The 110,355-nt window shown below is 38.0% G+C and overlaps 8 protein-coding genes across 17 annotated transcripts in view; 5 read left to right on the forward strand and 3 right to left on the reverse strand.

Moving 5' to 3' along the window:
* The window catches only part of acacb (acetyl-CoA carboxylase beta), a 29,738-nt gene extending 28,406 nt beyond the window's left edge, over positions 1-1,332 (forward strand). For all 4 annotated transcript variants that reach the window (XM_079606086.1, XM_079606087.1, XM_079606088.1 and 1 more), the window contains one exon: positions 160-1,332. In XM_079606086.1, coding sequence (XP_079462212.1) covers positions 160-286 — 127 coding nt within the window. In that variant the 3' untranslated portion in view covers positions 287-1,332. The remainder of the gene's footprint in view (positions 1-159) is intronic.
* Positions 1,333-1,617: 285 nt separating this feature from the next.
* On the reverse strand, positions 1,618-8,938 carry foxn4 (forkhead box N4). Its single transcript, XM_079606094.1, is given in 11 exon segments — positions 1,618-2,397; positions 2,498-2,884; positions 3,736-3,943; positions 4,057-4,153; positions 4,264-4,385; positions 4,473-4,565; positions 4,695-4,786; positions 5,270-5,433; positions 7,875-7,963; positions 8,657-8,668; positions 8,670-8,938. Coding segments are annotated over 11 exon segments (1,653 nt in total). The 5' UTR covers positions 8,808-8,938; the 3' UTR covers positions 1,618-2,146.
* An 11,073-nt stretch (positions 8,939-20,011) lies between these two features.
* myo1ha (myosin IHa) lies at positions 20,012-31,069 on the forward strand. Of its 3 annotated transcripts, XM_079606093.1 has the most exons (31): positions 20,012-20,161; positions 20,250-20,365; positions 20,452-20,650; positions 20,723-20,803; positions 20,881-21,060; positions 21,169-21,267; positions 21,400-21,513; positions 22,371-22,442; positions 22,537-22,656; positions 23,127-23,194; positions 23,277-23,382; positions 23,472-23,552; positions 23,669-23,760; positions 24,677-24,771; positions 24,885-24,931; positions 25,117-25,197; positions 26,240-26,345; positions 26,458-26,575; positions 26,677-26,790; positions 27,487-27,563; positions 27,647-27,715; positions 27,887-27,971; positions 28,076-28,238; positions 28,981-29,064; positions 29,177-29,270; positions 29,359-29,414; positions 29,515-29,650; positions 30,391-30,461; positions 30,579-30,676; positions 30,756-30,855; positions 30,935-31,069. In XM_079606093.1, the coding sequence occupies exons 2-31, from the start codon at positions 20,319-20,321 to the stop codon at positions 30,959-30,961; spliced, it is 2,880 nt and encodes a 959-aa protein (XP_079462219.1). In that variant the 5' UTR covers positions 20,012-20,161; positions 20,250-20,318; the 3' UTR covers positions 30,962-31,069. The 3 variants fall into 3 exon arrangements, 1 of the variants encoding a protein (XP_079462219.1); XR_013796785.1 differs by lacking the exons at positions 30,391-30,461; positions 30,935-31,069 and having other exon boundaries at positions 20,033-20,161; XR_013796786.1 differs by lacking the exons at positions 30,579-30,676; positions 30,756-30,855; positions 30,935-31,069 and having other exon boundaries at positions 20,033-20,161; positions 29,520-29,650; positions 30,391-30,403.
* A 187-nt stretch (positions 31,070-31,256) lies between these two features.
* Positions 31,257-36,959, reverse strand: kctd10 (potassium channel tetramerization domain containing 10). The gene is made up of 7 exons (XM_079606095.1): positions 36,736-36,959; positions 35,784-35,997; positions 35,491-35,660; positions 34,096-34,182; positions 33,948-34,000; positions 33,674-33,869; positions 31,257-32,992 (listed from the first exon to the last, which is right to left on the reverse strand). Exons 1-7 carry the CDS (start codon positions 36,736-36,738, stop codon positions 32,774-32,776), a joined length of 942 nt encoding a protein of 313 aa, XP_079462221.1. The 5' UTR covers positions 36,739-36,959; the 3' UTR covers positions 31,257-32,773.
* An 845-nt stretch (positions 36,960-37,804) lies between these two features.
* On the forward strand, positions 37,805-53,576 carry ube3b (ubiquitin protein ligase E3B). Of its 2 annotated transcripts, XR_013796787.1 has the most exons (28): positions 37,805-37,943; positions 38,502-38,598; positions 38,821-38,995; positions 39,436-39,553; positions 39,688-39,747; positions 39,848-39,952; positions 40,110-40,206; positions 40,292-40,377; positions 41,277-41,359; positions 41,481-41,586; positions 41,707-41,827; positions 42,001-42,178; positions 42,291-42,460; positions 43,539-43,706; positions 44,111-44,282; positions 44,524-44,642; positions 44,822-44,936; positions 45,118-45,217; positions 45,385-45,504; positions 45,763-45,939; positions 46,065-46,313; positions 47,040-47,105; positions 47,211-47,269; positions 49,412-49,594; positions 50,321-50,432; positions 50,511-50,603; positions 50,688-52,311; positions 53,334-53,576. XR_013796787.1 is itself a non-coding variant. In XM_079606096.1 (27 exons), exons 3-27 carry the CDS (start codon positions 38,835-38,837, stop codon positions 50,877-50,879), a joined length of 3,210 nt encoding a protein of 1,069 aa, XP_079462222.1. In that variant the 5' UTR covers positions 37,805-37,943; positions 38,502-38,598; positions 38,821-38,834; the 3' UTR covers positions 50,880-52,423. The 2 variants fall into 2 exon arrangements, 1 of the variants encoding a protein (XP_079462222.1); XM_079606096.1 differs by lacking the exon at positions 53,334-53,576 and having other exon boundaries at positions 50,688-52,423.
* A 686-nt stretch (positions 53,577-54,262) lies between these two features.
* On the forward strand, positions 54,263-61,996 carry aldh3b4 (aldehyde dehydrogenase 3 family, member B4). The gene is made up of 10 exons (XM_079607343.1): positions 54,263-54,410; positions 54,550-54,745; positions 55,354-55,464; positions 56,370-56,490; positions 58,757-58,842; positions 58,937-59,018; positions 59,390-59,779; positions 60,459-60,625; positions 60,720-60,819; positions 60,945-61,996. The coding sequence occupies exons 1-10, from the start codon at positions 54,358-54,360 to the stop codon at positions 61,142-61,144; spliced, it is 1,506 nt and encodes a 501-aa protein (XP_079463469.1). The 5' UTR covers positions 54,263-54,357; the 3' UTR covers positions 61,145-61,996.
* mmab (metabolism of cobalamin associated B) lies at positions 61,784-64,542 on the reverse strand. Its single transcript, XM_079607344.1, has 9 exons — positions 64,324-64,542; positions 64,130-64,194; positions 63,850-63,943; positions 63,716-63,773; positions 63,339-63,411; positions 63,144-63,241; positions 62,594-62,658; positions 62,450-62,509; positions 61,784-62,359 (listed from the first exon to the last, which is right to left on the reverse strand). Exons 1-9 carry the CDS (start codon positions 64,425-64,427, stop codon positions 62,275-62,277), a joined length of 702 nt encoding a protein of 233 aa, XP_079463470.1. The 5' UTR covers positions 64,428-64,542; the 3' UTR covers positions 61,784-62,274.
* A 44-nt stretch (positions 64,543-64,586) lies between these two features.
* mvk (mevalonate kinase) lies at positions 64,587-75,345 on the forward strand. Of its 4 annotated transcripts, none has more exons than XM_079608601.1 (11): positions 64,605-64,699; positions 64,907-64,985; positions 65,872-66,019; positions 66,185-66,323; positions 67,727-67,882; positions 68,587-68,690; positions 68,779-68,824; positions 69,585-69,675; positions 70,733-70,852; positions 72,027-72,180; positions 74,804-75,345. In XM_079608601.1, exons 2-11 carry the CDS (start codon positions 64,908-64,910, stop codon positions 74,953-74,955), a joined length of 1,188 nt encoding a protein of 395 aa, XP_079464727.1. In that variant the 5' UTR covers positions 64,605-64,699; position 64,907; the 3' UTR covers positions 74,956-75,345. The 4 variants fall into 4 exon arrangements, with proteins under 4 accessions (XP_079464726.1, XP_079464727.1, XP_079464725.1 ...); XM_079608599.1 differs by having other exon boundaries at positions 66,182-66,323; positions 74,804-75,342; XM_079608600.1 differs by having other exon boundaries at positions 64,587-64,985.
* Positions 75,346-110,355: the final 35,010 nt, after the last annotated feature.

The following is a 110,355-nucleotide window of genomic DNA, read 5'->3' on the forward strand; positions in this document are numbered from 1 at the left end:
CTTTCTCCCACTTCGATAGCCATTAAAGTGCATTTTTTTTCATCTCATAGATTTATTAGCGTACATTACCGTTCAAAAGTTTAAGTCGGGAGCATAATAGACTTTGAAAGAAGATGTACATTTTTCTCATTGATTTTTCCTGCACTATAATATGTTTAGCTTAGTTCAAGCCAACCCAGAGGTGACTATGGACTGCATCATCCACATGGCGCAGAACATCACTCCCTCACAGCGAGCCAAAGTCTGCCACCTGCTGGCCACCGTGGACAACGCCACCACCAGCTGATCACATACATGCCATTTCACTTAATCTGCACATAGAGAGGAGTCTGTAGTATAATTCAATAATAATGCTTAAGAACAGTAGCCTTAAACGCACAATTTCAAATGTCCAGTAATCGCACAGTCCACTTACTCAGTTACTGTTTGTGTGTGACTCACAGTGATCACTTTAGGAGAAACTTTTCTCACATAGACACCAGAGAATTACCTTAAACTCACTCTCAAGAGAGGGAACCCAGAATATAGTATTTACATATTCACCTTTGTGCCTTTGTGTCAATTTTTTGGGGATATAATCGACATATGAATGTACAATAAGCGTAAAAGACTGAATATTAGATTATTTTAGAGAACCGCCAATGCTTTGAGCGCACATTCACGCTGTATGGCACTTCCTCAGGAATATATTCAACAATTATTAAGCAGGAAAAACGTATTAAATCTCTATTTTTAGAGTAAAGTAACAGTATTATACGTAAATACAATCACTATGTAAATACCAGGGTAATTATTTATAATAACTTTTATTTCTGATAATATACAGGTGTTATGAACAAACGTGGCAATACAATATTGTAATGTTTAGTAAATTGTTAATGTACATTCAAATTGTTATAAATGTCACTAAACTTCGATTAATATTGAATGTACATTAATCTGCTAAGTGTTATGTGATAACATTTATGAAAGTTATTATAAACTATTATCAATATCAGTGCCACTTTATGTTTTAATGGCTTGAATTTTGGTTGTTTATAGTTAAGTTTATTTCACTTGACTGCAGGTAATTCTTCTTTTCATATGTGCTGGTTATATAAATTAATATAGATAAATATGTGTAACTACTTGTGCTGCACTGTGCTCAACTGATAAATCTGATTAAAGAAGTCGTCTTGATCAGATTTGTTGCCTTTAATCGTTTTTGTGTACAAGTCAGATCAAGACTAGAGCCTAAACTCTAATCTAAGTGCCTGACTGTCTCTGTTGACTGTAAATCAGGATGTTTTTAAATGAAAATCATAATTATGCATTAAATAATATATGTTTTCATCTTTGAGTTGTGGACATTTTTTCAACTAATTTTTAACTTTATCTTATAAATATACATGGGTTGAGTCTTTTTGTTCCATTGTGTACATATATTATTCGCTTTGTTTTTGCCGAATTATTCTAGCCAACCACACTGTATTGGCAGGGTGGCATTCAATTTATGTAATATAATAAAAGCCACCTTGCAGTACAGTTGATGCATACTGTATTTGCTTGTCACGTATGTGCAGCTGAAATCTGTCAGATGTTAAGAACATTTTATCCAAGTTAAATGAACACATCTTTCAATCTGAATGTGAAATTTTATTGCTTGCATTTGAAATATTTAGATATGTACAATAAAAAATGATTCATGTCACCATTTCAGCTCTTTTCATAAATATAAATAAACAAACATTAAAAGAGCAGATACAGTGTCTATCACAGTACAACAAAAGACACACAACTACAGTTACAAGGCTAACAATGAAATGGACAAAATGAGAAGAAAACAAGTTTCTTTTATGGTACAGAAAAAAGCTTGGCAACAAACCCAAAATCATAATTCCCATTATTTTTTCCTGTGTTCCTTTTGTGTTGTGATAACTCGCAATTTGCATTAGGTTTATAATGAGAGCAGCACTGTAGTTAACTCTCTAAAAACATAATTGCTGATTTGGTCCTTTAAAATCCAATGCATTCAATGCAATCAATATAGTCAATGCAAATGTCACCAGCGAACACGGTTACATCACCAAAAATGCTATAGGATTAAAAAAAGATTTATAGATCCTGCGGAGTAAAGCTCAGCTTGCTTAATTTCTTGTGGGTGCGATTAAAGCAAAACAATAGGCTTTGTTCCTCCTTGTGTGTTCATGTACTGGTTAGAAAGGGCATCTATGGCTGAGTATGAAGAGTAGAGGCCTGTCACCTGCAGGTCTGGGTAAGGCAGTCCTCCTGCATTGGACACAGGCGTGACATTGCCAGTGTCCAGGTCACAGTCAGACAGCCGAAGTGGGGAGTTACTGAGAGTACCTAATGCCTCCAGGTTAAAGCTGTCATCCTTCATCTCCTCCCACAGGTTTCCTGTAATTAGAAAGAAAGTCTGTTAGATATCAGATTAGAGTGGGAAACATCCTACGACTTTCAATACACTATTGTTGATCATTTTCGAGTTAGCGTTTACCTTGCCACGTGAAGTCCATAATACTTGGGTCCAGTGCGTCCACCTCTGAATTCATGTCAGTGTGAATTGTGTAGAAGTCGCTGTGTTGCTTGGCATGATGCTGGTGGTGGGAGCTGTTGGTCAGGTCAGGGACGGTGTGGAGTGGGGGTGTCTGAGCAGGAGCAGGGGAGGCCGGAGCCAGGCGAGACTGATTCTGGAGGTGCAGTTGAAGGTGCTGGTGCATGGGGAGACACTGTAGAGACAGAGTGACCACTGGCTGGGGCTGCATCTGAGCTGCTATCGGAAGGGTCTGTCCTGGTGGGCAGCTGGGCAAGCGAGTCATGCCAGTATCAACAGACTTCTGTCTGCAACTCTCCGGTCTGTCTGTAATGAGTTTATCTAATTCATCTGGTAAAAGAAAAAGTAACAAAACAGGACAATGTTAATGGGCGACTGTAGTTTAACATTTACCTGTATGCTCTAGTTTCTGTACTACTCTAACTTAACCATGTATCTCTGCATAGTGGTACAAAAAATATTGTCGCTTCAAAATAAAGATGGCAGACCTGAATTTATAAAGTTTTGCTCCAATTTACAGTCTAGAGGAGTCAACGCAAGTCGGCAGATTTTGGACAGTCAGAGTTGACAAATTCACTGAAAGTCGTGTAGCGTATGATGGGCTCAGACTTTTTTTAGCTTCAGACTATAATTCCATCCAGTCTGAGAATATCAAATATGTTTGATATTTTGAGTAGATTTTAGAACACATTGTTTTCACTTGTTATGCATCTCCTAGTAACGAGGTGCATGCTTCTTTGTGAGTTTGTTGTGTTTGGAGCGACTTTAATGTTTGGTAGTATGAGATACTCAGTCCTTTAGTGTATGATGCCCAGTTTTTCTCTGTAATATATACAAAGTCAGCAAGCGGATGATATCTTGTATTCTCAAATAGAAAAAATTCACTGCCATGATTCTAGAGTGTTTTGGGTGGTTGTCAGAGCATTGCAAGTAGTTTCTAGTAGTTCTTAGTGGATTTCTATGTGTTTGTGTGTTTCTACTATTGTGTACTGTCCAAAACAAAAGAGCCCCCACTGAAGTATGATATTCTGGTCCTCAGATATGGCTTGATAACCAGAATACCAGTATAAACAACAAAAGTGTCTAATAGTAGAAAATATTATTAAGATGACCATTATATTAACAGCAGTCAGTACAAGATGAAACTGCTTCGCACTGATAATAGTCGAGAGATACCAGACCTGGGTTGGCCATGCTGCGACGGATGGCTGGGAGATCTTTACGTTTCCATTTCTGCATCTCTTCCTCCATCTTGTCGATCTTTGCAGGATTGAGTGCCCAGAGACAGCCTTTTCTGGAGGAACCACTCATTTTGTTCTCCACCTTCTCAAAGCACTTGTTCAAGGACAGGTTGTGGCGTACAGAGTTCTTCCATCCATCAGGTGCTGTCTGTGAAACATAGTTATCAACAATGTACTGTAAGTAACATTTATTTGATTCCATGGCGTGTTGACTCAGTCCATCTATTTTTCCAGTGTGTTTTTTTTACATAAATTCCTCACCTTGAAATAGGGAAAGTGCTCTTTCATAAAGCTGTAGATCTCACTAACAGGAAGGCTTCCTGTTTTGCTGTTCTTCAAAGCCATGGCAATCAGACAGCTGAAAATAGATCATATCAAATGTAGTCACCTTGAAATAAATTAAATCTTGTTCCCTTCCTAGAGAATTATAATGTTTTTCAGAGGTTTTCACAGTGAACTTTAAGTCACCTGTAAGAATAGATGGGTTTAGGGAAAGTCTTGGGCTGCAGGTCCTGGTTGTGAGCAGTGATACGGGACTGAGGAAACATACTCTGGCTGTTGTAGTTGCCATAAAGTCCACCGGGAGAACACTAAGTAATATAACAGAAATGTATATATTATATTATATATTTCTGTTTTGAGCAGTCTTTACAAATCATACAAAATACAGAACCAACCTGTTGGTTTGCCTGAGTGAAAGTGAGCACTTGCTGAGGGGCGGTCTGGTACACTGATGTGGCACAAGGAAACCCTGGGGAAAACTGGGGCATCTACAAAAACAACAGAATAAACATAGGGTTATTTTAGCTCAATTGCAAATGGATGTTCAGTTCTGAATGATCTTGGTTGTACATGTCGTCTGAATTAGTTTGAAATGCTGAATCTGAATCCTCACTCACGCTGCTAATGGCCAGAGGGCTGTGCTGCATTTCACTCTGTAGATGAATCGCAGATCCTGCTCCTCCTGCTACCGTCATGCTATTCAGCTGAGCTGTAAGTTTCAGCAAAGTGTGAGTATTCAAATGTCTTTTTTTGTTTTGAATCTGGTTTATAAATGGGGATTCAATCCACAACTGTTAGGGCACAGCTTTCTAAAAATCCTTTATATATATATATTTTATATATATATATATATATATATATATATATATATATATATATATATATATATATATATATATATATAATATATATATATATATATTGTATAGAAAAAACTAGGTCAAAGAAACTGAGTCTAAATGTTTGGTAGACAACTGAGAAAGGATAAAGAAATAAAATCGACAACAAACAAATAAATGAATATGTGAATAAATAACAGCATTTAATTAAATCATTGGTAAAGGTCCTACGCTAAGATAACCAATCTGATGTTACAGATGTGGTAAGTGAATTCAGGTTCTTTGTTGTTTTTTTACTGACATTTTTACTACCATTCACGCTCATTGTATACACAGTGTATAAATCTCCTGACCTGTCTGCCGCTCCAGCAGGCTGTTCTGAGCAGAGCTGGCGAAGTCGGGCCGTCCACCCCCTATCTGCTGAAGCCGGGGAACATCCACAGAGGTGAGCCAGGACAGGGACTGAAGATCACCAGGCAGCTCGTCCTTCAGCTGCGAAGGGTCAGTAGTCAGGAGTCTGCAAAAACATAGTATGCACTCAGTACTGAAACATAAATATGAACAAGACAAGACAATAACTGTTGCACAAAAATGCACTTAAACTATTGAATTTAATTAAAATTTCTTAAATGCTTACAATGGTCATTGCTCATATTAAATTGTATTATTTTTGGCCTACATAAACTAACTCTATTCTTTTCTTGTTTTTCAGTTTTACTTGTAAATAGATACAAGATGAGCAAGTCTTCTTGTAAATCTGTTGTTTGGGAATAGAAATAAAAATACTTTCATCCACTGATCTAATCCAGTGCAGGGAGGGTTATTTATTCAGCCATTTCTTCATTTGCTCTAAGCATCAAGAGAGCAGAGAAAGCCTCTTGAATTCTCTCCAGACTTCCCTACAAACTCGCTATTCAGACCAATAATTGGGGTCGCTATGACAACCCTCACTTTTCAGTTATTTTGTGTGTCTGGCCACTTCAGTGCCCCCCTCTCCATTAAACCAACCTCTAACAGTAGTCAGGTGACCAGTGCCTTCTTCACTGTCATTGGCTGAATCATATGTAAACAACGCATGAGATCATTTGAAACATGGGTATGTGGCACACGTTGCCTGCAACAGTTGGTCTAGCCCCATTGAAAAATGATCACCTATTGTGTCCCAAACGACAAATCTGCACAGTGGCACGTGGCTCCATTGTTCCCCCCCTCCCAGACCCTTCCTTGATTGTCTTTACCGTTTTTTTTAACCAACCCCTTGCATTAATCTACTGGAATGACAGGCCTCACACAACAGAGAAAAATAGGATGCCATCTGTTTCCCTGTCCCTTTCCACCCAACCCCTGTCCCCTTCTGCCCCATCCCCCCCCGCCTGGAGGCATCAGACAGTACCTAAGGGGGGTAGCTGGGAGGGGGTAGTTGAAGGAGTTGGAGGTCAAGCCACACTGCACACACAGTCTGCCACCTGAATAAATTACAGCATTGAAGGAAGAAGTTGGGGACGTGGCCTTGAGCACCCTGGTTGCTCCAGTTTAGAGCTTCTGAATAATTATCCTTTATACACACACACACAGAGACACACTCGCAAATATGAAACCTTAGACACGAAAATGTCAACACTACACTGTCATGCGCTTTGAAATGTCTTCCTGACGCCTGTCCCCATACAAAGACATGAAAAAGATACCTTGCAAAGGGAATGGGACGGTTTAACACCTGGCTTTATGAGACCTGCATCTTTCTGATGAGTGTTAACCTGTCTTTTTCTGTTGAGTGTTATCATTTAATGGCCGTCCGTTTAATAGCTTAATTTGTTTCAATTTTTGATTTCCTCAGTATTAGTTTTATAAGTCAATAATAACCTACAACATTTCAAATGTGTTATTTGGCATTGAAACTGTGAAATGTTACCCTAAATATAGCCCTGTAAGGATAAAAGTTTGTTTAAATGTAATTAATTGGCACAATAATTGTTAAACTCCCTCATGTTGTGTATTGTTGATATTATATCTATATTTCAAAACTGTTGACATTATATTATATACATATTGTAATATTTCATTTTAAGTGTGTAAAATCCTTCACACAAAGCATGATCTAACAGATCTAAAACTCATTTTGAGCTGACTATAGCCGACAATTTAATGTTGCCAAGAGCATCCACTTGTTGTATTGCCAGACAATGGTTGCGCTGTAACTTCAGAAACATTTAATTTGAGGAAACGTGATCTTACTACTAGGTCTGAGATTGACTAATATTCTATTGATGCACATATATAATAAAAGAAAAAATATATAATAATGGTATTCATTATAGTACTGATTTAAAAACTGTACTTCAGTAATTGGGCTTTATTTTGGAAAGAATTCATAACATGCCACATAAACTCAAATTTCGGATCGTCAAAAAAATAGGGCCTTGTACTTATTAGCATTTCTGAAGTGCAATTTGTAAACCCAGCTGTGTATTGTACAGTTTACGGTCATTAGGGTGCATTTATACAAGTGGAAGAAAAAATGATTTTATTTGCTCATTGATGCAAACCATTACGTGTCCCAGAGAAAGGGGGAGGCGGGCGCACACAGTCACGGTTTATCACAGCTCAAGTCGCCCTCGTTTACATTCTAATTGGGAGCCACTTCTCCTTGGTGACCCGTGGGGGCCCCCTTCAAGAGCCCCAATCCCTCCGTGTGCCGACAGCGGGCGTGTAAACAGAGCTGATGCTTTCTGACAGATCCATTCAGAGCAAAGATGATGTATTCTCTCGCTCCTTTCTTTTTTCACAAACCCCAATTCCCTGCCTCTCAAATCACACCTTTATTTTACAGAATAGGGAAGGTGGAGATTGTATTAAATTAGCAGCGCTCTTCTTCTTCCTGAAATTATCTTTTTATTCTCTAATCTGTTCAAGGTTCAAAAGCAATGAGTTCAGCCATCAAAGGAAATCACCCCCTACCTGTAGTCTTGTGCGGAGGCGAGGTGACTTTGCCCAGGGCTTTCATGAATTCCCGACATCCTGCTTGTAATTCCACTTTCAATCATCTTCTGGCAGATAAAATGCAAGTAATGTTAAATGAATGAACCATGCAAAGCAGAGAATAAAAGTTATTTTACAATGTGCATTTGGTACAAAGAAAACACAAATACACATACAAATATGTGACATTTCAACATCTGAGGTAAGTTAAATGTAAAAAATAAAATAAAATAAAAATCTGACTCGAGTTTATAACATGGCCACATAAGAACACATTGATATGCGAGTAAAGAATATTAATAAAACATGCGATGCCCAACAAAAACGACACTGTTTTATCGACACTGTCACAGAAAATATTAAATTAATAAAAAAGAAAATATACTATTTTACTTCAAGTTAATTTAAATGGTATATTTTACAATTTAGTGTTGATGTGATGTTTGTTTTGTTGACTATACAGGGGTCATCAGATTCAGACGTCATCAGTCACCGTTAGGCTGTTACCTGTCAATCTGCTCGCGCGTCTCAATAGACTAATTTATTTAATCTCATCAGTGTTGTATTCAACAGAAAACGTTAAACGTTTCTTAAAAATAGACGAGAAACGTTTTGCAGTTGTTCTTCAAAACACCAGGTAATAATTTAAGTTAATTAACATGAATGTTCAGGCTGTATAATATGTCAGTCCGTAACAGGTGCGCAGCCTCTTGACTTATTTAAAATTAACTAATAAAAACACGAAATAAACAGCATCTTACCTGTTTCTGCTGAAGTTTGTTCTGTGATATAGAAAATCTTGGGAAACGAGACGGAGAAAAGCTCTACTGTTGGTCGGGGCACTTGTTGTCCCGCAAGAAAAAAACGTTTTTTAAATTTCCCTCGTCCGTGCGGTTCGTTCTTGACGGTCATGCGCACTGTGTGCACACGCAGCGCGAGCCGTGACGAAGGGAGGGGGGTCTCGTGCTCTGACTGACAGCTGTTGCCTTGCCTCCACAATCACGCAGATTATCTGTCAGAGCATCTCACCTACTGGTTTCCAGTGTTTTTAATTGAATCAATACTTTTCTTCTTCAGAGACTCGTGTTTTTCCTCCGTGGTTTCTTTGTGCAGTAGTCCACAGGTGCGTCTTTTCAAGTCCAGTACAACTTCTCTTACACAAAAGAAACATAAAGTTGAGAGTTTAGACAAATTAATCCTCTGTTTCTATTGGAGTCATCGTTTTATAGATGAGGCTGAGTCCTTTAAACTCAGAGAAAACGAATATAAACTCCTATAATCCAGAGACCTCTAACAAATTCAGCACAGTGATTTCCATGTTCCCCTGTAGCCATAGGCAACGTAAAATAACACACATAACAGTTCCTGATATTATTGTTCACCTATCTAGCCTTTATGTAGGACCCTTTTTTCTTTTCTTTTAAAGACCTAAATAAAGACACATCCTCCCCGTGCGGTTCTGTGAGATATTCTGTCCTAATAAGAGCTGTAGTTGAGTCTACTGCTCGTGATTTAACCGCCTTTAAAGCCGCGTCGTTTGGTTACACTGCGGCGGGAAAAACTCACAGAGTGGCGCGCGCTGGACATGACAGATATCACACAGATATGACAGGCTCGCCTCCTGGTAGAAAATTGAACAGCATGCAGTGAGTTAATAGCTCTCATGTTAAATAAATATAAAAGGCAGCAAATAATGATATTGACGGAACATAAAGTGTTTTAAAACCGTTTACAGTATTTTATTTGTAACCTAGAAAGGCTGAGTAAAACGAATGCACATAGGCCTATCTAATTATCAAGGCGCTGTTTATAATTACAGGTATTTAATAAGATTACCGTTTAATATGCTATTTGTATAAGTGGATAGTGGAGAAAGGAATCCAGAATAAACTCAAGGCACAAGCTCTTCCTATTTGTTTTTAAACAAAACTTCAGGAAACTTTTTGAATTTTGAAATATATGTTTCAATTCCTGTGGGAAGTGATCCGGCCGGTGTCGTTAATTGACTTGAACCACATGGGACAGTACAGATGGTAAATCGCGAAGTCACAATGGTTACAATCAATGCGCCCTTGCAACGGACAAAAAGACGCTCCCAGAGAAGAGCGCGGGGTGTGTGTGTGTGTGTGTGTGTGTGTGTGTGTGTCAGGCTCAGCAACACTGCATGCACTATTTACAAAGAGTGTAATGTTAAAGAAATGCTAGCCTATAAAAACCTGTCCATTTTAAATGATTTTAGATTAAACAAGACGTCCAGAAGCATCACATTTCACATTAAAATCATTATTTTTGTTAGTTATGTTCATTATAGAGTTTTATTTTACATCTAGTGTTAAATAATATTTATTAGACTACATTATTTTATTGTCATGTGATGTCATGTCATGTCAAAAGCCTATAGGCTTTTATATAAACATTCATCAACACACATTATTGTAAACAGAAGCTCAAGCATTTTCACTTGATGTGCGAGAACCAATGAGGTTCATTCTCGTGTGTTACGCAGCACATTTGAGCTTCTGCAAGAACCAATGAGGTAGGCTTGTTTGTCAAGCAGGTTCGGTTGAGCTTCTGTTTATGTTTGCTGATCAATGTTTATATGTGAATAAAAGCCTAAATTAAATATTTTCAACGTATAAAGTGATCGTGTCTCTTCAGAAAATTTGGACTAAACTGCTCAATTCATATGAATTAGTTTTATGATCTTTTTATGAACTTTTTGAAGCGTCAAAGTGTAGTTGTGTAAATGTCAACGGAGGGACAGGAAGTTTATGTCCCAAAATGAAAGTCTATAATAATAATAATAATAATAATAATATAAATAATAATGACATGAGGGTGAGTAATTAATGGCAGAATTTTCTTTTTTGGATGAACTTCAACTAACCCTTTAAGTAAAAGTACAGACCTTACCGTGTGAATGACTCCATTACAAGTTGCAAGTTACCAATTTCAATACTTGAGTAAAAGTCTTAGGGCAGAGTACTGATTTTAACAGTACCTAAGTATTTTACTCATCCTGAATGTTGTGCTCAAACATGCATTAGTCTTCAAACACATAAGAGACGTGCCAGTAAAAAAAACAGGAGAGCAAGCACGTCTATTTTCTAAAGTCAAAATTAATCTGAACATCTCAATATTGCAATCTACAGCCTCTTAAACCTCTAAGACAATCAAGTCTCAGTTAAGCTCAAGTGCTCAAAAAAGGGAATAAATAAACAATTATCCTTCAAAAAGATTTCTTCAATTTAATGGATAAATAAGACAGTGTTATCCATCATTAAAAATGTCAAAGCCTATTGCAGTGGACGTGCTGATTTCAGCCTCATGGCTACAGCCATATCTGAAACACACGATTCAGCAACGACCTGCTAATGCATTCATACTGTGGGTGAGTAAGGGCAAAACACACAAGATATAGGACCTTCAATGCTGTAGATGGCGATAGTGTTTCTTTTGTAGCAGAAATAAACAGCTGCAGAAAAAGTTATGTGTAATTGCATTACTCATTAAATGTATTGGAGTAAAGAGAACATCTAGGCTACTTATTCAATAAGTAAAGAGTAAAAGTTGCCAATATCTTTGATACTTAAAGTACAAAGCAGCAAAAAAGATAGGCCTACTTAAGTACAGTAACTAAATTTACTCAAATACTGTACACTATACTGTATATTAGTATTACTTCAGATTGTGGAAATGTAACTTGTGGTGAATTTTGATTCGTCTATAATGGCTTCTCTGTACCAGCACTGGTTGTCAGTATGTTAAAGGTAAAGCAGATTTTAGATGTTCCCTTTTCATATTGTTAACTAAAAAATGTCATCCTGCTTTTAACTGAAGCTTACCAGCAGTTTTAGGAGTGTATTTTGACAAACAGGTTCATACAATTGCCATAAAAAAGTCACAACAACGTTTCACACTTAACTTCAAGTTGTTTTGATTTGAACCCAATCACTTGTAGAGTGAGGTCATTCTTCTCCTGTTAACCTCTATTGGTTCTTTCTGTTTCCTAGACTAATGAGAGACCCTGAGTTATCCTTTGGACGGCTGTCTCCCAGACTGAACCCTGGATGACACTGGAGCACAGCAGAGGAAGAGCCTAAAGCATTGTCTAAAGAAGATCTGTCTCTGAAGGGTCAGAGGGTTCATTAGGAAACCTTAAAGAAGCTTTAGTGACCACATGGTGGACAGTAAGTGTGCATTGAGAAATGATTAACAACAACACTGTTTGCTCTGCTGAGATGTAAGCATCTGAAACATGTTAGCAACAGGATTTACACACAAAGTCTCACATTTTCTCACTCTCGTGTCATTTCAAATGTGTGAGAACACACAAAACTGTGAAACACAAAAATGGGGTCAAAACAATATTGATATTCTGATATGTATATGGCCAAGAAGTAAGGTGAAATTCTGATTGCATTGTAAATCAATAGACTATAGCAGACTACTTAAAATGCCCATAATATATCAATTGCAGCTCATCTTCCAATAATGTCTTGGTAAGATTATATTTAAAAGAGTAGTTTTATGATCAAAACTATTTTTTAATTGTGGAGGGGCAAAACAAATTAAAATGCAATGTGATCAAAGGATGATTGAGAAACATTCCTCCAAAGCCTGATGTACTGTATCATATGTGATACTCACATTTTAATATGATTTTTCTGAAAAGGATGTATGGATTATCAAGTAAACCAAAGTTGCTTTGGTCCAGTAGGAGTTCATTTAAAAAAATAAATAATAATATTATCTAAACCTGTCATCTCTATATAAATCAGTCAAGACTTTATTTTGATGTATTTTGTGTATTTTGTGTATTTTTCTGCTTGACTTTACAGCAAAATACACATGATACCATGATCTGAGGATGGGTGGATATTTTTATAATTATACTAAAAGGCCTTTTAATTGCTAAAAAAGTATAAACTGTCGATCATAATTTAGAGGCCTTACAATTTTGGGAATCAAATATTATACAGTAGTCTTTATTAAACTACCAATAAGGGAAGACGGGGAAATAATTTACAACACTGGAGGTAGCCTAACTAAATTCTGTGTGATGATTTAACATGTAACAAGATTTAATATGTTTGTTAAACATGATCACACTTTACACCGTGATTACTAATATTAATACATCACTGACTAGCCGAAATGCAATAGTGTGCCTTGCCATGCATAGAAAACATCTGTAACTCTCAAATTAATTGAATGGGCCCCCTTGTGTTAGTGGTCACCTCCTATTCTTCTGTTTCTGTTCTGACCTTCAAAGTTCCAGTTCAAACATCACGTCTTGGGGGTCACCAATCAGGTCCCCTCTTGACACTTGACCTTTGGCCATATTAGCAGGTCATGGCTGATCTAAACTCTGACAGGGAGAGTAAATGAAAGCTTTCTCCTCTCTGCTATTCATTAAACACCTTTAAAAACGACTTGTCGTCCCACTTGGCCTCTGTCAAAACGGTTGTCTTTTGGTTGATTTGTTTGAAGATGCCTCAGGCAACCTCTGTAAAAGTGTATATCAGGAACACTCACAATGGCACGTGGAGAGTATCTATAAATTGAAAAGGAACTTCAGATACTTCTTGGGTAAGTCTGGAAGCTTTTATTGAATATTCATTCATTAAAATTAAACCAATAAGAATATGATGATTACTGTTAGAGCGCTAATCTTTTCTAGTTATTGTTATTTCTAGCTCAGTGCTCACCAAGAAGCGAACAGCAAAAAAAAAAAAAAAACTGATGAAACACAGCTAATACTGAGAAAAGAGAACATGAAAACGAGAGAGTGAGGTGGGACTTTCGGTGGGAACGCGGCAAAGCCGGTGTTATAATACACCCTTATTCTCCGCTTGGAATCTCTAATGGGAAAATCAAGTGCTGTGACTCCTGTATAATAGGATTTGCCGGGTCTCGTGCTGCATCAGGGCCCAGTGGGCAGCACAAAGCCTGTTAAGGCTGGACAAGCATTACTAGAAAGGGGGGTGTGGAGCAAAACGGGCCTGTGGTGTTAGGGTGCGAAGGTAGCCTTGACAACAGAGGTTGTGAATGGGACAACTGTGAATATGACTGTGGATAGAAGGGTGTGTGTAGTCCTACCTTTACAGTGCAACGGCCTTGCTGTTTGCAATACATGCAGAACTATAAGGCCATTGATGAAATCAAACAATTATTTTGAACAGAGTTTAAAAGAAGATTCCAGGTTCATAAGTTAAAGGTGTGTTCACCCTTGTGCGGAACACAAAAGAAGATATTTTGAAAAATGTTGGTCATCAAACAGTTTTGTTGACTACTTACTTTCATTGTATGAACAAAAAAACAATTCTCAATATATCTTCTTTTAATGTTCCACAGAAGAATCTTGGTAACAGTGAGGTGCTTACATTCATTAGTTACTTATTAAATTATAGCCACAGGCCATAAACAATATGGGCCCTATTTTAACGATCTAAGCAAAGTGCACTGCGCAAGGGCACTTAGGGCGTGTCCGAATCCACTTTTGCTAGTTTGACGATGGGAAAAATGGTCGGCGTGCCCAGCGCATGGTCTAAAAGGGTTTGTTCCTATTCTCTTCATGAGTAATGGGTGTGTTTTGGGCATAACATGCAACAAAAAAAAAAAAAATCAGAGTTTCATTTCCTATTCCCTTTAAAAGCGTGTGCTCACGCCAAGGCAGATTCGCTATTTACATTGCGGAAATTGCGAGTGGAAAAGCTAAACTCATCTCCAGAGAGGAAACGGATCTGCTCGTGCGCGAGGTTAAAGCTGTCAAGCAGACCATCTACGGGACAAGCCGGATTCCACCATATCTTTGTTGTTTACAATAATAATCTTTTACATTGTAATCCTTCTATTTTTAATATTTGGCATGTTTGTGTGCTGCTGCGCGTCACAGCAGAGTGTACGTGCCTTGTGGACCCGCCTATTGGTGCATTTACTAATGCGCCCTTTAAATAACAAAAAAAATACTGCGCCATTGACTTTAGACCAGGTTTTTGTTGGTCAATGGTGCAGTCTATTTCAGTTGCCTCAAAATAGCAATGCGCCAACAATGCTCCTGAACACACCTTGTTTTCAGACCGGCACACCAAAGGGCGCACAAATGGGCGCAAATGCATTAAACAACGTGGGGCAGGAGGTGAAAATGATAACTGCGTCGGGGTGAAACTAGCAAAAAACACATGCGTCGCGCTGCAATGCAATGCCATAAACCATAAAAGAAATGTAAAAACAATGATTTAAACGGCTTTAAAAATCAAATAATGCACAAGTTTTGACAGAAGAATTATTGTAATACACGGGCTGTGTTAAAAATTGCATACTCTCTTAGTAGGTACTTCTTTTGAAAAAGTAATTACTTCACAAGTGCTAAAAAAGTATGCTCTTTATAGTATGAATGTGTGTAGAATGTAATCTGGATGTACTACATTCGCCATTTTGCTATTATCATGTGACCTACCAGCGTCAGTTAAGTCGCTTCACTGCCATTCACAAATCGTCTCCTGTGGCCTCATGGGATAATAAAGTGTCCATTGTATGCACACTTTAGAGTCTCGCCAGAAGAAGTAGGTCATCCGTACTTTTTGCCTACTCTTTTATGAGGACTGTCAATTCGGACATACTTATTTTGTCACATAACCTACTGTTTTTCATCTACTATAGCATACATTAGGGAAATATTGCCCTGCCATGGTGTTCGGATGCAGCCACGGTGTTACAAGTTTTTATAAATAAAACACATTTCTGCAGTTAAATTCTCAAAAAATTAGCCCTATTCACTTCCGTTGTTAGTGCAACACTGTTACTTCGATTTATTTATTTATTTTACATGAGGGATGAGTTGTAATGACTGAGCTTAACTTGTATTGAACCCTGAATATTCGTTTAGTCAGGGTTAAGTTGATATAAATAAAGTTCAAGCGCACTTCAAAGGAAACGGTCTTCACTCGTCACCTTATTGAAAATTAGCAAGAGTGACACTGAATATCACATGCATGTCAAGCTTGATACAGTATATCTCTCACACTTGAGATTCAAGGCAAGTACTGTAGGAAATTCAATCTTTTCTACTGGATTATTTGGGTCATTAGTGGAGCGAAAAAAGACACCAGTCAGTCGTCTCAAGCATGAGTCAGATAACATGGCAAAGGGAAAATTAAGTTGGGCTTAGTAACAGTCACTGTCTAAAACCTCATAAAGTCTAGTCCATCCAAGAACCACATGAAGCAATTGTTTGTTGGCTCTGTTAAATTACAGGACAAGCTGTGATTGAATGACTAGCATATGCTGGTTGAGTCTTGAGCCAGCTGGCTTCAAGTGGCCAAGGGCATGGAGGAGTGCTGTCAGCCCAAATGACAACTTTATTGTGCGTCTCTTTCAAACTCAAAGATTGAATGTACAGTGGTTAATTAACCATTAATTTATTTCCCTAATCAAAGATCAGAAACAAGAGCCGCTCTGTTGTAATGTTTGGTTTTACCGTAGCATCGGTAGAGGACTGGGGGAAGGGTAGATATCCACGTTTAGCCGGATCGTGTTTCTGTATCTTTGTGTTACACCCAGTGCAGTGGTAGACACCTAGGTAAGCACTGAATAAGATCTCTGGTTCTCTGAACCCCCTCCTGACTGGTCCATGAATCATTAAATACCCAGGCCTTGCAACCAGAACATGGGTCATTACTGTGAAGAGCACTGCAATAGTAGATGGACATCCTCTCCGCGTTTGAGCCACCTAAGCTTGAACCGCAAGCAAGTTTCAGAGTTTTCAGAGAAGTTAACTGAAGATTCATTTCTAGATTCACAGTGGAATTTTGGGGTGTTCCATGGCACGAGTTGGGATGGGAGGATTTGCTTGGCTCTAGCTCGAGGTGAAAGGATTGTTTGGGACAAAGTTGGTCTGGATGCGACTAGTTCCCATATTTTGATCGGCAGCTGAACCAATCAGCTTACAAGATGCAGGTAGGATCTGTTTGCATACATCTAGAGATATTTGCTCAGCATGTTTTCACTGCTATTATCTGTACATCAGCCAGACAAGAAAGCATATGAATAAAAGCAATGATGAAAAGAAAAGATCAAAAGAAAGATCAAAAGAAAGCAATACATTTCAGCATTCAGAGTGTCCATTAACATGCTCTCATACTCTCTTCAGTTTCTACTTCCTGTTTGCTTTTATTTTGTACACAGTTGACGGCAAAAGCTTCAGTGTAGCACAATGTGCTAGTGTAGTTCAAATATGTCACCCATTGATTGATCACAAGCTGTCAAAACTTCAGGTTTTTTACTCTTAGAAAGAGAGATGTAACTAGACCTCACCGCTCACTTTAGGAGAGTGCTACGATTGCCCATTATGTCTAGTCTTTCCTTTTCTTGGCCAGGCCTGCTGAGGAGTAGGATGTCTTTAACATATCTTTCTCTCTCTTCCTCTCTCTTTCCCTCTCTCTTTGATTTGGTTGAGGTCATCTCAACTCAGCCGCGACTGACATTTTAGACCAGGCTGAAGGACCACCACTTAATTATAAGGCAATAGCTTTTATACCAAAGAGCACCTAATGTGACAAACTAAAGCTTCTAACTAAAGAAAATAACTTGATCTCTTGGCTTTGGCTCTTGGATTTTGTACAGGCTATACAATGAATAAAACATGGTTGATTTTTATAGTTTTGACTAAAGTGTGATTGTTTGGTGCTTACGTTATTTAATTGGTATGGAATTATCTATTGTAGAAACATGCCCATTATGATTATGTGATGTGAATATATGGACATACTTGACTGTGCGTTTCATATGATCTGAAAGCTTACTCTAAAATATTTGAATGTATTTTCATTATTCAGAAAAACAATTTATTTATATAATAATAAGGAAAGGATGGGTGTGTCCAAACTTTTGACTGTATACCATACATGTTCCTATGAGAGTACTGCTTTCAGTTGTGTCTCTCGTTTGAGAAGAGGAACAGTCTTTTCCTGTGCTGATGTCCATGAGTCTTATCACACTGAAAGTGTCACACTATAAACATTAGCATCCCCTCTGTCCATTGTTCCTCATGTGACATTGAGTTCAGCTTGTTCCCATGTGGGGACAGAAACTAGAGAGGGGGAGTCTCCACAATAATGCTGAGATTGAGATTGGTTCTGACATCTCAAATAGGGGATCTTCAATGATATTGTTCACCTGCCCCTTTGGCTTAAAGCAGGGGGAGAGGGGGAGGGGCATGTTTTGGGGTTGTCGGTGAGGACATGAAATGGTGGGGAGCGTGAAGTGATGTGAGGTGGTGGGTGGTGATTCACCACTTAGGGGTGCATGCGGTGGGATGAAAATTTTATTGGCGGACAGGTGGACGAAAATCTCCCATCTGAGAAATACGTCCCCCTCCCTAACACACACACACAGTACCCTTGATTACGGTGTTCGTATAACTGCGGCGTTCAGAACAAGCCTCCATTGTGTGCCCCGAGGGCATGCTAAATGAGTGTCTCAGAGAGCAGCGGGACACAGACCGTTACAGCACAATTTAGTCTGTCCTGTTGTCTCAAGAAGGCCTCATTTCAGAAGCTCTCAGATCAGACAAATATAAGCAACCCCCTCCCTCCCTTCCTCTGTCCCTCCTTCCCTCCATATCTCCCTCTTTCTCTCTCCCTCTTCTGCTCCTTTGCCCTCTCCCCCTCTACATCCAACAAGCCCGCACCAGCCCAAATAGGCCAAATCTCATCTATTGTCCTGGGACTGCCCAGTGTGAAATTCGGTGTGACATTAAATGTTTTCTAATGAATAAATTTTGAAAGGATATGCAGAGAGAATATGTGTAATGGAATGTAGACTGCATTTTAAAAGCTTCTTTATTGTCCATCGTCTTTGGAATTTACAGGACAAAAAAACTGGCCCCTTTCAGAGCTAATGAGGTTTATGGGGGTGACAAGGGGGCGGAGGAGATTTTGGGGGCTTCTAGTCGTTAGATTAGACTTTTTTTTCCTTTTCAGTTTCTTCTTTTAATTTGCTATATGAAAGTCAAATATCCAGGGTTCTAAAAAAAAATGGGAAGAGGACAAATTACAGCAAATTTCTGAAGAAAAGTAAGGACCACTGGAAATCCTAAAATATCTTGCTTCAAGAAATTTAAATTTTTAATGCATACCTCAAAAATGTCTTTCTAATATTGAGAAATACACCTCTCTATTTGACAGACACTGAATTAAGGAAGCAACTAGCAGTTTATGATCATTAGGGTTGAGGACTGTAGCAAATTATTCAATTTTTGACCAAACCTCTTCCTGAGTTCCTTAAAAGCAAGAGTCAAATATTTATGTATTAAGGTAGATGATTTTGGACAATGTAGTCAATTAATTTACATTTATGCTGTTCCTTTACACAGGTCACACTTTCAGATTTCCAATGGAGACTAGATATTGCCATTGATCAAACCTACTTTATTGTTGATATTGGCACTGGCTTTGATTATACCCATATCTCAGGGAATATTTCAGTGGAGTGAAAACATGCACTCTTGGCTTTCAAAAGTATCTCTCAGAGCCAAGTTGGAAGATATGGCTGCCTGAAGTACTGAATGCTGATGCAGCCTGTGGAAAAAGTCCAATCACAACATGCTATTTAAACAGGTTTCTTATAGCAAAAGCAAAGCTGTCATTCATAGGGACAGGAACATGGTCTACTCATTGCAGATGATATCTCATTACAAAAGCCTGTACAATAGAGAACAGCATTATAAAGTAGTTAAACATCAGCAGGGGATTATGCGGTTGGTTGATCGTGACTTAATCAGAGACCTTAGACCCCGATTCTCAAGTCTCAGTCTCAACATGACAGCAAGTCTATTAATGAAAGGGTGAAGAGTCGCTAGACTCTGTAGCTGAAGAAATGCATTATAATAGCCAATTTCGTTTTAGTCCTGCCATTTCTTTATCCATAACCAATATTTTACAGGAAATGAGTCACTTTGACTGAAATTGATCTTTAGGCCTGTTTTGCTGCTTTAAATACTAAGCTTCTGAACCTTACGGATCTAGACTGACACAATTCTATAGACTTGGTCAGTGTAAACAAATTGCATTGGGTCATGGTCAGTGTTGTGCTTGTCTGATTGGCAGAAAGGAAAGGTTAAACTGGGTCAATTGGACTTGGAGGGAGCCCTGATTGCCAGAGACCGAGTTGGCATCCAGGACTTTGTGCTTCTTGATGCCCACAACAGTGAAACAGCCTTCCTGGACAATCTGAAAAAACGTTTCAGAGAGGATTTAATATACGTGAGTGAAAAAAAGCATTGGTTAATTAGCATTTTTAGCAATTGTGATTGTATCTTTTATAAATCAAAATACATCTCCATTCTCACAGACTTACATAGGTACTCTGCTGATATCTGTAAACCCATACAAAGAGGTGGACATCTATACCAAGAAACAAATGGACCTCTATATGGGAGTGAACTTTTTTGAGCTTCCCCCTCATATGTAAGTGTTTAGCTTTATTGCCAAACCAGTCAATAAAACATTTGAAAATAAAATAGACAATTTTGTACATCTTTTGTCCTTTTCAGTTATGCATTAGCGGATAATGCCTACCACACCATGCTAGCAGAAGCCAACAACCACTTTATTTTGATATCTGGGGAGAGCGGAGCGGGCAAAACCGAGGCCTCCAAGAAGATCTTGCAGTACTATGCAGTCAGCTGCCCTAGTTCCACCTTACTCGACACTGTGAGAGACCGCATGCTTATGTCCAACCCTGTACTAGAGGTCAGTCCAACAAAAATATTCATAATCGGCCTGGCATTCACTATGCCATGCATTCATCAAATCTGTTTTTAGGCCTTCGGAAATGCAAAGACGATGAAAAATGACAACTCCAGCCGTTTTGGGAAGTATATGGACATCCAGTTTGATAGCCAGGTATAGATACCTTCTAACTTCATCCCATCAATAATATTGCATGTTAAAGACGGTTCACACTTGATTTTAATATGTAGGGGGATGCTGTTGGTGGCCACATACTCAGCTACCTGCTGGAAAAGTCTCGAGTGGTTCACCAAAACCATGGTGAGAGAAACTTTCATATCTTTTACCAGCTGGTGGAGGGAGGAGAGGAAGACCTACTGAGGCATCTGGGCTTAGAGAAGGACACTAAACGTTATAGTTATTTAGTGCAGGTATGGTTTCTCATTTTAAATCTGGTGTGCAACATAACTACAAAATGGTTGTGAAATCTAAGTTGAATCAGACTCCCTGTGTTTTTATAAATACATTTGTCTTAATAGGGAGAATGTTCCAATGTGAGCTCTATTAATGACAAGAACGACTGGAAAACTGTCAAAAATGCATTGTCGGTCATTGACTTTGATGCTAATGACATTGAGGTAAGGAGAGGTGCAATTTTTAAAATGCAATATTTTTTGTCGATTTAAATGATCTGATGTGCAACTATGATGGACGCTGCCTTTGATAATAAACAGATACCTTTTCTTTGTTGGCATTTGTTGGTTTACTAGCACCTCTTTGGGATCATAGCTAGTGTGCTCCATCTGGGGAATGCGCACTTTGATGGAGACACCAAAGGCTATGCTACTCTAAACTCTAATGCAGCTCTGCGCTGGGTATCCAAGGTCAGTTTTTGGTAACACTTTATTTTGATGGTCCACTTTAGACATTCTACAAACTATACCTTTGCAACTACATGTCAACTACCAGTCATTAGAGCATTAGTTGACTCTCTGCGTATACTTTATTTTGATGGTCCTTCAACATACATTCTACTGGCTATAAATAACTTTGCAAGAACCTATTCAACTTATTGTACTAAGCCTGACACTAACCTAACAGTACTAATACTCTAAAAAGAGTTAGTTGACATGTACTTGTATACACGGGTTTCTGTGCAACGTCATCACGTAGATGCGCGCGCATCTAAGAGGCAGAAAGCAACAGTCTTTACGGCTATATCTAGCAGAAGCAGAGATGACGCGGAGCTGTTGTGCTGTAAACTAACCTAAATGCATAGGGTATGTCATGTTTTTATGATTCGCAAACTTAGTTGGACAATTTCATACTAGTCAATTAACTAACTTTTTACATAATGTTATATTAATATGCAAATGAAACACAAGCAAACAGATTCAACTCTGAAATTGCAGTTTATTATTGAGTCAACAAGAATTTACAAACGATGCGAAATCTACGTTAATTACAATGTTCTTTTACAGAACTCGGCATAACATATAGCGGTCTTGCCTCTTGGATGCGCGCGCATCCGGTATTGTTTGTATACAAGAAACCTGTGTATATTATTGAGTTAGTTGACATGTAGTTAGACATGTAGCAAAGTTAGAATGTCTAAAGTGGACTATATCGAAATAAATTGTGACCCAGTTTTTATACTATATTGCCCTTAATTGTGTTAAACAATGACAAACTCTAAATTCACATCTGTGTAACATTCCTTTTTTTTTTTTTTTTTTTTCAGCTGTTAGGGGTCCATGTTCAGCTCCTTCATGAAGCTCTTACATTCAGAAAGATTGAAGCCAAATCAGACGAGGTAAAATAAGGACAATTGTGAAATGTAGGTCTACTAATGAAATGTACTGTCTTTAACCAAAATCCTTGTCGAATCTTGTCTTTCTGACCTCCAGGTTTTGAGTCCGTTCACTGTTGATCACGCTATCTATGCCAGAGATGCCCTGGCCAAAGCCATCTATGGCCGTGCCTTCACGTGGCTGGTCAACCGGATCAACGAGTCCCTGGAGAATAAAGTAAGAGGACAACAGTAAAAAGTCCATATAATTACCATTTGAAGCCAATTTAGTTGCACTGTAAATCTACTAGAATTTAACTGAAATCCACTGGATGTGGTTTGCTCAGTTTAAAAAAAAAAACTCAAATAAACCTAAACAACTTGCTTCATTCTTTTCAAAATGTGCTTTCATTAACTAAAAACTGTTTAAGTATTTGATTAGTAAACTATCAGTATACATATAAGTTCATATAGTTGCAGTACAAACGAAAAACTTAGTTGTAAACTCGCAGTGTACTGTTACACTTAAAATACTAAAATAATTGTGCCAATTTATTCCAAAAATAGCATTGAAGCAGTACACTTACAAGTATAATATATATATAGTTTAGTTACTAAACAACTTAAAATGTACCTGAAATTTACTTAAGTACTTAAAAAATGAACTTAAAGCATACCTGTTTTTCCGTATGGGTTGCCTTTTTTTAGGATTCTAACAGGAAGACAGTCATTGGATTGTTAGACATCTATGGATTTGAGGTATTCACTGTTAACAGGTATGTGTTTGGAATTAATTGAGAAAATGTTGTGTGCATGATGTTATAGATATTTGTTAATTGTATGTCTATGTGTGCTTAGCTTTGAGCAGTTTTGCATAAACTACTGCAATGAGAAGTTACAGCAGCTCTTCATTCAATTGACGCTGAAGTCTGAACAGGAGGAATATGAAGCAGAAGGAATTGGGGTGAGTTAGAGCACATCATTCATTCATCATTCAAACACCACTTGCAGAATAATATCCTAAGTTTGGCATTTTCTTTCACTGTGTTTTAGTGGGAGCCGGTGCAGTTCTTCAACAATAAAATCATCTGTGACCTGGTGGAGGAGAAGCACAGAGGAATCATCTCTGTGCTGGTATAAAATAATGAGAACACTGTCTTTACACACGGAGGAGGCATAAATAGATATAATTCACTTCTTGAAATTAAAGATTCTTGTTTGTTGCGAACTGAAGCATTTGCATTTTTCAGGATGATGAGTGTGTGAGGCCAGGTGATGCCTCGGATCTCACTTTTCTTGAGAAACTTGAAGAGAAAATGGGCAATCATCCCCACTTTGTTACGTGAGTTTGTTATATTTATCAGTATTGTATCTGACACTAAACAAGTGTTCCTCTGCTTATCTTTTTAATGAATTCAGTACTGCTAGAAACTATCAGCAGTGTGATTCTTCACTACAAGCCTCTGATGTTGAAGAATCAGCCAAGTCTTGTTATATTTGAAACTGAAGCATTCACCCCCTGGTTTGGCTACATTGTCTCTCTTAAGCCTTGCGTTGACTGACACACTGATAAACAGCAGTCTGGGAGATAGAGTGATTGTGATGTTGTGTTACTCGCTCTGTATCAAGGTCAAATACAAATTAAGTTCTAGAATTACTGACTGAGTGCCAAGAACCTCCAGAAAAAAAAGAAAGAAAGAAAAGAAAGTTATTGTACTTCACTAGACCATAGCACTGTCAAGGTTGTAGGATTCTCAGGAAAACACACATCCAAATATCCTGCAATAAAAGTTAAAAATAACTTAAATATAATCAAAAATGTATTTCTAGGCAGACCCAGAGCGAATTGATCTTTAAACGGGGGTTTGTGACCCTAAGGAGTCTGCATATTTTAATTGTATACAATTACAATGAAAATATTGAAAAATATAAAACATTAATGATATTTAATCAGAATTTACAAATAATGTAAAATTAAAAATATGTGGTAAATGGTTAACTTCCAACTAAGCAAATGTTCAGCTAAATGTCCCTCTAAATGTCAAATTAAATTTAAAAAGTACATATAGTGTACATTTATATTATCAGTAAAAATAATAAATCAATATACAAATACAAATTATTATTTTATTGCATGTGCAATTTAAGCATCATAAATAGCCTGAAAAAAGATGAAAAGACTTCTGCTCTTAATTTAAGTATTTTTAATGATTGTGGTTTTATGAGAGAAATTTCCTTTTCTATTCTGTGAACTGAAGGCATAAACTGGCTGATAAGAAGACCCGTAAGTCTCTGGAGAGAGGAGATTTTCGTCTTCTTCATTATGCAGGAGAGGTGACATACTGCGTTGTGGGTAAGAGAAGAAAAACACATTTCAGAGAAATAAACCTCTGCAAAATGTTTTTTTTTATAGCTTTCACAACCTGTTGTTTTTTATGATCCATTCTTTTTGTCTCATTTCAACAGGGTTCATCGACAAAAACAATGATCTTTTGTACAAGAACATCAAAGATGTAAGTGCACGGGGTGTACAATAAAGGATAACGCTGGTGAGGGTGGATGAAAGGAAAATGGCTCAAAAAAGCCGCTTAATTATTTGCCTTCTATTACTTTTGGTCCTACAAGAGTTAATGGCAGTAATTGTGTGTGCACATGTGTATTTCTTATGTGTCTGCATTTGTGTATGTGTAACCAACAGGTGATGCGCCTGTCAAAGAACCCAATAATACAGCAGTGCTTTCCAGCCACTGAGGGAGACAGCAGGAGAAGACCTGAGACAGTGAGTCCACTCACTGTGTTAAAAATATACAGATTTTTTTTAAGATGATAGGAAATTGTACAAATTTAATTTCGGCTACTCGTACCACAGTAAGCTTTGAAATACCCACATGCCTTGTTTGCCTAAATGTGCTATATAAATATATAAAGAGCTACAGCTCTTGACTTTCCATTGCTATATTATATGAAACCAAATGTAATTTCAAGATTTTTCATTATCATTTGATTGGACTTGAATTATTCGACACAAACTTGGAATAAAAGCACAACAGAAAAGTTTTTATTTATAGTTGTTTTTAAAATAGTTATTTCCAAAATAATGAGAATTACACATGCAACAAAGTAAGGTCATGTGACACAAATTTAGCATATTGTTTGAAACATAATGCAAACTGTTAAACATGATTACACAATCAATCAATCAATCAATCAATCAATCAATCAATCAATCAATCAAACCCAGATCACAGACACTTTATTGCATGTGATCCACAAATTGTTTCCGTACTGAAAATACACACAAGCCTTTAAGGCCCGTTCACACCAAGGACGATAACTATAACAAATAACAATATAGGTAAAGTTTTAAAAATCTTTCTAAATGTAAAAGAATTGCAGAGTTCACACCAGAACTATAACTATGGTGGCACAGAGAAACGATTTAGTAAAAAAAAAAATCCACCTGATGAACATTAAAAACATTGTCAGCCAATCAAAATCCATCCTGGTTTAAGACCTCGAGCATTTAAAGCGGCAGACGACAGAACTGCAGGGCACACTCATTAGAATAAACAGAACGATATTGTCTGCTGGTGTAGATGATAATATAGATATTCTTATAGTTAACTTTATAATTATCGTTCTTGTTGTGAACTGGCCTTTAGCATTTCTATACATTGCTGCATGAGTAGTGTTGCCTATGAAAACTGAAAAAAATTAAGAATTTAAAAAATAAATGCTGCTGTGACAGCTCATATCTAACTAAATGTGACATCTCATTTATGTGAAATCACACACTCAGTTTTGTGATATGAAATCTGTAGGTGGCCACTCAGTTTAAGAACAGTCTCCTACAGCTGACGGAGATTCTGACAGCCAAGGATGCGTGGTACGTGCGCTGCCTCAAGTCCAATGACAATAAACAGCCAGGTGAGAAACGTGTGCAAAAATGTTTAAGACAAAGTTACCAGTATTTTTATTATAAGAAACCACACACGTTTGTTTACTTTTGTGTGTCAAATGCATTTTTGTCATATCACAGGCAAGTTTGATGAAGTTCTGGTCAGACACCAGGTGAAATATCTGGGGTTAATGGAGCATCTGAGGGTCAGACGAGCTGGATTTGCATATCGCCGTAGATATGAGGTTTTTCTACAGAGGTATACTGGCAGCATTCAATGCGCTCACATACTCGGATATAAGCGGTTAGCTTTTCAACATTAGTGGAATTGAAATTCTTAACATATGCAATGTTCCTAAGGTATAAAGCACTTTGTCCTGCCACTTGGCCCCACTGGCGAGGTGTACCTGCAGATGGGGTCGAAATCCTGGTGCAACATCTAGGCTACCAGTCTGATGAGTATAAAATGGGCAGGTGAGCTGTTTCAGACTTCCAAGTTTACAATTTAATACTAAACATTTAGCATCTGTTTTCGCCCATGCAAACCTGAACTACACTTTGGGTGCGTCTCAGTCGGCTCTCTAGTTCAGTAGTCAGGGCACTGATCAGGGAGTCGGCCATTTTAAGGGCTGTCTCAATTGCAAAATCCTGCCAGTGCACGGAAACATCTAAAAAGTCCCACAATGCAATGTGAAAACCAGGTAGCATCGATGTCACTTTGTTCCCTTAACTGAAGTTCTGAAGCGCGAAACAAAAATCACGTAAGCCAACTCACTACGCTAAGTTTAAAAAATAATAATAATATTGAATTATATTTCAGCATCGCTAGACGGGTAATTAACATATTCTAGCTAACAACATTTATTTACAGCTGAAATGTTGCACGCATATGTAACAAGCGAAGTATTTATCATAATGTACTTTAAATAACATTAAAAAAATAACGTCAGAAAGATATCTGTTCTGCTGTTCATAAATACCAGTAGTGATGTTGTACATTGAGAACTTGTCATGTCTACGGAAATAGAGTCAACAGATTCCCAATGTGTAGTGAGCCAGGGTCCTTACCAGTGCCAAAATTTGTGTTCGCGATATTCTGATTCATGAGCTGGAAAGCTAAGGAGCTGATTGAGACGCACCCCACATTTTCAATATCCCATCCTTCTACAGAACAAAGATATTTATACGATATGCCAGGACACTTTTTGCCATAGAAGATGCCTTTGAAATCTGCAAAAATGAACTGGGTAAGCAACAGAGATCTCAAGAGAAACATTTTCATACATATATATATATATATATTATAGACATTTTAATGTTGTTTTTACAGCTACAAGAATACAGGCCAAATACAAAGGCTACAGAGCCAAAGGAGAGTTTCGAAAACAGAAAGAGGCTGGTTAGTATTATTTATTGATTTAATACAGCTTTTCTATAATTGCTATTATTTGAAGTATATTACAGAATATTATGATGGTCCATTGCAATTTGAAGTCTATTTATGCATGCAAACATGTGCTATTTGCATTTTTATTAAGTGGTTCATCTTCTTTTTTTTGCCCTCATTTAGCTACAAAAATTGAGTCATGTTGGAGAGGAGCGCAGGCACGCAAAGAGAAAGATCGCAGAGCCTGGGCTGTGAAAGTCATTAAAAAGTTAGTAATATTTATAATATCAATAAACCTTAATTACCAGGTGTATAACCTTTCACTTAAGGGATGAGATGGCATTCCCATTATGACATGATGTTTCCATGCAGGTTTATTAAGGGCTATATGACAAGACGTGATGCAAAAACAACTGACAACTCTGAATACCTGGCCTTCGTCCGACAGAGCTACCTGAATAGACTCAAAGCCAACTTACCAAAAACCGTCCTGGACAAGACCACATGGCTGACACCTCCCCCAGTCATGACAGAGGTACTCACAAATTCTCTGTTACTAAGATCTGTGGAACCCAACAGTGGCTCCAAAAAGTGTTTTAACACTTAAGACAAGGCAAGATTATGTACAGTATATAGCACTAAAAGCACATTTCATACACAATGGTAATTCAAAGTGAGTTAAAAATACTAAAAAAAATGAAATAAAAAGGGATAAATTAAAACAAAATAAGGTATACATTAAAAGGAAGATAAGAGGTACACTTAAAAGCGTATAAGAAGACTTAGATGAAAAGTGCAGTGCGATCAGTACAATATAGAAACTGCTCAATCAGGGAATGAACAGCTGAACAGATATTGTGAACCTGGAGCAATTATATAAATTTCATTGCATTAAAAGTGGCAATTATTAATAATTGCCACTTGATTTGATATGTTATTTAGTCTTCATTTGTAAGTGCTTAAGGCAAAAAACATGATGAATTTGATCCTGGATTTATCCAATGTTCTGTTCTTGAAGTGCATGCAAATCCATGCATATTTAATTACATAATACCTCATTTGCATATTTAAACACAATTTCTGAAAACTTTCAAAGCGAAATAATGTTTGAAATTCTTTATGTAATCAATCAACTGCCGGGGGTATGGTGATATCTATTAGTTGCATTATTGTACCCTGTCTTGCTGTCCAAATGCTTTTGGGGCCACTGTATGCATACTTTAATGAGCAGGATTTTTTTGTTTTAATTTGTAAAAGTCTGACACTATTGTTTGTAGACCTCAGAGATTCTGCGACAGCTGCACACACGTATGATGGTGAGGAAGTATGTGCGGGGAATTACGCCACAGAAAAAAGCACAGGTCACTATATCCCTGTTGTCACAGGCTTTTGTGTCTTTTAAAGTACACTTTCAGCCAGTTTATTAACTGGTTAATGACGACGATGAAGACTGAATGCTGTATCTTTTCACAGCTGCAACAAAAAATAGTAACCAGTGCCATCTTTAAGGGAAAGAAGGATAGCTATCCTCCAAGCATCGCTGTTCCTTTTCTGGACTCTAGAATCAGTCAGTACAGTTTATTCTACATAAAAACACACTAACAGTTTTGCACAGATCTTTTTGCATATCTTACACATTTTGTTCCATGTACCAGATGAACAGGAAATCAATATGAGGGTTCTTCAGACTATACGACATGAACGCATCAAGGTAAATCAGAATCTTTTATAAAGCCCAGTTGTCATTCATGCAGAAGAGAATAAGAACCTGTTCTCCATTCACCACCGAAACACAACATCTCTCTCTGCAGTACAGCGTTCCTGTGGTGAAGTATGACAGGAATGGATTTAAACCCAGACAAAGGCAACTTATTCTCACTCAGGTAGCTGTATACCTGGTAGAAGAGGCTAAGATCAAACAGAAAGTGGACTATGTTTCTCTAAAAGGTAGGTTCAGAAGGGAACATGCATAGTAGTATCTCTTGAAATAAAAGGACATTACAGAACTTTTAAAGTGGTCCCCTTTTAAATATTTCCGTGTAGCATTCCTCAAGCTTCTTACCCGGGCAGTATCTTCACAGGTACAACTTTGTACCTTATCTACCCCTAAATGGTGCATCATGTTAGTACCTACACTACTAAGGGACAATAATCTGCAGTACCTGTATGTAGCCTTTAGAGGTAGATAAGATATAAAGTGTACCCTTCATGGGCATATTGTACCCCTAATAGTATAATTTTTGCATAATTATTAATAATTATTTACTTTAGCCGAGACACTTCAGATGCACATGATGGTTTTGAATTACTTGAAATATGATTAAAATCACTTCAAAAAGGTGCAGCGCAAGTCTGTCATATAGGCTACATAAAATTAAAATGAGAACATTATAATTGTGTGCTTGGGTCATGGCTTTTAATGGTGAGACTTGTTTTTTTTTAAATTAGGTTCTCAAAAATGATTTTTAAAAATTGGACTTAGATTTATCGGCCAATATATCGGTTATCGGCTTTCAAATAAAAAGGGTTATTGGTATCGGCCAAAATGTTCATATAGGTGCATCCCTAATTATTACCATTTAAAATAACCGTTTTGTATTAATATATATATAAATTATACTTTGTATTATACATTTATTTGCAAAGTGGCGAGAATAGAGTCCAGAATGAATTTCTTGTGCACACAGGTGCTTCAGTCAGTAATCTGGGTGACTCCGTTATGATCCTTCATGTTGCTTTCAATGATCCAAAACAGAAGGTGAGCAAAACAAGCTTGACAGGATGTACGGTAGTAAACTCTAAATTGTTTCATTGTAAAATGTTACAGAAATTCATGCTTAATTTGCATGTTCTAATGTGGTTTCTTTTCTCCAAGGGGGACCTGGTACTTCAGTGTGATCACCTGTTTGAAGCTTTGACCAAACTGGCTATGATTGCAAACAAGCAGAATAACATCAAGGTTGTTCAGGGGAGGTAAAAACACAAACATCACCTTTTTCCAACCTGTAATCTTCATTTGGGAACAATGTGTTAACATCTGATCTTCTCACAGCATAAAGTTTGAGATCCAGGCAGGAAAGGAGAGCGGTGTGGACTTCAGCACTGGCCAAGATCCTATGATTTGTAAAGGCAAAAATGGTCATCTGATGGTGGTAAGTGCTTTTTTCCACCTGTATTTTTTTCTTAATTTAACATTATTGTTCAGGTGCTTAAACTCTTTTATTCTCAAAGGTGGCTCCACGGATCAAGTCTCGATGATCTGAAGGAGGTCACCAAGTCTGTATATTTCATGAGGGAAATCCTAATGGAAGAAGATATCTTTCTCCACCTCCCAAAATGTGATACACACACACACCACTAAGAGAGCAGTATATGGAGATTCAAAGCAGCATTGATCACTGGAAGTACAAATGGAAAAAGAAAGCTATTTGTGTCCAAGTTGTTTAGATTACGGTTCTCGCAATGACATTTCTTGTAAATTAAATATTTTATTTGGTCATTTTAATGCTTTGTTGTTGAGCCATGTTTATAATATTGTTTTATACCAATACATACAAACCACAGAAATAAAAGATGAACAGAAAAAAAAAGCAGTTTGGTCTACAAAATTTGTAGAAATCTTTATTTGTGATAACGTGTATAAATAATTTGTATGTAAAACTTTTTTTCTTTTCTTCATGTGCATGTCTGTACAAACTTTTCTACAGTATTACAGATTTCATAGTTTGCTTTTTTTTTTAAATACACATTTGATAAAACTAATGAGCACAAACAATCTGTGATGCTACACGCTGCAGCGAAAGAGAGCTCGTGCTCCTCTACTTCCTGAAGCTTCTTTGACGTGGCCGAGTCTCTGATTACACTCATACCTGGTGTCCATTACTCAATTACAGATATACATCCGAACGCTTCTGACTACATCTCAGTTTCTTGTATGTGATCACAAAACCCAGACGCGTAATTAACTTGATGGAATTTAATACAGCGCAGCAGAAAAGTATTTAAAAGCATAATCTGAGTTTACTCTAGTAGTTTACTGATTGTGGCTCAAAGGGCATAGAAAACTTGCTGATTTCTGGGTTTGATCATCTAAAAGTGCCTCATGTACATGAGTGAACGCACCATAACACTATACTGCCCTCTATTGGCCAAACTCATACAGACCTCTCTGAAGTCCAGCACAGATAATCCACTGAGATTAAGTGACAGTTTGCACAAATATTTTTGCACAAGCGTAATAAAATGAAATTTGACAGATTAAGAATTTTTTAAGACACTCTCCTCTGAGTGTAAACATAGAGGAGCTCTGGATTTAAAATCCATAATGACAACAAATAATATCCTCCTTCACTGATCACTGGACTGTCAAACCACATTTTCAAGGCCAGTGAAATTCGCTGGAACTCAAATCAAATCTCAGTAAGACACTATCAGCACTGTCTAATGCTTGCTCCAACACTTCAATTCAAAGCGCCAAAGCAAACAAAAACAATTAATTGGGGATAAACTAAACTCAAAAACCACAAAAATCCAACATCTAAGACAACACGCAAAACAAAAACGCTCAAAAGCAGAGTATTCATCTATAAGGCACCAGGAACCCTACAGTCTTCAATAAAAAAACAAAACAATAAATGACAAAATGGACAATACTATGGCTAACAACTCAATTCTGATAATATTCATTAGCTGCAAATCTACAAATTAAATGACAGTTTAGCTGATCAACTTGATATATTCATTGTAACTTGCTTTATGAATAGCAAATAGGGCAAAACGTTAAGGGAATGTCATGAATGCAGTAAAACTACCCTTCTGTTCACACTAACACCATCCCATAACTTTTTAGAAAGGTCCTCAAATGCACAACTGCCGTATGAGGAGAGGTCAATGCTGCACTGCCCTATATGCTATATTTATATAACATTATCAATACTAACTAGTATTCCTTTGTCTCTCTAAGAAAGCAGACTCAGTATAAACTTAACTGACGTGTCCGTGTGCAAATACAGGAGCGTATCTGAAGCGCTGGTAGTTGTTAAGGCACTGAAACGTGGTGAAACTGCAGGGTCACTGGTGGTGGTGAGTGCGGTCATCGGGACGCTTGATATGGATCCTCCGCACTCTTTCAATGCGCTCCCTCTCTTCGTCCTCGTCGATGTGGTGGGAACGACCTGCAGCGCCCCCTGTGGCCTCCAGCAGTGCATTGTCTGGTCCTCGGCCATCTTGAGACTCGTACAGCAAGATGTTGAGGGTCTCTTCATAGATGCGAGCCTCTGGGAACTCAACCTGTGATCGAGGGAAAAAATTGAAAAGGTGAGTGACATAAACCTACAATATTTTAGATGCCAGCTGTTTCTGATCTTAAATAAAATCAGGTTTCTGCAGGTAAAACCTAGTAAAGAAACCAAGTAAAGAAAATCTACAGAATAAATGTAAGGGAACAATGTCAATGTTATATAAAAGCACATAATGAGTAGTATTAGCAACACTTCAAAATTTGAAAATACAACTTCTAACAGATAATTTTTCAAAAAAAAAAAAAAAAAAAAAAAAACCTAAAGGCTTGAATACCTCTACTTCCAACCACTAAAATATAAAAATAACTTACTGTACTCCGATCACACTGCAAAACTTCTCACACTGTTCTTCCTCAGTATTTTTTACTTGTTTTCCAGAACAAATGTGTTAATGATTAAAACAAGCAAATAGCTGCCAATGGGTTCAGAAAAATCAAAGGTTTTCATATCCCACAGACAGATATCTGTATTGGAAAAGACAAAAATACTGAGGAATATATTCATGCAGTGCATGCAACATTTAATCCCATGGCTTTATTCATTTAAGAATTTCTGCTCCAATTTAAGCCCTTAATTTGTGGAACGGCAAATTGAGACTTTTTAAAACCCGCAGAAACCCTGATGATAGAAAATATTTGATTCTTTAAGTGGACGGACTATCACCCATTACCTTTGTCTGCTTCTTCTCAGTAGCGTAGACTATTGAGGTGCAGCACACCTCTGCAATCTTCCTGCCCTGGCCATAAAAAGACCAGCAACAAATCTCATCACCAATCACATCCTTGATGAAGAGCACTCGGCCGTTGAACCTCAGAGACAGCTTGTCAAACAGCTCGATGTTCTTCAACATGTTGTCATCAGAGTTGCTACAAAGAGAAAGGGCAAATCGATCAGGTGAAAGCTCAACAGTATGTGTCCCAGCAAAGAAATTCAGCTAATTTTACCTTGTATATGAATATTTATTGTTGCTCCTGTTGTACAGCAGTTTGACTGTAGGCTGCAAACACACAGAAAGACAAGTCAAGGTTCTGTTGTGGGCATAAGCAAATTAAATATTTATTTAAGATCAACATGGTTGTGAAGCATTTGTACCTTATTAGCAGTGGCAATGAGCCTCTGTTCTTCCTTAGATGATGTCACCAATGGAACTTTACAGAATGGTTCATACGCATCTTTGTTCTGAAAATATTTTAAAATCCAAAATGTTATTAAAACAAAAAAAAAATTACTGAATAGGGAATTATGGAATTTGTCAGTTCACCCCAAAAATTTAATTCTGTCATCATTTCAACCCATTAAACTTTCATTCATATCCAAAACAAAAATTAAGATATTTTTAATGAAACCTGAGATGCGTTTTGGTCAATTACACCAAAAATTTGACACTTCAAAAATAATTGAGTGGTTTAATCTGTCTTTTTAAGAGACATGATCGCTTTATATGATAAATAGATATAATTTAGACTTTTATTCACATATAAACATCGACACACAGAGCACATCAAATATAGTAAATGGACGCTAAAACGTGGTTGGTTGATATGCAAGAAACCAATGAAGTTCGTTCTTGCGTGTCACGGAAGCACAATTGAGCTTCCACAAGAACCAATGAGGATTGTTCCTTCGCATCAAGCATGTACGGTCAAACTTCTATTTACCTTATTTGATGAGCTCTTGGTGTGCTCATTAATGTTTATGCTACCGGTCAAATGTTTTGAATAAAAAAAATAATGATGCTCTTTATGTTCACCAAGGCTGCAATTATTTAATAAAAAAATAGAATACAAACAGAAATATTGTGAAGTATTCATTTAAAATGTAATATTATTAAGTTAAAATATTAATTTGAAATGTAATTCATTTAAAATAACTTTTCTATTTTAATATATATTTAAAAATTTAATTTATTTTTGTGATGGCAAAGCTGAATTTTCAGAAACCATTACTTCAGTGTCACATGATCCTTCAGAATGTTTTTAATAGGCTGATTTGGTGCTCAAGAAACATTTCTTATTATTATCATCTATGTAGAAAATGTAGATTTAGCTGTTTCATATTTTTGTGGAAAACGTGATAGACTACCACTCAAAAGTTTGAGGCAAGTATGATTTAGAAAAAAATAACAAATTAATCAAAAGATACAGTAAAAAGATTTGTGTCAAATAAATGCTGTTCTTTTGAACTTTCTATTCATCAAAGAAGCCTGCTTTTTTTTTTATTACGCAGCAAGAACTGTTTTCAGTATTAATGATATTATTATATGGGTAAAACACGTTTGTTTTTAATAATATTTCACAAAGTTATTAGACTGTATTTTACTGCTTTGCTGAGCATAAGATACGGTACTTTAAAAAAAAAATGAAAATTAAAAATCTTAACTATTCCAACATTTTTGAACATTAGTGCATATGTGAATAAATGGAGGAACACAAATCTCTCAGGTTTCTCTTGCCCTAAAGCAGTCTCTCTATAGCATGTATACACTACCTGTAATGCTGCCTGACACTCATCCACCAGGCCCTGCACCAGGTAATACTTTGCCTCGGCCAGTAACTCCTCCGTCTCCCTCCGGCTCTCAGGTAACGGGACAACTCCATCCCTGAGGTAGTTCAGGATGGTCCCAAAGTGCTTCCCACACCTGTCAATCAGAATCCAGCCTGGAGAAAGATCAGAGATAAAAAAAGTGAGACCTGGACGCTACTGAACCCCACACATTTGCATCCATATGCCTCATCATTCTACTTGAATACTTCTTCAGGCAGCTATAACAGTACAGCTACCTTCACTATCTGTGAGGACCTCCATACGGCCACTGAACATGGCCTTCAGCATGGTGTCCTGCTTGGTCAGGGTCTGCATGGTGGTGTAGTACAGCGCTCCCCCAACATTCAGCTTTACGTATTTGGAACTGGGACTGGACCCCTTGAAGGAGGTGGTCCGTGTTGTAGCTGCCGGCACAGCCGAGCTCACCACACTTTCTCCTGACATCTCTTCCTGATAATCAGACAGGGATGGGAATGAATGGTGATGAAGGACACACAAACTAATATTCAGTTTCTTTCAGGGGATTAATGAGATAGGAATCTATATTGCAAACACACACACACACACACACACACCTCTATCATTCTTTATGAAATGTGTATGAACATAGTGAGGGATAATGTGTATGAACATAGTGAGGGACAATGTGAAATTTCTTTAGAAGATTAATTAAAACGTGGCGTAAATGTCAAAGTTTTTAAAGTTTTAGGGGTGGGGCAGTGCACATCACCTCACATATTCCCTTAACCTTAAATGTAACGCATGAACAAACTGATTAACTGTAAAACTTTAAGCATGTTAACTTCTCTATCATTCAATGAGAAACGAGGTTCATCGCACAACAGGATTTAATGACGTCACACACAAACCTGCTGGGATTTTTTCACTTAAGCCAAGTAATGTTAGATTTGAGTCATGTAAATTCCTTTATCTATTTGTTTGTGTATAAACATGATTCGTAACGGAATGCGAAGAAAATAAATTGGTTTAATTTAAAGTTACTCATAGGAAACAGATAGCTACAGGAGCTAAACTAGCACACTAGCTTGTTATCTCCATTTCTTTAAAGAAAACACGAAATTACTGGTAAAAGACTAATAACTACACGCAAAAACAAATAGTTATTAAAATGTACTCTAACAGAACCAGATAAATTAGATGAAATATCAGACAAATATCATTACTTACCATAGAAATCCCCCCCGATTCTTTTGGGCCGCTTGGAACGGGTCTGGAATTAGATCACTTCCGGTTGCAGCCCAGACTCGTGCACGAAGCTGCAGGTCACGCGCTTTCAGGCACTCAGGACAAATAAACATAGACAGTATATAAACGCAAATAAACGATCGCCATTTTCATTACAGTGGATGGGAAGTAACTCCACCTGTCCAATGTCCTGTCATTTAATGTTCACACTTCCTGTGATTGTACACTTATTTGTGAGTGTTGGGGTTTGTATTATCCAACAAAACAGATTCTAAAGAACCAATTGTCTCTTATACAAAAAAATAAACAAAACAAAGAACATTTAAAGCAACAGATCTGATAAAGTTAATTTCACAGTAAAGAGCACATTTTAGATGTCATAGTACTACATTGTTTTTTGGACATGTAGCATGTGAGAAAATAATATATACCGTATATATAATATTTCTGAAGGATCATGTGACACTAAAGACTGGAGTAATGATGCTGAAAATTCAGCTTTGCATCACAGAAATAAATTATATTTTAAAGTATATTAAAATGGAAAACAGTTATTTTAAATTGTATTAATATATTTCACAAAATTACTGCTTTTTTTTATTACTGCAAAATACAAGTCAGCTGTACCAAATGTAGACTGTTTTCCAAATACTTTTTTTCCACCAATTGTTTTAATCTTTAATCTCGATAAAGAACAACCATAAAGTTGTTCATCTCTGTTATTGAAAGTGACGTATTCGATGTTTTTATATAAACAATATTTGATTTTCTTGTTTCGGTTTATATGGATTTATCTTTTATGACTGTCTGCCTCTCCTGTTATTTCAATATAAACACACAAACTAACTAACCAAACAAAACATCAACATTTGATTTTTCAGCACGCAGTTTCACAAAGGGTTCCGCCAAATGTTTCACAAAGCGTTAGAGCAAAAAAAAATAGCTCCCTGCTGTTCTAATCCTCGGATTACTCGTTAAAGCGTTTAAAATTGTAAAGAGTAATATCGATTTAATAACAATGCACTACGACAAATAACAAGTATGATCCATATTTCTTGCGAAAGTGGATTGTCATAACAAAAATGTTCATCCGGAAGTATTACGATGTTACACCGTTAATGGATTAGAGCTGCGGTGTCTGGGTCGCTCTTTTGTTTACATCACTTTTCCATTTATTCTCAAACGCTCAGGTAAATGAAACCTCTGTGCACAATGTAAAGACTTTCTTTACATTTCATTTGAAACACGGTTATCAAGTGACAACATTTCCCAAGTGTTGCCAGCTCGCTGAATGTTGCAACTGTGTTGCTAGCTGCATAGCTAGTGTGAATGTTATTGTCTCTGTGGGTTCGTTAAATTCACTTGAACTGCGTTGTGTTTTTTGTTAAAATCTTCTACTAATTTAAACCTTTAGTGCTAATATTATTTCCGTTGAGTGCTTAACCTGTCGTGTAAGCAAACTGTCACCACTGTTTCGAGTAAATGATAAGGACTCTCCTCAGTTTTGGTCTGATAATTCTGTCAGATACTCTTTGATTTCCTTTTTGCTTTGTGATCTGTTGATGTGTCTAGTAAAATCTCCCATATGTTTATAACATATCATCTCCTGAGTAATTTTATTAATCAAAATCATGTTATTTTAATACCCCAACTCATGACTTATCATGACATAGATCTTTTGTACTTTAAAGTACTATTCATTTTCTTAAGTAAAAGTTATCAAAGCGAATTACTCTTCTGTTCTGTAGAGTCCAATGGATATGCAGAACAACACGCGTGGATATGTGATAGTATTCATGTGACCCGTGGAAGCAGAAGCATTACTAGCCACTGCATAAGGGAAAGGTAATTGTTTTTGTGTTTATGTAAGATAGAGGTCTTACACTTTTTCAATTGTAAATGAGACATAGTTTTCTTTATTAATTGATCATGCTATGAGTATAATATAATGTATAATCTAATTATACACTTCTGTACTTGCATACATAGCCTCTGACTTTGTTTTTGCTCTCAGCTGTGATGTAGATTTTTGTTCCTGGCGATGACTTTTTAAAATTTAACCCACAGTTAAGAGTGAAAACATGTTCACCGCTACCCAAACGTCCAAAACCCAGTTCCTGGATAAAGCCAGGATAGCACGGGAGGAACGGAAAGGTTATAAGGAGAAAGAGAGAGCTGCCACACAAATCCAGGCTCTGGTCAGAAGATTCCTCTGCCGTTGCAGGTTGCAAAGGGAAATCAGGTTAGAGCTGACATGAACCGATCTTTAAAATAGTTGTCTCTAGACAGTCATACACGTCTTTGCTGACTTTGTTGGCCTAAGATAAAAAAGTAAAAATGAGGAGTAAAACCTCACAGAGGAAAATCAAAGGTGAAGAATTAAGTACTTTCTCTTATGCCTTTAAGTCGTTTGAATGTTATTGTCTTGAATAATGTAAATACTATTTCAAAATATAGCTTGGTTTGTTTGAGCCAGTGTTATTTGGGATATTATAGTTTTTATTAATTTATCAATTTAATTAATATTTGTATTTAATATGTATTTGTTGTTTAATTTTGTGGTTTTATCATATTTATTAGTTTTTCTTTTTTAATCTTTCTAAATATTTTTGATTTAGTTTTATTTGACAAAGTTGCTGTTTGAGAATTTATACATATTATTTACTTTACTTTCTGTTTCAGGAAAGAGGTTGATGATTTCATTGCAGTCAGCGATGCAGGTTCAACAAAAAGAAATGCATTATCCATCTTCAAAATTGCAAGAAAATTGTTATTTATATTGAGCAAGGATGACAAGTTGGTAAGCATCACATAATGTTACCCTTTTTAAATTAATTTAGATTAAGTTTAGTTATTTAGGTGAACAAAAAAATATTATTTTTTACACATTTTGTGAATATAATAATGATGGCATTGTGTTTTTCTCTTACCCAGAGATTTGAGAAGTTGTGTAGAATCATACTAAGTAGCATGGATGTTGAGAATGAACCTAAAGTAAGTCTTTAACCAAGCAATGCATAAAACATATATCTTTATCCTAAGTTACATTAGTTCCACATTTTTGCATTGTGGTGACAAGCTATTGTTTTTCTAGGTATGGTATGTATATCTGGCCCTTTCAAAAGATCTCACCATCCCCTGGCTGAAACAGATCAAAGATGTTCTTTGGGTATCCTGTGAATTTCTGAAAAAACTGAAGGTAATGTTAGTGCTTTATGATCAGTGCTTTATCTTTTTGAATTACTCATCATTAAGTCATTAAGTACTATCAACAGTCAATTCTGAGCCTGTCAGTTATCTGTCAGGAAGTGCTTCTTGATGAATACTTATTTCCTGTTTTCCGTTTCTCTCTGCAGCCTGACATACTGCAAGATAATAAATTGGTGACGCTGTACCTGACAATGCTGATAACATTCACTGACACATCAACGTGGAAAATCATCCGCGGAAAGGGTCAGTGTCACATAATCAGAGCTTGTGAGATGATTTGCAGGCTAAAATACGTAAAACCCTATTAGAATTTCCTGTCTTTTTTTAGGGGAGGCCCTCAAGCCTGCTTTAAACAGGATTTGTGAGAACATCATGGGACATCTCAATCAGAAGGGCTTCTACTCTGTTCTTCAGGTACTGCTCATCCAAACAGCCAATCAGAATCTTGTCACAGGCTGTCAGTAGTTTATTTAAATGCATCTGAAGGTGTGGTTTGCACCATTAACTAGCTGTCAATGTAACTTTGTTAATTTAGTGCATTTTATGTCTTTGGATTATCTTCATCTGGAAACGTTTCAATGTTGAAATCAGTTGAGCTGCTTAATATTTTTGTGGAATCGGTGTGTAACAAAGCTTAAGGCTGATTTATATTTCTGCGTCGGACCTACGCCGGAGCCACTACGCTGTAGGCAACGCGTTGTTTTTCATTTATACTTCTGCGTCGTTGTCCGCGTTGACGTGCAATTACACATGCAGAGGGAGCGTGTGAAACCCAAGGGAGGGGTTCTAGCAGACCAATCACAGCGCTTGCGTCCGCGTAGAATTGACGCGTTGTTACATTTTTGGAGAGGTGCACGTCAGGGTACGCGCGCTACACACAGCCTACGGCGTAGCTACGGTGTCAGTTCGACGCAGAAGTATAAATCAGCCTTTACGATAAGGAAGAAAGAGGCGGCAACCAGCGAACTTTCAAACACACTTTAATAAATAAATAAGCCATCGGCCTCATCCTGCTTGCCACACGGTTTTACATTTTTTCCAAGATTCCCCAAAAAATATTTTATTTTAAATATAAATATTTTATTAAAAAATATTTACTGTCATTTTTAATCAATATAATGCATTCTTGCTGAATGAAAGTATTAATTTCATTACTGGCCCCAAAATTTTAAGAGAAGTGTATATGAAATTAAACAATTATTCATCAAATCATGTTATCTGATTACATTTTGTAACTGATTGAAGCTTTAGGTTGAACTTAGAGTTTGAGCTTCAAACATTTTTCACATAATAAGCATCTTTGCTGTTTGCAGATTCTACTTACAAATGGATTGGCAAGATCCAGACCTTCCCTTTCCAAAGGAACCCTCACGGCCATTTTTACGCTGTCACTCAGGTCGGTTGCCATGAGAACTGGGTTTGCTCTCCGAGACATCTCTCGGTCTGATTAAATCAGTAGCTCTATTTCTGTGAAGTTGCCTATAATGTGATGAGCTTTTTGTCCTGGTGTATTTTAGGCCAGTTGTCGCTGCACATTTCTCAGAAAACCTGCTGAGGTCTTTCCTCCTCCACATCATGTCTGTTCCAGCTTTCATCTCGCACCTCAACACTCTCACTCCAGATGTAAGAAACAAACATACGGAAGGATAATAAAACCTCATTTGCACACACATCTTAAAGATCTCAAAATAAAAAAAATAGTGAGAGTATGATTTCACCTGTCTGAATTTGTGCTCCTTGCAGTGTATGGTCACCATCCAGACCCATGACCTCTTTCGCAAGTTTGTCTTGTTTTTAAGCCGAGAAGAGCAGTGTTTGGATATCTGTGTGTGTCTGGAGGGAAGCCACACTCTGTGCTTACTGGGTAAGCATGTGTGCTTTATACACACTTTTTGGAGTGTGTATTAGATTTGGAGAACAAAGGTGGGCTTGTGAATGGAGAGCTGAAAATCAATACTTAAGATGTACTTGTACTACTGGTCCGTGGCCGCTCTTAGTTTGTCATTTATCTCGTCATCTCTTATGTTTTGTTTTCAGGTAACCTCATTCAGCTGGGATACTTTAATGTAAAAGTTCTAGAGCAGGAAGCAGGTCACTTTGTCAAGGATCTGACAGATATGTTGTCATACTGTCAGAGATATGTGTCTCAGAAGAAATCCAATCTCACACACTGGCACCCAGTGTTGGGCTGGTTCTCCCAGACTGTTGACTATGGGTATGTCATTGTTTTAGTGACAAAATAAAGTACATAGTTTCTGGATTTCTCTGTTGCGCTATCCTATTAAGCAATCTTTCACTTTCTCTCTCTTGTTTTTTTCTATCTCCAGGCTTAATGAGTCTATGCCGTTGGTAACAAAGCAGTTACAGTGTTTGTGGGGAGTTCCAGTGATCTGCACACTCTTCTGTGACGTTCTCAGCAAAAAGCTAGAAACTCAAGATCCCACCCCACCACCCTCTCTTCAGCCAAGCTCATTACAGAATAACTTGCCCGTCAAAAGTGAGAAACACATCATTTTAAACTAAAAAGCTGTTTTAGAACAGAAGTGATTTAGTAGATGATTACACATGGACTATTGGACTACACATAGAGTTTCTAATGATTTTTGTGGCGAGCAGGACGAGGTCGAGGGACATGAGAGCGGCGCGTGACCGGTGGCGGGATTACTGATGAGCGACACCTGCGCGACGCACCGGTCTCGTATCTCTCACGTCCCTCGACCTCGTCCTGCTCGCCACAATTGTCATTAAAGCACACTCAAGGATGGTGACTAAGTATCAGAAGGCCACTTATGCTAAATTTTCTGCCATATTTCTGACCACTTATTATTATTATTTTTTTGTACTAACCCTAAAGACGTTCTCATCCACTGGGGCCAGTACCCATTAGGGGGCCTCAGCACACTTCCAAGGGGGTCACAAGATGGCTTAAAATGATTTAAGATTTGACAAAAGAAGGTTTAAAATTAGCTAATACAACTTAAAAATCCAAATGTAACTGAAATCCTATTTCTTATTTTTAGTCATTTCCTTAAAAAACTTAATTTCCTTGAAACATTTCAAGAACCAGGGCTCTCATGGTCTTGGACAGTCTAGATATACTGTATGAGGTTATTTTAAAATGGACAAATTTATATAAATTGCCAAGCTCTATAATATGTTTGATGAGGACAAAAACTGCTTTGTGATAAAAAAAAAAAAAGGAATAAAAAAAAATTCTAACTAAAAAAGTACTGTAAATTAACTGGTAATAAAAAATGTAAAGCATGAAGAACATTCAGTTATTTTGATTATGGAAATTAATTAATTAATTTCATTTTATTTATTTTGATATATTGCCACTCCTAGTTTTTGCAAATAAAAAGTTGAGCATCATAGTAGAAGTATTGGAAATATCTTGGAAAATAGGGGGTCTTGGAGGTATAGGTTGGCCTAAAGGAAGCCACGCTGTCTCTGAGTCTGTTTTAAGTGCTGTTTAAACAAAGGATAAAAAGTACACCGTGTGATGCTAGTGTCATCAAGTCTGTATTCATCCTGTTTTCACTGAGGATCCCTTGTTAAACTCTCTGCATGGTTAGATCTGTTCAAGAGAGCGTTCCAAAAGTCTGCGTCTGTGCGGAACATCCTGAAACCGGTCGGGGGGAAGCGTGTGGATTCAGCTGAGGTCCAGAAGGTGTGCAGTATTTGTGTGTTGTATCAGACGGCCCTCACCACACTCACACAAATCCGCCTGCAGATTCTCACAGGTATGTGCTTTTCATATGAAACCATTTTGGAAGTCATTTCTGTTTACACACCTATGAATGTACATTCACTCACGCAAACACTTCAGTAATGTTTTATCTCTTAGTGAAGTATTGTATTTAGTCAGAGCCAGAGGTTAATGCACATGCTCCAAGAGTTACAGCTCACCTTGTTTACAGATCCTGGAAAAACAGTTTATACTTTTGCAGAATAATTTTTGTCTGTAGGGTAGGGTAGGGTAGGGTAGGGTAGGGTAGGGTAGGGTAGGGTAGGGTAGGTCCAAGACCACTGTAGTATTGGCCAGTGAAACAAAAAATGATTGGTCCTTTCAATATTTTATATCATAATAAATGAGGTTAATATTCTTGTTATTCTTGGTTATGGTTTCTAATTAAACTGTTTCTAGGACTGACGTATCTGGATGAACTGCTGCCTAAGCTGTGGGCATTTATCTGTGAGCTTGGCCCTCAGGGGGGGCTAAGACTCTTCATGGAGTGTCTCAATAATGACAACGAAGAGTCCAAACAGCTCCTGGCCATGCTGATGCTCTTCTGTGACTGTTCCAGACATCTCATCACGTAAGAGTTGTATAGTTCACTGGTGACGGTGCTTCTATTTAGCATGAATTAGATTTATTAAAAGATGTATTCATTTACAATTATTTTTACTACAAAAAATTTAATTGTATATATATATATATATATATATATATATATATATATATATATATATATATATATATATATATATATATATATATATATATTATATTATATTATATGTATGTGTTTGCATATTGTTCTGTGATTTATATTACAGAATCCTGGATGACATAGAGGTGTATGAGGAGCAGATTTCTTTTAAAATGGAAGAGCTTGTCACCATTTCCTCGTTCCTCAACACATTTGTGTTCAAGATGATCTGGGATGGTATTTTAGGTGAGCAGTTATTATTTAGCCTGTATGTTTGTTTTTGCAACAAAGGGACTTTATACATTTTTTTTGTCCAATCTTTTTCTCTAGTCATTTCTTGTGGTTTAGATAAACCACAGTTTCTCTATATGGAGCCAGTGATGTGCTTTCTGTGTGTGGTGACTGTGGTCATTAATTTGTTTCAGAGAATACCAAAGGGGAGAAGCTGGACTTATTCCACAGCGTTCACGGCTGGCTGATGGTTCTGTATGAGCGGGATTGTCGCAGGAGATTCACGCCTGAAGATCACTGGCTTCGCAAGTGTGTCACTCTTACATATCACTGAGCCAAATTACTCTCTGGTTTTACTTTAGAGTTGGGATTAGGGTCCATTCAAAAACAAATGACTGAGATTATTATTTTCATTTAAGGGAAAGATAAATGCACCGGCCGACAAAATAGGTCTTATTTGTTTTCTTTTTTTCCTCCATGTCTAATACAGAGACCTGAAGCCCAGCCTGTTGTTCCAGGAGCTGGAGAAAGGCAAAAAAAGAGCACAGCTGCTACTTCAGTACATTCCTCATGTCATCCCACACAAAAATGTGAGAATCAAACTTAAAACAGGGAAATGCTCATGAGGTGCCACAAGAATTCTTCAGTTGATTGGATCATACAAAAATTACATTTTAGATTGACCAAATAAAAAAATGGTCTTCATTTTATTTTTTAAACACAAAATGTGAAATTTACAGATGTTTTTTTGTCGCAGAGGGTGCTGCTGTTCCGGAACATTGTGACAAAAGAGAAAGAGAGTCTTGGATTGGTGGAAACAAGCTCCGCCTCTCCACATGTGACTCATATAACCATTCGACGCTCACGCATGTTGGAGGTAACTGATGCTTTGTCATTCATTTGATTGATAAAAACATACACAATGATTATTGTGCTTATTAGCTTTCCTGTAGCTCAAACAGTAGAGCATGTCACCAAGGTTATGGGTTTGTTTCCCAGTGAACGGATGAACTTGTAAAATGTATACCTTGAATGCAATGTGAGTCGATTTGGATGAAAGTGTCTGCCAAATGTGAATGTAGGATAATAATGATAATAATAGTAATAATCTTTTTCTTTACCTTACTCTCCATAGGATGGTTATGATCAGCTGCGGCGTCTACCTGTCAATTCCATTAAGGGAGTGATCCGTGTAAAGTTTGTGAATGATTTAGGAGTGGATGAGGCTGGAATTGACCAGGATGGTGTGTTTAAGGAGTTTTTAGAAGAGATCATCAAGAAGGTTTTCAACCCAGCGCTCAATCTATTTAAGGTACACACTGCTCTCTTTTAGCTCAAATGGCTGGGATCAGTAATAATCCCCAAATAATCCTCAATAGACCTTCCTTACTTCACCAATAAACCTCAACTTCATTTTTTTCTCTCTCTCTGTTTCAGACCACCAGTGGGAATGAGAGATTATACCCCTCCCCAACCTCCAGCATCCATGAGAACCACCTTCAGCTGTATGAATTTGTTGGAAAGATGCTGGGAAAGGCCATGTATGAAGGCATCGTGGTGGATGTGCCTTTTGCCTCTTTTTTCCTCAGTCAGGTTCTAGGTCACCATCACAGCACCTTCTATAGCTCCATAGACGAGCTGCCCTCCCTCGACTCAGAGTTCTACAAAAACCTCACCTCTATCAAGGTCAGTGCCAATGTGACTATTATAGCATTTGTACAGTTTGGATGTTTGGATCTTGATGTTAACCATTATGTTTCAAGGTTCTTGAAGGTTCCTTGAAAATGCTTGATGTCCCGAGAGTGTGATTAAAATAAAATAAAAATGATTAATGAAAAAAAAAACTTAAATATCAAATAGTGGATCCCTTGCGCATCATGAGTCTCATTGATTTAATGTTGTGAAAGCACGTGGAAGTGCATGTGATAGGTGTTCAAAAATCACATCGACATAATCACTTTAATGTTACCCTAATTTACTATGGTGAACACAGCTACAGAGAAACATCAGGGTCACTAAATCCTACAAGGCAGCAATAGTGGTTAACGAAATCGGTTACCCTTAAAAAAACGCTAATCTACAATAATAATATTGTATCTGTTATATAACTCCTTACTAATTAAAATTTTGTGAAGATTTCAAGGTGAAACTGATACATTTCACACTTTCAGCCCGACTTATTCAGATTCAGAATTTGTTTCATATTTGTTTTGCTCTTGGTGTAAAAGGAGCATTTGATGGAGATTCGTTTAGCTTTTTCATTAATTTGATACATACTTCTTCTGTAACTTCATAAATGAATGCATTACATTTTTTTATATTTTTATGTTTGACTTTAAATTGCAGAAAACTAACCTTTTCTTACTGTAAGTGTAATAATATCCGTGACTGTTTATTGATTTGATTTTTCAGCGTTATGATGGGGACGTCAGTGATCTGGGTCTGACTTTATCCTACGATGAAGAGGTCATGGGGCAGGTAAGCAACTTTTGTGTTTGCTGAACCTACTTTGTTGGTTCTTGTGACACTATTGGCTTTCCTTGTTCTCTTTAATACTCTTTTCCTTTCTTTGTCTCGTCACAGTTAGTCTGTCATGAGCTAATTCCTGGTGGAAAGACTATGTCTGTCACTAATGAAAACAAGTGAGTCCATTTTGTGTCTTCGGTCAAGTGTAAATAAAATTTCTGTGGCAGAGCTGCCTCCTATTCACATTCAATACAATAAGGAGAAATGACCCGATGAAAAAACAAATTAGTATTGGAAGCAGAGCGGTTCAAAAAGCAAATAGGGATTTGCTACCACAGACATATATTGAAATTTTCTGCAAGCTTAAAGGGATACTCCACTTTTTTTGGAAATAGGCTCATTTTACAACTCCCCCAGAGTTAAACAGTTGAGTTTTACCGTTTTCGAATCCATTCAGCCGAACTCCGGTTCTGACGGTACCAGTATTAGCATAGCTTAGCATAGATCATTGATTCTGATGGGACCATTAGCATTTCTTTCAAAATGACCAACGAGTTTCAATATTTTTCCTATTTAAAACTTGACTCTTCTGTAGTTAAACCGTGTACTAAGATCGACGGAAAATGAAAAGTTGCGATTTTCCAAGCCTATATGGCTAGGACCTACTCTCATTCCGGCGTAAGAATCAAGGAACTGTGCGGCCGTACCATGGGTGTAGAGGCGTAATGATATGACGAAGCACCTGAAAATAGTCCCCAGCTCGGTAACTTTCAACATGACCGGGACTTAGTTTGTGTAGTTTTTAGGTGGCAAATCAGGTTTCCTGTGCGATTAGCCATGGTTCTGTGCATAGTAAATCTAAATCGTCTCTCACAAATGTCTCCATGCTCTAGGGTGACCACCTGGCTATTGCTCTGTTGCAGGTCAGCAGACCTGGTTTTGCGGGACACGAGGGAGAGAACTTACTATTAGTATACGTGAATAAATATTGATTTTATATTAGATGTCTTTTTGCAGTCTTTTTGCAGTGATGTTAACATGCTTTAAATTGCTAAAAGGCTTTATAAAAATGTTAATGACGGCGCTGACTGGCACTGTGAACGTCACTATTAATATAAAACTCATTTTAACAGCACGGGTCTATTCAATCTAAATAATTAAATGAAAATAATAATCCAATCGCTAAAAAGCACATTTCCAAATAAGCACTGTTACGATCTTTTAAAGTCTAGGAGAGGATTCGCAACACTTATTTTAATATTACTGCTGGTGGCTGAATAAAGTGGAAAGAACACGACAGACTCAACTTAAAGAGAGAAACTGGATTTTTATTGACACAGAGCCGAAGCCACTAGATCCAGTTCTCAATAATAATGAAGTGCGCTATGTAGGCTACAATGTTTAAAGTATAAATGTTCAAATAACTTAATAAAAGCGGAAGCTAAGAGAATCAAAAAGTGTCGCCAAAGAAAAGAACAGAATATAACAAAACAATCCTTATACTAAGCCTAAACTTAGCCAAAGAAAAGGGTGAAAAGAAAACCGAATTCTTCGGTGCATTCGGCACCTAAATAAACTAACTACAAAAACAAAACATACAGAGTGGCGCTCACTCCTAACCTAGTGTATCTAACAAATAAACAACACTACAGGCATGTACACCGCGGCATACTGACCTGTCGTTCTCTTTCACAAAGTAGCTGTGTTACTTTTTGTGTGTGTGGTTTTGTGACGATTAAATAAAATGCAGACAAAATTAAAATGCGGGACACTGCTTATGACTTGCGGGACAAAGCTTCAAATTTCGGGGTCACCCTATACAAGGCACGCTCCCTGTGCAAGCAGGTTGTCACGTTGGTTTGTTGACGGCAAGTGCTTCGTCATATCATTACGCCTCTACACCCATGGTACGGCCGCACAGTTCCTTGATTCTTACGCCGGAATGAGAGTAGGTCCTAGCCATATAGGCTTGGAAAATCGCAACTTTTCATTTTCCGTCGATCTCAGTACACGGTTTAACTACAGAAGAGTCAAGTTTTAAATAGGAAAAATATTGAAACTCGTTGGTCATTTTGAAAGAAATGCTAATGGACCCATCAGAATCAATGATCTATGCTAAGCTATGCTAAAACTGGTACCGTCAGAACCGGAGTTCGGCTGAATGGATTCGAAAACGGTAAAACTCAACTGTTTAACTCTGGGGGAGTTGTAAAATGAGCCTATTTCCAAAAAAAGTGGAGTATCCCTTTAAAATAGGACAGAATAGAACGATGGTTTCCAGTTCATGTTTTGTCATTAACCCTCCTTCGACCCTTCAGGATCAGCTACATCCACCTGATGGCCCACTTCCGCATGCACACCCAGATCAAGGAGCAGACGGCAGCTTTCATCAGGGGCTTCCGCAGCATCATCAACCCAGAGTGGCTGCACATGTTCTCCACCCCTGAGGTCCAGAGGCTCGTCTCTGGAGACAACGCTGAGATAGATCTGGACGATCTCAAGTAAACCTGCAGTTCTTAACTCTGGCCTTTAAGGGTTTTGCTTATCAGTTTGTTGATTTGTAATACAAACTACGAACGATGCAATACATTAAATCCAAATTGCTCTCTATAATCAACAAGGCTGGAAGCATCTAATGCATAAACGCCTTCAGTGCACAGGCAATGAAATAAGGCTGAAATTGGGCTGTCACAATATCATATTTTCACCACACAATTATTGTGGGCAAAATAATTTTGTCTTTTTTTTATTTATTCAAGTGCAAGAAGTCATGAAAGAGAGCTTGTTCAGTATTCATACACTGAGAAGTGGATTTCTGGGCGAAAGTAACAAATAGAGTTCCCTTTTAATAGAGTCTTCTTGAGCTTGAATATTTATAATGGCAAGGCTTAAACCTTAGCAACACTGGCCCGTCAACTGTCCCGAGGATTATTCATGTTAGTTCACGTTTATGTTCTCACAATTTAGCATTATTAGAATTCATAAAAATATTACCGGCCAACTGGCCATTGAAATTGTTTCATATACTCGCCAGCACTGATTTTTACTCGCATTTGGCACTTGTGTGTTCATTTTAGGACTTGTTATATCCATTGTGCAGATCTTATCCAACAATCAGTGCAGAAGTTGCAAAGAAGTCCACATGTAGCCCTAATAATCACATGCTGTGAAGAACAGTCCTTAAAAGGTTACTCATAGCGATGCATGTCATTTTCTCTGTCTACCAGGAAGCACACCGTGTACTATGGAGGTTTCCATAGCAGCCACAGAGTCATTCTTTGGCTGTGGGACATTCTCTCCAGTGACTTCTCCCCTGAGGAGAGAGCCATGTTCCTGAAGGTAATACTTATCAAATCTTAAAAGAGTTATTTCAATGTTATTGCCGCCTGCGCCTACTAAGTGGCTGTTTCATCACAGTTTGTCACCAGCTGCTCAAGACCTCCTCTGCTCGGTTTTGCCTACCTCAAACCCCCTTTCTCAATCCGCTGTGTGGAAGTATCTGACGATCAGGTTAGATCACTTCATCATCTTAATCCATACACTGTTCTGCAAAGATTTAGTTGTTTCATCTTTTCTGTTTGATTGCGCATGCAGGACACAGGTGACACTTTAGGAAGTGTTCTCCGTGGATTTTTCACCATCCGTAAGAAGGAGCCAGGCGGTCGCCTCCCTACATCCTCCACTTGTTTCAACCTGCTCAAGCTGCCCAACTACAGCAAGAAGAGCATCCTCAGAGACAAACTCCGCTACGCAATCAGCATGAACACTGGCTTTGAGCTTTCATAACCCATGCTGGTTTATTCTACATGTACAAACACAAACATCTACAAACATGAACATCAGCAAGACTGGCGGTGGCACAGGTTGAAGTAGAAGACGTTACAAAATTACAATCTTGCTTTATTGGCATTGTGGCCTTGAGTTCCTCAAGTGCTCAAGCTCAATTTTTCCATCAATGGCTACTCTGTCTTGTCCACCAAATGGAAAGTGAATAAAGAAACAAACTAACTTCTTAAAACAGTAGAACTGAGCTAAAAGTATCAAGTCAAACTTAGAGACTCTTTGAGGAGCTCAACCATAGAAGTATATTAGAGTGTACAAACATTACCTTCAGAAAAGTTTTTGAACCACTTGAAGATCCATATGTAGTGTTATGTTCTTCTTTTTTAGCATTTGAAGCCAAAAGAGCTCCAAACGCCTTATACAATCAGTTTAAAACCAGCTCAATTTAACGTCTTCAAGTCAGGATTCTTCTGACTCTTTCTTCAGTGAAACCTGTCAATCGGAGACCGAGAAACTCAACTCAGTGTCTGCATGCAAAGCAACTCCAAAACTATATCTGGTTTTGTCTTTATTGGCTTCTAAGCACTGTGGCCATTTGTTGATGAACACTCCTAAACCTCCTTTTAAAGTTACAGCAGATATAAAGATGGATGTAAAGATGTAAGATCTGCAGAAAACAGTTCAGCTTTGTCTCTCAGGTCTCCGTGTCTCACTCCCCCAGGAAGGGAACAGGAAAGCAATACTAACGCAATGCAAGCCATGCAACTCAAGACACAAAGGAGGCTTTTGCCTGTTTGTACGGCAAATGCTTTCAAACCCATAGCGCACTACACTTCTGCTGGACTTGAGGACAGCGTTGAGAGGAAACCCAGCCCTGTTGATTGACTTCAGTGAGACAGAGCCAGCAGTATGTCAGATAAGAGATGTCCCTGCAGAGATGCACCTTTTCCTTTCCTGCTTTCTCATGGTATACACTACAGGGCCCCGACCCAGAATGCATCATAGTGACATTTCCTTTTGCTCATTATATTATACTCATCATTCTGCTCATGCTTTTCATCTCTAACGCTGTCTTAATGTCAAACTAATACAGGCAAGAATGAAACCACTAAAAGGAATTTTACTCCGGCTTGGAAGTAACCAATCATCACATGACAAATTGCTCTCCCTGTCATCTACTAACTCTCTGGCCATCTTTGCGGTGTATACTGGAATTAAGCCATACGGTGAAGACGACTAGCTATCAAACCAGCTCTTGTAGGGAGTTTTTTCTTTTTTTTTTCTTAAGGGAAAATTTTACAGTGACTTCCTGAAAGGTCAATGGGCTCAATGGAATATCATGAATTGTTATTCCAAGTGGACAAAAAAAATAAAAAATCTCCCTTTGCATGATGTCACTGGACGATTCAAACGATTCCATGTCTTTGTCAAACAGGTCAGAGTCTGCTGGTGACATTGTTGTGTTGTTTATTTTTTTTTCTTTGTCATAAAGAAGGCTAGGGTCAATTTGTTAAGAACACCCCCCCCCACACACACACACACACACAAAATCTAAAGGACAAACATTCAGAAAGTATGTTTTGCGAAAAGAAAATGAAGCCTTGATTGACCATCAAGAAAACCAATTTACATGCATTAAATATATATTATTAAAACAAATTATTAATTGGTTAAATATATATATGATTTAACAAATTATTTAAGTATATTATTTATATTAAATTGAAATTACAGTTTTAAGTATACATCATGGTAGTATTTGTTGTACTACATTAAATACGTTTTTTATGAAGTCACTGTATCCAGATCATATTTTGGGATATAGTGCTTGTATTTAGTGAGGCTTTATTTTGTTAATGCAAAATATAGTTCTTTATTTGGTTTTCTTTAGATTTTTGGTGTGAATTATGACCTGGACATTTCTTCATGTGATTTGCCCTTGGTTTCAGGTCTCTAAAAAGCTGTCAACGGCTGTAGTTATTCCAGAATATATATGCAAACCCTCTTCCCTTGTATGCAGTATATGCAAAATTATACAGTTAATCTACCATTATCTGTCTGCCCCCCTCTCCCAGCTCTTCGTAAATCAAGGCATGAAAGTATCTTCTGATGTAGAGAGACATTTGTAGATGTGAAAAAAATGGCTTTAAGCTCATATAACTTTCTTTCGTATGCATTTACTGTTAATGTTAAGTTATAAATGTATTGTCCTAATGCACAAGGGCTTAGGCTGTGTCCCATAGCAGAGTTTGGTATTTAAATTAACTGACATTAACATGCTGTTCCCTTTGAAAGATGTTCAAGTTGGTGTTGTGGATGAGGAACGTGTTTGTCATAATGCTGTAAATGCAAAAAATATTCAGATTAATGAAGAGTTTTTATGGACTGTGTGTATGGTGAAATGACTCACCTGAATTTCATGATGTCACAGAATCTTGCTCTCTCTCTCTCTCTTAGATGGGGATGCAACAACCTTTAAAGTGTCTGATCTCTTTTCATTTGCCTGATGAAGAAGTGTCTTTTGAATTTGGTTGCACTACGTGAACTGCAGGTTGTTATATACACAGTATATTACAAAAGCAATGGCATTGTAAAGTTATCCATGTGTACAGTAAAATTTCCTCTGTAAAATGTAGACTTATTTGTCGATCAACCATGTAAACATTTGGATATCCAAATCTTAAAACTTTACTAAACAACAAACAATGTCTTCTGTCATTTTTTTAATAGATTTTCTGGTGCAACACGATCACACTAAATGCGTCTCTATAGCAAGCAGTGTGTTTATCGTGCAATTTATACGCAAAAATTAGTTTTAGGAATAATCATAGGAAAAATCATGTAGTCCAGTCATATGTCATATTGCAGCTGTAAGATCTTGTCCAGATCAGAGTTTGTGTTTCGGTCTTCAACTTGAAAACTCTCAAAATCGTAGGCTGTTGGTCTGGATCTTATTTCTCAGTATGTGTCTGAGTCTCAGCTTAGGTAAAAAACTACAGTCAGTTTCCATCGTACTTAATGTGGAGATTTCCTTGGGAGAATGTCATGGCTTTGTCAAGCATTTTTTATTTCTGGTTCTTCGACCATCCTGATCCAGATCTTGAGGAGTCGACTCTTGGTCTGGGTTTTGGAGGGTCTGTTCTTGACTCTGCTCCATTTGAAATAAGTAAAGGAAACGTATGATGTATATGCTCTATGTTGTAACAACAGAGCATGATACTGCATAATGCAATGTATGAAACTGAGTCCTTGAAGTAAACGTGACAGTCACATGCTTGCAGTGAGTGTTGAAGGTAAATCTGTTTATATAACACCCCCAGCCCAGTTCTAAGCTCTTTTGCATTAACTTATGGTGCCTTTCAGATTTTTCTGAAGAGTTTTCTCTCAGTCTGTGTGTTGAGCACTGCCAGAGCCTGAAGTTCTTGGCGCACTGCTGGATGTGATGTGCTGATATTTGAGCTGTTTTTAAAACTGAAGAACCATGAGCTCCCCACCAAGTCCTTCTCCAACCAGGTGGTTCAAAGCCCTGCGGAGGTTAGTATGACCACAAAAAAATTCTTGTTTTTTTTATTTGTTCAGGTGTGTTTGATTAGAGTTGGAACTGAACTCTGCAGGACAGTGACTCTTTAAGACCCAAGTTTAGATGATAGTGTAACTCATGGTTGTATTCCAGGGCAAGGATAGAGGACGTGTGTCTGAAGAGTGGAGCAGCAGCTTGCTCAGAGGTCCTGAAGAGAGCCAGAGCAGCGTTCAGGGCCGGACGAACGGCCCAGGACAGCTTCAGACTGGCCCAGCTAGAAGCTTTGGTGCGCATGTTGATGGATCACGAGTGTGACTTCGTAGATGCTCTTGGAAGGGATGTGCATAAGGTAATAAGAGTTAAATAAGTCTGATAAGCTAATTATTAAATTATTTATATGACTATAGTTTTTGTAGCCTGGTTTAACTAGTGTGGTGGAGATAGTAACCACAGGTAAAACCATAATGGATCCTCATTACTTTGGTTTTTTTAAACTGTGGGATTTAAAAACTACTACTGCCATATGATAGATTCAAGCCTTGTGCTCACCAAAGCTGCATAGAAATATAGTAAACCTGTAATGTTTAAATATTATTGATGTAATATGTAAATATTATTACACTGTTTTCTATTAATATATTATAAAATGCCATTTATTCCTGTGGTGAAACAGATTTTTTAAAGAATCATTTTGCTAATTGTTTTGGAAACAGTGACACAATTTAATTTGTTAAGGATTCTTAGAAAGTTCAAAAGAACAGTGTTTATTTGAAATAGAACTGTTTTGTAAACAACGTAAATGTCATTACTGTCACTTTTGATCCATTTAATCCATATATATATATATATATATATATATATATATATATATATATATATATATATATATATATATATCCTGTGGTAGCTAAGGCAAATTTTGATCGAATAAAACGTTCTTTGTGATCCTTCTTATAGCCTCGCTTTGAAACAGTGATGTCCGAGCTGATGATAGTCAAAAGTGAGGCTCTTCACACCATCAGCAACTTGAAGAAATGGATGGAGGTGCAACGTATAGAACGAAACTGGGTATAAACTGAGAAAAGGGACTGAAATAGCAGCAGTGAAGTATAGTTGTTTTTTGTTATGTCTCATGTTTTTACATGGGTTGTGTACAAAGCAGACACTTGCCAAAGAAACGTGTTAATTCCCTGAGACACAAAGCCTCACATTGTGTTTTCTCTCAGCTTGCCAAAGTAGCTTATGACGAAGACCATAGCCGGTGTTCTCTGTCACAAGATTAGCAAGCTAGTATTTGCATTTATAAACGTGCCAAGCAGTCAAATGATGATGACTGTAAAACCTGGTGATGCTTTTTTATGCTGTATGATGTCAACCATTTCACTCCTCTGAACCAAAAACGGTCATAGACGCAGACGCATAGACAAGCTGACACTGCAAAATACATTCTTAAAAGTTTAATTTCCAAAATTGTTTTTTTCGCAGCAATGGCTTAGAAGAAACATTTTTGGTTACTCGATCCTTGCATTGATCAGTTCTTAAAAGAACAAATTTTTTTTCATTGTTCATTTTTTTTCCACCTTACTGAACCCTAAATTCAAATTGTTTGATAGAAATGTTGTTTCAAGGTCAACAAGGATGTTGATCCAGATTTGTTTGCCTTGTGGTAAAATGGCACAATTTATTTTATAGTGTTATAAAGTGAATTTAATACTATTATTTTTATAAGACTTTAGTTTTTTATGATAGCAGTGTTTCTCAAACAGGGGGCCTCAAGGGTTAAAAAAAGTTTAAAAACAAGCAGCTGTATCATAATTACAGCAGAACATACCGGAGAAAGCCAAAGACAAAATGAACAATATTGTGAAAGCCAAAGAGTTTGAGAACCACTGTATTAGTGTTTTTCTTAAGATTATAGATATATTTTTTTGCATTTTCTACTGAGAGGTCAAATCTGTCTGTTTTATTCCTAGGCGACAGCATTTGATGAATGCCTAGTGGTAAATGAGCCGCTGGGTGTGGTATTGATCATTGGGAATTGGACCAGTCCTCTCCAGCTCTGTCTGGTACCTTTAGTAGGTGCCATTGCAGCTGGTAAGTTTTGTCAGTGCGGTCAAATTGATTAATAAAGTATTTGTTTATGTAATATATATGTGATTTTGAATAATATGAATGAATAATGAATAATTTGACAACCAATCAGGTTGATTTGCAACATTTACAGACTTTCAGTTGTTTGCAATGAACAAATCAAACAAAAGTAATTGAAATAGCTCAACACAACAAATGTTTCAAGTGATTTTCACAAATTTAAATGAAAATGCAACTTTTTATGACTTCCACAGTCTCAAAATTGTTCAACCCCTCGAATAGAATCTCTCACAACAGCACAAATCTGCAAATAAGTGTTGTCTCGAGCACACCTGATGCAACTAATCAAGGGCTTCATTAGTTGCACCAGGTGTGCTTGAGCTAGAACACAAAATATATGAACTAGGTTTGTTGAGTTTCACGTTTGACTGCATGTTAGAAATATGGCCAAGTCAAAAGAATGGTCCAAAAAGTTAAGAGAAGATGTCATCGCCCTTCACAAACAAGGAACACGATACAAAAAGATTGCGAAGGCACTAAATGTTCCTAGAGACACTGTTGGAAGCATAATTCGCAAGTTCAAAGTTAAAGGAACAGTTGTTACACTACCTGGACAGGGCAGAAAAAGGAAGCTATCAATGGCTGTCACCAGATTTCTGAGAAGGCAGGTTCAGAAAACCCCCCAGAAAGACTGCAAAAGACCTGCAGAAAGACTTGGTGGCACAGTAAGGCGCATACTAAACACTAAACACATCCAAGACGTACACCACTACTGACCCAAAGGCACAAGAAAAGTGCACAAAATCATATAAATAAGCCACAGAAGTTTTAGGATTCTGTTCTGTGGAGCGATGAAACAACTGGAAGTTTTAGGCCCTATGGATCAGCGGTATGTCTGGAGGAAGAAGATTGAAGCATATGCTGAAAAGAACCCTCTGCCTAAAAGCATGGTGGGGCTCGGTTATGCTCTGCTGTTGATTTGCATCCTCTGGCACTGGAAACCTGCAGCGTGTGGAAGACAAGATGGATTCATTGAGGAAATCCTATGAGAAAACATCATGCCGTCAGTGAGGAAGCTGAAGCTTGGTCGTCATTGGACCTTTCAACAGGACAATGATCTCAAGCATACCTCAAATTCAACCATGACTTGGTTGCAGAAGAAGTCCTGGAAGATTCTACAGTGGCCATCAGAGTCACCTGACTTGAACCCCATAGAAAATCTCTGGTGGGATTTGAAAAAGGCGGTTGCAGCAGCAAAAGGAAAATTAGAATATTACTGAACTGGAGGCCATTGCTCATGAGGACTGCGCTAATATTCCTCAGAAACGCTGCCAGAAGCTGGTGTCTGGTCATACATCTTGTTTGCAGCAGGTCATAACAGCAAAAGGGTGTTCTATAGTACTAACGATGCTTGCCGTGAAGGGGTTGAACAATTTTGAGACTTGCAGAAGTCATTGAAAGTTGCATTTTAGTTAGTCTCAGCCTCAGACGTCACGTGACGCCCACGGAACGTTGGCTAAACGTCTGATGCATATGGTACACTTAACTGGAAACACTTCAGGAATGTCGAAGTCGTCATCTGATTGGTTAAATTTTATCGGATTTCCGGGGGGCACGAGTGTCGCATTTATTTTCGGTCTGCCGGGAAACAAAGCACAGACGTGTGATTGCGGAAGAAAAGCTGTTGTGTTTACATGAGTGACAATGAGCATTTATCAAGATCAGCTAAACGTAGGATTCTCAAAAGTATGCAAGGTTCACGGCATAGACTCTTTAAGATATGTCCAGGAGTTTTGTTTGAGGCACTTAGTGGAGACTTGTTGCACGCGGTCTGTTGTTGTGGGGACATTTCCACGCCCCGAAACGTGACGCTGAACGAAACGAACTGTAATTGGTTGTTTGACATGTCGGTCAAACGGCCTTATGGGCGGGCCTTGGCCAAAGAAAGCTGATATGAATTCCAGACCTTCAGCCGTCAGTCTGAAGGTCTGGCTACGCGAGACTACATTTTAGTTGAATTTGGGGAAACCACTTGAAACATTTGTTGTGTTGAGCTATTTCAATTACTTTTGCGTGATTTGTTCATTGCAAACAGCTGAAAGTCAATTTGCCAATAAACCTCGTTTGCAATGGGGGTTGAATCATTTAGATTACGACTGCATGTCACACACACACACACTCATTAATCTATTTGACAGCACTTTATATATATATATATATATATATTTATATATTCAGAATATATTTATTTATTTAAATTTTGTTTAAGGTAACTGTGTGATTATAAGCCCATCAGAAACCTGCACTCATACTGCTGAGCTTCTGCACAGGCTCATACCAGCTTACCTGGACAATGTGAGTAAAACAGCATTAGCCCTACTACTCTGAATCCGTCAGCACAGCAGTTTGTTAGATCCTTGTTCTTTGTTTTATATGCTTAATTTTTCAGGAATGCTTTCACTCTGTTGTTGCAGCAGCACACGAAATTCCAGAAATGATAGACCATAAATTTGATCATGTATTCTTCTCCGGTAAGGCCTATCTGATCCCAGAGTATTTTAAGATGCTATGATGTCACATGTGCTATCAGATAGTACCAGTGAGGGCTCTACTAAAGACCACTTTTAGGACACATTTTCAGCATCAAGTTTATACTGTAGTGTGTATAAATATGTATATCTGTTAATATATTGAGCAAATCTTAGGATTACAGTATTATTGATGTCCTCAAAACAGACTAAAAGCAACAAAACGTTAACTGTGATGATCTTTAAAGCCTTTAACAGTCTTTAATGTTATACCTCAAACACTTCTCAGGGCTCAAAGTGTTGCAGCTTTATGGATTTATGTATTTGTGAGATTTCCGTGTACTACTATCAGTTTTAATTCTGTTTTCTTTCAGGCGATAAAGAGAATGGGATTAAAGTAGCTCAAGCTGCTGCTCGGACACTGGCTCGTGTGACTCTGGTACTGAGTGGTAAAAACCCTTGTTATGTTGATGGTCAATGTGACTTCAACACCACGGCTCGTCGCATTGCCTGGGCACGATTCCATAATGCTGGTCAAAGTGCTGTGGCACCCGACTACATCCTGTGCCATGTAGATGCCAGAGATAACCTCCTACAGGCCCTCCGCTGCGCGCTCCTGCAGTTCTACGGGACCGACCCACGCGAGTCCAGGAGCTTCGGTAGGATGGTGAATGAGGAGATCTTCAACAAGGCCAAAGACCAGCTGTGGAGATCTGGAAAGGTGTTTATAGGAGGTCAGGTGAATGATATGGAGAGGTACATTGGTGAGTGGAAGCAGTGTGGCATTGCCAAATATATTTTATTCAAATATTAACTAAATCCAGTGTGTTAATGGTAATTAGTTATGTGTTTTTCTTTAACTACTGGCACTTGTATGTCCAAGGGTTTGTTTGTTTATTGATAAGACCCTTTTTGTTATATAAAGGTCACATTAAAACGCTATTTTTTTTCCAAATTATACCTTTATTATTTATATTTGCTATGATTTAAATGCCCTTTATGTATATAATTAATTGTTTTACCTTTAAAATAATGTGAAGATAAATTATTAAAACTTAGTATAATCATAAATACAGTTTTTTACTGTAATAAAAACTGAAATAATCATAAACCATTTTGGTATTTACTGTATGAAAAATAATTTTTCTGTGTCTTTTTTTGTGTGATGTCCAACACAGCAAACAGTTTTGGCCCCAAAAATGTTTTTATTTATTTATTTCGAAGTTAATGTACACGTTTACCAAGAAGATAACAGTGTCAGTTAGAGCATGCTTGAGATTAAATATAAGACTAATATACCGTGTGAATAAAAACATTTTTTGCGTAATTTCCTATTTATTAATTATGCAAAAAAACCTCCATACATAACCAATTTCTAAAAATATATATTGCCTAAAACTAAGGCATTGAAATGATTGTATTTTCTGATATTTCAAACTGAAGCACCAACTGTTCTGACGGAGGTCGTGGAGTCTGATCCAATCATGCAACAGGAGGTTTTTGGACCCATACTTCCCATACTGACGGTCCAGGATGCAGATGAGGCTATGGCTTTCATCAATTCCCGAGAGAAACCACTATGTGTGTATGCTTACTCCAGTAACAACAAGGTAAATACCTCCCCTGCTACAACCTGTGGGCATAGCTACATTTAAAATGAAGTAAATATCACTCATAAACACACACATTTACTCTTATTCTAAGGTGATTTCCAAGATAATGAATGAAACATCCAGTGGAAGTTTCTGTTTGAATGACAGCGTCTTACAGAGTGTGATGGTAGGAATGCCATTCGGAGGAGTTGGTGAGGCACGCTTTATTTTTTTTACTTTTCTTAATACAGCATGTAAAAAAATCAGGCAGTGCAAACACTATTTGCTTAAGAGTTTAATCATCAAAAGAGTTGAATCCCGTGGATTTCATTGACAGGTGCCAGTGGAATGGGCTCCTATCATGGTCGCTACAGTTTTGATGCATTCTCTCATAAGAAGTCCTGCCTTCTGCGAACCACCCGGATTGAGTGCATGACATACTTGCGTTATCCACCTTATGAGGACCGCAACCTGTCCTTGGTCAGCCTGGCCAGCTCTCTGAATCTGAGGAGTCAGGGTTGGTGCACTATTCTGTGAGAGCCACTGCTGCACAAATCAAAAGCCTTTTTACCCTCACTGTGCACGAGGAAGTCTCTTTAATCCTTTGATGTAAAACCATGATACATTTCTTTGATTCTGTACAGTAGAAGTTTTCTGTACAACTATACAGTATGTTCTAACTCTACACTATCAGCAGGGACAGTCCTCTTGGAGTAAACGGCACATTTATTAATTTAGCAGATACTTTTCAAGGGACTTTTCAGATACTCATTCAAGGGAGAAAACAACACTTGTAATGGAAATGTGAAATTACAAACATGCACCGTTCAAAAGTTTGGGCTTAGTAATATGTATATATATTTAAAGAAATTAAGTTTTATTAAGCAAGGATGCATTAAATTGATCAACAATGGCAGTAGTCATTTACTATGTTAGAAATTATTTCTTTCTCAAACAAATGCTGTAAAAGCAACTCAACGGTTTTCAACATTGATGTTAATAGGAAATTATTCTTGAGCACCAAATCAGCATATTAGAATGATTTCTGAAGGGTCATGTGACACTGAAGACTGGAGTAATGATACTGAAAAAAGATATCATTAACATTACAGGAATAAATTACATTTTAAAATATATTAAAATAAAATTCCTGTTTTCACTGTATTTTTGATCAAACAAAGGCATCCTTGGTGAGCTTAAGAGACTCCTTTCAAAAACATTACAGACATCTTACTGACCTTAAACTTTTAAAAGCTATTGTATATGCATGAAAAATGTAGTAAAATGCAAGGCTGATTCATATTAAATTTTGATGTATCATGTTGATAATCATAAAATCAAAATAATTGTCAGGGAACAAATGGTAATATTAAAAAGATTTTACCACAGTAGTTTAAGTAATCCATACAGTATTTATAAAAATTCCCATTTCAATTTTACATGAAGGTGAACTATGGGACCATGACTATAGTACAAACTACATCAAAATATGATAGCTGAGTTTTGTTTATGATTGCTCTTTGTTTATTGTTAGGCTTCTAAAAAACGTTATACAGTAAACTCTGGGACAAAATTCCAGATCAATGTTTTTGTATTCAATATATATTGGAGACAAGAGGAACATGGTTGAAATTTTAGATGAGACACTGAGATGTTTTCTTCCTCCCCTATTCAGGTCTTTTGTAGATTGTTTCTGCATTGCCCTCTTTCATTGCAGCATATCTAGCCACCGTGAACAAGTAGTCACTTAATCTGTAGAAGCAAAAAGTCTTCACTGATACGTCTTAAATCACAATAAAATTAATAGATTCTAATGACAAGAATAATAGAATAAGTTCATACCTGTTCAGATATTTGGCAACTTCAGGATCTGTCTCACCTGAACGGACAACAGGGGCAACACTGTAATAGAAAACATTTGATAAGGTAAAGTAACACAAGTGGAACTGAGAATATAGTTTGTGTGGATGTGTATGTCAGACTGACCAGCGTTCAGCCCGTCGACACACTCCTCTGGCCACATGTAAAGCTGCGCTGCTTTTCCCTCCTGACTGCAAATCAAGTATGAGATTAAATGGCTTTCCCTCAGTAATCACCTTACAATATTAATTGTCATCAAAATGTTGTCATTAAAGTCGGCATGAAACAGAAGCTGCGATAGCCTTTTCTTCCCTATTGTGACATATATCTGAGTAAAACGGCTTCTTAAACACACTAGATTTTGTCCATCGGGAATTGATTGAATCATTTTAGTTTGCTACTGCTGTGATCTCTTGTGATTGACAGGTTGTCCTGGCCTCACGTCAGTAAACATGTCATCAGAGAAGAGAAGAGGTGTTGTTGCATGAGGGACGGGAAGTCATTTTGATTATAGATTAGGAGGGCACTTGAATTACATACAAATATACATTTTCAATTTTGATTTCATGGTGACTTTAAAACCCCAAATCATAAAACAATTGCAATTTCCCATCTAGGGTCTAATTGCCATTCAACTCAAGATTATGAAGTATACATATTTCTGGAGCATACATACAGGAAGTATGAAGTTGGTGAGTGGAGGCAGCTCCTCTGTCAACGAATCAATCCACCTCTCCAGCTCAATCACAGTTTGAGAGCTGAACTTTGTCTTCTCTGTTTGGAACAGGAACATCAGAATGAGGCTGCTAATCTATGCAGTTAAATATCTAAATGCGTTTGTATATTGAAAACGTCATTTGATTCTGCTTACGGATGTGACTGTCTCTAGCTGATGACCGTGGAGTGGCAATATTTGATCCTACGTCCTGTAGTACACACTGGATCTGCACAGACAAGAGAAGTATGTGGACATTTATGCCACGCAAAAACGTAAACCATGAGCCATTTATTTGAAAACATTTAAAATCTGAGGTCAACTGACTGAAATCAACTTGATGCCAGTTGCAAAAATGACTCAGAGAAGTGGAATTAATTCTGTGGAAAGGCCTACTTAAATCTATTTGCAAATGGCTTTTTGTATATAAAGCAATAAAACTCATGCATTTAAAGAATGGCTTGAGTGTCCAAATAATTTCAGGTCCATAAAATCATTCATTGCTTCTCATCAAACACCAGAGAGAAACAGACCTTGTCCAGCTGATCTGTGAATGAATGGCCACTGTCAATGCAAAATTCTCTTGCTAACCTGAAAAGGGGAATCAGACGTTTTATAGTTGGAAAGCATTTTAGAGTCATTTGACCCACACATTACGCTACATTACCCAATTGCTGATGATAATTCATCTGTTGTTCCCAAAGCATCAAATATATGATCCTCCTTTGGTCTCCTCTCACCTGTGAAGGTACTGGAAAAACCTAATGAGGTGAGACATTGAAAACAAGACAATGTTTTCACAAACCTAACACTTTCAGTTTGACATGCAACTATAGTACACAGTAACATAACTTCCAATTTTTTTGTAAATATATAATGTTGATCATTTCAAAATCCCAATAGGCTACCATGACAAATAAACATTATATAGTATAAAATTCAATAACCTTTATCTCCAGTTTTTGTGTATATCTTGGGGATTCTTCTGTTTTCTTCAGATGTGCTGGTATACCTTGGAAAAGTAAGAACACTTTAGTAACATTCAAAGTATCTAAGCTGATACACTTGTAGTTAATTTGCTACATTACATTAGCCTGCAACACATGGGATATGGGCTTCAAAGCTACAACAGTCCTTTTACCTTTTTTTATCGCCACACACAGCCTGCATCTGCTTTATGCTTATACATGTCCCTAAACGAAGGGCACGGTGAAGACCCGTGGACCTGGTCACGAAAGGTAACATCGTAAACGCTAAAACATTTCCAAACGCGCTTCTGTGTTTACTGTTGACGTTTTTGACAGTTTCTGCTGCCCGTAGACAGGCGTTCTGTCACGCAACCTATGACACGAGATGGTGCGAATTGTGATTGGTGTTTTCAGAGTTGGTGACTATGAGAGCTTCATCCTGATAGGCGGGTTTAGAGTCAGCGATGTGAGAGCTCAATCCTGATTGGGTCAGACTTCAGCGAAGATTCACGTGTATGGCAATGGACAGCCGAAGCGATGCGTTACTGTGTATGACACTTTACTTCAGGATTTCTTGATTATTTAGCTAAACTGTTATTTTTATCTGCTACAAGAATAGTGCAACGAGTTAAGCTCGGTGGATGACCACAAATATGAGATTTTAGCAAGGTTGTATTGCTTTGCTCAGCATATACTGATACATTTGCTGGGAAATATCTTGCAAATTCAGAAGTTTGACCAAGTTCTAATATTCAGGATGCAAACAAGAGAGTTGTTGGTTTCAGCACCAGGGAAAGTCATTCTCCACGGTGAGCATTCTGTCGTGCACGGAAAGGTGGGTGTTTAAATCATCAGACATAAATCTTTAACGTCTTTTAATTACGAGTTTGCGATTTTCCTTCATTAAAGTGTTTTAGAAAAATCATAGTTTTGAAGGATATTTCGTTTAGGATAATTATTATTATTTTTTAATTTTATTTTTTAAAAGCTGATGGGCCTGAAAATCATTTTCAGCAGTCTTTTGGTGATTTATTGTGTTTGAGTTCCATTTATGTGAATACTTTTTTTAAAATGTGTTTTTATTAATATGTAATTTTTATGTAGTATAGTTTTAATATTTTTATAGTTATTCCATTTTGATACAAAAATTGTGTTTTATCTTAAAATACAACATACAATGTTGGTATTACAGATCAAATGCTAACTTGAAAATGTACTAAGATTGACATTTTCCTTTAACACAAAGTGCTAAGGTGTCATTTGGCAGTAACTGTGATTTTTAGCAAGCTGTAACATTAATGTTATGTAGAGAGTAACAGCTACTGCCATGTTTTTTTTTACCAATATTTATTTAGAAGTTATTATTTCATTGCATATTATTTAATTCAAGTTGTTCCAAACCTGTATGAGTTTCTTTCTTCTGTTTAACACAAAATAATATATTTTAAATAATGTTGGTAACCAGACAGTTGACGGTAGCCATTGACTTCCATAGTATTTTTTTCCTACTATGGAAATCAATGACTACCATCAATGGCTACCATCATCTTTACATCTGGTTACCAAAATTCTTCAAAATACCTAATTTATGTTTAACAGAAGAAAGAAACTCATACAGGTTTGGAACAACATGAGGGTGAGTCAGTGATGACAATTTATTTATTTACATTTTTCACTTTCCCTTTAAAGTCCCTCTTCTGTTCTTTATGGATCTTAAACAGGTTGCTTTGGCTGTGAGTTTGAATTTGCGCACATACCTGCGGCTGCAGTCCACAGCATCCGGTGAAGTGCGTATTAACCTCCCCAATATTGACACTTTTTTGGCCTGGGAAATAACAGCACTGCAGCCTCTTCTGGCTGGCTGTGAAGGTGAGAGAAGATAGATATTTGTTTTTTTATTAAAAGAATAGTTCACCCAAAAATTAAAACTCTGTCATTATTTACCCCTGTATATTCATTGAAGTTGTAATAATGCAGTGTCGGAAAGCAATCATCTCTGGCCTGTGTTTCTTTGACTGTTCATTGTTTCAGCAGAGCAGGGTGACCTGAAGGAACTTGATGCAGATCTTTTGAAGAGACTACGTGAATTCACTGGCATTTTAGATGATTCCACAGACACAAGAAGCATGGCAGTGTTGGCTTTCCTCTACATGTACCTGACTGTTTTTGCAGAGTAAGAACACTGTTCAACTCTACATAATTTATTAAAGTGCCCTATTATGCTTTTTCAGATGTTTTTCTTTTTTTTTTTTTTTTTTTTTTCGTTTATTCCAGGCAATAGCACAAAAAAAAAAATGAAGGTAGACAATATAGTTAAAAAACAAAAACAAAAAAAAATACATTATTCAAATATAACAATCAATTTCAATTCTGCCTGAAAGGGAGTGGGAAGAAGACAACTTATTTAATCGCACCCCAGCATCACCATTTGTAATTGATATTTAGGCTTCATATTTACTGTGCTCTCAGATTATTTACAAATAATATATCACGGTGGCGTTACCACAATAACAATTTAGTTTTTATGACAGCAGTTGTTACCAACAATGTAATAGGAGTACAATCCAAACCATGGTTAACGGACAATATCCAACGATGATAATAGACAATATACCAACAATGGTAATAGACAATATACCAACAATGGTAATAGACAATATACCAACGACGGTAAGAGACACTGAGCACATGTTAACACTATGAGACAGATAACAACAATGTAATAGAAATAAACAATGCCAACAAATGTAATGGACAATATACCAACGATGGTAAGGAAACACTGAGCACATGTTCACACTATGAGACAGAATACAACAGCAATCTTAATTAAATACCCTCATCTCTATATTTTAAAGATGTTACCTTTCATGTATTGTGTAATATAGCTGTTTGTGGATGTAAAGGTCTGCAAAGTTTCAAAGTGCACAACAAATGTAGTTATTGTCCCTCGAAAGAAAGAACAGGTTCGTAACTACCTATATAGGTTTGTAAAACCATGACCTCGAGCCAAACATTATATAATTGTTGGAAACTAGTACTATCAACAACAAAAAATTGTGCATTCCTGGAACTGGGCGTCGTTACACTACATCCTTATGCATCCCTTTCTGCCAGGACTTTTACGTGCTTTTCCCAAATCACAGAAGTGACCTCGACGTCCATGTTAGCGGTAGCATAAGCCGTGTACAAGTGCTGGGGAAGCCTCCTTAGCTGAAATTCAGTTATGGTAATGGTCATTTCGTTTCTGACACGCACTGTAAGCGGTAGACCAATAACAACAGACTAGGCCATCTGACCAATCAGAGCAGAGTTAGCTCAGAGAGACTGAATCCTTGATCAAACCATTTCAGGCACTGTGAAAAAAGAGGTGAAGCTATAATTGTATATTATGGTAAAATTAAAGTGTTTTTTGACCTTGGATGCATGTAAAGCTATTGTGGGAGACCTCCAAAACAAAATTAGGAAACTTTAAAATAGCAAAATAGGGGCACTTTAAATCTGCATATATTTGAAAGCTTCATATGAACATTGTTGTAATTTGGGCTTTTGATATTTGCTGCTGTTTTTTTCCAGAGCTCTGTCCAGCATCACAGTGTCAGTGTGGTCAGAGTTGCCCACAGGAGCTGGTTTAGGCTCCAGTGCCGCCTATAATGTTTGTCTGTCTGCCGCTCTGCTGTCTGCCAGAGGCACCATATCGTCTCCTCTTACGCCACAGCAGGAGTCAGCCAGGTAACACTTCATTACAATGGATTATGGGGCTTTCATGTGTAGATAATGTAGGTAAGGATTGTTTCATTGACTTTTTTACAGGGAGAGTCCCCTTTAAACAACCTGCAATCTTTTGGTTACCAGACCAGATTGTTAGTTATTGCTACACCACCCTTTTAATAGATGCATCTGATCATCTAAAATCAAATGATGAATTAAGCAACCAAGGAGCTGATGAATGATATTAACTAAGAATTCCAAAGACATTGTCCTTCCTCTATCCTCTCAAAGATCCATCCAGGTTTTTGAAAATGTGTGGTTTGAAATACAGGATAAAAGTATAAAAAGGGGTCAAATCTAGAATTGCTCTTCTGGTCATGCTCATTCGCATTTAGCTGCAGTGCTTATGCTGTTATGCAGATGTTCACCCCCATAATTGTTCCTGTCCTCTTCCTATTTTTAATATTAATTTGAATATGTTTTTAAAAATTAAATTTATTCTTGTGATGTCAAAGCTGAATTTTCTGCTTAATGCTGCTTAATATTTCTGTGGAAACTTAAGTACCATTATAAATGTCTTTACGGACAACTTTGATCAATTTAATGCATCCTGGCTGAATAAAAGTATTAATTCCTTAAAAAGACTTTATTGCCCTTTTATTTGTTTTAAAGGCCATTAGCAGCAATAATTGTTGTGCACCTGCTGAAAATGTTCTGTTTTGTAGATGGTGTAAAGAAGAGACGGAGCTGATTAACAGGTGGGCGTTCATGGGCGAGAAGATCATCCATGGGAACCCTTCTGGGGTGGATAATGCTGTGGGCACATGGGGTATGACTGCTGTCTTATGCATTCATGATGCTTCTTCATTTGATGTATTTTGTGTGTGTAATACATCACTTTATGCTTTCTATGACAGGTGGCTTTTTAAGATACCATGCTGGGAATATAACTCCACTAAGCTGGTAAAGTTTTACTCTGCAAAAACTATTTTCACAATATATTTTTTAAGTTACTGTTCCAATTTATCAGTAAAGTACACTGCCTGGCAAAAAAAAAAATTGCTGTTTGGATTTAAATAGGCAAATACTTAAGAGTCTATGACTGGATCATTATTGCAGTGATTATTGTGATTCTAGCATGTTATATGTTTTGGCAACCATTTGTTAACCCTAATTGATGAAGTGTGTAGATTTCATTTCTTAAACAACCATGTAGGAAGATGCATCATGGCCATACTCCAGGATGACAATGTCAAGATTCATCAGCTCAAATTGTGAAATGGTTGAGAGGGAGCATGAAGGATAATTTTCACACATGAATTGGCACCTCTGAGTCCAGACCTTAAATTCATTGAGAGTCTTTGGGATGTGCTGGAGGAGACTTTACAGAGTGCTGGACTCTGTCAATACAAGATCTTGACCAAAAATGTATGCACCTCTTGATGGAAATAAATGTTGTGGTGATGTTTCCATCAAAAGGTGCATCGTTTTTTGGTCAAGATCTTGTATTGACAATGCAATATTCAAGCACTCTGTAAAGTCTACTCCAGCACATCCCAAAGACTTTTGTATATACACATATACAACTTACAAGTATTAGCCTATTCAGCTCCAAACAGCGACTTTTTTTGTGTCCAGGCAGTGTTTATAAAAAGTTATTTCTGTGAAATTACAGAACCAACATCATTTTCTAAGTGTGCTATTGGGTTCATTTTATCCCCAGGGTCCCCATTCTGAGGATCCTTCTCACTAACACCAAAGTACCACGTAGCACCAAAGTGCTTGTTTCTGGAGTGAAGGACAAAATTAACAAGGTAGTAAATGGCTCCCTCCCACCCTCTTCCATATTTTTATTCCTGTGCCCTTCAATTAGCATAATGGCCGGTGTTGTGTGAGGGAGGAACACTCCAGGGGCCCGGTGCTGAGTGCCTTTTAGAAGAGCTCCAAATGAAACACTCTGCCAACGCTCCTGTGCTCGGTTACCCTGACAACGGCAGCAGGTAGCCTCACTGCTGGCACATCCCGATTGGCCAAGTGGAATTCCGGTATTATTGGGGTGGAAAAGAGTAAAGAGTCAGGACAGACGTGAAAGGGGTCATATTCTACACTTTTGTCAAAGGAATAAGCCGTGAACAGGCGCAATTTAGTTTTAATCAGCCATTTCCACCCTCTTTTAGAATTAGTTTTAAAGGTATGGTTGACCCAAAAATGATTCATCATGACCCACCCTCATGTTACTCCAAACCGCACTTTCTTCTGGAAAAAAGGAGATAAAAGGAGATAGTTTATAGAATGTCTGGTTGTTGGGCCAAGTTGGAGGCTTGAGAGGTGAACGCTTTTGCTAATGCTCCTGCCTCACATAATATGGAATTCCTCATTCGATCAGCTGAATATCTGATTTATTCAATTCAGCACAATAGCAGTACATCATACTTCACACTTAGTAAAACACCCAAGAGCAGATGCCATTGATTTTTTTTGCGCGCCAGCCAGTACTTCACACTCCAGCCTACTAGCTGGCATACAAACATTATTATTCATCTTCGTCTGCCAATTTAATGGCAGCTGGCAAAAGTGCATGATATTTTTAACCCCAAACCAGTTAAGTACCCCAACCTGCAGCCGAACTAATCGCGAATTCATCAGTTATTAGAAAATGTCGACGACATAGTACATTGGACTGTTATTTCCAAATGGCAAGAGTTTGATTTGCAGTTGTATGGTGATATTCTGCTTGACTTGACAATTATAATGATCTTTTACTGTGACAAGCTTAAGCTGATTTTTCTTGATGAATAATCTTGTTCCCATAGCTGTGTTTGTCCAGCACTTATCTGTCCTTTTAGTCCTCTGCACTGTGTTGTTTTGCAGTTTCCCTCCGTAATGAAGCCAGTTCTGGAGTCCGTCAGCGCCGTGTCCTGCACCTGTGAACAGACTCTCACAGAGATGGCCACACACGGACCTTCAGCTGAGCACTACAACATACTGGAGGTACTCTCACACAGATTTTTCTTCAGAAACAAGTATATAATGATAATTTGAACCAGACACTTTGGGGAATCAGAAAGATTTCTTTCATGGTAGGAAAAAAAATTCAGCAGTTGCTTTTGCTATTTAATACGGTTAAAACTTTTGGGATTGATAGTTTTCTTTTTTTAATGATTTGGTGCTCAAAAACATTTCACATTATTAGTGCTGAAAAAAGTTGTGCTGTGTAATATTTTTTGTGGAAAACCTAATTTTATTTAGGATTCTTTGATAAATGAAATGTCAAAAGAGCTGCATTTATTTGAAATATTTTTGTAACCATTTAAATGTCTTTGTCTTTTTGGTTACACTTTATTTTGATAATCCACTTTAGACATTCTACTAACTATAAGTAACTTTTCAACTACATGTCAACTAACTCTCATTAGAGTATTATTAGACTCTCAGTAGACTGCTAGGTTAGGGTTAGGTGTTAGGGTTCTGGTTAGTAGAATAAGTTGACTTGTAGTTGCCAAATTACTTATAGTCAGTAGAATGTCTGTTGAGGGACAGAATAAAGTGTTAGCTGATATTAAGCAGACAGATATTAAGCAGACAGTTTATTAATAATCTAATGATATTAATATTAATAATATTAATGCTTTGTGTTTCATTATTACATTTTTGCATGTAAATGAGTCGGTCCGAATGGACATGGGCTGGTGACTTAAAATTCCCAGTCAGCGGTATCAACTGTGACCAAATCTTAGCTGAGACATATATCATACAGTCAGACATAAATCAAAGTGGATGTCTGCCTTTTCTTTAACCCAAGATGATTCTGGGGTCATATCAATATCCATCACACTTGCAGCAAACAGAAAATGTTGTGTAGTGAACAACCAGTATAATGATCAATTATTGTATTCCTGAAAATCTTGTTACATTATACAAGAGATGTTGTTGGAGACATGGCCCAGCAGTTTTGCGCATTACACATTGATTTGGGTTGGGCAGAAGAGCAAGTTTGAATCTTTATCCTGTTTTCTGCCCATAAATGCCTGTCCTCCCTCAAATCTCCTTTAAGTACAAAGTGGCAAGAGACCAAAGAAATGATCAATATATCTATTCAGATAAAGCCCTGATGGCTGGATGGATGGATTTTATTGATCCTTTCCTCTGTGTTATTTGTCATCAGGAGCTGATTGATATAAACCAGCACCATCTGAATGTGATGGGTGTGGGTCACACATCTTTGGACACACTGTGTAGGGTCACTTTGGCCAGGGGTCTGCACAGCAAACTGACGGGGGCAGGAGGAGGAGGCTGTGGAATCACTCTCCTACGGCCAGGTACCAATATACACACCAGAATACCACAACAAAGATAAAAAAATTTTTTTTAATATGTTTGCTTATTCGTATGGTTGGACCATCAAAAGTCAGAAGAAAAGACATTGGTTAATGGACAATTCCGGTGAAAAATGAACCTAGGTGTAATTAACACATGGTTACCGAGTCGATTGTTCTCTGGGATGCGTTTTCAAGATAATCGAATGTAAAGAGTTTTATCTATAAAAACAGATTAGCTTATAACGCTAGTATATGGGGCATATAATAGGTAAAAGTAAATTGCTAGTTAATACCACTAACAAGGCTCAAAATAGCCTCACACTAACACGGTAGCATAATGAAGCACAATCTCGACTAGTCGAGCCACGAACGCTATGCTACGTTAGATTTCACAAACGTAATTCCTATCGACCAGCTCACTTAGCACGGCGTTTGTGGCTCGACTAGTCGAGAATGTTTTCCAAGATGGCTCCTGCCTGTATACGCGTAATGTACTGTCTTTATAAAGTATCTTCTTATTAAACTGTCTGTACACTTACAAAGTTCTCAATGCTTCGGTTTGCATGTAGGGACCCTCATTATGCTACCGTGTTAGTGTGAGGCTATTTTGAGCCTTGTTAGTGGTATTAACTAGCGATTTACTTTTACCTATTGTATGCCCCATATACTAGCATTATAAGCTAATCTGTTTTTATAGATACAACTCTTTACATTCGATTATCATGAAAACGCATCCCAGAGAACGATCGACTCGGTAACCATGTGTTAATTACCCCTAGGTTCATTTTTCACTGGAATTGTTTTTTAATAAAGTAAGATTAATTACATGTGTGTTAATTAACATTTAGTTATTGCAGGTTTTGCGAGAGTTTGCATTTCACTGTTTTTATTTATTAATCGGTTTTTATGCAAGTGAGATGAGCAAATGTCTGCTCACATTGAGTCTAGAACTACAATAACCATCATGTTTACACCGCACACACAACGCCTCTGCACTTACTCCCAATTTCTCTCAACATGGGGACAGGAGAGGTGACAGTTAATAAATGGGAAAACAAAGAAACTTGCATTACTTATTTGAAAAAGTAACTCTTAAATTTACAGCTAAATATCTGAGTACTTTACTAGTTACTTGAAAAAAGTAATCTGATTACGTAACTCACGTTACTTGTCATTCATTACCCCTAATATTGCTAGGGCTTTGTAATATATTTGTGTAGACAACTAGACAATCTTCTGTCAATTCTGACACCTGATTTATTATAATTGCACCAATCATTATGGTTTTTGTATGAAATGTCTTCATGGAACCCTATGGTGTGTATTTTTTATATGCTTCCTGTGGTTAATCAGTCTGATTGCTGCCTATTGTTTGAAAAGTCTCCATGAGGGTGGCACCCTGCAGACTGCGTGACTGTTTAATGCGATTTGTGAGGTAAATCTTGCTTGTCACTCTTGTCTGACAAAGCTAACAACTTGACACAGAAGCTGTCAGACTGGGGCTGGGCCACACTCTTTGTTTATGCCTGAAGCCACTAACGCATTGAATTTTAATAAGGATCTTAGAACCCTCAAAAACAGCCTCCAATAAAGAGGAGACACAATGCAGGAAGAAGCCGGGCAACGTTTATGGTGTAATGTTGTTAGCCTAGCAGCTTGAGAATGTGACATTGTCATTTCTAGGCATGCCTTGTTAGGGTTGAATTGAGACTTCTGAGGTAAAGTCCTTTTCTTTATTGGTCTTTCTCAGCTGTTGTGTGTCCTGTCGCTCCTTTAAATCAGGTTGTTTGCCATCTCAGCGTTATTTAAAGGTCTCCATTATGCTTTTCGGGTATTACCTTTCATGTAGTGTGTTATATAGCTGTTCATTGTCTCCCAAAAGAACCAATTCTGTACTGCCTTGAAACAGGTTGTCAGTAATTCCAGTGTTACTTCCTGCACAAATCTTGTATCCAATCCTCCCAATATAATATATAATATAATATAATATATAAAAAGTTTGGGCTTAGTAAATTTAATTAAGTTTCTGATGCACACTGTACACAAAGGTTGCATATATTTGATCAAAAATACAGTGAAAGCAGTAATATTGTTAAATATTATTACAATTTAAAATAACTGTTTTCTTATTTAAAATGTAATTTAAGCTGAATTTTCAGCATTATTACTCCAGTCTTCAGTGTCACATGGTTCTTCAGAAACATTATTATATGATGAATTGGTGCTCAAGAAACCTTTATTATTATTGTCAATGCTGAAAACTGTTTGTTGATACATTGTGCTGCTATTTTTGTGGAAACCATGATGCATTTGTTTTCAGGATTGTTCAAAAGAACAGCATTTCTTGTATAGCAGTATTAATGACTTTACTGTCACTTTTGATCAATTTAATGCATCCTTGCTGAATTAAAGTATTAATTTCTTTCTTTCTTTCTTTCTTTTTTTTTAAATACAACGACCCTAAACGTTATATTATATTATATTATTGAATGCAATTTGGTTCAGTGATGCAGGAATTCCACATTTACACATTTAGCTTAAACTCCATGGAGCTTTTGTTTTATAGAGTAATTTGTCTAGGTCTTGGTGTTAATGGGTATGTTTTCGTCCTTTTTGCTTGCAGAGACAGATGCATCAGTGATTCAGAGCACCTTTGAGGAGTTAAAGTCTTGTGGCTTTGACTGCTGGGAGACCAGTATTGGAGCTCCTGGGGTACAGCAGCACTCATCTGCTGCGCTCGGTCAGGACATACTGAAGATCCTCAACAGCTACTGAGACTCAAAGCAAACAATGCACTTTATGCTTCGTTGTTATCATTAGCTGCTGCTGTTACTCTGGATCTTGGTTCGACAAATGTAGTTCATAGTCATTCTTTGAAAATTGGAAAATGATATAAAACAAAAGCGAATCATCTGTTGAATTAAGACTTATTTGAAATATATTTGTATTATTACACTCAAGAGTGGTTATGCACTGTGAATGTTTTTTTCTTCACACATCGATGCCACTAGATGGCAGCAGAGTGTAACACATGGATTTAATACTGTCAATTTTAGTGTGTGAATGCAAATAATAGATATTTTAAATACATATGAATGAAATTCATTTAAAATAATATTTAATAAATTCCAGTATTCTTTTTCATTAAAAGCTATATTGCACAAGAAATCATCTCCTGTCCTTTCTGTGTATTCCTAGCAAATGTAGGACGATCATCTCATTTGCCAAAATGTTTCTCAACACGGATCACATTCCCGACCAGAACTAGCACAGCTTGGAGCATTTTGGATTGAGTACAGCCGTTGTATTACTGTCACTAAACCCAAAGTAATTACTTTTCAGTTCTTTGCTCTTTGTCAGAATATTTTGCACCATAACGGGGTTGAAGCCAAGTAGCGGATGCAAGGATGCATTTGGCTGTCGACCAGACGCAGGCAGACCAAGCTGATCTGTGAAGCGCAGTGATGAAATAAACGCTTTGCACTTTGAGCGGAGCACATTTCCCCACAGTCCCAGGAGAGGGGTGTAATTTTAGTGGTGTTTTGTGAGGAACAGATAAAGAGGGCTATCTTCAGCACGCAAGACCTGGAGCTAGAGAAAAGGAAATGGATTTGCACTGAGATTAATGTGTTCCTGTAAACTGAAGGCCGGCAGAAGGACAGAGTCTCTTATGCTTGAACAAGTCAATTTGAGAAGACCTGGGGAGGTCAGAGAAAGTGAGTTTGAAAAGTGAGTTTTCGCCTTTGAAAGTGAGTTCTGACAGTTTTGAAAATGCGAAGCCGTCAAGCATGCTTAGTTCACCCAAGGTTTAGTTCACCCAAAAATGAAAATTCTGTCAGTAATTACTCACCCTCATGTAGTTCCAACCCTGTAAGACTTTCGTTCATCTTCGGAACACAAATTAAGATATTTTTGATTAAATCTGAGAGTTGTCTCACTCCTCCATAGGCTCCATAGGCCGGCCCAGAAAGTTATTAAAGACATTGTTAAAAAAAAAGTCCAAGTGGCTCAAGAGCCATTCCACCGAATGGGTGACATTTGCTTGTTGTAACTTTTTCAAAATTAAACTTTATTTTTTATATTTTTCAACACTGAATCTAATACTACACATGTTTAACTATTCAGAATGTGTATTGGTCAATCTCAGGCAACTTTATTTATTTTTTTACAAGGTTTCTTAGCAAAAGATGGACGCATGTTTTCTCAGTCCTGTTACCGAAACTCATGTGCCATTTAAAAAGCATGTTTAAAAGCATGTCAATTAATTCCTTTGTTTTCCCCACAAGAAAGTGTTTATTTTAAAGAAATTGTTGGTTATATGTTAAAATAATTGACATTTGTGACAAAAAAGTCACTATATATTAAGGGAAGGTGTATTTTAACAAAAAACACGAAGCAATTTTTTCATTTTAAAGAAGACCGAAGCCTCAAGTTTATAATTTTTTGAATAATTTAATTTATTAAACAAATGTATAAATGATGGACCAAACAAAACTGATAAAAACAGTGGTTTAACACTATTTTTTTAGAAAAAGAAAACATAATAGTAACAGGACTGAACACTTGGTAACAGGAATGAACATTGGGTAACAGGAATGAGTGTCCATATGTGTGTGTATGAGAGAGAGTGTACATGACTGTGTGTGCATAAGATTTCTGTGTTGAAGTGATGTACTATGTGCTAGTAGTACTTCACAGTGAAGGAGGTGGAAAGAGAAAGAAGGAGAGAGAGAAGGAGGGAAGTTAAGAAAAAGCATTTTCTTTTAAAAAAAAATTCAAAAAAGGGAGAAAAGACAGGGTTGCGAGTGTGTCTCGCTCCTTCCATTGCAATATGCCATAGGTGGGTGTTTCTGGCACCTGCATAGTATGGGTTTTCTCCATCTTCTACAAAATATAAGACAAAGACAAAACGTTTAAGTCACTTCATGGTGGACTGGCTTCCTGGAAGTATGGTGTTCACATTGTAAAACTAATGCTAATGTCTACAATATAAGTAATTACAACCTTAAAACTCATAATTCAGGTGAAAAGTATTATATCAACTCATATTTACAGTATTAAATCAACAAAACAGAGGACTCTACTCACTCCTGTTACTTTAACTCACTCCTGTTATTTTTCATATAAGTAACAGGACTGAAAGTAACAGGATTGAGTTTTTAAGCAAAACATTATCAAATACATGGCATACGGCCACATAGCATACAGTTAATAGCATGAGGACACTGAGCAAATTCTAGTGACTGGCCAAAAGTGAATATTTTTAAAATAAACAAATAAAATCTAAGAAATAATTTAGGTAACAGGACAGTATGCTGAGATTAACCTTCTCAGTCATATTTACAATTTCATCAAGTATACAAAAATTAAAATGAGAGGACTTACTTATGGTCTTCCCATTGCCTTCAGAAGATCCAGATGATGCAACTTCCTGTTGAAAATGTGTCTTTTGGAATATTCCAAGTTTTTCAGAGGGGGGGATGTGTTAGGGTAACAGGACTGAGTGAAAACCCGGGGACACGACTAAAATATGTATTTTATCTAAAATATTAGATAAAATATTTTTTTCTCATGAAAAAAATACATTCTAAAGCATGGATTGGATATAATGTCACAAAACAATGCAAACAAATTCAGATTTCTGAAGGATTTTAATCATTATATTTCATGGTAAAGTTTAGAGATAGAGAGTGGGGACATGCAGAAAATGCAATTTTTTTGTGTTCTATGTAGTTTTTATTTATGTTTTTAATTATACATTTTAAATTTGTAGTTAGCTTAATGTGCAGGACATTTTGCTTAATAATAAAATGTATTTTAGAGTTAATTTTCATGCAATTTTATACATACAATGTCCTGGGGACAGAAATGTCACCCTTTCGGTGGAATGGCCCTCAACCATATGTTTATCAAGCGACGAGAATACTTTTTGTGAGCAAAACCAAAATAACAACATTATTCAACTATTAATTTTCTTTTTTGTGGGCCTCTGAGTGTGTTCCCCTAGTCTAACAGCGCAGCGCTTCTGTTTAATAACTTTCTTGGCCGGCAAGTTTCAATTACAATAGAAGCCTATGGAGGAGTGAGACAGCTCTCAGATTTAATCAAAAAATATCTTAATTTGTGTTCCGAAGAATCTTACGGGGTTGGAACAACATGAGGGCGAGTAATTACTGACAACATTTTTGGGTGAACTAAACCTTTTAATCCAGGTGCGTTTCGGAGTGTAAGACCAGGCCGGTTGCAAAAACTGTCTTACAAGTTATTCATCAAATTTTTTTTCTTCAAGACTGGTCATAACTTTTCAATCAGTTACATAAAAAAGTAGATTGGTCTAATTTGATTACGAAAAGTAAGACTGATAAGCCCTAACGAATCGACGATACAGTCTTAACTTAGCGCCTGCATGCAACAGGTTTTCCTGGCAAGTGTAATTTTCTTCGTCTTTTGTCTTAATTGTATTATTAGCATATTTGTTTTGTCTTAGGCTATTTATGTTTTGTGCAGAAAACAAAATTCGGTTTTTGTCCATATAATGCACATCAGTTTAGATCAAAAACAACATTGGACCCCATTGACTTTCAATGGACATCTTTGTTTGAACTATCCCTTTAAGAGCTTGAACAGTTACTTTTAATGACAACATACTCACATTTTGCCTGTTTTGCTCACTCTATTAATTTCTTTAAAAAAAAAATCTTACTGACCCCAAAACTTTTTAATGGTAGTTTATTCAGCAAGGATGCATTAAATTGATAATTAAGTACAGTGAAGACATTTATAATGCTACAAAAATATATATTTTAACAAATGACGTTTTTGAAAATGTTCTATTCATCAAAGAATCCTGAAAAAAATATGCATCTCAAAAACATTACACGGCACAACCGTTTTCAACATTGATAAGAGTTGCCTTGAGCTTCAAATCAGCATATTAAAATGATTTCTGAAGGATCTTGCAACAATGAAGCTGCTCAAAATTTAGTTTGCCGCCACAAGAATAAATGACATTTTAAAATCTAGAACCGTATAGAACAGTTGTTTTAAATTGTAACAATACAATACTAATACTATTATAATATTATAGTGTTTGCTGTATTCGTGAGCAAATCTTAACGACCCTAAACTTTTGAGGCGAAGTGCACTATTTTTACTTTCATAAATCAGATTTACACCTCTGGAGTACATTGATGTTTAAGAATCTGCCTCAGCGGAACAACCGCAGTGCTCCGAGGAAGTGACCTCCTCAGACCCCAGAAGTGAGCCGTTGTCCTCTCGTCAATCATGGCGTGTGGCATTTACCCACAAACTGGCCACCAACCTGTTCATACACACTCTGAATATTGCTTCATCTGATGCTATCAGCTTTAAAGGGTAAAAATGAGTCGCATCATCTTCCTTTCCCATTTTCTCCCTGCTGCCACATCCACTTTAGCCCGATCCAATTTGGATCTCATCCTCAGACAGATTGAGGAATCGCTTTTCAATCTTTGATCTGCTGTAATGAAAAGAGAGAGGGTACTGCCTGTGAATGCGGTAACCGGATTAGCGGAGGGAGGAGAAGGCGACGTCGGCCGTTTCGAGGGGGAACAGATGAATGAGTAAAGCTGGCTTTAACCAGAAGAGGGGGGCACAGGACCGGCCCACGCCACCCAAATCCCCCTGACCTGCTGCTAGTCATGTGCCTAGTGTTTGTGCTGACAAACAATTGCACAAAATTGGATCCCCCAAATCGTTATCGACTTCTCCTCTTCCCTTCCCTCCTGCTCTCGGACATGAGAGCCCTTGATAGGGCCGGCTATGAGTTAAACACTATTGGCAGTTTTGAAGTCTGTCCAACAAACAACTGGCTGAGGATGTTGGATAGAAAAGGTCAGTTTGTGGAGAAAAAAAAAAAACTGGAATAATTGATTTTTTTCTTCTTCTTTCTTTCGCCCTTCTCTGTTGTTTTTATTCATTTCTTTAAATGTCAGAAGGCTTTTGTGTGGCATAGGCAGACAGGTTGTATGAATGAATGAATGGGAACTGGCTGGCTGAGGCTGCCTTTCGTGAACCTTGACCCCTCTGTGTGGCGTCCTCTCCGCGCATTCTCTCTTGTGTCAAATCCGTGTCTTCGGCCCCCGCCGTAACCCCAGCTTGAATTTAATTACCACTGAGCTCTTCAATTTAAATTGCATTGATGAAGAGCAATGAGGAGGAGGAGGGGTGAGCCGTACCTCTCTGTCTCTTCTCCCCGCGAGGCACAGATGGTATTTTTTATCAATGTCAGCGGCAGCTTCTTTCTGCACTGATGAATAGATTGTAAGGATGGCCTGACATTATTTCAGATAACAGAGGCAGCTAAGAAAAGGGGTCAAGGATGGAGAGGAACGACAGAGCCATTGAAATATAATAAACCAAGTATTCAGGACTCAGTTATTTTGTTTGTCTCTTGCATGTTGCGCTGCATAAAGAAATGTCAGCTGAAATGATTTCCCTTTCGTGTGTTCGTTTAACCAAAGTTCAAGAGTGACGGGAGTAAATAAGAAGACTTGATGTGTTTTTATTCCTCTTTTCTCTGGGCATGTGAGCATTGTGCGGCGGTGTTTGACTCGGCCTCTGCAGGGATGTGACACTGCGTGTGATAGATATGAACTCTGAGTTTGTCTGTGTGATGCTCTTGTAAACAGATCATAGCAGAAGAGCACGCTGGCAGCATGTCCTTTTTGTCAGAGTCGCACGGATAAAAATCAGCATCTGACCAACTCTGTGACTGTCGGTATTTTTTAATCTTCTCCACAGGCTCTGCCTTTACTGGGAAAGTAACATTTATCACCCTTCTTTCCTTTACTGTCCTTTCCCTTCCCTCTCCTGTTATCTATCCTGTCGTTGTCATCTTGCCTTTTCTTTTTTTCTGTCTTGTCATTTACATCCTTGCTTCGCACTTCCTTTTCCTGTTTTTTGTCTTTCCCTTTCCTGTTATCTGTCCTTTTCCTCTTTCCTTTTTATCCTTCTAATACTTTTGCTTTTCCTTTTCTTGTTCCTTTTTCCTGTCGTGTTATTTTCCCCTTTCCTTTTCTTTTCTTTTTTTGCCATGACTTTTTCTTCTCCTTTTTCCTATCCTGTTATTTTACTATTAAAAACACATCTCTTTGGCCTAGCATACACATAACACATTATAGACTTCTATAACTCAATGTTAGGCTGCATTTTTAGATCAGCCGGAACCGGGAACACTTCCCACAAATCCTGATGTACTCATTACATCATAAGAAGAAAGGCGTCTACGCTAATATTAGTCTCTCTGTTTATCCCGAGGTTTACCGCAGTCCACCGGATTCAGGCCATATCCGGATCTGATGAAGGACCTGTGCCTGGACACGACGACAACACAGTCCTGAAGTGTCAACTAGTCTCTCCCCTGTGAAGGCCTCCCTCCCTTCCCTTTACCTCTGTACAGATAAAACGTTGTCGGGATAATTCCGGTTCACGTGTCTATGCGGAAGCAAATTACAGAAAATTCTGTATTATAAATTTTTTTCAAGGCTTGTACCTTGGAACTTATTTCATGGTTTGCGTTCTCGAGACACCAGGCACTGTTTTGTGCAAATGAGCGGCCGGATCGCATTAAGGGTTTTCTGTTAGAGCGGTGTCGTGTTAGCGGCCCCTAAGTTAATAACTAATGATCGTTGCGACGGAAGTGAATCAATCAAATCTAACTTTAGCTGGACAATAACTCTGATCTAGAGCTGCTGTAAAGCCAAAACAATCGCTGTTACTTTAAATTCCTATTATCACTGTGAAGCTGCTTTGAAACAATCTATATTGTTAAAAGCGCTGTATAAATTAAGGTGACTTGACTTTCCATTTTCTTTATCTGACCTTTCCTCTTTACTTTCCTTTTCCTCTCCTCCTTTTTCCTGTCATGTTGTTTCTGAAAACAACTCTTTCTATGTTCTCTCTCCTATCCTTTCCCCCTCATTTCCTCTCTTTTCCTCTGATTCTTTCCTTTCTATTTCCATATCTTGTCCTTTCCCTTTTCCTGTTCTGTCATTTTCTTTTTTCTTTTTCCTCTTCCCCATTTCATGTTTTGTCACTTCCCTCTCCTCTCCTTTCCTCCTCCTCTATTCTATTATTTTCCTTTCCATTTCCTTTTTTCTGTCCTTTTCCCTGTTCTGTAATTTCCCCTTACCATTTCCTCTTACCTGACGTTTTTCTCCTTCCTTTCCTTTTCCTCTCCTATCCTCTCTAGTTCATTAGACGTATTGATTTTTAACCCTAGCAACTTTAGCAAAATCGAGACTAGTGATATTTCACGGGTAAAGCAGGGTGCAATTCCAATTCGTGAGAAGGCTTTCGTCTTGCCCACCTGTGACCTCCTATGACCTCTCACCTTCTTCAAGAGCTCGTGGCTCTGCGGCTGAGCTGGACTCTTTTCTCGGCTCCTCTTGAGAAGATGCTGCAGGGGTCAGGGTCAAGGTGGTGTAAAATGAGAGTATGTATGGGAGTCTGCGTGTCTTTCAGAGTGAAGAAAGGCATTCCCCTTCTGCCTGGCCCTGGTGAGAAGTGAGAGCAGAGGTCAGCTGACCCCATTAAGGCTGTCGGCTGCAGAAGAATCTGGCACAGACCTGCACATGTCGAAAGGCTGAAGCATTTGTGTGCGTAGGAGAGAGAAAAGAAGTCCTTGTGTGAGCGCTTGAATAGATGGGATGAATCCGTGAGAACAGAAGACTGCAACGTCTTATAGACACTTCAGGTTGATGAATTCACTGAAGGTCTTGTCTTGATTAATGATCACTTTTGATCCAATATCATTGTTATTCACAGTCTCAGTGAAAGCATATCAGTTCAGTGATAAATGATTCTGTGTAGTATGTTAATAGCTCTTGAAGTTCTTATTTCACAAACTGATGTGCATGTTTTTAAATCATAATAATTCCATGGCATTCCTTGTAGTACCATGAAAATACCATAGCATATCATATATGAAAAGGTAATCAAACAGCCTCATATTGATTTAAAGACTGGAGAACCTTTTTACAACCCTTTAACAAATTTCGATTTTTCATTAAAAAGTCTATGAAAACATGATGTGTCATCATAACCTATTACATGTACCATAAAATGTTACTTCGAGAATACCATGATACTACCCATATATCAGAGTACCATGATATTTCCATCTGACTCTCCCACACCATGGTCCTTTTTTTCCTAAGGATTTATATCAGAGAAATAGCATAACATTCTTTATTATGCCAGTGTTACTGTATATATACCATATTGATTTTACAAAATTAAATATCTGAACTGTACTAAGTGTTTAGGTGCTCAAGTCTACAGATCTAATTGCAGAGTAATGCTTTTGTTGTGCTGTAGGTTTTGAAGAGCTTCATTGATTTTTGTAGCAGTGCTCATCTCTGCTTGGCTAACGCTCAGAGCATGAAGCCTGTCAGACTCTCCTCAGAAAATCTCTCAGAGCAAATCGAAGCAGTTCAGAGTGGAGGGTGTCGGGGAAGGGCACCTTTACCTGCTCCACACACACACACACACACACACACACACACACACACACACACACACACACACACACACACACACACACCGTGTTTTCATGTTTTATGGGGACTTTCCATAGACATAATGATTTTTATACTCTACAAACTGAATATTATGTCCCCTTTCACTAACCCTATCACCAAAACCTACCCATCACAGAAACATTTCTGCGTTTTTGCATCACTTAGTATGATATATAAACAGTTTTTTTCATGGCGACCAAAAAATATCCCCACTAGGACAAGGATTTTAGACATTGCCATCTTTGTAAATATAATTTAGGGTATACCAGGACAATTTCTCTTTCATTTTCTCCGTAGTCACTTGATTTTTGAATAATTGATTTTTAACATTTGCTTATAAACCTCTAAGGCAGAGCAGGGTTTCGCTGAAGCTGTTTGTCCACATTATTTCAGCTTATTTTTGTAATAATCATATTTAAAAGTGGAATTCCATTTAAAAAAACATTGCCGATGATTCTGCAAAGAATATGCACCAGTCAGACAATCAAAACAAGAAAATTGCGCCAAAAGAACTCTTTAGCACCGCCCACTAACATGAATCACTGTGAATACTTGTGTATTATACATAGGTGTATATACCAATCAAAATCCTTAAATCAGTAGTATTGTATTTCTGTCATTTTTAACTCAACTGTCATTTTCAATGCGTCTGTTTTTAGGCCTTCCTGTATGGGTCTCTCGAGCACTGGAAAGATTTTCAAATATTAACTTCGTTGCTAAAGCTCTTGCCTGATCTTAACACTTCTTTTTCCAGTGATTTTCCTCCGACCTTTTCTTTTTTGTAATGTCTCTCAGCCATCTTTCTTTCTACAGTCTTTTTAAAAATCCTCTTTTTTTGCTCACTCTCTCTCTCTTCTCCCATCATGAGTGTATACACCCCTTTCTACCGATCGGCATGTTATAACACTCGGTCAGGTCCGGTCCGGTCCACTCTCAACAGCGTTTCACAGAAATAACTTACTGCACCTTGAAGTACACCGTCTTGTTCCATTGTCTTTTTGTCAGATTTAGATTTTTTGTATCAAATCAAAGTTTGTAATGTTGTGATTTACCTTGTTGCTGGTTGGTTTGGTTCATGCCTTGTAACTCTTTTACGAAGGCATTTGAAACATGAATGGGGAAAAACACTTTCGAAACCAGGAAGAGGTGGACGGGCACGGTTGCATTCTATAGCGCTCCTCACAATTTATTGCTATAGAGTTTGCCATTAGCATGTTGCAATGCTAGGGCTGTGATACTATGTGAATACAAATACATAGCACACTCAGATATTTCATAAATAAAAAAATATTTTTATTTGTTCATGGTTTTAATTAATCCAAGTATTGAATGAAAGTTTGTTTATAATGGACATTTCTCAGGTCTTATCCAGAATTCTGGGGTTGCTTTCTTTATACATCGGCACATGCATTGATTCCTTAAACCTTTATTATTCATTATACCTTTGCTTTGATAAAAGGAACAGCGTTTGAGGGTCCTGCTTTTATCCACATTGGCCTAATATGCAATAACTTATACTCATTGCAGTGTCAAACCGAATTTCCTGAGCTTTCATATCTTCACTGTGAATGACAGCTGATTGCACGGTGGATTTTCAGGTGTCTAAATGCGGCCTTTGTGGATGGACCAGACACGGCCGCATGTCGGAAATTAATTAGAGTTTAGTTAATTCCGTCATCCCACATTGCGCTCAATTCTCTCTCTCCTTTTAAAATGCAGATGTTCATTTGATAAGACAGCATCCTCTGTCCGCAGAGATAAGCGTAATTTAATCCAATGCAAATGCAATTGCTTTGGCGCTTAATGGAGAATATAACATCCCGCTCTGATTTCGGGGGCGCATTTAAATAAAAATTGAAACAAGCAGCATCCGTGCCAAGTCCAATCCCATCTCATGCAGATCAACCGATTTGAACTGCATTTGAATAAATTAAAATTGAAGACATACCATCTTGATGTATGAGAAATCATCCATGAGTCTTAGAGTGATTGAACCATTTCATCTCCAGCTATCAGTTTCAAATACATGCTAATTCTGTGGTTTCATTCTCCATCTATTATGACTCGGACCTGGAGCTTGGATTTGCGTGAGCCTGCGGTCACCTTGGCTTTAAATGATGTGTGCAAATGACCTGCGGTGGGCCCTGACCGTGCCAGTGCTTCGCCTTCCTGTCTGCCCACTCGGCTGCTGTAATTAGAGCTGTGCAGGTAGGAGTGTTCAGATTTCATCTGCTGAATTCCTGATAATATCTAATAATCTGAAAGCGTTTTAAAATTGGTCTCTCGTGCTCATGCATTATGCATGAGCTGCTGATTGCTTTTTTGCATAGATTAGCAATCATTTTACAGATATATTTTAAGAGGGAAAAGCTCTCTGCGAAACGCTCATAAGGACGGAGAGACTTTAGGTTTTGCATTGGCTTGCATTTGAGATGCTAGTTACAGGTAATTTAGGTCCCTCTCTCGCTCTCTCTTTCTCGGCTCCTGATTTCTGCCTCCATGCACATCATCAGCAGAGGAATGTCTCTAATTTCTTGTCCTCTTTTCTCTTGATTGCTCACTTGTTGAGCGTCGAGGCATCTGCACAGCTCGCCGTGTCCTGCGCTGTTTCCCAGAGTTCAAGTGCTGTTGAGCAATCAGCACACATTAGTCATCAGGAGGCACCGTCATCTGCATATATGTGAGGCTCATTTCGCCATCAAATAGCCTACTTAAGAAGAGTGACCTCTCCCTATGCCTGGCATGGATAGGCATGAAACAGAAGGTACGGGAATGGTCTAATGAGCGGGAAAACGCAGCCGTAACCTGGCCTCCGCCATGCGTCCCAGGTGAGCTGTACTGCCTCCGTCTCCCCAGCAGCCGTTTGACCTGCTCGCCGTTGGGTGCATTCATCTATATTAATGCTTGAGGTGTTAAATGCTCCGAGTCACCTTGGACTTCAATTGCTGTCAGGAGGAAAGGTGCTGTGACATGACAGTGATATTCTGTAATGAGAAAAAATGTTCCACGGAGCTTTCAAGTGGATTTAAGAACGTTTCTTGACGCAATGTGTCACAATATAAGTGACGCGCAGTGAGCCGCACAAGAACTGAAACCCAGCACAGCACAATACAGACTCTTACAGGAGCGCGCCGTCTTTTTTCCACTTTTTCCAACAAGAAATCCGTAAGATTTTTCACAAATATGTTTAAAATCTTGTACACACACACACGCACACACACACGCACACACACACACACACACACACACACACACACACACGCGTTGAGATCACATGACCAGCTGAAAAATACTCACTTTGTCTTGATAGCCCCCTTATTACTGGACACTTTTGGAATTACTTAATTATTAAGTTTTTGCCAGTAGCTATATTTTTATTGCGTTTTTGTGACGTGTGAGATGCTGCAGTTATGTTGCAAACAGAAAGCAACAGCATATCATAACATAACTGATAGCATAAGAGCAATCAGTTTTTGTGTTTAAATGCGCTATATAAATAAAACAAACTTGAACGAATTTTAGTTACAGGAATTCCTGGGGACTGAGGGTAGGTTTACACGACAACGATATGCTTAAACCGGAGACGTTTTTCCTTTGAGTTTTCCGTGTACAGACGACACCATTGTCAAAACGATCCCTATTCACACGGATCCGCGAAAACGACTAAAACGCTGTATTCATTGAGATGAAACACTATAGACTGAACATATAATACACATACACAAGTTTGCTTTTTCAGGCACCCAAAAACGCTGTGTCGTGTGAATGAACGGTCGAAATTCCATCAACATGGAAAACAGCAATAAGACATGAATATACAGAAATCTTATGTTAATGGCGTTTACCTGTCGCCTCAGTCTGCAGCATTGTGTTCTTTTCTCAGCCTCAATGATTTGTAACGTAGATGTTGTTGTAGATTAGTCCTCTTTTTTGCTCTTTCAATCAAGATAACTTATACGTCTACATTCCATCTCCATTATGACAATGCCGCGCTTAAATGATGTCGCTGTTGTCCAGCCTATGTCACTTCAGAGATCCTGCCCTGGTGGCTAGTTCCTAAGTGAGTTCTTATAACTACCCGGTGTGAAATGGAGAAATGTCCAGTGAGCAGTGCAAAATTTGATTATGTTGGTTGTTGAACGTAATGTGGCAGTTTGGAAATGAAATGTGTGGCGAGTGTCACTAAAAGATGAATGCTCTTTCACATTTGAAATAACGTACCACTTACACTTAACTCTACCCTAAACCTAACCAATACTGTTAACAAAAGCAAAATTTGAGATAAAAATTAGTTATTTTATCAAGTGTCATGATATTTCATGGGACTTGTAGCCATTGTAAGTGCAACTCTCTGTCAGGTGAGCTACGGAGCAAGTTTACTATGACAGAACAGTCATACATATGGAGCCGAATGGATGTGACCAAAATGAGAAAATTATCTAGTTTACAAATCATGCACAATTAATACTGTTAAAAATGTTTTGATGTCATAGTATTGTGAAAGGAACTGAGCGAAAATAAATCTACATGAATCAATATTCTGAACCTTGTAATATAATTTGTGTAACTGTTTTACTTGTTACTATAGTGTTTGTGTCCGCTAAAACGGTTGTAAATTGCATAAGGAGTTTTGCAAAAGTGTAGGTAGGGCCTATAGAAGAACTTTTTGTTCCATTGAGCCTATGTTGCATAAAATTGTCATCCTCCTTAATGTCTGCATTTGTATGCGTTAGCATCTAGCTAAAGGCATTGCCTAAAAAATTAATTATTACTTACAGCAATAAAAATTGCTGTGCAGCAAAAATGTATCTGATCAAAGCATGTCAGCTGTTGTAAGCAATATTTGCTGACACATGCTAAAACATGCTCAGATGCATGGGGGAAAGTATATTCTGGTACCTTTGGAGTACTATTTTAGGTGTACTGAATTTGGGACAAACTAATTTTAATATGTTAATGTAAAATACTGTTTAAGATGCATAATATGTGAATTGGGATGCAGGGTCTGTCTCACTAAAACCGTTTGGTGTAATTCACCTCAAATATGACGAGTCTGCTCTTTGTGCCAAATGATCATCGCAGCCTCACCTTTACTCTCAGGCACAACTCGCTCTCATCTATTGCGTCCTCTGTCTTCTTTGGACTCGTGGCTATCTGGGGTGCGACCCTGTGGAAGTCACTGCCCTCTCCCTGACAGTCCATCACTGCACGGTGCCGCCAGAGCAGGATTCTACCCGCCGGAGACAGAGTGTGATTGGGAGCAGTGTGAGAATGGCCCTGTCACACTCGATAAGCCGGCAGGACACCCTGAGATGGGGACATATGGCATGTTTGACAGGGAAAGAGAGGGTGTGAATGGCACAGAATGATAAAATGGTGTTTCTCCCCCTTTGGCAATGTCATGCTTTCAGGGAAGAGAAGCGTGCAGAGGGGCTGACCGCTATTCAGCCAGGCGCAAGACCGACTCAAGCCCTCAACTGACATCTCCTTCAAGGTCCTGAGGTTCCCTCTCCTCTTTTTTTATCTCTCTCTCTCTCTCTTTCTGTCTTCTTCTTTCTCTCTGTCTCCCCCACTGACTGGTGGATTTGAATGGCACACATCACTCAAGATCCCATCAAACCCTGAACTATCCTCATTGTCACTGGCTGTCAGGTTCAATTATTTCATATCAGGTTAGTGTTAGAATAAAAGTGGATATATTTATAAGATCATTGTGATTTTTCTGCTGTTTTACCCTGCCTGTTCTGTTGATGTTGACTTTGACTTAATTTGACCTCAGTAAAAACAACAACAAAAACACTACAGAAAATATTACATAACAAATCCAAAAAGTGGACTGCTGTATATTATCTTAACATGTTTTTATTTTCAGTCAGTCAGTCAGTCAGTCAGTCAGTCAGTCAGTCAGTCAGTCAGTCAGTCAGTCAGTCAGTCAGTCAGTCAGTCAGTCAGTCAGTCAGTCAGTCAGTCAGTCAGTCAGTCAGTCAGTCAGTCAGTCAGTCAGTCAGTCAGGAAGGAAGGAAGGAAGGAAGGAAGGAAGGAAGGAAGGAAGGAAGGAAGGAAGGAAGGAAGGAAGGAAGGAAGGAAGGAAGGAAGGAAGGAAGGAAGGAAGGAAGGAAGGAAGGAAGGAAGGAAGGAAGGAAGGAAGGAAGGAAGGAAGGAAGGAAGGAAGGAAGGAAGGAAGGAAGGAAGGAAGGAAGGAAGGAAGGAAGGAAGGAAGGAAGGAAGGAAGGAAGGAAGGAAGGAAGGAAGGAAGGAAGGAAGGAAGGAAGGAAGGAAGGAAGGAAGGAAGGAAGGAAGGAAGGAAGGAAGGAAGGAAGGAAGGAAGGAAGGAAGGAAGGAAGGAAGGAAGGAAGGAAGGAAGGAAGGAAGGAAGGAAGGAAGGAAGGAAGGAAGGAAGGAAGGAAGGAAGGAAGGAAGGAAGGAAGGAAGGAAGGAAGGAAGGAAGGAAGGAAGGAAGGAAGGAAGGAAGGAAGGAAGGAAGGAAGGAAGGAAGGAAGGAAGGAAGGAAGGAAGGAAGGAAGGAAGGAAGGAAGGAAGGAAGGAAGGAAGGAAGGAAGGAAGGAAGGAAGGAAGGAAGGAAGGAAGGAAGGAAGGAAGGAAGGAAGGAAGGAAGGAAGGAAGGAAGGAAGGAAGGAAGGAAGGAAGGAAGGAAGGAAGGAAGGAAGGAAGGAAGGAAGGAAGGAAGGAAAGGAAAGGAAGGAAGGAAGGAAAGGAAGGAAGGAAGGAAGGAAGGAAGGAAGGAAGGAAACCTTTTTCATGGAGAACTTTTAAAATATTTGTTCTTAATTAGTTCTTATAAGATTAGGAGTAACCTGGTACCTTCAATGGCAGCCATGTCTATTAAACTATTAAAAAGCTTTGGGGCTTCAAGCAGGGCATCAGGTTTAAACATCATAGACTAATCTGTTGACCTCAGTTTATTCCAAAGGCAAATAAATAAAATAAGATTATTCAGGATTGCATATGTTTAATCGGTCTGCCACTTTTCCTGCTGTCAGTGTCAGTGAGCTCTTGATTTTCACTCAGGCAGTGGCTTAGACCACTATCCTTGTAAGATGTCAAAGAGTATATGTGTCAAACCAGAGCGCCACTGCTCCTTTAGCTTTCACTCAGCATTATTCCCAAGAGGCCTTCAGTCAGAGTAATCACACACACACACACACACACACACACACACACGCACGCACGCACACACACACACGCACGCACGCACGCACGCACGCACGCACGCACGCACACACACACACACACACACACACACACAGTTGATAGTAAAACAGTGTAGAAAATAGCTTGGGGACTTTTTGGGAATAGTGCTCTCCAGTTATGCTGAAGACTTCACGTTTAAGGCGCAAACCCTTTGACTTTAAAGTAATGAAATTGTTGCCATTTACTTTACTTATTACACAATAAGCTATTTGTAACACAAATACAAGCTTGGTGCATCGTCACGATTAGACACACGTGACAACCAATGGTGGTCTCTCTCACACAAAGAAAGTTACAGTATGGTATTCAGAAGATCTGCACATAAGTTGAATTTTCTATTTTTATGATGCTTTTCTTTTTGTAGCTCAGAGCCTGGAGACTATATGCTTTCATTAAATGAAAAAGAGCAGTGTGAACATTCCTTAAAATGTCGTCTTTTTTGTTGCATGGAAGAAAGAAAGTCAAATGGGTTTGGAATGATATCAGTGCGAGTAAATGATGACAGAATTTTAATTTTATGGGTGAACTATTACTTTCATGTGTCAGACCTCAGATTCAGAATGCTTTAGTGGTTCATTTATGCAGAAGAATGTGCATAAGGTCTCAGTAACGTTGAAGGGAAGGTCACAATATTAATCTCTTTCATGTTAACTCTTTGGTAGGCAACCAAGAATGATCAGGAAAGTGTTGTTGATTCTCTTTGCTCTCTGAATAAGGCACTTATTCAAAGCAAAAAGTTACTCCAGGGGCGTTTCAGCATCTGTGCCTGCTCTCAGCAGGACAGCGGCTTCAGTTTAGCGTTTTGATGAAAAGGAGGCCGTGAAACAGACTAATATCAGTGCGTTAGTATCAGTGTGTGGAATTTTGTGATGTTAAATCTACAGTGTGCAATTTGGTTCCATTTCTGTCTGTATGAGGGTTTGCATTGTTGTCCAAAGGTTTTTAGAGCTCATTAGATGTAATTTCATTTATAATGCCTGGCCTAGCAAGTTGGTTCAGATTTTAGTTATGGTTCTGGTTTTACTAGTTTTATTAGTTCAAAAATCTGATCATTCTGTTTTCATGCATTTCTGCCAATTTACTGTTGATTCTTGCATGTTTCGCAATGATTTCAAAGGGAACTGTCTAGTGAGTTGCGCATTTATTTTTATCCAAAACAGATGAATGTGAATCCGGCACTAAACCCGGGCTAACAACACGCTGACTGATTAATTCATACGGTTTTCCAGTGAGCCTGGGTTGCGTTTTTTTGGCGCAGTGAGAAATATAGAATGCATTTTTTTGTGTGTGAGTGAGACATGTAAAAAGCACTACTGTATAAATCTGCCTGTCCATGACTCCATGCACAGTGCCTTAATATATATAATGCATGTTCCACTATGAGTGGCATCAAGTTTCAGAACCCAGTAAATGATACACATTTAGTTTTCTTTCCTTAAAAAGGAGTTCCTTAAGCAATGTCATTTGACTGAAATTTTGCTTACTATTTAAAACTTTTATTGCATGCTGCAACAAAGTTTCTTCTTTCTGCTTTGAGAATTGAAAAAGTTATTCCTTTTTTTTTTTTTTTGATGTAGAGGGGAACATCTCACAGGTCAGCTGGGTTCCCCAAGTGACAGAGTGCTCACCAAATATAGCTCTCCTACACCAAAACGTCAAACACATTGCAATTTACCTGACAACAATGGCTTTGCCAAAGAGCATCGGCTGCTCGGGTCCATGTCAGATGTAAATGAAGGTTGGAAAAAACCCCCAAAAACTCTAGGTTGTGATTGACAGTCCTTCTGCTCCTCAGAACCAGGGCTCGGATTCTTGAAAACACAGTCAAAAGCATTTTATGACAGCACCGCCTCACGGATAAGACGCTCCTGCGCGCCGCTGTTCTGAGATGTACTCACAAAGTCTGTCCTTCACCGAGCACAAAACATGAAAGAGTCTGCCTGATATTCCTCTCACTAAGAAAAACATCCTCTTAACCGCGAGTGGCATTCAGAGACCTGGGAACTGAAAGAAGCCTCTTTTATCTGTATTCAACTGAACAGTCTAAAGCCACTAAGACACATTACTGTGTTCAGTCATAATGCTTATATTTCCTCACACTGTTCGACATGATAGAGATGGATTATGTGTGATAGAAATGAACGTGTGAGTGAGAGATTATAAATGTAAAGCAGCAGAGAGTGTGCCGAGCTGCACCATACGTGTTATTATGCCTCCTGTCCCTAATTGCCAGGCCCTCTGGGTGCTGTTCCCTCTGTTTGCCTCGGGCAATTACAGGAAGTTGTTTTGCATCCAAATTCTCAAACATGATTCCTTGCATGGCATTAGCTGTCTGAATAGTCATCATTAGGTGCACATGAGGCATTTGATCACATTGATGGCTGCTGGACTTATCATGTAGATTTACCATAATGTAGGCCTGGTAGACTTGATTCTAATTGGTCAATGACAGCATTCAGCTGCCAGATATTTTCCTAATGTTAACTGTCGTCCATGGCAACACTGTGTATCAGACTGCTTTATGTATCTCGTATCACAGTGTGGACTCGCGGTCTCTTGTTTGATATATAAACACAACTTGCATGAATTTTTTTTGTGTTAAAGCAACACTAAAGAAAATATTTTACCTTAAAATAATGTTTCCAAAACCGTATCAGTGGTTCATCAAGTCGTAACAGGGTGAAAGGCACTTCTGCGGTTCGCTTTGCAGTCCATTCAGTTTGCCAGACCGGGTCGCGTTTCTGTAGTTCGAATGAGACATAAGAAAACTACAAATTTGACTTGCTTTACGCCAAGCGTTACAATAGTCATTATTTAGTTTTTCTTCGTCTCTGATGTCGCAATACACAACATGACGCGTGTTATCTGTACGCATTTTGAGCTATCCGCGTGTATGTCTACGCCGCGTGTATGTCTACGCCCTAGTATGGGTAGGTTTAGGATTAGTTGTGGGTGACGGGTAAGGATTAGAAGTGCGGTTAGGATTAGGGAATCAGGTACTGACTTCAACGAGTGGGGTAATAATTTGGCAGGGAGTCAAAATTCGCCACAACATCTGTCAAATGTTCTGAGCGAAATGAACCATCATCCCCAGATGTGATTCCGCGTGCATGTCTACGCCGAAACGAACCATTATGCCCGCATGTGATTCCGCGTGTATGTCCACGCCGTGATTAAAAAACACGCCAAAAAGCGATTATGCGTCTTGATAGCACGCCGAATGGAATACGAATTGGCGTGTCATACATACGCCATTTCATGAGATCAGTCTGCAATACATCGTACTGGCTGCCGTAGGCTAAGTTATTTACGACAACGGTAATGCACAATTCCGCTTCCAACCTGTAGGGCGACCGAAGAGAAAAGGTTCTTTAGTGTTTCTTTAAAGAATACGTCCGGATCGGATTCAGAACGATGATCAAAATATATATGGAGCAGATCGCTTCCATGACCAACCCCTTCACAGTTGTTAACCCTTCCTGGGTTTTACATTTCATTCAGTAATATTAGGCAGTTTTGATTTATGCTGTTTAAAGTTTGATGATTGCATTAGCTTACATGAGCATTAGCAATGCTTCTATCTCTTGTTTCTGCTGATTCTTCACCTGTGTTTTTATCCGGAGTTTCTGTAATATTTCAGAAGATGTGTAATAGCGACCCCTTAGCATATAACAGTGAAAACATGCATGGTTGCTGGAAAATGACATCATGTGTCATAAATGATTGAAAATTGGGAAAGAGTTCGATTGATTGATTGATTGATTGATTGATTGATTGATTGATTGATTGATTGATTGATTGATTGATTGATTGTCCCCTTAGGGAAATTTGGTTGCTTGTGTTTCAGCACGCGTACATAAAAGACCAACAATATACATAAATACAGAAGAAGAAAAAAACTACTACTCAATAGTTATTTCCTCAGCAGAAGCTTCAAGATTATATAAATGTTAAATTATACACACTATATACACACGATATTATAACATTTAAAAAAATTAAAAAACTGTTTTCTATTTTAGTGTGTTTTAAAATGTATGAAATTTATGCCTGTGATGGCAAAGCAGGAATAAAAAACTTACAGCAGTCATTACTCCAGTCTTTAGTGTCACATAATTATTCAGAAATTATTTTATGTGCTATTTGGTGCTCAAGAAACATTTATGATCAATTTTAATGCAACCTTGTTGAATTAAATAATACTTTTTTTATCACTGACCTCAAACTTTTGAACGCCAGTGTAATAATTTCTACTCAAAATCAATATTTCATGTCCATGTATTATTTTAGTTTTGTTAAATGAGTAGTCATGTACTATAACATAGTCATGTTTCATGTTAGATTATGCCTGTGGGTGGCATTTGTCTGGTGTGTGTGGGTGTGTTTGTGTGTGCACATCAGTGTGCACAAGAACAGTTTAGATTATTTGTTATCAATGTGGCAGCTGCACAGACTGTGCAACAAATTTTACGCAGATAGCGGCACGTAAATTGACACATTGTGCAGAGCACCTCCATAAACCGCTCCCGCTGAGCCCCTCCCGCTTCCCACCTCTGTAATTAAGAGAAACATTCTGTAGTAGATTACAGAGGGGCTCAGAATGCCTTTGTGCTGGTCTGGATGATTAATAAAAGGCCACTAATTTCAGTCGAGGAAAGGCTGTGTGCTCCAAAACACCACCTAATTACAGATTAGGGGTATGAAAGGCCTTATAGCACTTCTGAATGCTGGTGTGCCCACACCCACACTAATTCCTGATCGGCCACTTTCAACAACAGAATGAGTGTGTAAGATGGAGATATGGCGTAATATGTTAGACACTGATGCTACTGACCATAGACCCAACCAAATGGAGTAAATTAGGCATAAACATACAAATTAATCACAGTTTGACGTTTTTTTAGGAGCCATTTGCACAGTGCATGCAAATGTACAGGGCTTTCTCTGTCCAGTTGCAACCTGCTTTACTTGCATTTTGCATTCTATTATATTATATTATATTGTTAACTATTTGGATTATAGATATATTTTGGATGATCAGATATAACTTTTTAACAGATCTTTACTCTCTGCACTCTCATTGGTGGCTTCCAAGTCAATGCCAGTGTATTATTTACTAATATAATATAGTATTGATGAATTAATTATCTGTTAATTTTATTCAGTTTTCATTTTTTATATAAATTTAATTTATATTATTCATTTTAATAATTTACTTATTTCAGTTAGTTGCCAAGGCAACCGTTTTTTCTTTTCTTTTTAGCTTCGTTTTTTTTTTGTCATCTAATATCAATATTTTATTTTATGTTAGCTTACGAAAAATAATCAGTAACATCACTGGATGCTGCTCATTTGCATAAAATTGAACTCTGATTTCCAATGGCCACTTTCTCTCATGCCACCTCAAATCTCCATCTCTTGATGGAATCTTCATCTTAAATGAAAATGAGAAACGTTGTCTTGGCAACTAACTGAAATAAGTTTAAGTAAATGATTAAAACTAAAATAAAAAATGTGGTGCCTGTGAAGTCGCCTGATCCACTTTTCAGATATTTATCTTTTTGTTGGAGCAATTAACACTTTCCACACAGATCCTGAGCATTGTAGATGATGTTTAGGAATTTGAGCCATGCAGCGCATTTGCATCAGAGCATTATTGCGTTTGTAAGGCGGGGGCGATGGCAACAGCTGCAGAGGAGAGCCGAGTCCACTAAATTACAACGATTGGAAGCTGCTGGCTAACAGGCTGGCGAGGTGACGGGAAAAAGCAGGTTTTTATGGAACGCTGTCGTCGTTAACGGAATCAAGCCGGCTCTTTTTTAGACCTGCAGTCCTGTGTCTTGCGTCCTGTTGAAACCCATATTTTGCTGTTTCTCTGTACAGTGCTGGGGTGTGTATGTACTGTGTCGGATCTGGCAGCGTGCTCAGTTCTGGGTGGAGGGTTGGGCGAGATTTAGGAGGGTTGACTGACTCTCTCAGTGCTCGGACTCTGCCAGATGTGATGATTGAATCAGACACCCTGTCAAAGCTGATGCCAAGCCTGTGATGTCGTCTGGTCCTCGGGCTGCAGGTGTATCTCTGCGCACCTGGAGACCTCCGGGGTCACGCGAAGGGTAGAGAAGGATAGACGAGTGCAGAAAGAGGGATGAATGGGAAAGTGCTAAAAAAAATGAGAAGTCGTGAGGGTTAGGGGTGTCTTAACCACGCTGGGTCTGCCTCTCTCTCTCTCTCTCTCTCTCTCTCTCTCTCTCTCTCTCTCTCTCTCTCTCTCTCTCTCTCTCTCTCTCTCTCTCTCTCTCTCTTACTTTCCCTCTCTCTGCCTTTCATCCATCACAAAGACATGACAGCAGAAAAGTCATACTCCAAAGAGAGCGGAAAGTGGAAGATAATCCCTTTTTTCCAGGCACTAGACTGTGTTCAGGGTCTCTGGTCGTTGAGAAATTAGGTTAAAACTGTTGGGGGGAGAGCAGATAATTGCCCCTGTCTGTCACTGGGACCAGTCACTCACGCAGCCAATGACATTTGTTTCCCCTTTTCTCAGCCACAGTTTTGTGGTTTTTGTCAACTGAAGCCTCACAGTCTTCCCCAGGCAATATTGTAGATGGTATTAAACCTCTCTGGCTGACTAAAACACAACAGTACTAGAAAGTATTCTGGCTAATCTCATAGTGAAAATGTTTAGTACAATATACTTGCCATGGTTTTTCTTTTAATGACATTTGGTGCCACAATACACTGCAGTGCCATTGTTACACACAGCATACCTATCATTTAATTTAGTGGTTTTTAACTGGCTTGACCATGGGACCCACATTTTCCCAGGGTCATTAAGCCGTGACCATTTTTTGGTTTTGAAATGAGCTGGCAAAGTAGTCCTTCAAATTGTCCTACTTATTGTAGGTTTGGTGTGTTTACTATTATTATTATTTTTATAGTTGTGTTGTGCAGATTTATTAATTTAGCCATTAATCTGTCATCAATATCATCCACTATGTGAATAAATTTACTTACCAGTATTGGCTAGGATTTCAATACTGATGCATCTAAAAGCAACAACACACAACCACAGAGAAAGACGCTGTTGCTATATACACCTTACCAGTCCTTATACTGTATATCACATACGTAGTGACCCCATGGCATTTTGTGTAGTTAAATATCAGTCATTTTTTTAAAGCATTTACAATATATTAATAGTTCTATAACGATGCCGGTGTATTTACAAGCCGTTCTACACAATAATCACATTTGAAGTACATTTTTGTTCATTTGTATTACTTGATGAGCCTCTGTCTCGCTGTCATTATTTCCTTGCTCTCTGGGATTGAAAGTCTTGCATCATTTGGTACTTTTCACACTTTTCTCCTGTTTTAGTTCAGTACGCTTTTGTTCTGAGAGGTTTGTTAGTACAGACGCCCACGTGTGTTTGCATAAAGAGCTTGGTCAGCAGGAAAGTGCAGCCCTCCACGCACAATTCAGCAAAATCCTCATCAAAAAAGAGCTTTCATCAACATATTGTTCTTTAATTACATCTGATTGTGAGATTGAATCTCATGGCAGTTCAAAGTGAGTCATTACGCTGATGAATCCATTAGAGCAGAGCCTCTCAAACTTCTCCAAACACAACTTTCCCTTTCAGCTCTGGACGCAATCTCCTTTTCAAAATTTCAGCGTCACTGTCTACTTGTCAACATTGACAGCCAGAAATGAAAATCTGTGCTCTTGTGTCATTCCAAACCTGTTTGACAGAACACACACACAAAAAAACTTATTTGGAAGAATGTTTGGGTCCAAACAAGCCCCATTTTGTGTCTGCACTGACAGCGCGTGTAATGTGTGCGTACAACAGTGACTTGGGCTCTTGATTAAAAAGTCCACTAGATAGTGCACATGTGCCGAACGCGTCTTTCTGTGCTCACGGCCAAAGGAGTATACTTTGAAAGGCCGGAGTTGATCACAGAAAATGAAGTATAGCCCAAAGTATACTTCTGCCGTCCATGTTCCACGATGTTCCGGGCACTGTCCACATTATGGCTGAATCTGAAATCGCCCCCTAAACCCTCATTCACTATTCCCTACGTTAGTACACTAATACTGTTCACTTGAAGAAGTGAATGAAAAATAGTGAGCGAATTCAGACAGCCGTTGAGCGTACATCTGTTGTAAGCCTACACTCGTTATTGTGGTGCAATTTGGGATTGTATAAGTGCACTCAATAACGTCTACTATGGTTTTGGACACTACTACAAATGGCTGTCCCCTCAAATAGTGCCCTATTTGAGGGTACAGGGGTGCGATTTCGGATTATGTAATTCTCGTCATCAGGAGGGTCCGTGAACTTCAACAGCGTACAACAGCGCATGCGCAAGCGCAAGGTGAATGCAAGACCATTAAACAAAGCAGCATATCATTCTCCATTGTTTTTGTTTTGATTCTTGTTCCATTCTTAGCATGCAATGGCCGATCTGTTACTTTTCTGCTTTTATCGTTCCAATCGAATGTCCTGTAAATGTCACATCTCAGTGCTGCCCTTGACATCGTGTTTAGAGTATAAAAAAAAGAAATTGTACTGCATATGTTGAACTCGTCCATCCATGCTAATCCTCGGTTGAGTATGCTTTGAACGCTGTGCTGACACTGTACATGAGACTGAGTGAAACAATGATGATTTTTGGGTGAACTATCCCTTTAAGGCAGAATCCTAACCATAATGGAATCTCACAACAGACCATTTGACATGAGCAGCAATTTTCTTAGTCCCATGGCATAACTAGAGGCTCTAACATTATTGGCAGGCTGCATAATTGGCCATAGGTTTTGAAAATCTGGTCATAAATATGCCGGTAAAATATTCTATTTTTGACACAAGAAATCCGTTTTCTTGCTGCCAAAAGTGAACATTCTGGAGGGAAAATGTATATTACAGCTGTGCATAATATATCATATCATGAACATGATGAATGTTTATGCATCATTTGTGTTATATCGCCATATGTGTGCAGGAATAATTATGTAAACCAGTGAAATTGCACTCAGAAACGATGACTTCCCCACATTTGCATTAAGGTAAATCTTGCTCTACTTGATGCTACCTGAAAATAGAAAATGGCTTTGCTGCGGCAAATCACTCAAACAGGCACCCGCACGTATCACACAAATATTTACACAAAGCACATGAGAGAATCAACACTATTGAATTTTCGTGTAGCATGTGTTGCTAAACTTAGCATATACTTTAATTAGCAGGATAAATAGCTCACACAAATAATGGATGAAATAGTCCATTTTAATTAGAGCTATTTTTACTGTTATTCAGTTATCAGTAATTGTCATAATACTTTAGAACAAGGTTCAGTCTCTACGGTTTAGAACGGTGTGATTTTTTTTTTAACAAACTGTGTTTGGCAGTGCAATACAACCACCAGCTGAGTTATTTTGAGCTGTTTGTGTGTAGAATCCCCATTCACATGTGCCTAGTTTTCATCTGCAACATGGCAGAATTTCCTCGTACCTGCAAGGCAGTTAATTCTTCACATTATACGTCTTGTTGTGTGCGAACGGGCGGCCCATGAGAGAAAGGCAGCGCAAGAAAAGAAACGAAAGACCTCGTTTTTCTTCATCCCTACCTCCGCAGATTGCCGCTCGGCCGCCCTGCTCGCCGTGATCCCCCCGCCGGTACCCCGGGCGGCCCAGCCAGCTGGTGTGTCCTGCACCAATGACCAGCCATTCATTTCCCCTGCCTGTGATTTATGGATTGCTGTGTTGGTGTAGCCGCACGTGTGTGTACGTGTATGTGTGTGTTTGGCGGCACCGAGCTCTTCTCCCGCTTGAGTTAGTGCACTGTCCGGCCTCGTCATGCTTTGCCACACAATGGGCTGGAGCAGCTAATTTACACGGGCAGACAGTCACATATTTCAGCCTCTCGCCCGCTGGATGAAGATGGGTGGCTTTCATGAGGGATTGTGTATACAAATTGATTTTCACTGGAGCCTTCAGCCCTGGACTAAGGCGTATTTTGTCTTTCTTTCTATTTTTCCCTTAATCCCCGTCCTCCCCCCTTTGCTTTCCATTTCTCATTCTCTATTTCCCTTATCTCAGTGGGTTTCTGTGCCTCTCTCTCTCTCTTTCTCTCTCTCTCTCGATCCATCTCTCTTGTTATGCGAGTGTATATGTGAATGTAATGTGATGTGACTGGGGTGAAGGTGCACCGCTCCAGTGTTTCCTGTATGTGCGCTAGACTCTGGCCTCTTGCTGGGGGCAGAAGAGAGGAAGGTCAGGTCAGGGCAGGGTAAGACTGGCAGCCTGCAGTCTGGGAGTATTAATGCTTCTCACTGACCCCTGTGCTCAGAGAGAAGCGGACAGAAGAGCATGTTTGATTCATGAGAGCCCTGCAGAGGTGCTTTGGGGCTTTTGGCTGCACTGTCCTTTTAGCGCCAAGTGAAGAGGACCACCCCCGAGCTCTGCGGAGGATCCGTCGGTTGTGGGGAGGTGGGCTAGTGTTTCTCTGCCCTGGGGTAAGAGAAGTTCTCACTTTACAGTAGCGAGTAAAGACAGGAAGTTTAACCCGGCATAACGCTTCCCTACAGAAATCGTACAGCTGCATCGTAATGTTTGTAGATTGGTGTCGCACCGGTTTTGTGTTTTTAAAGAGTGGGCGGCCCAGCGGGGAAGGTCATGAAGAAGACTGTAACCAATCTGCTTTCTCTACAGCGTAGCTTGTATTGCAGTTAGGGCTGTACCGTTCAAAAGTTTGGGGCCAGTAAGATGTTTTTGTTCTCTTATGTTCACCAAAAATACAGTGAAAACAGTAATATTGTGCAATATGAATACAATTTAAAATAGCTGTTTTCTATTTTAATATATTCTAAAATGCAATTTGTCCCTTTGATGGTAGAGCTATACTTTTTTAGCAGTCATTTCTCCAGTCTTCTGTGTCACATGATCCTCAAGAAACATGTCTTATTATTTTAACTATTGAAAACAGTTGTGCTGCATCCTTAATATTTTTGTGGAAACCATGGTGTATTTATTTCAGGATTCTTTGCTGAATAGAAAGTTCAAAAGAACGGCATTTATTTGAAATTAATGCAAATGTAAAAAGGATTTACTGTCACTGTTTTGCAATGGACAGGTTGAACTGATTCATATAAATAATAAACTTTCAAACTCTAACATCTGTTTTTCTAAAGCAGAGACACTAAAACATCTCTAATGCTCTCATATTTGCAAGTTGGCCATGTAATTGTTATTTGCAAGTTGGCCAAGTTGACGGTATTCAGATTCATTCTTAATATTACTTCATTTTATATCCCTAGCAAATTATTTGGAATATATTATGAATTTTTGTATTTCCCTGTCCTTAACTGTCTTTCAAACACTACTACAGTGTACGCACAGAAGGGTCACCCAAAGTTTTGTTCGGGCTGAATCGCTCTGTTTCTTTCTCTCCGGCACCCAGAGAGGGATTAGAGGCCTAATCCTGACAAATGCTAGTTTTAAATTCAACCTCAGCTAACAGAGGGGCTGCAGCAACCCAGCTGCTCGAGGAAAGATGTGTTTGCATATGCACATATGTAATGTATTTGGAATATATGCCTGCAATATTTCTTCTTTGTCTAAATCAGGCTTAGACTTTCCATAAGAGGTGGAGGACTCTGTGGAACAAAAAGCATTTACATCTATAAAAGGTGCTGTAATGAGCAATAAATAGTAGAAAACTTCAGTTCAATTGTAGAAAAGTCTTTAGCAGAACAGAGAGTAGCAATACTCAATGTTCACCCATTGATGAAGATTTTGTCATTTGCTTATGTCTTTCCAAACTATTCACTGATGTCAATCCATCTTAGTCCTGTTTTTAGTGGTCATGTTATATTTATGCTTGTAAAACACATCTAGCATTTTAATACCAAATCTCAAATTCCCTGTAACCTTCATTTCCTGCTTCTCTAATACCTTTTTTTTCCCAGAGGCTCAGGCTTCTTTTGGACTGAGAGTGCCTTTAGTTTTTTAGTTTTTTTGCCAGTGTTTATTCATCTTGTGTTTTGGCTAAGATTAGGATTAAAGTGAAAATAATCTCCTTTTTTACTTTTGGCTTTGACCTTGTTTAAAAGCGATATGTTGATTTCTCTTTCTCATTTCACACAGACTCGGTTAAAATCAAGCTACGAAAAGGGCCGGTGTGTGTTTAAATTTTTTAAATGTATGTAACTTAATTGAAGTTAAGCTTGGCCTTGCTCTTGAGGAACGCTTTGAATACCAGTGCGTTTGATTTATTAAGTTCTTCAGCGGATCTGTCTGCGGGTACGTTATCAACTAATAGGATCTCCCCCTCCCCTTCCCTCCCGCTTGCTCTGTCAGATGGTCGACTAATACTGATATTAATGAATTCATTGCTTTAGTCAGAAAATCAATACACACTTCTAAAGCGTCTGCGGATCTGAGCGTGCCCAGATACTGACCCAGTTCCCATGTAAAGCAATAGTCATAATACATCCTGCGGTTTGTTTACCCATGCAGAGGATGTGTCTCGCCATAGTCCATAAATTTGTTCATATTATGCTAGGGGTGTGCTACGGGGTATGACCAAAATCATACTTTTTTCACAATTTAGATTTTTTTTAAATGTATTTTATGAATCACATTGCTTTGCTTATTATAACAATCCAGCCATTTAAATATTTTAATACTGTTTTTTTTTTTTTTACTTGACATGTTTGGGATATGTCCCATTAAATGTACTTTTGTAAGTACTTTAATGTGTAAATACCATAAAAATGCTCCTACCCCTTGGTAGATGCACAACTATTAGGGATGCACAATATGAGAATTTAGAGAATTGAATTAGAGAATTTTTTATTGATATTTAATTGTGCATGCTAATTTATTATGTTTTAAAATGTAATTTACCTTTGCTGTCATCTTTGCTGTCATCACAGTTACTTAAAGTTAATATTTAATAACACTGTTTTATGTGGCTATTCAAAATAGTATTGTATTATTGGTTATTTATATCAGTGATTAGCCATAACATGATCAATATTATCTGCTTATCAGTATAGGCCACCATTTGAATATGCATCCCTAACAAATATCTCAACTGTGGTATTAACAGTATTGCAAAATCTGTTTGACACATTTCTGCCATTTCACATAGCCTATCTTTAGCTCTTTTAAACACTCGTGGCAATAACAACATCAGCTGCCAATATTAAACACATAGAAATGAATTGGTGGGGAAAATCTGGGACATTTGTAATGTTTTTCGCTGTGTCGAAGACACTCTAGAAATGTGCTTGGGCATATCCCCAAACAGTATGAATCTGACTGAAGAGAGAGAACGGGAGTGCGAGAGAGAAATTTCTTCTGGTTAACTGGCTGTAAGATGTCAGATAAGACAGATCGCCCGTTGATGTTGGTTCGGTAAGGGAAGCAGACCTTTGTGCATGGCTGCTGTGTGAGTGTGTTAAAGGTCAAGCAGCAGGGACGGACGAAGGCTGGCCAGAGGTCAAACTCTCTGGGTCATTTACATACGGATCAGAGAGATGAGAACAAAACAGTGGAGAAAGAGCAAAGGAAGCACAAAAAGAGTTGGAAGTATATGTAAAGCAGTGGCTAGCATGCATTCTCCTGACATGTTGAGTTGTGATGTTTATGTAAGTGATGCTTCACAGCATACTGTACAAGATTCGTACTGTACTTTAAGTCTTCAGCTCGGGTATCCTCACTCAGGACTGCAGAACAGATGTGTGTGCTCCGAAATTGCGCCACAATCTGGGAGTATCTTCCTCAAGGACGATACTAATTGGTTTTTCCTCTATCCCAAACAAACACTCTAATTCTATATTGTCTCTCTGTGAGATTAGAGAGCCACCGAAATCACAAGTGATGACAGTATCAGAGTGTGATTAAAGAGTAGTATGGCCGGATTATAGCGGTGTTCTCTCAATCTCAGCAGTATTTGTGGGATTATTGTCCTCAAACTGATGGGCTGCTGTGAGGAAACAGTGGATTATGAAAGAACAGAGCCATTTAGCCGCTATGCACGGATATTTTTAGGGCCTTATCTGGGGATAAGTCATTAAATTATTCTTTAATTTAATGCATGTCATTAATAAAGTGGTTCAGGCAGAGAATTAAAGTGCTCTGTGTGAGGTTTATATTGTGGGATGAATTTAAATGTAAATGGATGTGATCATTATTGAAAATAACTTATTTAATTAAATATTTTAATTTTAATGAAAACAATTACTCTTTAAAATGAAGGAATACAATGCTCCACCTGACAATGATAATTCTGTTAATATTTACTTTGTATATATACACTATATGGGGCTGTTGAATGCTTGAATCTGATTGGTTGACGAATGTTCAATAATTGTCAGGGAAATGCACAGCTGAAGTAGTTCCAGGCCTTTCTGTCTTGACCGCATTACATGCCCATTTCACTTTGCCAAATTATTTTAGTTATTTCAAAGGTCCTAACAGCATATACAGCAAAAGAACCAAAACCCACAACGACACTGACCAAGTAGATATATATAGCAAACAATATAATAAAAACTTCAAATTCTTTCCATGTTTTTTGTGACAAAATTATGTATATAATGTAGGGAAAGCACATATATTTCTACCGCTCTCTCTCCCGTTCAAACAAACTTGCACAGAAAGGTTTTCAGCACTACTCTGACGATTTTTATCAGTAAAATAGTTTATCAACTTAAAAACTACGTGACATTTCTCACTAGCGAGATAATAACGGTGCTGTTCTTGGAGACGATAATTTTACAGTAGAGATGCTGCTGTCGAACACTGTTGAGAGACACATAGACTAATTCACATACGCTTAATCTCTCTCTCTCTCTCTCTCTCTCTCTCTCTCTCTCTCTCTCTCTCTCTCTCTCTAATAACTGCATTAGACTGCTATCAGTGGCTGAAGCCTTCATTACTAGCTCTAAAATGATGTTTTGGAGTTAGCAACGGAGGCGTGGGATGAGATGCGAAAGAAATTAGTCCTACATACAAGAGCATTTTAAGGACAAAAACGTGATGTATGTCTTGAAATACATCATCTGAACAATGTTTTCAGGTGTGTTAACCTTAGTATATCCAACTCGTGTGTGCATTATTTTTATAAAGTTTGTAACCAGATGCATTTTATATATACATTTTAATTTTTATTTATGTAATGAGATTTGTTTGTGTGTTGTAAATTTTGATGTAAATTGTCTATGTAAACTTAGCTGCCTATCTTGGCCAGGACACTCCCGAAAAAGAGATTTTAATCTCAGTGAGTTTTCTTCCTGGTAAAATAAAGGTTATAATAATAATAATAATTCAACGGTCCATCGTCAATTATTTCTTATATAGCCTACTTTAAGCTTATGTGGTTTATTTCAATGTGTGCACTGGACATGCATGTTTATTGAAAATAACTGGCTCAAAATAACGGTTTGTTCGACTCACGGACTCAATAATTTGATCAAAGCACTACTGAAATAAATAGCTGATGCAAAGCTATAATGTAGATATTGATGTGGTTGCTATGAACTATTGTTTTATGGAAAATATATGTGTGGAGATAATTAAAAAATAACGGCATGCTAGTGTGGAACAGCATGTGTGGGTGAGTAAATAATGACAGAATTTTATTTTGGGACTTTTTTATTCTTTTATTATTATTAGTAATATTATTCATTTTAATAGGGTTGCATATGTGAAGGATATTGAGTTTGGACTGAATCAAGTTGAATTGTGCAATCCTTCACAACAACATTGCAAAGTTGACATCAACATCAAATATTGCCTTCCCCTGCCTCTTCTTTGTCTCCAGTTGAGCATTCACCTCTTTTTCTTGACTTGACTTTCTGTTGTAAATGCTCTTGCATGCCTTCTTAGCATTCAGCTGTGTGGCCATGTGCATCCTGGTATGTCTTTCACACCAGTGGAGGGCGTTCCACAGCACTAGAGCCTTTTCACAGGCCGGTGTGACCTCCTGACCCCTGCTGAGAGGCGTCTCTTCAGTGTCTGCCACAGCTCTGTCCCCTTCACCCTGAGTCCGAGGGTCAGTGTCCTGCTCTCGCTACAAAGGAAATAATGGAGATGCAAGATCATCCAGATGTTTCTCTAGTTAGATGAGAGAGACTTTCACAGTATGATACTGTTTTAACATGAAAATCAACATCCTTTACATATTTTGTATGATTCACATTTCTTTAGTAAGAAAGTGCTTCAAAAGTTTTTTTAAAAGATTGTGCTGGGTGTGACTACTGTACACTTGTCCACGCTGTAGATTACAGCAATTTGCCACATCATGCCTAAGAACATCCCTTAACTGTTATAAAATTATAGTTAAAGCTATCTTTTTATTGGTGTGTTTAGCAATCAGTATTAGTTTGTCAGATTTTCACAAAGGCTGCTTTTATTTGATGATGTAAAATATGTAAAAACAATATTATTTTGTAATAATTATACAATGTAAAATTACTGTTTTCTATTTTAATGTACCTATTTTGAAATGCAATTTATTCCTGTGATGGCAAAGCTACATTTTCAGCACCACTCTTAGTCTTACATTAGTCTTCCGTGTCACATGATTCTTCAGAAATCATTCTTATATGCTGATTTGGTGCTCAATAAACATTTCTTATTATTATCAATGTTGAAAACAGTTGTGCTGCTTAATAACTACAACAAAAATTGTTTGCTTTTTTAGAAGAAGATTTAAAGGGTTGGTATAATGCCCCTTTTTACAAGATGTAAAATAAGTCTCTGATGTCCCCAGAGTGTGTATGTGAAGTTTTAGCTCAAAATACCCCACAGATTATGTTTTACTGAATGTTAAAATTGTCTCTTTTTGAGGGTGAGAAAAACGTGTCGTTTTGTGTGTCCCTTTAAATGCAAATGAGCTGCTGCTCCCGGCGGGCAGAGCTTGTTAGTAGTAGCTCCGATTACCTCACGCAGACCAGCACTAAAATGACAGAAACTGTTCTGCCTTTTTATGTTTAGACTGGAGTCGGACAATCATGGACAGACTCAAGAAGAAGTGACAACATCTAGAATGCAACCGGATGTTTCTGAATGGTTGGTAAGTTGATGAATATATGTTGCTGGTGTGAAGTTAACTATCTCTGATTTTAAGTCTTTGTCTGTCTAAGTCTTTGATTAGCATATTCTGTCTTGATAATCTATAAAATCGCTTATGTGGGAACTGTTGTAAGATGACTACAGTGACAAGCTATTGTGTTACGTACTGTATTGCATGTGAAAAGACGGATGGGACAGCTTGAGCAGACTCACACACAAATGTCCTCTTCTACAACAACTCTTCTCTTCGCTACATGGACTGCATGTTCCCTGGGGCGAGGTTTATGTACATTTTAGGGTCTGTCGTGTAACTTAGTCCCTTCTATTTCTTTAAAAGCAAATATCCTCCTTTGCTTTGAACTTTGAGCATTGTAACTTTGCAGATGTTGTTTATGCTCAAACAGCAACTAACTAAAGTTAGAAAAGTGAAATCATAATCAACCACCCCTTTAAATTGTGTTAGGGCATTATGTGTGGTTGTCAGGGTGTTGCTATGCAGGGTTTCTGAGTGTTTGGTTGCTTGTTGCTGTATAGATTAAAGGACAAGTTCGGTATTTTACACTTAAAGCCCTATTTACAGATCGTATCTGATGAAATATAACGGTTAAGTTTAAAATTTGGACACATGTTCCAGTCCCGAGAATTTTGGGTTTATTTCGCTTCCCCCCCACCCCCACACAATGGTTGTCTATGGCCACTGGAAGATTCCTTCCTAAAACACATTAAACTTTCGTTTACAAAGACGTGAAACTCACCGAGTGGTCAGGGGTGTTCACTGATACGGGCCCAAAAAAAAAACGCTGAAAAAGATGCATTCCAACAGGTTTTATCGTAGTGTTTGTCCAACTCCATTGATTGTATTGAATGTGCTGTGTGAGGTACGATATTCCTCCGCCGCTTCTTCTTCTGCTTCTTTTGTGTATTAAATGAAATGCCAGCGGTTTGCTTGCAATCGGCAAAGGTGCATTATCGCCACCAACTGGTGTCTATTATTCAAGCTCTCAACGGAAGAATCTGGGTGTGACGCGTTTGCCAAAATAGGTCCACAAACGCTAAATAAAACTAAAATTCTCGGGACAGGAGCATGTGTCCAAATTTTAATCTTAACCGTTCTATTTCATCAGATACGGTCTGTAAACAGGGCTTTAAGTGTAAAATACCGAACTTGTCCTTTAAGTGCTTGCTATAGTGTTTTCTGTGTGGTTGGTATAGTTAGTTTAGGTATTTTTGATCAGTTGCTAGGTGATTGCTTACTGGCCCTATAAATAAGCTCACCACCTAGTTTCTTTGATCTTATCATCCCTATATAATTGCTCATGTCTTTTAGTTTAATTTTATGGTAGCCTATTTTATCATCAGCGGGTAAAAATAGTAAGTTTGATTGCTTAGAAAAGAACTTCAACAAACCACATGATCTGAAAAATAATTCATAATCATAGCACAAAAAAACAGACATTTAATATTTATGATCAATTGTTCATTCAAATCCCTAAAGTATAAGCAATAATGATAGTGATGATTGCATTAGCAAGCACTGTTGGCAATTCCAAGTTTTTCAAGTAAATTGTGGGCATGTGTGGTTTCAGACAGTGATGAAATGTGTTGTCAGTGACTGGTCAGATGGACGGTGCTGTGGAGGTCAGGACACAGAACATTTGCTGTGTAAATGACTGAGCGCCGTTTCCCCAGTGTGAGCGAACCGCAGGTCAAGCAGATGCAGCTGATGGAACTAAGTGTGTGGCTGAATCAGGTCTTATAAGAAAGGGGCCGCAATCCATTTACTGCATTGCAGGACTGTGTCCCCAGGGAGCCAATGGAAATTTACGAGCAGCGACTATATAATTCATACAGAATGTGGATCAAATGTACTTATAAATCTGTAAATATATAAATGTGTATATTAAAGGTGGAGAATATTGCCACTGTAATTTTTACCCCGAAGGGAAGAGGAAGAGTCCATCTTTTCCTCTGTCAATCCCCATCGCGCCTGCCAGGCTTCATTTGAATCCATCAGTTCTGTTGCTTCATTCATCCTGTCATTATGCTGTCCTTCACTCATTCATCCTGTCGCCATTCATCCTGTCATCTCAGACAATATGTATCACAGTCGCTGTCACTTATCAAGGGCCCTTTCATCCTCTGTCTCTCACTGTTTGGACTGATGTTCTTCTTTGTGGATTGCTTTTGCAATATATTAGAGTAAATTATTTTCTATTTAGTTATCTTATAATGTACACCTTCATCTTCTGTCAAATCATCAGCTGTCCTTCAAAGTGATAGTTCACCCAAAAATGTAATTGTCATAATTTACTCCAGTGTT

Source organism: Phoxinus phoxinus (assembly GCF_949152265.1).
Source record: "Phoxinus phoxinus genome assembly, chromosome: 3".
In the NCBI taxonomy this organism is placed as follows: domain Eukaryota; kingdom Metazoa; phylum Chordata; class Actinopteri; order Cypriniformes; family Leuciscidae; genus Phoxinus; species Phoxinus phoxinus.

Coding starts and splice junctions, on each gene's coding strand:
- mvk (XM_079608598.1), top strand. CDS start 64,908: ATGCAAACAAGAGAGTTGTTGGTTTCAGCACCAGGGAAAGTCATTCTC. Junction 68,691..68,778: donor TAATGCTGTGGGCACATGGG/GTATGACTGCTG, acceptor TTTCTATGACAG/GTGGCTTTTTAAGATACCAT. Junction 68,825..69,584: donor AATATAACTCCACTAAGCTG/GTAAAGTTTTAC, acceptor TTTTATCCCCAG/GGTCCCCATTCTGAGGATCC.
- mmab (XM_079607344.1), bottom strand. CDS start 64,427: ATGTTACCTTTCGTGACCAGGTCCACGGGTCTTCACCGTGCCCTTCGT. Junction 63,242..63,338: donor AGCTAGAGACAGTCACATCC/GTAAGCAGAATC, acceptor TGTTCCAAACAG/AGAAGACAAAGTTCAGCTCT. Junction 62,659..63,143: donor TCACCAACTTCATACTTCCT/GTATGTATGCTC, acceptor CTTGATTTGCAG/TCAGGAGGGAAAAGCAGCGC.
- kctd10 (XM_079606095.1), bottom strand. Junction 34,183..35,490: donor AGTGTCAGGCAGCATTACAG/GTAGTGTATACA, acceptor AAATATTTTCAG/AACAAAGATGCGTATGAACC. Junction 34,001..34,095: donor TCATTGCCACTGCTAATAAG/GTACAAATGCTT, acceptor GTGTGTTTGCAG/CCTACAGTCAAACTGCTGTA.
- ube3b (XM_079606096.1), top strand. CDS start 38,835: ATGTTCACCGCTACCCAAACGTCCAAAACCCAGTTCCTGGATAAAGCC. Junction 41,360..41,480: donor ATTTTTACGCTGTCACTCAG/GTCGGTTGCCAT, acceptor GGTGTATTTTAG/GCCAGTTGTCGCTGCACATT. Junction 50,433..50,510: donor AGAGAGCCATGTTCCTGAAG/GTAATACTTATC, acceptor GTTTCATCACAG/TTTGTCACCAGCTGCTCAAG.
- aldh3b4 (XM_079607343.1), top strand. CDS start 54,358: ATGAGCTCCCCACCAAGTCCTTCTCCAACCAGGTGGTTCAAAGCCCTG. Junction 59,019..59,389: donor TGATCATGTATTCTTCTCCG/GTAAGGCCTATC, acceptor GTTTTCTTTCAG/GCGATAAAGAGAATGGGATT. Junction 59,780..60,458: donor TGATATGGAGAGGTACATTG/GTGAGTGGAAGC, acceptor TTCAAACTGAAG/CACCAACTGTTCTGACGGAG.
- myo1ha (XM_079606093.1), top strand. CDS start 20,319: ATGGACCTCTATATGGGAGTGAACTTTTTTGAGCTTCCCCCTCATAT. Junction 27,564..27,646: donor AATCTGCAAAAATGAACTGG/GTAAGCAACAGA, acceptor TTGTTTTTACAG/CTACAAGAATACAGGCCAAA. Junction 30,677..30,755: donor ATCAAGGTTGTTCAGGGGAG/GTAAAAACACAA, acceptor ATCTTCTCACAG/CATAAAGTTTGAGATCCAGG.